The sequence below is a fragment of the Hesperophylax consimilis genome, chromosome 15 (genome assembly GCF_061612785.1).
Source record: "Hesperophylax consimilis isolate HC1 chromosome 15, BYU_Hcon_1.0, whole genome shotgun sequence".
NCBI classification, from domain to species: Eukaryota; Metazoa; Arthropoda; class Insecta; order Trichoptera; family Limnephilidae; genus Hesperophylax; species Hesperophylax consimilis.
In genome coordinates this window covers 3,388,865-3,517,219 of record NC_142850.1, presented here as the reverse complement: position 1 = coordinate 3,517,219, position 128,355 = coordinate 3,388,865, and the positions used below count along the sequence as shown (strand labels likewise).

Below are 128,355 nucleotides of genomic sequence, written 5' to 3'. Positions count from 1 at the left end.
GGAGGAAGTTAAATAGTGTTCTGCAAAAGAACACAACACTATTAATAAGAATTGAACATGAATTCTGAGCAAGGTTTCAAAAACAATTTTCACCAAATTAAAATAAAAAGGTTTTTCTCATTCCCAATAAAGGTTTAAAGTAATTTGGCATTTTAAAAACAACAACGCTTAAATTTTTATTCGACATTTTAATTTTTAAATCTATTCAAATAGATTGTCTTTCATCAAACTATGTACATACTCGCCAAAGAATTAATTTCAAAGTATGTACGGTGAAACTCTCTTAAGAAGTTTTCCAAGGGACCGGACAAAAAAAAACTTCTTAAGCGTGTTTGACTGTATACACTTTACTTGGCAGTCAAATTTTAAAGTTACTTACGAATTCATGAGAAGCAAAATTTTAGATTTTATAAATGGATTATGTATTGTAATTTACAGATTATATAAATGAGCTAAATATCGGCATTGATTTGAGATTTTCACGGCCGAAAGTATTATAGTGATTTATTTTTTGGGTATACCTCCTTCTTTAGCCACTGTTTCAGATAGCACCAGGGCAGATGTGTCACATCTGCCAGATAGACAGATGTGACACATCTGCCCTGATGATGGACACTATAATACTGTACCGAAACGTTGGATGAAGAAGGAGGTAATGCAACATGGCATAATACTCCAAAAATAAATCACTATAAGAGCTAAATATTGTTTACTGTAATTTAATTAAAAAAACATACAGTGAAACCCACTTATAAGGTTTCCCAATAAGAAGTTTCATGCTTAAAAGTTATTTTTTCTGTCCCTCAAAGACAGAAATTATAAAATATCCGGAATTTATCCCTAGTAATATAAATATATACATATAAGGTTTTTCCACATAATAAGTTATCTTTTTAGGTCCCTTGGAAAACCTTATAAGAGAGTTTCACTGTAAATTGATTAATTAGTTATACTGGTAATGCATTATGATTTTAAGTTATATAAATGGGTATACAAATATATATTTTAATCTGATTGTATAATAGGCCATATTGTGGAAAATAGAATCGTTTGAGGTACTTTTTGATATCAATTAGTCAATCATAAAAATAACTCTTTTTAACTCTAGCAGTTTGATAGGTTTAATAATATTTTGTATGTATATTTAATTACGTTTGAGCGTAACATAACAGATAGGGAATGTAACTTTTATATTTTTAAAACTATTTTGTTCAACGGCGATCGATCATCCCATTGGAAATCCTCAATAAAGGTATTCGACTACAATAAAATTAAAATGAACTTTTTGTGGTGAAAAAATATAACAATATACATGCTTATAATTTATTTTCTTCGAGGCCAAAATACAGTGCTACAATAGGCACTACACTTTGTAATTTGACCATAGATTAGTAGAAAGCGCACAAGGTTTTTTAAATTGAAACGGTAATTATTATGCTACAGTTTCCTAATTCAGAAGTAAGCAGTTTAGCTACAGACCCGAAGATTGACATTTTGAATCTGAGCCGCAGATTTTTACAAGATGGTCTTTGGTTTCATATTATTTTATGACGGATAGTTTCTCACATTCTTTAGGCTCTTAGACTATTTTTGAAAGGCCTCTGTAACCTTTCAGGCTAAATTAAGTGTTAATAGTATGATGCATTGTTTCTTTGTCCAAATTTGAGTTTTATCATTATATTATTATTTTTATAAGCAATAATTGTTCGCCTAAAACACTCATCCACATTGAAAAAATCTCCTGATAAAAAATACATGACGCCAACGTCATGTATTTTTTATCAGGAGATTTTTTCAATGTGGATGAGTGTTTTAGGCGAACAATTATTGCTTATAAAAATAATTGTTATCCTTTGTGCTATGCATAAATAAAATCTTGTCTTTAAAACATTAATTTATCAAAAAAATAATAATTCATTATATTATTGATTAATCAACTACGAAGTAGAGGTTTTAACAACTTTATTTAAATTCAATATCAAATTGCATGATCACCTGACAAAATTATATGTGCAAAAAATGTACCCCAGTTAATAGAATTGTTGGAATATTATGTTAGTTCCACCAGTAGTACAGCGTTTTCCAATAAGAGGTGTTATTTTGATATTAAATCGTAAAAGATCAATGGTTTCGTTGCTTGTGTGGCACGTAGCGCTGTCTTGTTGAAAGTAAACGTTATCCAGATCAATACCATCCAATTCCGGTCATAAAAAATCATTAATCATCTCTCGATAGCGCAATCCATTCACCGTAACTGTTGCTCCAGCCTCATTTTCGAAAAAGTAAGGTCCAATGACTCCGCCGGACCATAAACCGCAACCAAACAGTCACACGTTGAGGAGAGAGAGGCTTTTCTACAATAACTCTTGGGTTTTCCGAGCCCCAGATGCGACAATTTTGCTTGTTGACGAAGCCACCGAGGTGGAAATGGGCCTCATCACTCAAGATGATTTGCATTTGATTCACTCAAGTGAATTTTAATAATTTCAATGCGTTGTTGAAGCGTGTATCGTTCCGTTTTTAATAATGGCGTAGTTTCTACTTGTCAAATGTCAAAAAATGACAGCTTCAAAAGTAACATCTACCGAAATAACAAGCTATTCAAAATAACACCATCTATTATTGGAAAACCCTGTATAATTAAAGATGCTCCCAAGAAATAATGTCATTGATCCCTTCGGAATTGTATAATCATTCAGATCTTTTAGCAAAAGGAGTTGACAACTCTTTCTTGTCCTCAATAGCTCGGCTGTGGCATTTTTTCCATCTAAAGAGAGGTATCTTCAAGAGCCATAATCACTTCTTCCTTTCCTTAAAAAGATCCGCCCACACAGACAGCATCCCCTAAGAACACATATTTAGAAATTAATACAGAAATGATCACCAAAAAACAATGCAACATCACCAACTCGATGTACAAAGAGTGAATGTCCCATTAAAAACCGAGTGCGCTATCGACCGCTCCAAAGAACTTATACAATATATAACTAGTGTTGTGGATGAAGTAAGTCTAAGCGCTCTGCGGATGATGGTGGTGGTTGTGGATTCCCCTGGCCGCATCCTAGAAGCGGTCCTTGGAGGCGTGCATGTCGGGATCCATCTCGGCCAGATACTGCATCTCCTGCAGTTCCTGGAACTTCTCGTGGTCGCGGATGTGCGCATAGTTGGCAGACAGGCACATGAGGTAGTGGACCTGGTGACAAATAACATAAGATCGTAATTAATTCTCGAATCTATTAGCGATCATGGAGTTTTCACACAGGGGTAGGCAGAGAGGATGAACTGTGAGAACTCTATCTTGGCCCACATTTCTTACTTTATTCACATTTATACGTTGTCTCATACATACTATTCTGTTATTCAGACTCTTGGCTTGACCCGACTCAAGAATTTGATTCACTTTTTTTTTTTTTCATCAACTCCACACAGGGGGTCTTGAAGAGATCCAAGTTGTAGGAGGGAGAAAAGACAGAGACGGGGAAATCATTCCTTATCCTAGCTGTTGAACTTAAAAATGAGTTGCAGAAACGATCTGTTCTCATGTGACGAATGTCAAATGTTGGGTGCGCGTTTGGCATGTTTCCCTACTGTGCACAAATGCAGAAGGGATCAATGACGCTAGTCCCTCGGAGCATCTTCCATTGAAATACTGGTAGAACAAGGATAGCATTCCCACCTGGCGCCTGTTCTCTAAAGATAGAATATGTTTTTTAAGATGGGAATCTATCAAACGGACAGCTCGTTTCTGCACAGCGTAAATGTCTTGGTCATCCCACCTCTTCCTTGGGATAGAGGAACATTCACTTTCGCGTCATATATATTCTCCTCACACTCGTTCAACCGCTCTACATGCCCAAATCATCTAAACATTCCTCTCTTAGGACGGGTTGTTTCGGAGAATTTGAACAATTCATCAAATTTCAACGTTCATTTTCAAGCTCTGTGAAAGATTTTTTCAATTTCTGTTTTTATTTCAGTTTTGTCAAGCAACTAGCCTACAATGATATAGTAACAGAACATGAATAGGACTTTCACAGAACCCGAAAATGAACGTTGAAATTTGATGAATTGTTCAAATTCTCCGAAACAACCCGTCCTTAATCTTGTTCGTAACGCTTTCGTCAACATTGCAATCTTTCCGGATCTCCACATTTATAACATGGTTTTACCGTGCGTATGCTTCGGGGATCTCATTTCTACAGCATTCAGTCTACATCCTTCCTCTGCTAATGTGTAGTTTGAAGTAGTAATGTGCCAACGGGTGGGTACGGGTACTCACCAAGCTGAGTATGACCAGGAAGCAGGCCACCGTGGCCAGGATGAACATGACCTCTGCCTTCTCCACATAGTCCTTGCAGAACAGCTTCACCTCGTGGGACTCGCACACCTCCATGTCCTCGGGTCGTGCGTTGCTCGGGAACATGAAGTCTGAAAGCAAGTAATAATAAATAAATAAAAGTACAATTTTCATATTCCTATGCTTCTTTAGCAGTTGCCCAGCACTTAATTAAGACCAACACTCCAATTTCCCCAGTGAAAAGGGATCCTCCACTCCTCACAATCCTGCTCTACGTGGAGAGCTGCGGTCACCGACGTTCTGGACACCTGTATAGTACGCACTATATATTCACATGTCTACAATTGAGCCCTTAGGCGAAAAAACAGCGTTATGTGAAAAAGTGTGTTCTGAAATATTGGCTGTTAAACATGTAGCGATCGATGCTCCTAGATTAATATCAGCTACCTACTGTCTACGAGCACCTACTTGCCGCTGAACAAACTACCTACGTCAAAGTGTAATGTACCTAGTCAATTGTGAGTTTGACTAGGTACATTACGCGCATCCGCCAGAAGGTTCTAGGCAACTGCCTAGGCATAATTTCAGCGCTACCGAAACATCGAGATCCAGTGAGTAGCCGGCAGTTTACCGGCGGTCTCGCGAAGCTACTGCCGCCGTCGGCTTGGCTATATAAATAGGCCCGACGCAGCGAGTCAGTCAGTCATTAGACAGTCAACAGTGCAGCGCTGCGCTCGTAACCTTGACCCAGTTAATCACTAGCATTCCGCACTATCTCATGAAATAAACGCGCTATTGTGAGTAGTAATTGCTATTTGTACATCTTCTGTAATTTCGTTTTTTGAGCTTGTGCTTCTTTTAATAAACGCTCCAACTGAATAAATTGTGACTTTTATTTAGTACACCAAGATAACCACAAACATTTCATTTATCTATATAATATACCTACACATTGACAAACTGTCAAATTATACGTAATAAGGTATTTAAATTAATAAAAAAGTTTTACAGACATCCAAATTAATAGACTAGCCCATCAGTGAAAGGTGAACAAACCAAGTAGCGTGCAAGAGGCGTGACCAACTCCCTTTCTGTAATTTGTTAATAAATGATTCTGAAAGTGCACTGTCAACTCGCATTGTAACATCACAATTTAGTTATAATAAAATCTGCTTACGAATTACTAGTTCTTTTTACAATGGCATGCAAATTAATGGTTGCGTAAAAAAAATTACAAATCGGGTGAACAAAAGTTCGGGCTTGTTTCCAGAACCGTATATTTTGTGTTGCAATTTACCCACCTTTCTGTAATTTGTTAATAAATGATTCTGAAAGTGCACTGTCAACTCGCATTGTAACATCACAATTTAGTCTATGGTTAACTGTAGTGCTAAGATCTGAAATTTCCGCGTCCCTTATAAACTAGCCGAAAAATTAATAGGAGTTGTTTAAAGCCACAATAAATAGATTTAAATTAAAGTTTAAACCTTCTACGTTTTGTCTGATCAAAAGTTTTAGTTAAGATTTCAAAGTGTGAGTGATTTTTGCGCAAAAACTAATTAAAGTAAAAAAATATTAAATGTCAAGTTGAGTGACTTTGTCTATGCAATAAAACAAATATTAAATAGTGATTGCCACCATCAATTTTTCATCAAGCATAATTAAAGAGGGGCATTTGTGAACTTACTAAAATAGTGATGTCTAGCACACGTAGCAAAACCCCAATAATTTCGGAAGATAAATTGAACATGGATAAGATTATTGAATACATTGATAAAAAATTTGAAACCCTGAAAAAAGATATATTTACAAAAATTGATTTACAAACTACAGAAACTACAAAAAGTATTGATTTTATCAGTGCTCAATACGATGAGATGTTAAAAAAAATTGAGGTCTCAAATAATTTAAATCGAGCGATTCAAACAGATTTTGAAAATATAAAAAAAGACCAAATGGAAAAAAATATGATTATTAAAAAACTTGAAATCCGACTTTCTGATTTGGAAACGTTATCAAAATCTAATAGTTTGGAAATAGCAGGAATTCCACAACAAAACCGCGAACAACCTGTGGAAATTGTTAAAAAAGTTGCTGCCGCAGCAGGAATCCACCTCTTACACACTGATATAACTGACGTCACGAGAGTCTCAGACAGACGAAATGAAGCCCCTCCTAAACTTCTTGTGACCTTTTCCGATAAAAGAAAAAGAGATTCCCTCCTTGATAAGAAAAAGGAAATAAATTATAATGAAATCAAGGATCTGGCGACATCTCGAATCTTCATCGGGGAAGAATTAAGCCCGTATCATAAAGAAATCCTATGGAAAACAAAACAATTATCAAAAGAAAAAAATTACCAATATGTATGGTACAAACAGGGTAAAGTTATGATACGCAAAAAACAAGATGATAAAATTATCTACATTAAGCACCTTGATGATATGGTGAAAATAATTTAGTGAATAATATGAACAACATTACTTAATCCACTTAATAATTTAAATTGAGAAAATGAATAACGCACTAACAACAAACATACCAAACATATCATCCATAAACAATAATTTTAACATAATGCACCAGAATATTAGAAGTATCAATAAAAACTTTGATGAACTACAAATATTGATGAAAAGCTTAAATTTAAAATGGGATATTATTATTCTTACTGAATGTTGGCTAACTGATAAATACTACCCCCTACAAATTGGGAATTATGTCCCTTACTCTACAATAATGAACAACACAAAAAATGATGGTGTCATCGTATATATTAAAGAAGATATAGAAGCTGATGTCAGAGAGATCTGTATCAATAATGCAAACTGTCTAAGTATATCAATCGGTAATGACACAACAATACTCGCAATTTATAGATCTCCTTCTACACAAAATCTAGAACCATTCCTCAACTCCTTATCTAATCAACTAAGTCTACTAAAAAGAACTAAAGATGTATTTATCATCGGTGATATAAATATTGATATTCTTGAAAATGGCCATCCAAAAAAATTTGATTATATGCAAACACTAGCATACCATGGATATAAAAGCCTAATTGATGAACCAACACGTGTATATAATGAAAGCAAAACTTGCATTGATCATATCTTTTGTAAAACTAATAGAAAAACTCAAGCCATTATTTGTACTACCACACTGACAGACCATTATACAATAATTCTATCTATTACAAAAAAAAATACATATGTAAACCAAAAAAAGAAATCACTCCTAACGAAATCTGAAACAAATTGGGAAAACGTCAAATGCGAGTTAACAGTGAATGACTGGACAAGCCTTCTGGAAAAAGATGATACTGATACTGCTTGGAGTTATTTTATAGAAGTTTTACAGAACATTATCCTATCAAACACCAAAACCATAGAAAAAAAGTTATCTCATAAAAATTTACACATTAAACCTTGGATTAGTCAGAATATTATAAACTCAATCAGAAAAAGAGATGAACTGCACAAAAAAGTCAAAAACAACCCTTATGATATCCTAACACTTCGATTCTACAAAAGATATCGTAATACATGTAAAAATGTAATACGTTATGCTAAAGAAACATTCTATAAAAACAAGATTGATGAATGTAATAATGATTCACGTAAACTCTGGCAGATCATAAATGAAATAACTAATGCTAAAGCCTCACATAATGACAATAACATTAAGGAATTAAACATTGATGAGATTCCCACATCTTTTACAGAACACCCGGACAAACTTCTTGACTTTATAAACAACTATTTTTGCAATATAGGCTCAAACTTAGCAAATAAAATTAAACAAAATTCAATTAGTACTATCGAAAATACAGTGAGGATTGACGATGTAAATCAAGAAAACAGCCTCAATATTGTCAAGATAACAAGTGATGAAATAAGAAATATTATAGCCTCCCTAAATATAAATACTTCATCGGGAAATGAACTGATATCAAGCAAATCAATTAAATATCTACAAAATGAGTTAATCCACCCACTGACGTATCTTATAAATCTGTCAATATCAAATGGTATTTTTCCTGCTTGTCTTAAAATTGCTACGATCATTCCAATATATAAAAACGGTCCCAAAAATGATGTATCAAACTATCGACCAATTAGTATTTTAACTACACTATCAAAAATATTAGAAAAAGTTATAAAAAAACAAATGCTTACATTTTTGGATTCTAATAAAATATTATCATCTACGCAGTATGGTTTTAGGGAAAACCTGGGTACTGGTGACGCTATAGCTAATGTAACAAATACAATTATTAGAAAATTGGATGAAGGCAAAAAATGCCTAGCAGTTTTCATTGATCTTCAAAAAGCTTTCGATACCATTGACCACGAAATACTGTATTTAAAACTAAAAAAAAATGGAATAACCGAAACAACCCTAAACCTACTTAGAAGTTACTTAACGGGAAGAGAACAATTTGTACAAATTGGTAAAAGAAGGAGCAAAACTCTACCAATTAAGTACGGTGTCCCCCAGGGAAGCGTATTAGGACCTATACTATTTCTAATTTACATAAATGACCTTATGAATCTTCCCATCAAAGGAAACATAATGAGCTTTGCAGATGACACTGTAATTTTATTCCATGAACAAGATTGGACAAGCACATATAAGGAGGCTGAACATGGCCTAACTGTTCTTCAAAACTGGCTTAAAGCAAACTCCCTTACATTAAATGTGAATAAAACCAAATATTTGATTTTCTCCAAAAACAAAAGAGGACAACCAATGAATGAGCATATACTCAAACTACATGAATGTCAAAAAAAATTTCCTCAATGTTCCTGCTCGATTATAACTCAAACCAAAAGCATAAAATATCTTGGTATTGAAATTGACGATAAACTACACTGGGATTCACACATTGATCGAACTTCAAAAAAGTTAACTAAACTCATCTACTTCTTCAAAAAATTACGGAACATTTTGTCAGCTAGGGATTTAAAGAGAGTTTACTATGCTTTATGCCACTCCAAATTGGAATATGGAATAATAGGATGGGGCTCAGCAGTATCAAAACATATAAAACAGCTGAAGGTAACTCAGAATTGCATCATAAAGACCATACTAAAGGTTCCCATAAGGACATCAACAACAGAAATTTTTAAACAATTTGACGTTCCAAGCATACAGAAAATCTATGCCAAAAACATTTTGGTACAACACCTCAAAAATAATTCTCAGGAAAACACCTCACATACTCATAATACCAGAGCCAAACAAACAGAGATACTAACTATACCAAAGTGTAACTCTACCTTTGGACAAAGAAGCTCTGAATTTTTAGCAGTAAAGGTATATAACAAACTCCCACTTAGTATCAAACAAATCAAAACAAAAAACAACTGCATTAAGAACATTAAATCTTGGCTTAAGGAATTACCGGAAAAAGAACTTACTAGCATATTTAAAACATCGTCGTAGAAGTTTCTGGAAACCCTTACCCAAAACATGAAGTCGAACCATAGAAGTCGCTGAAAAATTATTCAAAACCTAGTCCCCCTCAGCACAGGATCTCCTAGTGAGGAGGACTATAAAAATCTATATCAATTAATCATATAAATATATATAATTCTTATAAAAATGTTTAAAAAAATGTAATATAGTAACTAAATAAAAAAAAAAAAAAAAAAAAAAAAAAGTTATAATAAAATCTGCTTACGAATTACTAGTTCTTTTTACAATGGCATGCAAATTAATCGTTGCATAAAAAAAATTACAAATCGGGTGAACAAAAGTTCGGGCTTGTTTCCAGAACTGTATATTTTGTGTTGCAATTTACCCACCTCACTCATTTTTAATGTCGCTACGCAACCCGATTTGAAGGCGGTTAAATTTTTTAACTGTTTTTACGAACACTGTGTAGAAAAGTCCCACAGTTGTAGCAGTTCACTTTTGCCCAGCTACCGTTTTAAAACAAACTTTAACAAACTCCATCCAAGACCGCCTTCGTCTATGGGACTCATGCTCTATGGGCTTTTCTAGAAGGAAGCAGAGGAGATAATTTCCTAAAGCCAGTACCAATCGGACAGCCTTGCAGAGAGGGCGCGCCAACTGATGTGATACGGGCAACTGCTTCAGTCGACATGTTTCACGGGAGACGCTGATGGCGGACATAGCTAGACATATTTAATCGCTGGTCACCATGTCAATCTCTCTCTTATTTACAATTCTTTCCTAAGAGTTGTATGGCGCCCATTTCGGTGAATCGGGACAGATATTTATGTTATACACAATGTCAGACATAACTGATTTTTTGCTACTTTAAAATTCTTACCACTTGAGTTCATGCTAATCTTGTTATTTGAGAGTCTCTAGCTCTTTTTTGTTATTTGAATAAATATAATATTAATCATGGTACCTCTTTTATTCAATAACAAAGCAATCCTCATTGTCTTTTACTAATCATGTTACAATGGCCTTAGAGTGGTTGAATTTGTACGTGAGATTATTGCATTACACTGGCGACCTATGGTGTCTAAATTATTATTAGCCCAATTGTCACAGTTATACAGTGGACTGCGCTGCAAACCGTTGCCTTACTTTAGGGAACTTTATATTCCGCGCAGGGTCTGATTATTGCAATCTGCGCTCTTCGGCGTAAAAAAATAACAGGCTCAATTTGAATCTTGATATGACTGTCCCCAACTAATTAATTCCCTTGATCTCGCCTAACTATTGAACATCAAGATCCCTAAACCAGTCTAGGGCCTTAATCTTTACAAAGCTGGTGGTGGTGCGCAAATCCTTCGTTCGCAATTGTGCGGGGGGTTGGATGCGGTGGCACGATAAAGACTAAGACAAACAAACGAATTGAATTTGCCTTAGTGTTTGCAAGAGGAAATGATTGGGAAAGGCCAAAGACTTACCCTGGTCTCGTCCTCCATAAGCCGCTGGTTCTTTACACTTATCAGCTTGCATACAATTAAGGGCAATTCCCTTTTAACATTCGCTCACTTAACACAAAACAAAAACAGTGACATTCACTGCGGCGGGTAAAAACGTTTCACTGGACGATTGTGATGCTCCAAAGTAACAGTCACAGCCGAGTTCAACATATGCGGGTATTCACAATGACACAAATGTTCGCGGTAAGATGCAACCATAACAATACTCCTTGTCTTTGGGCCCGGGTCAAGGAAAGGGGACAAGGGGCAAAGGGGGGATGAAGGGTACACATTTTAATGCTATTCAATTTTAAAACCTCACGCGCAACTAGCTGGCCTTTCAACACAATCTATCCCATCACCCGGCACATTTTGATACAATCCTTGTGTTTTTATGACTGCTGACCATGCTAAAGTTTGTGAAAATGCATCATTCTGAGTCCAGAATTCTACATAACCCAACCTTAGCAGCCATACAAGGAGAAGAATGCATTTTATAATAATTTAGCTGTCCCCCGCCACGCGTTGCTGTGGCTCAGTCTGTCTGTGAAGATAGAGAAACAATAGCGCGTGTTGCTTTTACGTCCAACAGATGGCACTGTTTTTTAAAAAAAATCATGTTTTTACCTGTCACAGGTGACATCTATATGATATAGGTATATAAAAAAACACATGCGTATTCGAATGCAACGTTGTGTCAAAATTTCAAAGCAATCGGTGAGAATTGAGGAGATTTAAGATTTGGAACAAACAAACATTTACATTTTTATTTATATAGATAAATAAATGATCGGGCTTACAGAACTGTTTGAAGTCAATGCAATTCTTGGACTCCTGGACATCTGGGTTGGAGCACATCATCCAGAACATTGTGAAGATGAAGGTGATGAGCACCAGGAAGCACAGGAGCACCAGCCATACCAGCGAGAGGATGTACGTTATTCCCATGAACTGAAAAATAACAATAAGTTAGCTTGTTTCATTGGCAGATTATGATCATTGCACTCTTGCTTGACACAGGAACATAATAATATATGTATTATGATAACACGGGTAAAACTGTGGATCGTGAATTTATTATTTTATTTTTTGGAATAATTTAATGAGTAAAACCTGAAATTGTATTATTTAATTATTGAAGACGATATTGGCGATTACTAAACGAAAATTTGAAACAGAAAAATCAGAAAAAGATACAGTCACATCTAGTGATACATCGAACCCATGACCCTTGCCTTGCTGGAGCACCGCTCTACCAACTAAGCTAATGGGACCCTATCTCCTTCGGTCATATTTAACTGGTCCTAGGTTCGAGTCCTATCTTTTTCTGTTTAAAATTTTCGTATCGCTAATATTGTACAAAATAAATTAAAATGTATTATTTATTGCGGAGACGGTACATGTATAGTTCCTACCAGCACTCACACATTGTGCTATCTCGCATTTCACTACATTCCTTAGAGTTCGTTTCCAGGTTCCGTGAGGATCCCTGTTTTCCCGCCTATGGATCCTCCAGGGTATGTAGCGGTAAGGGTCATCACATTGGAAGTGACTCATTGTTTGGGTTCCCAGAAGACCGCATAAGGGAAGAGTACACCGAGGTGACCTCAGCTCTCCTATCCACTGGCCTTGTTTGTTTGAATGTTCCAAAGAGTATGTGAGTATTTCTCAAAATAAATGTACGTAACGAAAATGTAGTTACGAAATAGTGTTACGAAATAGTCATAAGACGTAACTAAATAGTAAACATAAGGCTTGTTTACACAATGGCAAATTTTATTTTACTTTTTTTATTATTTATTCAATTTAATTAGTTGTCGTCTTTTTTAAATGTAAGTAATTATCCTTTACTTTTTATTTATTGTACATACTACAAACATACATAAACTCACGACCCAAATATTTGTATTTTGTTAAACCAAAGGGGTTTAAAAAAAAACAAGGGAGTATAAATAAATGTTTTTAATCAAATTATCAGCTCCCAAATTGAAGTACCTAACACAATATACAACAAATCTTAAGAAATTAAAGAACAGGCACTGTTTAAACTATTAAAAATTTAATAACATACAATTATTTAGTTTGAATCACTATCCATTAGCGTTTTATAAATTTCTTCCTCATCTTTATAATAATTGAAATCTTTCCGAGACAAATTTGGTCAGTTTTTCAGTCTTTGGTTTATCACTCTGCTTTGGCGCATGAATATAGTCATTTAGTGATAGAGATTTAGAGATAAGGCCCTTACAAACCACTTTCTTTTTTGTATGTATATTTTCCAGTTTTTCGTTTTTAAGATAGTCACTCCACATGGTTTATCTTTGATTTTGTTAGAATCTTCATTTTCACTATTCATATTTTCAATATCAGCGTTATTTTCTATGGCATTATTATTTACTATTATAACATCTTCGATTTATTATATAATCCAGTTTCAATGGGAATAGCATCATTATTAGTCTTAGTTTGTTTATGCAATAATATTTTCAGAATATTCACTTGCCTTTTCATCCGATTACAGCACTGTCTTAAATTCTTATTTCGACTTTTTAATCGAGTATTTTCTTCAGTCAGCTTTTGTAGTCTTTCCTTTAGGATTTTTTTATTATTTTTTCTACGTTCAAATGTATTATTGTCTTGTGTCGTAGGATTAGCCTTTTTCTTTCTTTCAGCTCTTTTATCATTGGCTTGTCTCCACTTTGCCCGTAGCTCTTCTTTTTCTTCTTCTGTAAGAATTTCTTTTTTTATTTTTGATATTTTCTATAACTTTTGTTAAATGTTTAATTCGGATTTCCTCATATTTATTTGTATTTTCCTTTTTCAGTCTTTCTCTGTAAGCGTTTTGCCTTTTGGCATTGGTTTTTGGGGGCATTCCTAAAAAAAATTATGCTGTAGTTATGGTTTTATCAGAGTAAATAAAAATAAACTTATATTTAAATAAGCTTTTATAAAAAACTTAAGGCACTTATAAATATTGTATAGATCGCCTGTAGAACGGATAGTGTGTATGAGTGCCTCAAGCTTATTTAAAATAAAACCAGTATTGGACGGCTCAGCTTGATCTTCAAGTACTTGTCATTATGTATAATGCCATATAATCGCGATGATAAAACATACAAGTCCGACGACACCTGTTCTGCCATTGACCATCAGGAATTTCCAGCATCCTATGTATTACAACCTACCTACTTTCCAGCGCCATCAACAGATCTGCTCTATGGTATAATAAATTTTATTTTTTTCCTATTATATCTAAATACATATGTATATTTGTGCATTGTGCATAATATATTACATTATTACTAAACTTACATAAGACTTTCATAAAAATGCTAGACACACTTACAATATACTTACTTTTCTTAATCACGTTGTAACTGTGTACACTCAGCTTTACATAGAACTTTTTCGTTACGTTACGAAATTCATAACAAACGTTACGAAATTGTAATAAGAATTTATGTTATAAAAAGTCAATGGTTTGATAAAATTTAAAAGTGTTAATATGTAAGCTTAGCAATGTTCGTACCGCACATGTTACAAAAAGATAAGTAGAAAAAGACTTACCGTTTTGTGAAAAAAGGCTAAAATATTTTCTGTTACGAAATAGTGGTCCCACTAAAGAAACACGTTATTACTGATTTTAACAATTAATGTTATGGCGGAGAAGTCAGACCAACAATTAATCAGAAAGAGGCTAGTGTTTCCCATGTTAAATTTTACAAATGGGTTAAAAAATTACGGTGGAAGTACTAATAAAACGTAACTAAAGAGTAGTTACTAAAAAGTAAATGGTGATGTCTCACTTTGTTTTTTGTGCATAAATTATTAATTTATTATGAAACCCCATAGAAAATTACCCTTTTACAGAAACTACATTTAATCAAGACCCTAAAACATACAAAAAATCACATATTATAACGTTATTATCGCATTTTATGAAGTATAAACAAATGAGGTGGGTAGGGTGGCAATTTTATTTTGTATGGAAGGTAAAAATCGATATTTTTTAAAAAATTAAAATATTTGTGAATTAATACGATTGTAATGTTTATTTTTCGATATTTTAAAGCCTAATATTTATTCTACAAAATGGTGCATATTTTTTTTGTATGATTAATTAAAAACATGTGAAATTTTTGAACTGTTTGTAGGCACACTTTATTTTTCCAAAATGTACACTTTTTTTGAGAAATACTCATATAGGGAAATAAAAGATCCACCCCAGCAGGGCTCCGAGTACCGGGGTAAGGTCTATATACTCCGATATGTGACTCTGTCACACGGAGGCACCGTTCATGACACTGTTCCATATTTCATTCAGCCTGAGCATAGGAGCTCACACCTTAGCTTGGGATAACTATTGCAGGTCGTAATTCCACTCCATGAGTGATTGGTTCGCCACACTCCTATTACACTAGCTATTGAAACGTGAATATATAGTTGACAATCTGTGTGAGGACAGGCCGGGCCTTCAAAGGACTGAGGCTGCTAAACTAGCACAGGACCATTGTTGATACATAGAAACAATGTGAAATGCCGACTGCATGGGGAATTAAAGTTATTCTTTTGGTTTGTGGGTAGAAACAAACATGGTGCCACTATGCGTAGATGTGATTTGCAGTAGTATGGGTGAATGATGGTAGCGATACTTATGTCTGTTTCATACTAAACCAGCTCTACTCCCAAGTTTCTATTATCTAGAGATGAGCAGAGACACCTGGATACCTTGTCAAAATGATGAGAATGATGTAATTAATTATACTATTTTTTTAAAACTAACAACGACAGATCGTCGTTGCGCTAGCAAGACCGGCTATGTGAGTTTTGCCAAAATTTACAGGGCAAACAAAGAACTTACCAGTTTTGTATTCAATCGCATCAACAAATAACTTTTGAATGAGTATCGTGTGATAACGGTTAAACTTATACACAGAGTTTGGGCCTGATTCCTTGATTTTTTTAGAAGTTTAAAAAAATGTTTTGCAGAAATCTGGCACATAGCCGTTATTTCAAGCGCAACGACGAGATACAATCTAACTACACATTGTTCATAGGAGAGGTAGGGATATGGTTGTAGGAATACCTGCTTTTTTCAGACTTGATTTTTAAGTAAATAACTTTTTTAGTCTTGATTCTGGAACTATGCTGTCGGATTTCTTTGCTAGACAATAAAAACACAAAATGATTAAATTTTTACGCTTTCTTGACGAACTGTAACTTTTTGTCTAGGCTGTCAAATGAGCATAGAAAATGAAAAGGGATAAGAACAACAACACAGCCAAAGATGGTGATAACAGTATCACAATTATTATTTTTTTTTATTAACTTCTTGCTAGCAATTTGAAGATACTCACAATGGCGCAAGAAATCCTGCCTCCGACCCTGGCCCTCCAGGCCCTATAGACCTTGTGCCTGGTGGCCCCTGTAGCCAGGCAGCCCAGGCACAGCAGCATCAGACCCAGGGCTCCCATGCAAGCGCCCCCCACCACACAGACCATCTGGACTGCTTCCACCCTAAACAGATACAAATATATGTGTCAAAAACAAACAAGATTAATAATTTCTTAACTATGAACTATGGATTGAACCAGGACTTTAGAAAATTCCTAGGTAGGTTGCATCGTTTCAAGTGCGGGTGTGAATTGTGTACTGAAAATTTTAAAAAGGCTATTTTATAATCTTACTAAAAACTGTAAATTTGTCATAATACAGAAATAATTTATCAATAGAGAATATTGTTTGACTGAGGATTCAACTTTCCTCCCCAGGGACTGACTAAAATGAGTGAAAATGCACTAAAGCCAAATCCATAAAGGATGGTACCGAGATATATTTCGCATATTAACTGCTGTAAATTTATGTAATGTCATCCAATTCCAGAGAAATACGTGTGTCTGTGTGTGTGTGTGTGTATGTGTGCATGTGTGCGTGTGTGCACTAAAATTATAAAAATAATTTTAACTCAACTTGAGAGATCCATTCTTAATATTTTAGTATGAATCAATTTCAGAGGTTGTAGTTAATCATAAGTGAATCATATGAAAACCACAATGGATGTTTCCAGTCATTTAATTATGAATGGTGAATTATATACCAGGAATCATATTGTCAATCCTGAATAGTATAATATACTAGTAGTTATGTGAACTATAAACCTCTTATTTTTTCTCTTTCGCTGATTTAATAAATAAAAATAAAAATTTCCTCAGAAATCTTAAGATTTGTAAGCAGGTACTTAAATGCCTACTAACTCAATTACAAACCAAACATTGTATGTAATATTTTTTAAATTTCAAATAAGGAATTATACAATTTGTCTAGAGGAATGTCACTATCTCAATGATCATCATTTTGTTCAAACTTTCCTCAGGCAGGTGGTATAAATCCGATTGAAAATTGGAACCGTGAATAAACTTTGAGTTTTTCTCTGGTGTATAGTATAATAAGTAGGCTCCGAATGAGAATTGTAGTCTATATATTGGCATATCTATGATTTTTTAGGACAAATTGGTTTCATAGGTACCATGTAGGTACCCAATTCGTAGACACGTTAATATAACAATATTGTTCTCATAATATATAATCTTGGTGCTATTTTTATTTTTTTTTTTAAATTATTAACCTCAACATAGGCTTGTCCTAGTGAGGTTAAAAATTCTAACGTAAAAAAGATACAAAGTAAAGGAACAATAAATAAAACGAGTCTACTTACCATATGTGCCTCTGGTGGAAAACCTCATCCAGCATGAGGATGGAGAAGGCAGCGCCGCGGTACATGGTGGCGCAAAACACCCCCACGCCGAGGCAGCACATGATGGTGGCGATCAGCGTCGCGTACGGTATCCGCGTCATGCATGACTGACAAGCGTCCCCTGCAAATTACACAACAAAAAAAATAAAGACTACGTTTTACACTTTCAAAGCACAACTTGTGAAGGAGCCAGGAGGAAGATTCTCGTTCTCTATCTCTAGCCGAGGACATGTCTTCAACATACCCATACCCCTTATTTCAGCCTTGGCACAAACCAGAGCCAGTGAGATAGCCGCGCAATTATCGCTGCGCGAGCTCCAGTCTATGCAGAAGCCAAAACAAGGGGGATAGGTACACAAAGGATCCCTAGCCAAGAATAAAGAAAGGGAATCCGCTTCCAGAAAATTTGAGTGACTATCAGAGGTACATAAAATTTATGTCAACATCAAGTTTTTAAAAAAATTATATATCACTATTTTTTTTATGAGTATGTGTGTACGAGTATCAACTTTTGGAACAAAAGTAGAACTAATAGATGTGCGAATGTACATATTCACAAAGGAAATTATGTATCCTCGATTAATGAAACAAATCACAAAGATAACAATATACACACTGATTACATAGAACAAAATTTTAATTTTATCAATGAAATGGGATAAAACAAGAACATTATGATGTATTTTCATCTGATGTAACCATAATATTATTGTTATGTAAAAATATCTGCTATGTACAACCATTTCAATGTAACGGGACCCTTGATTTTTATGGAATGCAATACGTTCAAGCTATAAGTTGTCTCTCAATAAACATTGCAAATGAAACATTATACTCGGACACAGGGGTAATCAAACACCGTGAAACTTCGTACCACAAGTTCTCTCTCCGCCAACCCTGTCGTGCAGCGTGTGAACTGAAAACCTGGAGCCCCACTGATCCCGGCGGACAAGCTGCCCCCCCCTGAGGGGCTGCGTAACGGGAGCATCGCCGTCGAAATTCGTCTCTAAACCTCGATCATACCTCATTTTCAATTAATTCGAAACACAGTCCAATGACAAATCACTTTTCACAGAAAATTAACCACCCAACACCACGATGATTGTTCCCGCCTGTTCACAACATAAACACTTCCGTTCTTGCAAAAACATGTCACGTAAAAATACAAATATTATATCGGAAAATATTATGTGAACAGGTGTCAATGAAAAACTACTGTCAACTGAAACTAAATCGTATCTCGTTCGCAAGATTACTCAAGTGTAAAACTGATAAAGCGCCGTCCAATGGCATGCATCATCGGTGATTCAATTATCTTATCGTCAGCAATTCTTACTATAAGGCAATTTTCCTTGATAAAGCGAATGACGTGTTGGCTAGTGTCAAAGTGGGAGTAACTGACATCCATCCAACCACTCCCTTATCTTAATCCGACGTTATCAAGTATTTTGATTGAGATAAATATATAAACATACCCATTCTCGTGTATTATCGTTGCCCGGGATACGTAATCAGGCCACAAGAGTTTGTATAAACACGGCGCTTGCGTCCACAGGTTATTTGTTTACGCGATGCGAGAGGTTGCTCGACTTCGGTTCCTTTGTCAGACACACCATTCGGGGAGCTTTTGTTGTTGCAATTTTATACGATCACTCGGAAAGGAAAAGATTTATCCGTAAAATGCAATGCATTCATACATTTTGAGGTGATATTGAGAGTTTTTAAAATCCAATTGGTAGACATAAAATAATATCCAACGATTTGCATTGGAAGAACCTTTTCAATCATAGAAATAGAAAGTGGAAATAATTATTCTTTCTAATTTTCTATGGAAATTGTGCAACTTGACGCTGAGGCGGTACGTCAGGGCTACCAAAACCTTGTTCATCACATTCATAGCACATTCGCGATCAAAATTACACCATGTTATGTAGAGGTGGGCGTTTCGGTTTCTTTTTCAAAAAACCGAAAGTGTTGCTGTTTCCCAAACTAAACGGTTAAAAATAACGTCATGCAATACAAAAAATAAAAATAAATTCTCTACAAATGGATTTAACCATGTCCAATCCATATCCAACTTGATCCATCGCCTTGCACCGCAGTGGGAGGAATGGATTCAGACGTCCGTCACTCCTGGAAACACTGACCCCCAGATTCCTAACCACTCCTCTCCTCAGGACCTCCTGTGTGGAGTGAAATAAATTTGGGATGACTACTCAACGCATTGACCCCCAGATTCCTACCCACCCCTCATACCTTTTTCCTTCCTAGAACTTCCTCTACTTCCTTTTCCTAAAAATACCCCTCCATAGCTAATGATCAACAATAACCTATTAGACATAAATAAACTATTCATAAAGAAGATCATCTACAAAAACTGCATAAAAATATCACCACACTTCATAACTCACTCGCAAAACACAAGAGCAAACACACACAATCAATTACAAGTACCATATATCAAATCAAATTTTGCCAAAAAACATGAATCTTACTTGGCACCACATATATTCAATAAGTTTGTAGCCCAAACAAAGACCTATGTCGCATCTAATAATTTGAATTGGGTATTCAAAAGATTTTTAAACTGGTTGAATGTCAAAGAAAGAAGAGAGATAAGTAATATTCTTAATATCTAAAATTATATATTTTCTTTTTTCTACTCTGTTTCTAATTTCTGATTTTCCTCTTATTTTATTATTATTATTTTTACTATAATATTTATATTTCTTTTTTTTTTCTTTTTTAACCACTTATTTGTTTTTATGTAATTAGAAATTGTTAGTTACCAGCCTCAGAACAGACTTTGTCTAGTGAGGAGGGTAAGGAGAAAAATCATGTATGTACATAACTAATAATAAATAAACGCCCGGGTTGCCGGCACTGAATTGAAAAAAATACAGCATCCCCAAAGATGACTTAGTTGTCCATAGAAAATGCTTTAAAAAAATGGAAATGTCATACCCCCATTGGCCCCAGGGACTTTTGTGCGGTAATATTGAATTAACCAGATACAAAAAATAGGAGTAAAAATGACATTAATCTATATTATTTCAACTCACTTCTGTTTTATGATTTTTGTCAACATTTTTGCGTTTTCGAAGAATTTTGTTGACACTTCAAGATTAGGTACTCTACCAATGTCAGTCTTAATAAGTTACGAATATGAATTTTGAAAATAATAATAATTTAAAAATATTACATTTCATTACAAGAGTAATAGATATTAAATCTTGGTTGTAGGATAAATCAATTTTGCTAGATTATCTGCATGCTTATTTTATGGTTTTGCTTATTTGAGTGAATCGGTTTAGTGGTCAAAATCTGAAGAACTGAAAAAAAACAAACAGTAAACATTCTTTCAAGATCCTATTTTAACTCGATCCCCGTAAAAATTTAGGTAAAATGTATCTCCTAAACTCAAAAAAATTGGGAACCCTTCTACTGAAATATAATTAAATTTATTGGTGAACGATAACGGTGAAAGCGTTTGACGATAAGGCGTTTAAACAAGCTTTTCTTTGCATCGGTTTACAGCCGGCCTATCGCGAGCGGGTGGAAGCGTTTTTTTCAACGGTTCACGGGCGGCCAATCGTGGATGGATTAGGTAATGAGTAACCGTTTAATAAATAACCGTTTCTTTGCATTGGATTTTGAACGGTTTACGGGTGGCCAATAGAGGACGGATGGATATTTAATAAGAAAGTGTTTATTTACATTGGTTTAGTATTACGTACGGGCGGATAAGCGTTTCTTTGCAATCGTATTAATGTGCTTTATTGGAAACAATTTTCATGCCTTGTTACGCGTTTTTTTAAACAGTTATTCCAATATCCACAAAACTGTTGCATCGGTTTTTGAACTTAAAAGCTTACGAAAAAATGTTATTTTATTCACCTCCAATGTTAATCAGAAACCATCCAACCCACATGGCAAGCTGAAATAATCGCATTTGAATGATTGCAGAGTGAAAAAATATTTATTTTACTATGTTAGTTAGTAGAAGTTAGATTTGTTTAATATTACAACAAAGAAGCATTGTTTACCGTGTGACATATTCATTTTTATTATTTTGTCAACAAGGTTACACTTTAGAATTTCATTGGTAGGATGGTTTCAGCAAAATGAAAATGAGAGAATAATAAGAATTTAAAAAACGCTACTCATTAATATGTATTATACGTTAATATACAAGAAACACTAATTTTAGGTGGTAAATGGTAGGAGGAAATTAAGTAAATGGTATTCGTGCAATTTTTTTAAATTTATATATGCCAATCTAACCATCTTCGATGTTTTCAACAAATTCTTTTTTTTCTTCAAGTTCATCGTCGAAAACATCCAAACCACATAGATTTTTCCTTATTTCTGTTATATTTTTTCTGAATGAAAATAATTTTAATTATTTATAAAATAGTTTTTGAAAAACACCAAAAGCTGTCAACCCACATGGATGTTTCGAACAGTTTTTGAAGTGAAACTTCTTTACGCGCGTCATGCAATTTCAAGGACCGGAGTAAAACCGACTCATGACCGAAACGAAAATGCGGGTACCCCCACCACCGATTAAAGTTCATTTGATCTAGTCAAAGTTTTGAAGTAACATATAAATGCTTCTTAGCTCATCCCGACAACTGGCGTTGGTGGTGTAATGGTCAGCATAGTTGCCTTCCAAGCAGTTGATCCGAGTTCGATTCTCGGCCATCGCACATTATTTTTTTGTTTTTAACGCCTTTTTCATTCAATATCTTATTTTTTAGTAGGTCAGAACATTTTTTAAAAGAAAATAATATTGCAAAATAATAAAAACACTTATCTCACTGTGATAAAACATTACTCCGCTAGAGCGCGCTTTGCGTTATTGTGTTGGATTAAAATTATTATCTAATCCGTATATTATGATAATTGTATTACATTTATTTAATTAATTTATTTATTTTGATAATATGTAATAATTTACAGAAAAAAAAATTAAAACTATCTCCCTCTGATAAAATATCCGTTCGCTAGAGCGCACTACGCGATCTTGTGTGGGATTCTATTTCTGTACATTGTACATTATTTTTAAAAATATATTATATTTTGGGTGTGATGTAGGTAACATTATAAAACATAACAAGCTCTCATATTTTCAGAACCTACATAATATAATCAATTTATGCGGCTTTGCTTACAGTTGGTGCTCAGCGTGGTTGGCTTTCAATCAGTTAAGCGAGGTTCGATTCTCGGCTGTGGCATTTTTGAAGTGAAACCTTGTTGAGGTGGGGGAGCCGCTCACGAACGTTCTCTCTCTTCTCTTCTTTCCTCTCTCTCAGACACCAGCGAACTGCGCCACGCCAAGCATCAGCTGAAACTAGAAGTTTCACTTCTGTCTTGCGTAGGCTTGACACACCCACTTTTTCTCTTGTTTTTCTTTAATTTATTGGATGTGGGTTAGAAAAAATTCTCCAAAAAAGATTGTGTTGATCTTATGGGTTGGATGTCTTCAGCAAATGAAAATAGCTCTTGATGATGATGGGTTGGATGGTTTCAGCATAACATGTTCTAATTGTGATATTTTTTAAATATTTTAACACTACGTAATGGTTAATTTAACGTTTTTTTGCTATCAGATGCTTCGTTTGATTTCAGTTATTGAGCATCTACTTTCTTTTACCGTGTACTTCAAATCGTTTTGTAGTTGGTTAATTCCAAACAATAATCGTAAATAGTCAACATCAACGAGCAGACTATTTTAGTTTACCTCTACCCTGAACAGCTCACAAAAAATATCAATTTACAGGCGAAAGCCGTTTTTAGAAATATTTCAATAATAATTAATAAATTTACACAGCCCTGTCCCTCCGTCTATGGATCCGTTTACAAAATGTGTACAGTTCCTACTCGGTTCACCACAGCATTTAGTAAAGTGTATCTATTGTGTGGTATCGAATCAAAAAAATGTTTATGGTACTCCCAAACGTCAAATTCGTGAACATAACCAAACTTAAATACATAAGAAAAATCACATTAATTCTTCAATAAAACGAGTTGGAGCCCATGAAGTTGTATTTAAACTATTAAATTAATACTTGAATACATTTTCGTTGGTTAATCATGGCTTTACTCAATATTGCTTCAAGATTATCCAATCTCTTTTTCAACAGAGCAGCAGGTAAGAATATACTTTTCTCTCGGCTTATTTCGTTACGCTTTTACAGTACTTACGTGTTTATTATCAGTGCGAAACTAACCGATATTTCCTTATTTACATTTATAGAATGTATGGCTGTTTTATTTTGTTGTTGAGTTAACTTTTTAACATAAATCACTTCTTCCAGCCGCTGTTCTGCCAAGATTTAGTTCAACCAGTATCGTCATCACAAAGGAAGAGAAAGATAAAGCAATCGATGTAATAAATACTGTCAATACTCTTGCGGATTCAAATGAAAGCAGAAGTTTTGCGATCGTTCATGTGATGGGAAAACAGAAGCGCGTGACGAACGGAGATCTCATCGTTCTCGAAGGAGAATGGCCCCCGGCCATAGGAGATGAGATTAGACTGGAAAAGGTTCTGGTAGCGGGCAATAAAGACTTCAGCCTCATCGGGCGTCCATTAGTCCAACCTGGTTTGGTCAATGTCACAGCTACAGTCATCGGAAAAACTCTTTCACACACCCAGACAAGGTTCCGTAAGAAGAGAAGGAAGCAGTTTATGAGAATCAACTTCGGAAGGCAGGAACAAACAATGTTGAGAATCAATAACGTTAGCATTGGTTCCAATTTAAACCAGCCTTAATTTTACCAAATAATGTTTTGTTTATCTTTGTATTATAGTTTCTGTTAATGTTAATGTAAAATAGTTTATAGATGGCATCATTATTGTGTTGCATTTTCAACAAAATAAACCAAATTGATGCTTTAAGCTGTAATAGTGTTTTAATCTATTTATATAAATAAAAATGTGAATGTTCGTTTGTTCAAAATCTTAAATATCTGAAATTTCTTCACCGGTTGCTTTGAAATTTTGACAATGTTGCATTCAAATACGCATGTGTTTTTATATACTTATATTATATAGACTTCACTTGTGACAGGTAAAAATATGCAAAACAGCGCAAACTGTTGGATAAACATGCTTTTTTTAAACAGCGCCATCTGTTGGACGTAAAAGCGACACACGCTATTGTTTCTCTTTCTGTACAGACATACTGAGCCGTAGCAACGCGTGGCGGGTTACAGCTAGTTTAATATAATATTATTATTATGTTGGATAAGTATTCCTTCTTATTTCATTATTTATAGCCGCATCTTTTTATTTTGTTTATTTAGGAAAACCAACAGATTTTTTACATCTTTAAATAATAAACTTATAAAAAATACAAATAATATCTAATGATGGGTTTTCACTTAAAAAATTAATTATAATAACAAACTAAGGGTCCAGTACCCGTGAACAAAAAATATTTACAGAAAATACTAAATAAAGTAAACATAACATCGGAAATAAGAACACAAGTAAATTACAAATTCTCAATTTTATCCTCACACAACACCAATAATCACCAATATATGTATATACCTACAACTAAACTGAACAGATGTTTATAAAATGAGTTACTTGTAACTGGACAGGGTTCATATCAACAACATGATAACTTGCAGTATGTTATTAATTATTATTTAATAATAGCTAAGGTATCTTTTTAAATGTTCCTAAACTACACGAAAATATTTCAATATAATTAAAATTCTTATTGTATAGGGTACAAGCTCTGAAAATAAAAGGGTTTTGTCTGAGATTAGTAGAGCATTTTTGAAGATGAAAAAGTGACTTATCTCTAGTTCTAAAGCTAGGGACTCTAAAATTAATCTCAGACAAAAGGGGCGAACAATCAATAAGGCCACTGATAATTTTATAGAGATATATTATATCTGCGGAGTCTCTTCTAGTTTATAATGGTATTAGTCCATAATATTCCATCGAGCTGTTAATCCCGTGGTTACCAATATTCATCTTAAAATTTAAATGATTGACAAATTTTTTTTGGATGGCTTCAATGCGCTTTACATAAATGTTATATTGAGGATTCCATATCTGAGAAGCAAATTCAAGATGACTACGAACATAAGAAAAATACAATATTTTAAGTGTTTGAATATTATTGAATTCTTTTCCAATGCATCTAAGTTCTTCAGTAAATAGACCCCCTTTCGGATCATCTATCACATACTAAAGTTGCGTTATGAAGTTTTTTTTAACTTGATTTTCTCACAGAAAAACGATATTGATCCCATTTTCACAATATTTGTAATATAACAAGAGAAAAAGTGGGTGTGTCAAGCCTACGCAAGACAGAAGTGAAACTTCTAGTTTCAGCTGATGCTTGGCGTGGCGCAGTTCGCTGGTGTCTGAGAGAGAGGAAAGAAGAGAAGAGAGAGAACGTTCGTGAGCGGCTCCCCCACCTCAACAAGGTTTCACTTCAAAAATGCCACAGCCGAGAATCGAACCTCGCTTAACTGATTGAAAGCCAACCACGCTGAGCACCAACTGTAAGCAAAGCCGCATAAATTGATTATATTATGTAGGTTCTGAAAATATGAGAGCTTGTTATGTTTTATAATGTTACCTACATCACACCCAAAATATAATATATTTTTAAAAATAATGTACAATGTACAGAAATAGAATCCCACACAAGATCGCGTAGTGCGCTCTAGCGAACGGATATTTTATCAGAGGGAGATAGTTTTAATTTTTTTTTCTGTAAATTATTACATATTATCAAAATAAATAAATTAATTAAATAAATGTAATACAATTATCATAATATACGGATTAGATAATAATTTTAATCCAACACAATAACGCAAAGCGCGCTCTAGCGGAGTAATGTTTTATCACAGTGAGATAAGTGTTTTTATTATTTTGCAATATTATTTTCTTTTAAAAAATGTTCTGACCTACTAAAAAATAAGATATTGAATGAAAAAGGCGTTAAAAACAAAAAAATAATGTGCGATGGCCGAGAATCGAACTCGGATCAACTGCTTGGAAGGCAACTATGCTGACCATTACACCACCAACGCCAGTTGTCGGGATGAGCTAAGAAGCATTTATATGTTACTTCAAAACTTTGACTAGATCAAATGAACTTTAATCGGTGGTGGGGGTACCCGCATTTTCGTTTCGGTCATGAGTCGGTTTTACTCCGGTCCTCGAAATTGCATGACGCGCGTAAAGAAGTTTCACTTCAAAAACTTACAAAATATATCAATAAATTCTGGGACTCTCTACCATATTATGTATTCCTCATTGCCCAGAATACTTATGGAGGGAAATAATTAAACCGAGTGAGTAGTGTATCTTCAATTTATCTATATGTATAAATAAAAATGTAAATGTCCATTGTTCAAAATCTTAAAACTCCAAAGTTCTTCACCAATTGCTTTGAAATTTTGTTGTAATCAAATACAGGTGTTTTTATGTGCTTGTATTATATAGATGTCGCCTGTGACAGGAAGAACATGCTAAAAAAACAGCGCCATCTGGTGGATGTAAAAGAAGCAGGCGCTATTGTTTTTCTATCTGCACAGACAGACTGATCTACAGCACCGCGTGGCGGGGTACAGCTAGTAACTAAATAAATACAAAAGATTTTCACTGAGGCAGTTCAGTTATGTGCAATTTTTACTCTTCCAATGTAAAAGCACCTTAAAAAGGCGTTAATAAATAAATAAATTAATACATACAAACAAATGAAGGTACATAATTAATTCTCTCTGGAAATAAATATTCGAAGAGATTTTTCATAAAACGCGGTTATCCATTTTTTCCACCATTATTTTTAATCAACTATGACATTCCACATGTTGCAGTCTTTGTAACATAGATGTCATGTGAAAACGCTTTCTTGTTCTACTGGTATTTCAATGGAAGATAAGTCATTGATTCCGTGGGCATCATAAATAAACCACCCACGCGCCCAATAGTTGTACACTTTTGACATTCGCCACATGATAATAGGTTGCTTCTGACTTCGACTGGTTCTTGTGTTTCACAGCTGAACTGCTCTGCAAAACAATTTACCGGCCTATGTGTTTCCTCCTTACAACATGGGCCTCTCCAAGTCCCTGGTTCACTCTGCACTAACTTCGGGGGTGATTCTACATGATTTTAGAAGTAGAAACGATAAATAACTTTTTTCGAAATTCCAACATTTTTAGGTTAAAAAGTTGAATTGTTTGTATAGGATAATAAATATTCTTTTATGGGAAAATAAGATGGAATTTCAAAAAAAGTTATTTCTTTTTTTACTTCTACCATCATGTAGAATTACCTCCCGAAGTTAGAGCCCTTTACCCCCTAACGTATGTGCAAATGTAATAAGTTATGTGTGGTTGAGTGTTATTTTATTATTTCGTTTTTCTAATAATAACCACCACCTGTAAACCTCTTTTATTTTTATTTTACTTACTTAATTTAACCCCCTACACAGCATCTCCAAAGATGAAATAGGCCCTGTGTGGAGTTAATGCAATGTATACTAGAGGTGAGGCGTATTTATCGTACCCAGTAAAAGTACCGGGTATTTCCATGCGATACTTTGTACTTGTGACAGATCTCCAAAATACCTGGTTCCAAAATACTCATGAGTATTTTATACCGGGACTAAATATTTTTAATAGGTACTTTTACCAGGTATTTTTAATAGGTATTTTTGATAGGTATTTTTGATGGGTATTTTTAGTAGGTACCTATATTTGATAGGTATTTTCGATGTGTATTTGATGACATGATATTTTGCCACCGGAAAATTGTGAGGAATTTTTCGAAATGGAATTCCGTAGCTACCCCCCACCCCCATGGATTTCGAAAAATTATCGTGGGGAATCACATATGATGTTTTTGTGCGTTTTTTCATCGAAGTTCTGTAACAACCCCCCCCCCCTCTCACGGATTTCAAATATTTTGTGGGGAGCACGCATTTTGAATTTTTTTGTGGGGAATTATGTTTTACAGAAATTCTCTAACAACCCCCCCCCCCCATGGATTTCGAATAATAAAAGGGGGAATCAAGCTAACGTAGAATATTTGTGGGGAATATGTGGGTATTCTGAATCAATCCTAAGGCTAGCATTACACTTGTAAGTTTTTTCGTAAATTTACGACTTCTAGCCAATGGGCGCATTGGATTTTCAAAATGCAAGATGCCCATTGGCTAGAAGTCGTAAATTTACGAAAAAACTTACAAGTGTAATGCTAGCCTTAGTTCGGTATTAAATACTTTTGAGTATTTTGTCACCGTCATTTTTACTAGGTATTTTCCTGCACCTGTACTCATTGTACCCAGTAACGAAAAGTACTCATAGGACCCACTTCTAATGTATACATATAATATTATATTGTCAAGTAGTTAAGTAAGTAATTTTCCCATAATTTGTAATAGTGATAGTTATTGACAGTCGCAGTACAATATGGAAAGAAAGTAAAAAAAGAAACATTACTAGCTTCTGGCCAAGTTTTTTTCTCAGGGCTGGCCTTGCATTCCAGTGAAATTGGAAAGAAAATTACAAAAATATTATTCATGTGCGGTGCGATGGATGGCCACAAACACTCAACACCATGGTGGCCATACACTTGGTAAGTACCACGGAGGAAGGAGTAAGTACATCCTGTAAGTACTTGGTAAGTACCTTTATCACTTTTGAATTCTCCCATTGGCGCATCAATTAAAAAAAATAAACAAATATTTCGTTGTGGGATACCGGTATGACGAATGCTTCTTTTAATTATAGGCAAGTAGGTAATGAAGTACTTACTTTCCGCTAACTACCGAAGTTTCCTTGCCCGAAGAATTAAGCTAATTAAAGTTTATTATTCCAAACAAAAGAGCTGCAAATCGTGCAAAGGGTTCACAAACTATTTTTTCAGAAGTAGAAGGTGATGTGCAAGCAGGATTCGTGGTCGATCTGTTTTGTAGTTATAAAATGCCTATTTTTCACAGTGGAATGGTTGTTTTTTGACGAACCAAAACGTGTAAAATAGTTTGTAGATGAATTATTCTAATAACATACCCACCTAATAAGTAGAATTGCAATTCAAATCGTAAATTCTCAGCTATTAATTTTATTATTAGTGCCTAAGCATTATTCTTTTTTGTAACGAAGTCGTATTCGCAATCCAACTCCTGTGACCTCTGCGTACAACGGATTTTAAGCACAAATAATAATTATTGCCACGTTGCTATATTTAAATACATGATTGTACTAATTTATCTAAACGAAACATGAAACATTTTATTTTATTTTTATTTTATTAATACAAGACTTAGAGGGTACATATGGTTTTTGTGATATTTCACCTCCATGACCCTGTGTTATGGCGGGTGAAAAACAGAACAATACACAGACATACAATATAATATAAAATATTTCTGTGTATTCTGGTCAACTGGGAATCGAACCCCGGATCTCTGTCGTCTACAACGTCTATTGAGACCTAGTTTTCTTGATTGAATAAATAAATGCAATCTTAGAATTGGAAATTTACCCACTTCCCAAAATCCGATCGAGTTGAAACTCGGCAGGAAGACTCAAGAAGAAGTTGTCGATGACAATGCATTGTATTGGTGACACACGGATTTTTTCTAAAATTGAATCACATTATACTTAAAAATTTACTGCAGTTAATTTACGCAAAAAATGTAGCTACTCTCCAATTTTGATTGGCCTTAGATGTTATCTTTGTCGACCAAAAAAAATAATATTTCAAAACATCTAAAATTTAATTTAGTACAACTTTTTTTTATACTTTTAAACTGGTATTTATCATTATTAAAAAATGTTGCAAAAGTTGTTGAAGAATACAATTAGTGCCTATGTCTTGCACATCCAATGGATTTTATAAAAAGAAATCCTAAAATGATATATTTTAGGATTTCTGGACCCATGTGGACATTATTATAGAAGAACGCGACTTTTTAATTAAAAAAATAATAATACCTCAGAAGCATACGCGACAAATCCACAAAAGACATTACTCAATAACCGCCTGCTTAAAAACTGCTACCAAAAACTTAAAAACAAAAAAAAAACTTGAGTGCCGCAGCTCTGTAAAGCGTCCCACATAAGTTGTTTTGTTTGTTAACAGCCATACGTCCATACTTCTTTATACTTTATACCTCTTCGTGGCTGGCCGGAGAACGTACCTACTATTATGCTAGGTAGTTAGTACCATAGTACTTAGGTAGATATCACTGGGTATTTGTCAAAACGCCCGCCCGTCAGAACTTCAGACTTCAGATTTCAGATTCTGTTCGGAACCGGCGTTCTACGGTCGTGCGTCGCGCAGCTAACAGTGGTCCATTCTCTCGGATGTTGCTCTCGAAATCTCTGCTCGAAGTATCTCATAACTTACATGATAGAGTGGGTGACATAACGTCATCACTGGCGGGCAGTAGTTCTTCTTTAATTTGTCTCGTGTGTCAGTGACCACTTGTGAGGTGTATAAATAAAGTTTTACGAAGTTCCAAGTGGTTTTGGATTGTCGTTACCGAATCTACGCGCGTTGAAAAGTATGTATGATTTTTATCACTGTTTTGAGTGTGTTATTTTTATAACTACAACTCATTAATTTTCTTCTGTACCTATATATTATATTGAAGCATGTTATTAACATCGTAATTATTTTAAAACTTCGTTATTATTGTGTTTATTTTATCCGGTTCTTTTCGATTTACCGTTAACTGCAGTCTGTTTACAAAAAATGTTTCGCCTTATCGTAAAACCTGTAAGATTCCGATAAGTTCTGTAACGAAAAAGAAGTGGACATGTGTGTAAACACTGTCTTGTCTACACATAGACATACCTACCTATTTTACATTTTTAGTATGTAATATCCAAGAATTCAAAAAGCACCGTGCGTATCTAAATCTAATTCAATTTCATAATTCTTTACCTTTCAGAATTTTATTAATATTTTCGTTAGTTTGTTGTTATTGAGTAAATTTAAAGTTTTATCTGCCTATATCATAAGTATTTTCGTTAGTTTTGTGTTATTGAGTTAATTTAAAGTTTCATCTGCCTATATCATAAGTATTTTCGTTAGTTTTGTGTTATTGAGTTAATTTAAAGTTTTATCTGCCTAAATTTTCGTTAGTTTTATGTTATTGAGTTTATTTAAAGTTTTATCTGCCTAAATCATAAGTATTTTCGTTAGTTTTGTGTTATTGAGTTAATTTAAATTTTTATCTGCCTAAATCATAAGTACAATTTCACACTCTAAAAAATCTTTTAATATTTTGTGTTATTTTTGCTTATATTTTATTTTAGAAACAAAATGTACTATTCGTGGTTTACAGAGCTGCTTAGTTCGATTCTGCAAAATATGTATATTTCGCGATAAAAATGTGTTTTACAGAATACACCCAATTTTCTCATCACAATAATATTTGATTTTACGTGTAATGAATCTAACTGTTATGTAGCTTAGGTTAGGTATGAAAAATATAATGTTGAATTAAAAAATATGTAAAAAGGCGTTGACTAAATAATTGTCCTAAAAAAATTTTTGTTTATTATTTTTTTATGGTCGTTTATTTGATGGACAAATTTTTTTCAGATCTACAAAGTTATCTGTGCGTGCAGGTGGCCAAGAACTAACAAACATTGTTTTTTTTTCATTTGTATCCCCAATTTCGGCAATTTATACTAAAGTGACTCCCTCGACTGCACAAATCATCTACGATATAAACATTTAAGGCGATGCCATACGTAGTAATGCAAAATCATGTGTTTTTGGTTTGAAAATTTGGTCGCCTAGAAATGTTTCAGATGCTTTAATTAAATACTGCGAGTAGAATACATCTTGACCTTTGAAATAATCGAGTATTTTTTAGATAAGTCTTTTTATAAGCCCAGAAAAAAATAATGTAAAGGCCTATGAAAACTGCTTTAAAGTTCAAAATCTCCTACTTACGAACCCATTTTCGGTTATGATTTTATTGTACAATGTGGCAAATTAAGTTATTTATAAAATAATCGAAAAAAAAATATTTATGCCTGAACATCCACAAAATAAAATAAAAGGCACTTTTTGGCCATGTTTTTTTCTTGCATAAATCTAAACAGGCGGATGGTGTCAAGCGGGAATTTAAACCTTATCGCCATCTACGTAAGGGTTGTTATTGATAGCGGCTCAATTTAGAATATTACCCGACGTAGTGCATCGCCTTAACAGATTGTTTAAGTAGTAACTTACGGTGGATGTTGTTTAAATAAGTTATTTCATAATTGTTATTTCAATATTATGTTTTGGATGATCTTTTTGTTCATCTCGTTTTCCAATAATATTTCTGCAATTTGCAATAAACATACTCATTGTCTTGCCGCTGAGAGTTCTGTTGTCTCCTCTCTTTTAGTTCATACAATAAATCGTCGCATTAATTCGTAGAATGCGTAACTCCCAAATGTAAAATTTTGCAGGAGGCACAAAAAACCTCGTAGTGAAAAAAAATGAAAGACGGCTTATTCTTTTTATTTATGTTTCGAACATATAATATATTTGGAAATTTATTTTCAATCATTAAACTTTTGTAAGTTAAGGCTTTCTATTTCAAATCGGAATTAGGAAGTTTACGTAAAAACCGAGAATGGAGATACGCATTTTACAAAAGATACATACTTTTCTGCGAACAGTTTTATGAACAACCTAGCGGAAAATTTGGGATATAGGAATTTTACATTTACAAAATAAAACACAACAATGTATGTGTATGTCGAGGCAGTCTATTTAGATGCATTTTAATGATTTTAATGATGCGGAAGGTTATCGTTAAAGGAGTGGTAATCCTTTTCTAATGTCTGTTTTAAGTCTTGTAAATGCTGGTACTTTTCCTTCCTTAAGGGATTAAATCTGACTCTCAAGTGAAATCTTCAAACTCTGGAGATCATTACAGATTCGGCGACGGTTTTGTGCTGGGTGAGATCTACACTGACCGGGAGTAGTCGTGTCAGAGATGATCGTTAAGTGACGCTTGGAGTTGATGAAGGAGATTGTAGAAGAATTTGATCTGACATTGTCGATCACCCTTGTTGTCCTGTAGAAATAAAACTGATGTACTTATTAGGGTTTGCAAGACCCGGGCAAAGAGTAGCCATGACAGGAAACGTTGTGAAAGAGACTCCTCAGAGTGTGAAGATAGGTGGGAGAGACTTGAAAGCGGAACTGGTGAGCAAACATGTGCTTTAAGCGTAGAAACTCTTCATGCTCAGCATCACTTTGGAGTAAAGTGAACGCTTCATCTTGCCCGGCTGGTCGATCCCGAGGCGAGAAGAAAGGACGTCGATAGATGCGTGCGTTCCTGCGTACAATGCAGGACAATTGACCCTCCACCATCATCCCATGAAGCGGGTAATCTTAATGTTGTGACAACCTGGAGTCGCTTGGCAGAGGATGTTACTCATTTCGGTAGGAAATGTTTACTCACATTTATCGATTGCGGTCCAAGTAGATTTGCCGTGTGGCGGGAAATCGAGTCAGATAATGCAGCTTCGATTATCAGACATTTGGAAGAAGTGTTTCGGGAAAGAGGCCCGCCCAAAGTAGTTCTCATGGACAATGGTACTGCATTTTGTTCCTACAGTGTTACAGATAAGTGTAAGAGATAGAATGTTCGTCAAAGATTTTGCGCGGCATACCGACCAGCTGGAAACGGTATAGTTGAACGACATCATCAAACAATAAAGAGAACTGCAGCCAGAAGTGGAAGCGATCCCCTGCAGGCAGTGTTTCGGTACAATCTTTGGCTGCAAAAAGTCAGGATGATCACGGTATTGCGCTGTCTAGTATAGTTCACACTTCACACTCGTGGAGACACCCTTCTGCGCAAGTGAATATAGAAGATGAAGTATTGACTGAGCTCTAAGTGGGCGATCTTCTTGCGGTTAAACCAGTAGATGGGAGATGCACATCGTGCATGGAAGGGTGACAGGACTTACTTCAGTCAACAACATCGAAGTAGATGGCATACCAAGACATGTGCTTGACCCGCGGAAGATGCCTGACAGAGAACGGACTGTGTCTGAGGAGAGACGAGATGGAATTGCCGCACGTTCCACCGTAAATATTTTGGGTTTGTTTGAAGAGGACAGTGAAGAACCGGATCCGGATATGCATCAGGAGGAGATCCACTTGCAAAGAGATGGTGACCTTGAAGAAGAAATAATCACAGAACAAGGACCTATTAGGTATTTACGAAACCGCAGAGGCACATAAAACAAGAGAGCTACGGCAGAGCGTCACACGGTGCAGAAGACGTCAGTTTAGACTACAGATACAAAACACTATTCGTGACTTCACAATTAAAATTAAGGTTATAAAATGTTCAAAATTGATTAATCAACTTATCTCAGTTAATTTCACGGTAAAACTTTTACACCGTAAATAAATTTCCTCAGTCAAAAACACAACAAGCGTGCACGGCTCACCGGCCAATACTGAATTAAGGAGTTACGAATTACGAAGTATTCGCGAGTAAAAATGGCACCATAATTTTACGCAGTTTTCTTATTTGTGTTTATCTAAAAGGTTAATTTTTTTTTTAATTTTCGAGTTTTACTAGTCGATGCGGGTCTAATTTTAACACCAGATGGCATTAAAAACGTATTTTCGAAAAATTTGGAGTTACGCAGTCTACGAATTAATGCGACGAAATGCTTTATTTCTACATTTATTTGGCTGAATTTTTGCAGAACGACGCGCAATAAATAGACTGTCAACGCAGGCTTGATGCAACACTATAATACATCAATTGAGATAAAGCGCCATGACGTAATTCTTAATGAGGCCCGCAGACTGGAGCATTTAATGTCAGAATAAATAAAAACATTATACATTGTCGGCCGAACGGCTTGCATCGCATTACGACGCTAATAGTCACCTGCAGCTTGAATAATATTATTCCTTATAACAACATAATACATTTGCAGCCACGAGGAAATCCATTTTAAACAATATTCACAATTTAAATCAAATCTTTAAATCAATGTTTTAAGTTAGATTTTTTATACTCTCAAAAACACGTTAAATTTTCAGTGTCTAGAGAATTCGCATCAGATGACGTCACATAGTTGTGAATCTCTCTGCGATTGGTTCTCGATAGGATTCGAATGACGTCATGAAGAGTCAAACCGGAGCATTTAGTATTTTTAAATAATAATAAATTAAATACAATAAATTTTATATATTCGGAATCGCCAGTGGTAGTTGTTTTCCTTCTATTGTGAATTACTAGCAACGTGTAGGGACCCGGCGTTGCTTGACTTTTCTCTACTTTCTATAAATATAATTAGCATATTCTATATATATAAGCCTTGAGGAAGAAATTCTCTAAAAGATAGTGAAAACCCTATAAAAATCCGTTGCGTGGTTTAGAAGAACTAAGCGCACAAACAGACAGACGCTGATATCGACTTTGTTTTTTAATATTTAGAAAAGATTATTTTAATGTCATGGTTTTTTTCCCCACTGGAATGCCTCAATCAATGACATAATACACAATTTTTTTCAATGCCTGATTTTTGATGGAATTTGTTTTATTTATTTTTAATCTCTTTTCTTGCGTATTCAGTATGTACCGGTAGTATTTTTTTTAAAGTATTTGTATTTATTTAATATTTGTGACCTTAGAACAGTAAGATCATATTCTTTTCGAAATTAAAAAAAAAATATCTGTAACATAGACATATGAATATTAGTAGACCTGCCCTAAGTGATTAAAAGCGTATTATTCCCCACTCCCCATACCGGTTCCATTGGAGCCGGCTGATCTCGCGTATGGCTTCCCGTGAATCTTGAGAATGTGACGTCATCATTCTTGTTCGAACTAGCGTCGAGCTATGGTCGAGGCATTTTATGAAATAACACGGCAAAATAGTGGCTTGTGATATGAAAACTTGTAAAAATAGATGTGAAAAAGAGAATAAACTCAATTGTCGTATTACATTCCATATGTAAGCATCATTTTAAGCTTATTCACGTCGTATAATATGAATCAGTTGTAGAAACATATACTATCACATCGAGCCAACATTGGTCGAATGTAGCGATTCTCAAGTGTGCGCATCGTTGTTACTGGGAAGTAAATTATGAACACTTATAAAAGTGTCTTAACTAAATACGTAAACAAAATATTCGACTCTGAAAATAGAAGAAAATTTTTTTTGCCGAATTTGGACTTCGCAAATTTGTTCATAACGTGGCGAGTAATTTGCGCTCCCATGTAAAAATGTCTATTCATTCAAAAGCAGATTTTACTTTTAAGAACTAAATGGTGATATTATAATGCGAGATGCCTATACAGGGTGTCCGGAAACTCGTAGTACAAGCGGGAAACTGGTGAATCTACATCACATTTGGAGTCGATTTTGTAGTATATATTTTTTTTATTTGAGCTTTCGTTATCGAGTAAATCGAGTTTGAAGTTGATTTTTTTTTTTTTAATCAAATTCTTATAAATTATTACTAAAGATCAAAGTACCCAACTAATTAAAACTATTTGAAAGTAAAACAAATGAAGAAACTCGGATTTGAAGCATTATTTTGAAATCACCCTTCATTTAACCCGGTGTAATCATAAAATATTTCTGCTCTGCAGGGTTAAAACATCTGTTATTCAACCCTAAACACCAGAAAAAACTTTAACCCTAAAATAGCCGAAAATTTTTTTTTTTGGTTTTTTTTTTTTTTTTGAAAATGCTCAAATCAAAAAACTTTATGTTTTTTTGGGTTCCCCATGTGGTGTAGATTCTCCAGTTTCCCGCTTGTACTACGAGTTTCCGGACACCGTGTATACTGTCAGATTGATTTATTGACGAATCACAGTCAGCTTTACCCCCTTCGTTCTTCAACAGTTGATTTTACCCCTCACCTTTAATTTCTAGTCTATATATTCATATGCAGAGATGTGCTTTATTTCAAATAAATCCATTTCAAATGGAAATGCAAAATGCAGAATGGGTATTTTCCATTTTGCATTTTAAATGCTTTTCTAAAAACCATTTTGCATTTTGCATTTTAAATGCTTTTCTCAATGCATTTTCCATTTGAAATGCTTTTTTGCAACATTCTTCCTACTTTCTCCACTCATCTTTTTTTCATAAGCCCCAAATATCAGTCAGTCCTCAACCTCGCTATGAGAGATAATTTACATTTGTTAAGTTTTCTCCCTGGTAGGAGCCCTGGCAATTGAGTGATACCATTACAAAAAATACTGATTCAAATACTGAACATGGCCATGACGCTGTAATATTAAATGTTAGATAGCAGTTTCTATGTTTTTACGTTGGCAACATTAGTCCCGCGCAAATTTTTTGTGGTTTCACAATCTGTAGTCGTGGTGTTTTTGGATTTACCATCATGTAATATGTTTGTTCTACATTGATGTCCATTATTAAATGACAAAATTGTTTAATAATTCTATAATTATTTTAATTGTTTGACCTGAGAAACCATTTTGCATTTTCAATGCATTTTGAAAATAGGTATTTTGCATTTTGCATTTGAAATGCTTTTCTAAAAACCATTTTGCATTTTGCATTTTCAAATGGAAAAGTTTTGACCCATTTCCATTTTGCATTTCAAATGGTTTTGGGTACCCATTTTGCACATCTCTGTTGATATGTCTGTGATCTGTAAGCATTCTGACCTTACCTCGGTGCCTTGGTCCTTCGTTGACCTAGAAATTCCAGACACGGTTACGCCAGAAATCACCGTTCAACTGTGCTTTGCTACTTGAGAAACAAACGAGTTTTCTGCTTTATTATAGTTGAAATTATAAATGATAACTGCATGGTATCGGTGACAACTAATTAGTACTTTTTTCTTCATTCCCATGAAAACATCGAGCGCAAATAAAACAGCGTTGTCCAATTCTTTCTGGCAGAAAAAAAACATCCCGTTGAACAAATATACAACGAGATCTTTTTGTTTGTTTTTTTTTTTAATGATAGTATTATTTGTTATTAATTAGCTATTTTCATAAATATCAAACTCTCTTTTCCCGCCTTTTCAATAATTTCCTGTGTTTGTTGTATTTGTTAACATTTACCACAGAAGAAAATTTTCATAGAACGACAATCATTCGTTAACCTTAATCGAAACATCATTTAACACAAATTTCATCTGACCATAGAATTCAATAAACGAGTAATAAATTATATTCCTTAATGCGTAATTTACACAATAGTCAATAAATATGTAGTCAAATGGGGGTACCCAGTAAACGGAGACAAATGAGTTTTACTAATTTATTGAAAATCTATTCAAATTATTATTAATTCTGTTAACGGGATTGCAGGCCGTTTCCTAATAAACTTTTAGTAAAATTTCAATTTATCGGAACACGTGTATTTGTCTTGATAATAATATATGATGACGAAATGGGAAAAATGTTAGGAATTTTATGAACACGTGTTCCAACCTCGTGATAATACATAGGTACGTATTTTACTAAAAGATTATCAGGAAACCTATCAATTTTATCGTTAAGGGGCTGCAATCCCGTTTTTCACCGGATTACCATATGAGTGATGGATTTCCAAAGTTATAGATTCAAAAACTACTCTACCGATTTCGCAGAATATTTCACGGCATGTTCTTATTAGTGCCGGGAGTGTTTAGAGACTCAAAACTTTGCTCCAAACCATTCATAACCCTGAGTGCGCATTAGCTAGTAAGTAATAATTTAATAAAAATAAGTAATATCCGCTGTTACCTGATATGGAAATATTATTATGTGCTTGCATTTTAAATACTATTCACTGAGGTATCGCGTCAACTTTCAAACTCGCCGTTTATGTCCTATGCATATCGTGTGTATGAAATTATTAATCTTACAGTGGAGTCCAAAAAATATTATTAACTATCCCAAAAATTTCGAATTATGGGTGTCTAGGTCTAATACAATTGACAGGTTCATATTATATCGCCCCGAATATCTTCGTGAAAGCTTCTCTCAGCTTGAATAATATGTAATGATACTATTTCAGTATAAACTAACTACATTCCCACGGCCTCGGCATTGATATCCGCATATATCATTTCCAGTTAAATCTCATGTCTAACTTATCTGCAGAAGATGAGACAAGATGGAGGTAGATGGGAGAATACAGACTCCGGGGCACTCATCTGCAGCGATATGGGCAGCAGGAAATGAACCTTAATTCATAATAATCTTAGATCTTTTCCAGTGATTCTCAATTCCAGAAATTCAGGGGGGGGGGGGGCGGTGGTGGCCTGAAATTTTAAAACGTTTATAGATGAATTTTATTTAGAGTTTTCTTATATTTTTATCAATAAATTAATGGTACCTGTCGTGAGGTGAATAATCGTGTAATTATTCAAGGTGTGTAAAATATCTATATAAATATTTATAAAGAGGAAAAAACAGTCATAATGCATAACAGGGGTCCTTAAACCATAGAATGCCAGGGGTAAAATGCCAATCGCAATCCATAGGCCGGCTGACACTATTTTCGTAATAAATTTTCTGTTTTTGCAAAATGGTGTGTTTATAAATTGCACTGTCTTACCAGATAATGTGTTTATATATTTATAAAAAAAATACATATCTACCCTATGCAGTTTCCCCAGCATAGCCAATTTTATGTAACATATATTTTTTTAATGTTATAAAAATATATAGTATAATGAAGAAATACTTATGTTTTGTTAAGACTTATTATATTTTATAGCTAAATAAGAATTCTTCACAATAAACATAGGTCATATGAGGCGTTCCTGAAAATAAATACAGTACTTTGACTTTTGAAAATCGGATTTATGACATTTCACAAAAATTAAACGACAAACTATATAAATATTGAGATACTTTATTTCCTTGCCGAGCAAATAAAGCGTATTTTAGTATGCCGGGAACATTTTTAAGGTTCAAAATACCATACAATGCAGTCAAGTGCGTTGATCTAATAGCAAATCTGGCAATAACACGGGTTGAGGCTCACTTTACCAAATAATATTTTACAAAAAAAGTACTTCTAATGTGTTGTGTTCGTACAGACAGTTCTCCAACTCGTCTTGGAAGGAGTTTATAATTAATTGGTTCTTTTAGATTAATCAGGGATTTATTAATACTCCACGTATTGTAATGGTGACACGATAGTCGACCTAACTAGAAGCTGGCTAATTGGAATCTGAAACAGTAAGTTTCTCTGAGAGCCTTCCCACTGGCCCTGGCGACTACTGGCCACTGGCTCCATCTTGCGGACTTCCACGCAAGCTCTATGCACTGACATCCGTGCGTGCATCTATGAAGCTCTTACTTCCCAACAAAAAATAGTAAAAATCGAAGTGGATTTCTTGGCACACTGACGATATAAAAGTGGATCACAGAAATCAGAGTTCTTATCGCTTGACCTGGTGCACATTTTTAGATGTCATTGTTTTGTCATATTATATCATCTTGGGGGAAGGAGGGGGGCGTTGAAGAAAAATATCTTGAATAGGGGGCGAAGAACCAAATAAGTTTGGGAAACACTGATCCATTCGGACAGTCATTAGATTGGTGTCATCGATCTATGGCCGTGTCTCTGTTTCGCATGATCACTTCTTGTGTCGTCTCGAATTATTATAATTACCGAGTTTGTTCGAGTTCATTTGTAATTAATTTTCTACCTCAGTAACTTTAAACCTGTAAAACAGGGGTGTCCAAACTCATGCTCTTGAGAGTTGACTTTTAGATTGATCAACTACAGCTTGACACAATTAACTTTGCCGGCGGCTTTTAGTGGAAGTGGAAAACTAACGAACGTTAACTGGATTTTAAATCAGTTTTTTCGTTTTTAATGAAATAGTGACCGCGATCTACTTTAAAATGCCCCGTGATAGAAAGGTCGATTGCGATCGACCATTTGATCACCCCTGTTGTAAAGTATGCCAAGTTCAGCGATCAGATGCTGGTACCAGCTTTCAATTTGAAATGGACTTCAATTAATTATTTTATGGAAACTGATTATCGGTTTTTGTTGATAGAGAGAAAATAAAGATCCTCGTTGATATAACATTTTTTATACTAATTAAACTAAAATAACTTCGTTTCAATACCACTTTATTATATAAATATCATAAATATTTAAAAACAACCGGTTTCGGCTCAACCTGAACTTTTCTCGGGCTTATATTAAAACAAATAATAAAAAAAATGAATTTTACGGTAGTTTTGTTATAGTGACTAAAATATTTACGAAAAGCTAATATGTAATAATTACTTGTATGTATATTGTAAAAAAATAAATAAAAATAAAATAAAACAAAATTGGGGTACGTTTACTATGGTTTTTTCTTTTTAGTGATTTTGTCTCAATTTAAATGTTACGACGGGTTGTTTCACGGAATTTGAATAAATTCATTCAATGTCAAAGTTGATTTTCAAGTTCTGTGAAGGTTTTATTCAAGTTTTATTATTATATCATTATTAGCCAGGGGTTTCACAAAACTGAAATAATTACAGAAATTGAATAGAACCTTCACAGAACTTGAAAATCAACTTTGAAATTTGCTGAATTGTTCAAATTCTCTAAAACAACCCGTTCCATAGTGTGCCATAAAATTTCAGTTCTAAAAAGATTTTTTTATGTTGTTTTGGCGAGAAAAAATAAGTATACAAGGTTAGTGAAAGATTAGAGCTCGTTCGGACGATGTCACGTACGATTTCTCGATGGGACTAGTATAGAGTAACGTGTTGATAACCAACAATGTATTTTTAAAATACCTCGTCTCTCTGGTCCAGCAAATTCAAGAGTCTGTGCGTGGTAAGATCCATTTTTAGCATGTTTAGATCTGTAGAAAAATAGTTTACCTTAGAGACAAGGCGGGAAGAGGTAAACATGGATGTTATCGAATAAACAAACAATGCATTATAAAATATTAAAATCATAAATCATTATTATTCTTTCCTATAAAAATGCGAATCTAAGGTTTATTATTCATTGCAAAATATAATAAATATTTATGGAATCCTTCAGAATTATCGTTTATTTTACTTAGACAAATATCAACTACATAGGATAAAGCGTTCAAATCAGGGACTTGCCGTAACAATTATCCAAATCTTATTTTTTTGTATTTGTGATCACCAAAAAATATTTTTTATCTACTCTAGTCTATTATGATTTATTATGAATGCCGCACAAGAGTCCCAACTGCTCGGTGCCGTGTGGGACTATAGCATCACCGATGAGCGCGTGTTGCGAGCACGGAGAAAAATGTCTTTTGCTAATTTAAGAATGTCTTCAAATTATTCGTAATCCGGTAAAAAACGGGATTGCAGCTCCTTAAAGAATGAATTGATAAACTTTTAGTAAAATACATATGTATTATCACGGGTGACCCGATAAATCATCACAATGATAATTCATCACATCTTTAAAAAGTTATATAAAGTCATGGAAAGTGATGAAACAAAAACTTTATTAACTGGGTTATGTAGGTTAGGTTAGGTTAAAAAAAATTTTTTCATCGTTTCTAATGACTTTACACTTTTTAAAAGTGTGTTGAATTGTCACTGTGTTATGTTATATGTTGAGTTATTATGGAACCATTATCACGATGTCGGAACACGTGTTCGTAAAAATCATAATATTTTCGCATTTCGTTTTATGTATTATCAAGGTAAATACAGTCGCATGAAAACGTGTTTCGATATATTAGGAAGTTTGTCAGGAAACGGCCTGCAATTCCGTTTTTAACCGGATTACCAATAGTTTGAGGAGATTCTTAATAAATTAGCAATACTCATTTTTCTCAGTGAGGCTGAAGGGAGATGGGGAATAGGATGCTGGGGGAGTGCCTGGCTATTCAAATCTGGTCACCAAACAGGGCTAAAGCCTTTTCTCTAACGCTCTGGAACGTGCGACCAATTATTAAATGTATACTATACATTTTTTACATATTTTTCTATATACTTACTCGGGTTTATATATATTACAGAAATAAGAAATTAAAAACAAAAAAACAGTTTTAAGAATTCATACAAAAATATACTACTTGTCATGCAGGTATATATAAAATAAGTTCCTCAGACTTTCTTGATTAGGTACCTACCTGTATCTTCTACAAATACGGAATCTTATTTATATTGTACTGTCCATTATGAATCAAATTTAAAAAAAATAACAATGGTACAAAAATATTTACGCCACGATGTTATAATCGTAGTATTGTTTAAAATCTAAAATACCAACGGTTACGAAATATGAAGAAGAAAATAACAGCAAGAGCTAATTATTTTGACTCTTTAGATAAATTTGTTGGCGTATTACTTCGTCTATATTTCTGGCACTTAACCCTTTCACACCGTACGTATCAGTATTTTAAATATAGATGGATTTCAAAATGTTCTCCTTCCTATCTCGTATATTCGATCTAACTAATAAAAAAGGGCGGTTATCGTTTTCTAAAATTGTTAGCATCACTATTTAACTCTAACCTATTTTTTCATTGAATCTTACCAACTCGTTCAGGCGGTAATTTTAATGTATTTTTAATATTTTTTTTAAATATTTTGTATTTTAAAAGTAGCTAAATTGGCTATCATTGGTCAGCCAATATTTGATCTAATGATGCTGACCTTGAAAGCGATGATATTTATACATGACATAATAAACAACCAAAATACTTTTCAAATGAAGTTATATACAACAAGTACATTGACAGATGTAACACAATGACATGCAATGATATATACAACAAGTACATTCATAGATATTACACAATGACATGCAATGATATATACAACAAGTACATTCATAGATATTACACAATGACATGCAATGAAATATACAACAAGTACATTCACAGATATAACACAATGACGTGCAGTGAAATATACAACAAGTAAATTCACAGATAGAACACAATGACGTGCAGTGAAATATACAAGTATATTCACAGATATAACACAATGACGTGCAGTGAAATATACAAGGACATTCACAGATATAACACAATGACGTGCAATGAAATATACAACAAGTACATTCACAGATATTACATAATGACGTGAAATGAAATATACAACAAGTACATTCACAGATATAACACAATGACGTGCAATGAAATCAGACAACTAAAATATGACATTAAAACTACACCAATTAATAATAAAAATATTTTTTATTCCAGGATGTGGGGAGGTTGGTGCAATCCCACACGATGCATATAGATATACATATTTATTTAATAAATTCGAAGTTATAATTAGGAATTGGTAAACTTAAATGTACAAGAAACTAAAATAAACTGAATAAAAAATAAGGAATTGAAAAAAATAATATATATATAAAAATATAAAACGTACACCAAAAAAAAATCAAATAACTCTTATCGAAAATTATTGTTATCAAGCATATATGTTTTACCACAGTAAGTTTTAATTCAGGTCTGAAAGTGTTGATAAAGTCGTTATTTTAGCAAACATAAAACGGAAAATGTAGAAATCTTGGTGAATCACCAAAATTTATCTCGACTTAATATTTTAAATAGACAGATTAATTACTTGGACTCGTTCATTCGTGTTATTTTCATCACGTGACTTCCGCCAGACATTTTATAGTGTTTAGTTGTTTAGTGTTTACGTTTTCAGTAGGAAGATGAATAATCAAATGCACAAATCTCACCGTCGAATCATGCTCTCGATTTCCGGGAAAACTGACCGATTCATGACTGGGAAAATGGAAATATGGCGTGTTCACGGTTAAATGTGTTTTTAGAGTTCTTAGCAATATGTATGTAAATACAAATACATGATAATTTAAAAAAATCAATAAATCCAATAATAAAAAAATACAAGTACCAATTTTTACTGAAAACCGTACTCGACTTAACTATATTTTTTCATGCCAAAATTAAATACTTCGTTTTCACAAAATTATTATACTTTTCCAAGGAAGAACTTTTTCAATAGACCATCTAAAATGAAACATATCTCATTCATTTTCCATATGTGACAATTTCTTCTCCAAATATATACATATGATTATATATATTATTATGATTCCGAGACTTCACAATCTCGGAAACAAATATTCTGATCTGGGTGATATATTTCATTTGAAAACTAATCAGTATAAATTTTGTATATTCTATCACTTTTATTCTTCTAGACACAAATAGCATGTACCCATATAACTTCTCCGCTTCTACTATTATGTTTTGTTGAATCTTTTAAACTCAATTATATGCGTGAGGATTCATTTTTGCCATTATGTTTACATTCTTCTTTATTGTATTAATTTTTAAGTGTTTACTCTGATACAAAATGCTTGTATTTTTTTTTAAAGAAAAGCCCACTAGGGCGTATAATAAAAAATAAATAATTTGACGCCGGAAAGGTAAAATGACGTAAGCGACAATTTAGTCGGAAATGAGTTGAATATACGGTTTTGATTAGATAAAAAATCTAATCATAACTGTATGATTAATTCATTTTTGTCAAAATTGTCGCTTAAGCCCTTTTGTTTTTCTAGGGTCGGTATTGTATTTCATTAGGTACTAATTACACTGTTTTAAATACGCTATAACTACTAGTAGTAATTTACTAAACGTGAAATATAATTATTTTTTACTTTCTCACTGCAATGTACTTACTACAGCCTATAATACATGTACCAATAATATTATTAACTACTGATAAATAACTACAATAATGTGCACTCCTCTTCCAACCACAAGCAAATGCTTCCATGGAAGAGTAGTATTCAAATATCATTACATGTAAAAACCTAATGTAAATACTTTTTTAAATGTACTTACCATCTTTCTTTAATAAAACTTGAAATTAAAAAAAATGATTTTCCGATTTAAATAGTCACTAAGAATATTTCTTTTATACAAATATCACGTTTTTCGAATTTGGTTTTGAATTAAGATTCGATCGGAATCTATTACACACATTGTCGCAATCGTGTGTATATGTTTTAAACTCCGTCACATCTGATTAAGTATATTAATTTTTTTTTTATTTTTTTTTTATTTATTTATTTATTTATCAAAAGAAAGAAATAATAATAATATTTAAAAAGAAGCTCATATTTCTCATTTAAACGGCCCCCAAAACCGCCGATTCTCGGTCCGTTCCAGGTTTTGTTGAAATCGTGAGTAACCGTGGAGCATAATCGTTCCGCTCGACGGTTGATCAAAAGTTAATCTAACACTCAAACAGTTTGAAAAAACAACTTCTAACAATGTTATATTATACAGGATGTATCGGCACGTACCCGACAAACTTTAACCAGCTATTCCTTAGCACATTTTGAGTAAAAAATGTTATGGGCACTTTGCTGTCCGGTAACATTTTTTTTAAATAAAAAAATTATTATTCATATTTTCACCACATGTCACCAATGTTTTATCCTTTGTCAAAGTTTGAAAACCCGTCTGGAAATATTTTGTTCGAGTTTCGTTGAATAATGTACCTACGTTGGCGCGCTTTTAAAATCACAACGAAATGGCACGACACCATTCGTCTCATTTTTAACTATTATTATTTAGTGTGTACGAAAGAGCGAGAACACTTTTTGACACACTTGCTAATAACAGCTGTTGAACACGAGAAACAATGCAAATGACAGTGACGGAGTGTGGATTTTTTTTATTTATTTTTTGTTTTTAATGGAAAAAAAATGTTACCGGACAGCAAAGCACCCATAACATTTTTTACTCCAAATGTGTTGAGGAATAGCTGGTTAAAGTTTGTCGGGTACTTGCCGATACACCCTGTATAATCTGTAATTTTTAACTCCTCTTATTTTTCTCCTCTTGAAAACACTCTATTTTGAATGAATAATTATTTAATATATAAGAACAGATAAATGAATGTTTTTTGTCTATGGTATGATTTGAGATTTTCACAGCCAAAAAAAGTATTAAAAGTAATATGACGTGTTGTGCTACCTCTTTCTTTAGCCAACGTTTTGGACAGCATTACAGTGTCCATCATCAGGGCAGATGTGTAAAAGTTTTATTATCGAAGGAGGTAGCGTAACACGACATAATACCCCAAAAAATCGTTACACTACGAATGAATTACGAAAATATCTACATTTTTGTGTTTTTTCTATGCTCTGTTAGTGTTATGCTTAAAAATAAATTTCCCAATTTCCTTAAGAATATGTGAAAAATTAACATAAATTTGCATTTATTCGTGTTTGTTTCATTCACCGTTTTGCATCGCTACCTACCGGATAAGATTTACTTACATACTGATATGACATAGAAAGTGTTATAATAATTTGAACATAACCACTCACATAACAGGCACGGAGCAGTATTTATTTGGTAATTTTAGCTTTTTAATAAGTTCATTTTTAAACACATGCTAAATGTCACATCAATAGTTTTTTTGTCACGCCCTGTAAACATCTGTGGCCTTTGAGAAATTATATTATAAAGATAATGTAGGTATTATTAAAAAATATACTATGAATTTAATATTTTAACCTTTAGTTGCTGAGCAACGATTTATCGTTGTTCATAGTTTGGGCAAGGAATACCAACATTGTCAAAAAACGATCGTTGTTATTAAAATTTTGACTAACAATGTGTATTTTGTTTCATTCAGATTGGTGTTATAAAGATAATAATAATAATTGGGTCATTTTTATAGCGCCTTTCAGTGAAAATCACCTCCAGGGCGTTGTACAATTTGTTACGAGTTCCTATGCTCAATCCCAATTTCATTGTTTACAAATGATGCTGAAAAACATACTTACCTGGCAGGGCACTAGAGATAACGACTTGGCGGGCAGGGGACACTATGGTAAAAACACTGGAAGTTGATTTATTCGATATTTTACCGTCCATTACTATTAAAATTACATTTATTAGAACTCTAACATAACATTCCAAAGAGTCCTAAAATTAAAACAGAATGAGTAAGGCTGGACCTCTTTTAACTAAATATGTTAACACAGATATGATTACACTACAAACATCAGAGAATTTTGGGCATGGGTAATAATTAGAGATATTAATGGCAGTGTTATAAAACATATAATTAAAATGGATATCGCCTCCAAATTGACTACTTACAACGTACACAATATTGTACAAACCTACTTCCTACTACAACCATTGTACGTACCTGCTTGTGGTCACGGGTTCACCATATATTGTGTTCCCAGACAATATCTAACACCTTTCACAACATCATGAAACATTATGCAAACAACGGCGTTTCTGGTAAAGAGCGGCATCTAAAGGGTTAATGTCATACCATATTGTTTGATGTCGCCCTTGTTCTTTTCCCACGCTCGCCAGCAGATGGGTTATTTTGTTTCCATCGGTCATCGTTTCGTCTCAAGACATTACTAAGAACATTAACGAAGACTTACCACCGGTAGTTCGCTTTAATCCCTTCTTCTTTCTCAATATTGGTGCATGTGCAGGTGCATGAATAATAGGTTAAAATGATCTAAGTGTTAATTGCTCATTTTATTTTAGTCCTACACTTAGATAATAGAGACAAATGTGATATAGCCTGCAGGCAACAGTCGCCGAGCTACGAACAAACTTCACCAACGATCAAAGAGGTAGAGCCAATGATATAGTTGTGCTTATGTTGATAGTTTCAATGATGTTGGCTAAACTTTTCTGCCCGCGGTTTCATACTAAAAACGTTAATAATGGTTCATGGTCCATCTCCCCTGTTATTATTATCCCTTGTATTATCAGTAAAATGCCTTTATCTGGTGAAATCGTATCTTATCGTGAAAAGCCACCGATTGTAAGTAGATACGTTCTTAGAAGCAGTTTTGAAGTATCAAACACTTGTATATTGATGTCACAAAACACCATTGTTTTAATGGTCGGCACCTACTTTGACCACAAGATCCTATCTTGGATATTTGTCATTCCACGAAGACAACTAAAATTTCTACTGCAGTAGAAAAGCTATTGTTTATTATTTTGTTGATGGTCGGCCATACCAAATAATCACGCTTTGGCATAAATTAAACAACTCAATTATTAATAAATTATACGATGCGAAACACGCTTCCCAGTGTACAGGTACACACCTACTATTTATTATGATTCTTTTTTCTGGTCAATAATATGGGTGCCTATTATAACTTTCATGAGATAAATAACGAAAATATGGTGATGTTTTCAGATCTATATTTGGTTTTCTTTTAGACGTTGACGGAGTTGGGGCATAGGTACGAGAAAACAGGAAGGCTTATCAGTATTTGGCTGTTTATATCTTCCTAAAAATATTTATCTAAAACTCCTATTATTACAACGTGTTCCTTTGACAGTAGCCAAAGATATTAGAAGAACTCTAATATCTTTGACAGTAGCCCAGACGTGTCAACTGTTTTGACTAGGGTTGCATTGGCTGTATAGCGATGTTTGGTGCTTCCGCAATTCTTATTCTTTCCATCAGCGTGGGACATTGGCAATTGTAACATATACATGTAGCAAAGAAAAATCGGCCTTTATTCATCCTCTTCAAATTTCCCACGGCTATTGGCGCTTTCCAATGCCAATAGCTGTATCTGTCTCCTAAGATTGCAGTTTTCTTCTAAATTCCTTTTAGAAGAAACTAAACTCGTACCTCCCTCGGTAAATTTCTATCTATATTGATTAGCTGTCTGACTCATTTGAGATTTGGCCGTCCATTAACGCACGTCTCATTCCGGGTGTTTTCTTCTGTTCCTTCCATTGCTGTGATTTGGTTTACTTTTCAACTAGTGTCCTTGGTTTTCGTCCCTTTCCTTGGTAGTCTTCTTGCCGCGTCGAATCTGTATTTTTTCAGTTTATGTAAGATTTCGATGGATTAAAACCATAACATTGTATCTGCACACTTTAAAGTATTCAACATTTTTAATCTTGTTAAGGCTTTTGGAGATACAATAAGTCATCAATATGAAAATATACAATTACTTGGTCCGCTCCTTTTCACCATTATACCGCACAACTGACAACATAATAATATACAATAGATAACAACTTGGCATAGGCCGTGTATTCATAACTTGGAAGTATATATTTCACGAACAATTAGCCCATTCGCCGCTAATCAGATTGTTGATTCTCCTGCTTAATATTTAAACTAGATGCGAGCCATGACCGTTTATTTACCTACCATTAGTCGTACCCACCAGAGACACCATCCGGTGTGTAAACAGAACCAAATATTTATATTTTTATTTGACAAAAATTAAATATTTTACAAATGCATCAACATTCAACATACCAACTAGAACATTCAACACACCAACTAGAACATTCAACATACCAACTAGAACATTAAACACACCAACTAGAAGATTCAACACCCCAACTAAAACATTCAACACACCAACTAGAACTAGTTTTAGTTGTAACTACAATATTAGGATTGAGTCATTTAGATACTCGCTTGTACCTAGATTGCATGCAGTTTTAGTAGATATGTTCAACTGCACGGAATATAGTTACAAGAAGGTTATAATAACATACTTCAAGAATAATAATAATAATTAAGGTAGGCATAATACTATTCTTCTGGGTGAGTTCTATATAATTTGAATAGCATATTTTACTTCATGATTACTGCGCCATCTGTTGGACGTGAAAGCAACGCGCCATTTTGTTTCTCTATGTGCACAGACATACTGAGCTACAGCAATGCCTGGCGGGGTACAGCTAGTATACAATAATAAGCAAATGGCGTTGCGTTTTAGTTTATCGAAATTAAATGAAATCGTGATGTGTTGGTAATTTATTAAGAATCTCTTCAAGTTATACGTAATACGGTTAAAAACAGGATTGCAGGCCCTTAACGAATGAATTGAAAGGTTTCCTGATCAACTTTTAGTAAAATACGAATGTATTATCACGATGTCATAAAAATCCTAATATTTTCGCATTTTTATCACGACAAATGCAGATGCATGAACACCTGTTACGATATATTCGAAATTTACTAAAAGTTTATCAGGAAACGGCCAGCAATCCCGTTTTTAACCGGCTTACCAATAATTTGAAGAGATTCTTAATAAATTTGCAATATTCGTTTTTACTCGAAATTCTAAATAGAGGAAGCAATATTCTGTTTTTTATTAACAATTTTTGGAGCACGTAAACGTCGTTTAACTACTCCAATGCTTTATTGTTTCAACCGTTCCGTAGATAATGAAAACTTTTCATTTTATATTGTATTCTAATATTTACAAATACATTACGCTAAAACGCTTTAAACACGCGAAAGGCATTGTGAAAATTCCGCGTTCAGAACACGAAATAAATTGCTTAAACTTGCATAATTTTCTGTTACAGCATAGACAATCATTATTTTACCTTCTCCGGATGCACTCCAAACTCATCTCAAACAGACAAAGTTCTCATCAGATTTTCCGGAACCGAACACATTAATTTATACAGGATGACCCAAAAATAGTGTCAAGCAGAAATCCAGAGGTAGAGCATCGCTAGGGGTACCCAAATCACCCCATATGTATGTTCCTTTATTTTTTGTAGTTTTCGTTTTATGATATTTTTTCGTATTTTTTGTAACTTGTTGATGAATAAGATTATTGGACACAGAGACATGAATTATTGATATTTATACTTAATTTTTTTAATATATATTTTTGATTATTTTTAAATTCCTTTATATTTCAATCTTTTGATATATTCTTTCAAGTTATTTTAATGCACTTCACAAAAAACACTAGCTCGCACATATAAAATATCATCAGTTTATTTTTTCTTAATAGTATTTATTTTATTTTATTATTAGATAATTTGTATAGCGCCGCTTTTGTGAGATATCAACTCAGTATACAGTATATTATAATAAGGTAGATATTAGTGTTAGTATTAGTATATTTTCTGATTAGTTATACTTATATATTTTTTCTAAATTATATACTTCTTATATTCTCCTAAACTCTATACCTACACCTTATGTTCTTTTATATTGTATAATTTCTATATTTATTTTAATTTCTTCTACATTTCATACTTGATATATTCTTTTAATGTACTTTATATAAAATCAACCATCACAACAAGGCATACGCCTAGCTTGGATGTCTAAACATTTTTAATGACTGTAATCAACAATGCACTGAATAAAGAAAAAAAGGTCAATAGTATGCCTAAGATACAAAAAAATGTGGTCAGACCTGATACCATTGAATCTCAAAGTTAGTTGAAATTCTAATTTACGAGGACGATTTTAAACGTCCTCGTAATTTATTCACTGAAAAAATACCACTCAGACATTTTTTAAAACTTGCCGATTTCATCACCGATAAATGTCACCTGTAAATGTAATTGAGCCACCATACTTAAGCTTCGTTCGAAAGTATAATAAGTCAAAACAAACCAGTTTAAAGTGGTGAGCTTAATAAGTTTGGGGCATAAGGGGTGCACAACAACAACAAAAAATCGCGTAACCTACATGGGGTGATTTGGATACCCCTACCTCTGGACTTCTACTTGACACAATTTTTCGGGACATCCTGTATAAAATTAAGTTACTTACATTAAAAATTACGTCCCAAATCTATGAGAAATATCCGTAATATACATTTTAGATTGCCATCTTTCTCCAGTACAGTTATAAAATTAACGTCAAATAATGTGAGAAATTTTCACACTAAACAAAGAGGTGTTAAAAATGATTCGGATTAAAATTTTGAAAGACGGTTGTGATTAATAAACCGTTTTTCAATTCAATTCAATTCAACGTTGCAAATTGTAGACTTGTATTTTTTGATTTGTGATTAATGACGAAGTTTTGATTTGCAATTTAAATTCAGGTGCTTTGACCAATTTATGTAAATTTATTTCTATATTCAATCAAATGTGTTTTTTGTTTGTATTTATAATTTTGTGTGTCTGTTAAGATGACAATCTGAAATCGTTATAGATAAATTAATAGTAACTTTTTATAAGAAATTTCCTTGTTATAAGAGTCACATTGCAAAATCAGAAATTATTTTATATTTGTGTTTACTATATATATGTGTGTATTTATGTATAACAAAAGACAAAATTCTTGTTTTTTATGCGTAAAACAGTCCGCATTGCCCGAGGTCAGAGAGTCTACGGTATCCACGAATTGGGGAATGTTATGAAGGCGGTATAGGAGCAATTGGAAGATAGACAAGAAAGAGGAAGGACGCGAAGCACCTGGCTATTCAGATCTGGTCACTAAATTAATTTCAAGCAATATTTCAAGTCTGAAAGGTGATTTCTCACAATTGCAATTCTGGCGGGACAATCTTCATTTAACTTCAGAGCCAAGGAACTTATCGCTCTACTAAAACGTTCGTCTGTTTCAAAATCGATCTTAGGTAAGGGTTTAGTGCAGGTACATGCAGATTCAATTTTCGTCGAGTGTTTGCGAATCCGGAGTGCGCAAGTAAATTTAGTTGATTAATTTGTGTTATTTTCACAATTTATTTATTTATTCAAACGCCATAAAATGGCTTTTACAGTACAGTGATATTCGAGTTAAGAGCGTACAAGGTAAACAGGATAATAATAGCAATAAATTAAAGAACAATTAATGTGTAGACAAAAACACTAATGCAAGTGATGCTGTTATTAATATAAGTGCTGTAAGACAGTGCATAATTCAAAGGAAATATATACCAGTGTAACAATAGTTGAACTAATTTATACTAGGCTTGTATTGGACCTGCCATAAGTCGAATTATGAGGTGTCTATGATAATAGCCAGTAGTGAGTTTATTGTCACCCACAAAGTTATACAGGGTGTATCGGCACTAACCCGACAAACTTTAACCAGCTATTCCTTAGCACATTTGGAGTAAAAAATGTTATGGGCACTTTGCTGTCCGGTAGCATTTTTTTTTCAATTAAAAACAAAAAAATTAAAAATTTCCACACTACATCACTGTCATTGGCATTGCTTTTCGTGTTCAACAGCTGTTATAAGCAAGTATGTCGAAAAGCGTCTTCGCTCTTTCGCACACACTAAATAATAATAGTTAAAAATGAGACGAATGGTGCCGTGCCATTTCGTTGTGATTGTAAAAGTGCGCCAATATAGGTACACACGTACATTATTCAACGGAATTCGAATAAAATATTGCCAGATGGGTTTTCAAACTTTGACAAAGGATAAAACAGTGGTGACATGTGGTGAAAATATGAATAATATTTTTTTTATTAAAAAAAAACGTTACCGGACAGCAAAGTGCACATAAGATTTTTTACTCCAAATATGCTAAGGAATAGCTGGTTAAAGTTTGTCAGGTACGTGCCGATACACCCTGTATATATTATTTAAAATAATATATATTATACTTCCTGCATGTTCCATAGTTGCAGATACTTTCAGTACAGCCTTGGTGAAATACCACCATTCAGAATCGAAACATTGTTTGAAATGGCTTTAGCCGTGTTTGAAGGCCAGATCTGATAAGCCAGTTACTTCCCCACCTTCCTCTTTCTATATCCATCCCTTCCCCACTACCTTTAGTGTCACAACATACCCCAAATGAGTATGCCATAGTCTCAATGGCTCCAGACATTTGGCAGCATTTTGGACTCACGTGCCGTAGAAACCTACTCACATAATGGCAAATAAATAAATTTAAAAAGCATGTGAATATTTTTTCATTCCGTGTGATCATTACTGTAAACGGGTCATTTTAATAAAGAAGGATCACAAGAAGTATCCCCAACACTATCTTGCTGTAAGATAACGGAAAAAAAAGAAAAAAAGCTGTACCTAAGCGAATCCGTGCACAGTAAAATATCCCAATTAGTCCAGTACTTTATTGTGTAGTTACATAATTATTTTTGAAAAGACCGGAAGTATTAACATTTTGCACCGTATTTATAATACCTTGGTTTCACTTGCTTATTTTCTCTTCAATTCCATTGTTATAACTTGTGATGAAGAAGTATAAATAAAGCCTAGTGTTTTGCTAGCTATTATTATTTACGGTCTGCCTATTTACAAAACAACAAGAAGAAAATTTATTGTTCTCTTGTGTTCAACTACGTTTTTTTTAATGGAACCACTAAAAAGATAATGACATGAAAGTTATTGTCGACACCTTTAGTCAGTATTATAATCCTATTTTCAAAGTTGTTTTCAATAATAAAGACTTCTAATTTGAATAGTTCAAAATCATGGCTGCGTGGTAAGTTTATTTATGAAGACATTTATATAGCCACTGGTGGATCCCCCGCAATGCTTCGCTATTGCTATTATCTTTCTCGGGCACCTCCGACTTCTTCCACTATTCACTACTGTATACCAGAATGTTACAGTTAAAAAACTACATTACATCGACATTAATTTGGCTCCCTATCTCATTACGGAACAGAGATATTGCGTTTAGTATTCCTCGGACGTCCACAAATTCTACCATTTAAACATTTCTGGCACAAATAACAACAAACTTTGAAATTTTAAGCGATATCGGTCGATTTCAAACATACGCAGTTAAATTTTTTGTATATTAAGATATAGAATTAAACTCAACCATTTGGAGTGCATGTAATTATAAGACGTAGTCCTGCCACAGACCGTCTTCTATATAGGGAAGTTAAAATTTGTGATTTTATGCATTTTTGGATGAGAAATCTGAAACAAAAATATTATAATTTTTTTTGGGTCCAAAACTATCCTACTTTTCAATTCAAATCAGTTGGGCGGTTTCGGAGATTAGCGTGTACGAACACAGTGACACGTGATTTTTATATATTAATATTGGCAGTGGCGGTTCGTAGTAATTTTCACTGGGTTTTTAGAATATCATGAGTTTTTATATTTGTTTACCTACGAGTATTTCTTAAAATTTTAAGGAATTCCGCTATTTTTAATTTCATGCCGTTTTTCACATCAAAAATTGTATAACACACACACACCTCTCTCCTTCCCCAGCACACTAATTAACTTAACTTGAAAATGTAACTTAACCGTAAATGTATAATATACCTCCTATGTATATATGTCAGCGACATGTCATTGGTACCAATTATTATACTAACTTTTATAACTTTGTAACTATTGTCATCTATGTAATTATGTACTGTTTGTTTCTGCAATAAACAAAAATAAAATAAAATAACGCGGCGCACAACGATCGTCTTATTTTGGCGTACGTTATAAGATTTCAACACAAGGGGGATTATGTTCTTTTGTTTTTTTTGTATAAATTATTTTGTGCTGATTCTATAACCACAGCATGTGAATATCGGATTGCTGTTTGACCATAATTTTCGGTCGCGTCTACTATCTTAGAGGCAGACTTTTAATGGCGCGATGTAATATAATGTGCTAATATTATTATAATCCAAGTTAAATAACATAATCTCATCTTGTTCACTGCCCAAACGCACTTTTAATACAACCACTACTGGTTACAGGTTTCCGGCTTAAAAAGTAAAATCTTTAATTTAATATACATCTTTAAACTTAACTACTAACCGTCTTGCATTTATCGCATTTCTTAGCTGTTACAAACATGAACAACTTCCAATTATAACATGATAAATATCCCCATTAATATTCGCTTCACTCTTACCTGTAATACCAGTCGAATGGCACAATTTTTGGGTCACTGAACCGATGGCGATGACGATGGTTGATAGTTGCATTGTATGGCCAGCAATTTAACAGCTGCCTCACATTACCGATGTAGGTTACGGTGAGAATCGCGCAAGGGGGATACTGAATATGTATACTCATCGCTATGGTAATTGCATCATTGGTGGATTGAATCTCGAATCAAACTGGTTGACCAGAGATGTTGTACCTACCTAATTATTGGTTGTTTTCTAGACTTATTTGATCAAGCACCGGTAGACAATAAAATTAAAATGATCGGTTAGTGGACGGCTAGTTGTCGAGCTTGTTCAATGTCGCATTAAACTTGATTTTTTTTAAATTTTCTTTGAAAAAAATAACATAGAGTAAGTATACAGGATGGTAAGGGACGTACTTGACTTACTTTAACCAGTGATTCCTGACATTATTTGGAGTAAAAAACGTAAATTAAATTTTGGTCTCCGGTGTTTTTTTCTCTATAACATTTTTTAAAAAATTCTTCCACACATCGACCCAAATTACTTAATGTCCAATACTTACAGATTTTCTATTTTTTTAACTGAAAAAAAACATCAAAATGTCATCGGAGACCACAATTTCGTTTTGCAATTTTTTGTTCTAAATAATGTCAGAAATCAATGGTTAAAATAAGTCAAGTATGTTCCTTAACTCCCTGTATATGAATACCGTGTTCCACGTTCATACCGCGAAAACTTGGGGGTGATTTATACATGAAAAAATATAGACTTATTCGTGCACAGTAAAAATATTATTTTTTAAGGCTATGCACTACGTAGGAATTTAAAATCATGTGTTTTTGGTTTGAAAATTTGGTCGCCTAGAAATGTTTCAGATGCTTTAATTAAATACTGCGAGTAGAATACATCCTGGCCTTTGAAATAATCGAGTATTTTTTAGATAAGTCTTTTTACAAGCACAGAAAAATATAATGTATAAGGCCTATGCCTTACTGCTTTAAAGTTCAAAATCTCCTACTTACGAACCCATTTTCGGTTATGGTTTTATTGTATAATCTGGAAAATTAAGTTATTTATAAAATGATCGAAAATTGTGCCTGAACATCCACAAAATAAAATAAAAGGCACTTTTTGGCCATGTTTTTTTCTTGCTTAAATCAAAACAAGCGGATGGTGTGAAGCGGGAATTTTAGCCTTATCGCCATCTACGTAAGGTGTGTTATCCATAGCGGTTCGATTCAAAATATTACACGACGTAGTGCATCTCCTTAAGACAAGGTTTTATGCATAGCATAAAGGATAACAAATAATTATAAGCAATAATTAGTCGCCTGAAATATCAATACAAATTGAAAATTTGGTACTAACTAGTGCATATTGAATTATTTGGCGGGTTGGATATAATCCGACATAGCTCAGTGGTTCAGAGCACCTAACCGGACACCAGAAGGTGCGGGTTCAATTCCCGTTGGCGACATTTATTTTTACTCGGGAGATATTTTCAATTTGTATTGATATTTCAGACGACTAATTATTTTTTATAAAAATATTATGTTAAATTTATTTTTTTGTTTGGTTTACAAAGCGTTCGTATAAATACACCTTAATTATGATTTCTTCCTTTTTTTGGGTAATTAGAATTATTGCTTTGTTTGCGAAATTTGATTAGTATTTTGTCAAAAAAATGGCCAAAACGCCGCTTGCAGTTGCTTCGTTCCTTTCCGATAAATCGAAGCTCGGCTCGCGTTTCGGCTTACTAATGTGTACGCACCATTAGATTACCATGAATAACTCCAGTTGACGTTCCACGAGCTTTACCCAAAGTTTTTTCTAAATCAGTAGACAGTAATTTTCCTCAATTGTGTAATATTTCACCAAGAAGTATCAATAATCTCTTTATACTTATGTGTTAAGAAGCGTGTCCCGTTGTGGGTTTATCAGTTTTTTTAAACAAATGTACTTACAGTTTTATTCTGAGATTGATGAAATTTTGTATACTTGACCTTCAAAACAGGATGAAGGTAACTGTCTACATTAGATATCTCTTTTTAATTGAAACAGAATTTTGGTACTTCTGACGCTCAAAATAAGGGGAAAATTACTGTCCACATCTGATTGCGTAATGCTCGGGCAACGCCGGGAATGTAATATTCATTCAGATTTTTTTGTATTTAATCACTTCGCCGCGTCTTCTTAAGTATTTTTCTAATATTTATAATTACCTACCTTCCTACGCTCTTTGCTCTGTCGAAAATACAAATTTAAGTGGCAAAGAAATACTTTTCTTTTGCTTCTCGTTTATAGATTTTTATGAAGCCTTTCAAATTCATAAATTTGTTTTTTCAATCACACCTCAGTTATTTTGGCTCAAGTGCCCTGAAAGAATCCAGTACAAACTGTGCTGGATGGTGTTTAAATCCATAAATGAAATGGCCCCACCCTACATCTCTGAACTATGCGTCCCGGAAAACACTGGTCTGAGGCAGTCAACTCTTAGATCAGCAACATCATCAGCTGTAGGCAGACTGATAGAACCTAAGCGCAAGCCAAATAAGTTTGGTGATCGCGCTTTCGGAGTATCTGGGCCTAAGGCTTGGAATAAACTCCCTCCGGAACTAATGTCCATAACAAGTCCGACAGAATTCAGGTCTAAACTAAAAACTTACCCTTTTAAGCTGTCGTACCCTTAAATTAAATATACCATTCCTAAGATAAAGTCCAGTTATATTCAATTTTTCAATTAAGTCCTAAATCCTGTATCTAAATTTCGCCAATAAACAATTAGATAATGTTAATTAAGTGTTAATATCAAGTGACCTACCAGGTAAGTATTGAACTGTATATTTTCTCCATAAATAGTTACGTAATAACATAGATCACTGTAGAAATGTATTATAAGTTTGTACAGCACCCTTGAGGTGATTTTGCACAAAAACGGCGCTATACAAGTCATCCAATTATTATTATTATTATATCAACATGCAACCACAAAAGTGTCAGTTATTGTTAAATTTATAGCATTTTCAACATAACCAAACATAGCTTCCTTCCAAGGTGTTACTTTATTCGATTCATATTAAAATATGTCCATCCGGTCGGAATATACAATTTTGTCAGCCAAGGATAGGTCAATTCAAGCATGCTTCATTCTGACATTGAGTAGGCACCTAGGTATACAACAGGTATATACAGAAGATTATCATAGGCCCGGCATAACAGTTGATTTTAAGCTCGGCTTTGTTGGAATGTCGAATGAACATAATCCATGTATACATAGGTCGTAAGCCAAGATTTTACCAATATTCCACGAATTGTCTAGGTTTTTAATAGAGAGATGTGTTTCTTTTTTCTTTGTAAAACCAAAATACTGTCTACGAGAGTGAGTTTTCTATAAAGTTCGCCCCTTCAATCGGCATGGTGCTATATGCGAGAATACTAATTTTATATGGTATTTGTTTTGCTGGAGTCAGTGCACTATATTATGACAAACTAACAGCTGAAAACAAACTTTCCTGACGTTGAAACTTTTAAACCCCTTTACCAGACTATTTTAAATTGATTATCAATTAATGACATATATATTTCTCACCGCTTGATGCCGTAAATAGTCCATACTGATAAAATTAGGCAATTTACGTAAATTTCTGTGAGACGGTCATGTGAAAAATTATTTATCTTTATTTATTATTTATTTATGTCTATTTTTGAATACACATTTTACAAATGATTACAGTGGTTTATATTGTAGTACAGAAAAAAAAATTAGAGAAAAAAGGTTCACAAAATATAGAAAATAGGTTGATACCTATAGGTAAAATTGTGTGTGGGTGATATTGTATGTTACGTGAACACCTCACTAGGAGAAACTGTGCTGAGGTGTTAACGTGTTTGTGATTAAGTGTGACAGGTATGTGTTGTTTAACACGTCAAGTTTGACATGTGTCTGCTAGCGCCTCGGCGTCTAAAAAAGGAACTATTCCATGGCTTACCAAGGCTTGAGCGGCCAATTTAACTCTTTTAAATTTGAGCGAGGAATGCCGTACACACCGAAGATACGGACTGACTGATATACCGGGCTAAACTCAGTGGACCTAGCTCCAAATGGGTGCTAAGTTTAAGTCCCTATTTAAAGTAGGTCGTCAGAACTTATGAAGATAAATTTGATTATTAAGCAGTGTCACCATTGATTTAGAGCTGTTGCGAAATTGGTGCTTGGATGCTGCGAATGGACAATTTTTGTTCTCATACTCATTACTCATCACGCTGTATTATAATATAGGTCATAAGAGGCTTCGTCAACCTTTACAATATTTTATTTTGCAACGCTGTAATAATTTGCGGGGTATGATGTCTGAAGAAAACAACTTTATTGGTCCTCTAATTAAATAGTAAAAAGTATCAATAGAAACACTCTTTATATTGGAAATTTATTTAAAAATCACACGGAGAAAAAATATTATTGCTAATTTATTAAATATTGCTAATCTAGTTAAAAACAGAATTACAGACCTTTTCCTGAAAACATTTGAAAAATTCGCAATATTTCAGAACACGTTTTCAACAATTCATTCTTTAAGGCCTGCAATCCCCTTTTTAACTGGATTACTAATAATTTGAAGAGATTAATATGTTAGCAGATAAAAACCCACTGCCGCGGTTTGAAAACTTCAACTGTTATTTTAGAAAATGACAGAGGGCGCCACCTCCGTTTACAACAATCCTAAACTGTACAGTCATTAAGATAATAATACTATCAGACATTTTTTCTCCGTGCAGACATCACAAATTTTATTTTGCCAAGCTTGGGAAGCACTCTTTATTAAGAAAGCAGGTACATCCACGTTTATAATAAACAAAACATTTTGAAATGTATAATTTTAAATGTGCCAACCAATACACTCAAAACGATCGATATTTGTGGATCTTTCGTAATCGATCGAAAATTCGTTCATTCGACCCTTTCTTCGTGTTCGTGGCATCGACCAAATTGAGGAAGCCTTAAGCGTTTTAAAGAAAATCACCAAATCTTATTACTTAAAATTAAATTAATAAATTGTGGAATAACACAAATTCGACCTCCGGATTGCTAGTCGAGAGCCTTACCCCTGGACTACGGAGGCCGTCAATACCAATATATTTTATCATTGGGGTAGGCATGTTACATATTTCAGTTCACTTTTAAATCATCACACACACAAGACTTTTAAAACAATTAAGAAAGTTACCTGTATTGCCGAACTGTGTGACTCCTGGTGCAGGATATGGCTAATAGTCGTGACGCCACAGGATGAGGGGAACCAACAGTTGAAAGGATATGGGGGGAGATATTATCCTGTACCAGCTCTCCGCCAAACAAACCATATCCCTGATCTCATATATTGTTGGGAGTACCAGTAGTTTATTTTCAATAACAAATCGTTTAACTATATAACTTATGATTACAATATAATCGTGATTTAAATAATCTTGATCTTATCGTTTGTGTGGGGATTTTCAAGGCAGTGAAGTTCCCACTTTATCTTCTTTACGTTCCGCCTTTTAAATTTGACATTTAAAGTTTTGTTTACCGGCTGAACGATTTCAAACCCTTTATTTGGTAGCGTAATGCCTTCTAGCCACGGCCATTAACCTTTCGAATCAAATCCAGCTGTAAACACTTGCAGAAATGCTACCAACAATTCTTTAAATTAGAGAAATGGATAGAATTTGTAGAAATTTTGATACAGAGAGACTGAAATAAAACGTTCATAATATTTTGACGGCCTTCTTAGTCCGTCCTCCTTTTTGGTAAATCCGAAGATCGCGGTTCACATCCTGGAATGCGATAGTAAATTTCATTTCAATAATATGTCTTATTGCACGATTAAATCGTTAAAAACAATATACGGTATATTTGAGGCACGTTACAGAGTGGAAGATACTCTCAGTATTGCTCTTGTGTAAGACTAATACCATTTAGTATTGAAACGTTGCTTGAAATGGCTTTAGTCGTATTTGGAGACCATATATGAATAGCCAGGTACTTCCCCACAGTCCTTTTCATCATCTCCTTCCCCTCCTCACTACCTTCAGCCTCACAAAACAGCCTAATTGGGGCTGCTATAGTCTCACTGGCTCCAGGTGGTTGGGAGCAGCTTGGGACTATTATGTGGTATTCACATTAAAAAATCACATCATGTATTTTTTTATGAAAACTACTTAATATACCTTAACATACCTTTTAGACGTACACGACATACAGTGCTATTTCACACGCTAAATTATAAAACAAATGCAGCATCTAATTCGCCAATTAACCGAGCTCTCTAAATAATATTTGTCTTATCTCTAACATTGACATTTTTTCGGATTCACTACCCAAATTCAAACATGGCATCATGTCAAGAATTTAAACTATTCAATGCGGATACATATAGACACACACACACAAACACTCACACACACACAAACACTCACACACACATTACACACGTCACACACACACACCTATAAACTACACAAGTCACCTGATAATTAAGGAATAAACATACCACTTGGCAGACATTACAAGGAAACATATCATAGGTACCAAACATGAAGTATCTTATTCCTGTATATTGTTTCATCTCTGTAAATCATGTTCTGTTTGTTTCTATAATATAAAATAAAATAATAAAATATGCATTTTTTGTGTCCTGCCTTAGTATTAAAGGTTCCTAAAGTTTAATTTCTCCGTAAATAATAATGAAACACTTTAATTTAACCATTGTTTATTGATCTCGACGTGATTCAATAACCGATGGTCCCTTCGCCAGGATACATGTTGAGTTAATCAATAATCTGTGGTTTAAACAAAGTTGCCACGAAATAATTTTGCCATTATTGAAAAAGTTTAATTTCTCATTTCGCGATGGTAAGCCCCCGCATTCCCAATTTCTACCGATTTATAACATATATCTCTTTAAATAAATAAATAAATAAATAATTAAATAAATAATTGTTTATTCCAGAATGTGGGGAGGTTAGTGCAATCCCACACAATCCATAAAATATAACTACAATGTTATATACAGAGATACAATTAAGTACAAATAATTTAAAATGTAAGTTTGATAGAGCAAATAAAATATAAGCAAAAGTAAAAGGAACTATATAGAATGGAGAGTGTTAACATAAAACATTTAAATATCTTGTAAGCTTATCATCGGAGCGATAATTATGGGGGCCAATATTTTTCTCCAATGTTTTTCGATGCTCGATCCTGAGGTCTGGCGGGATTCGATGATGAGGATGTTTCTGGAGTTATTGATCCTTCCCCTCGTTCCGGCTACCCTGGATCTCATTAGGGCAGCAAAGCCGGGAACTCTTCCCTCCATGAACATCGAGGAGGCACTGCAGTGCCTTGGAAGTCCGAACATTATGCGGTAGGCATTATTGTATTGAATCCGAAGCCTTTCCATGGTTCGCTTTTTGAAATTGGCCCACAGCTCGCAAGTATACAAGGTAGTGCAGAAAGCTGAGAATAGCGTCCTTTTCACCTGCGGGCTGCAGAGTCGAAATCTTCGACTGAGCATGTTACTTTTTATGCTCAGTGCTCGCCTCTGCCTATCGATGTCGTCGTCATCCGTTAAGTTGTTGGTGATGATATGCCCTAAATATTTCGTTGTTTCTACTATTATGAGAGGTTCTCCATTTAAAAACGCTGGGGGAATCTTTTTTGGTCCTTCTCTGTATTTGACGACCAGCAGTGCTGTTTTTTTCGCGTTATATAACATGTTTGTTTCGAGTGCGTATTCTTCGCAGATCTTCAAGAGAATTCTTAGTCCCCTTATTGACGGTGCCATCAGCACCATATCGTCTGCGTAGCTCACGTTGTTGATGCATTCTCCTCCAATATGGCAGCCTACCCCAGCGTTATTTAACCTGTGAGTTAATTCATCCATATATATGTTGAACAGTACTGGGGACAAACAACCTCCTTGTCTGACCCCACTTTTTAAGAAAAAGGGTTCTGAGAAACCATCTTTCCATTTAACGAAGTTTTCTTGTTGACGGTGCCATGTGTCGAGAATTCGTACTACTTTCCATGGTAGACCTCTTTCTTTTAGTTTGGTCCACAATAATGGATGGTAGACTCTGTCGAAGGCCTTACTAAGGTCCAGAAAGCATGCGTAAGTTGTTGTTTTTCTCTTCCTGTAGTATTTCAATGTCCGTTTTACGCAGAATATGGCTGAGTCCGTGGAGCATCCTGTTTTAAAACCCATCTGATTGTCTTTCGTTTTCAATTGGAGTCCGACTTGATCTAAGAGAACTCGTTCAAATATTCTGGCGGTGGCGGTGGCGATGGATATCGGTCTGTAATTTTCCTGTAAAGTTATGTCTGTCAGTTTAGATTTTACTATCGGTATTATGATTGTCTTTGTCATGTCTTTGGGTAGATAACCACTCTTTATGATATCAGTGAACAATGTTGCCAGTAGTTTCAGAATCGCTACCCCTGCATGTTTGACGTGTTCGGTACTTAAGCCGTCATGTCCTGCTGATGTTCCGGATTTCATGTTTTTAATGGCGGTTTTCACCATGTTTGCAGTGACTATAGGGTCAATGTCATCATAGGCATTCAAATGCGTTTCGTTTGAGGAGATGGTCGGCGTGGTAGTCGCGAAATGTTTTTTGAAAATATTGGCGATTACTTCAGGATTCGTTTCTCCGTTTATGTTGCAAGAGACTTTGGAACGCATGTTCAACATTTTATTAGATTTATTCCAAAATGATTTGAAGTCCCGATTGTCTAAGTCCGCTGCTATTTTATCCATCTGGAGTTGTGTCGAATTCCTTTGGCATTGTTTTAGAGCTGTTTTGAAAGCGGCACGCTTTGTCCTTCTATCCTCCGCTATGGGACCATTGTGCGGTCTCCCATTATCAATCCAGGTGAGCATTGCTTGTCTTGATTTTTCGTATTTGTCTGCAACAAATTCATTCCACCCACAGACTTGCTTATATTTTGGTGTAGTAGTATTTCTAAATATACAAGCGGCACTATATCGTAATGCTTGTACTATACATCCGTAGAGGTGTTTTATTTTGGCACGTTCAGGGTTGCCACCGTCCTCATGAAATGTATTTTTTGGTTTGATTTTAGCTAGATAAGTTTGCGAACATGAGTTATAAATTCCGATATCACGTCTATTTTTCGGATTCCGTAATGCTGGATCCCTTAATGTAGATGAAAATACTTCCGATGTTACTATTCCATTCGTATTTAACGTTAGTTCGAGGGGTCGGTGGTCAGTCCAATCAACATGGTAATGTATTTTCATCTCGATAATTTGTTTGTAAATATTTTTCGTAACTAGACAGTGGTCTAACCACCTGGTAGTACTATGCGCGTCACTGACGTATGTGTAAGAATTCTCAGGTAAAATTTCGGTGTCGGCAAAAATGTATTCGAATTCTTGACAAAAAGATTTTAGCTCTATTCCAAAGAGTGAGTCGGGATTAGCGTTGAAGTCTCCGATAATAATTGAATTGATATAATCTTTGTCGTCAATGATCGTTTGTAAGGAGGCCAGGCAGTTGGTAAACTCCTCAAAGTTGTCAGTTAAGCAAGTCGGCATATAGATTGTGAAGATGGTTAAATTTTCAGTATTCAGACTCACCTCGATTCCGGCCATACGACAATTGTCCATCGGGATTGTGGTAACCCTTAAATTTTGCTTGTAAATTATTCCAACTCCGCCGTACGGTCTACCTAGCAGGGGACCGTTAGCTATATTGACGGCAGAGGTGCCCAAGCTATTGAAGTGCGGGTGAATATTTGACAAAAATTCAATCTCGGTTGGGAGTAGCCATGTTTCTTGGAGTAGTATAATGTCATATGATTCGCAGAGATCGTGAATAAATTTTTCGGAGCTACGGACCGATCTGCAATTAATCGAAATAATTCTTAATTTATCGGTTGTCATTTTGAACTTTGGTTGATGCACGCGATTCTATATATTTACGGAATACAATTCCTTCCGGCCATAGTTCTTCCACCAGGTATTTCGGTCCCTCAGTTGCTTTTACAGAAAGTTTAAAGGTGTTAAATGGCGTGGGACGGTAAGGCTTAATTTTTTCAATCATAGTATTTTCGAAACCATTATCTACAAGGTAGGTCTTTACGTCGTCCTCGGTAGTTTCCAAGGTAAACCTTGAAATATAAATAGACGTAATTAAATCTGCCGACTTCAGTGTAGTTGAGGTTGCTTTTCCTCTCAAGTTGCGTTTGGGTTTTCTAGTTACTAATGTAAATCCTCTCTCATCTTCCGCAGGAGGCCGAGGCCGCGGGCCGTGGTCGCGCGATGCCTGTTTATTATTTTGTTTTAAAGCATGTGCAAAGTTCATTCCCGGCTGCACTGGACTATTTGGAGTGTGTTCGTTCATTGTCTTTGTGTGTGTGGTTGACAATGCATTGCTAGAACCAGTCGATAAGCAGGATGCGCCGCCCGTCGGTATTTGTTTACTATTTGGAAATCGTGGCTTACCCTCAGTTAAGTGGTTAATAATTACTTCCGAATTCCCAGTTAAGTCACTTTGTTTGTTTGGGACCTGAATATTTGCAATTTGCTGTCTTATTAGTGCCAGTTCTTGTTTTATGTCTTCATTTTTTGTGGTTGATGAATCTTTTAGTTCGGTTTTTATATGAGTTATTTCCGTTTTCAGTGCATTGAGTTCCTTAAGGAGTTTGGACACATCTATGCTGTCGAAGTTGATGGGAGGTAATTTATGCAATTGTTTAGCAGCGAATACTGGTAGCTTATCAGGATCGGTCTCCTTCAATGCTCTCAGGATGTCCTGGAGGTCTCGGCTGATTCTGCCATCACCTTTCCGCAAAGTACGTTTATCCGGAAGCTTTTCAAACAGGATAGTTTTCGCCTCCTTTATTTCCTCTTCGGAGTAAGTAGAGATGCATAATTGTGTAATTGCAATCTCATCCAGAGTGTCTGCCTTGTTTTGAATAAACGTAAGACACTCGTTTATAATTATATTACATGAGTTACACGACATAGCGATGCGATACGGTCTTCTGTCGCGACGAAGTCGAGTTAACTCTTCAAGTTTTTAAGTTCCAAAAAAAAGTTATTTTTGATGATAATATCTACACATTTGTAAAGCCAAAACGATAATTATATGAAATTTCCTCGATAGAAAAAAATCGCAGCTTTCAAAATGATTAAAAACACGTTTTGTTCTGTAGGTATGAAAAAGCATTTGTCGCGAGGTTTTTGCTCTATTTCAAACGAGTCGTTTTTCATTAAATATTTTCACCATTTTCGCTTAGTTATTATCGTTTTTCTTTTATTAGCGCGCTCCCTCTAATATTCGTATTTACATATCTCCCTTTCAAACCATCTTTGAAAGTTTACCACTGAGCCTTAAGATGAAAACTCTGATATCTCAAGAACTCTCCTACAACCTGCATGTTTAGTTGTAATCTTCTCTGTTTACTGTGACTCTTATCAAATTGGTGCCTTGGAGTAGGTACATTCTGGATTAGTTTGTTTTATGCCTATCATAAAAATTATTACTTATGGAGATGTCTAATATCAGTACCTAACAGCAACCTGATAATCGCTAAAAATAATTCTAAAGATTCTAAACGCGGCAGTAAACACAAGAAAATCAGGAAACATTAGTAAACTATCTATTTTAATTGGCCTATTGCCATGGCAGAATTCATTCATTTTCTCGGGTTCAGATCAGTACCTACCACCTTAAATTCTGTCTCCGTTCCATTTATATTATCATCGGTGTATACCTAAAAATTTGTTCATAATATGCGTAATATACCACTACTGTTGTTTGCCGGTGAGTCGTTTCAATTAGTTTCATTTTGAATTATCCACACATCTTTGATACTTTGAATTTGATTTGAAAGATAAATAAATTACTAATATTATGAGTACCAATTATCACAACTAACAGCAATTGACATTAATGCGCCAATCGCTTAAGAGTAAGCTACAAGCAAAATGTGTATATTATTGGTATACCTTATATTGTAGGTAATAGGCATTAAAATCGCCTGACAAACGTTCAATTTCAAGAACAAAACTGGTTTTTATTTATTTTGTAAATAATTTTATAAGAAAGCAAAAAAGTTAATCAAGTGAAACTGTCACAGATAATACTAGCTATAATACTGTATTTTTTAGTTGTTTCCTTTATGCGTTCATACATTTCTTTTGAATTTTTTTTTTTTGTAGTTTATTTTTATATTTTTTATTGAGTAATTTTTTTTTTCATTCTACTCAAGCGAAACGATAGGAAAACCTTCAATTTATCTAAAACATATTTTTTGGTATTCATAATGTACACCAATTCGTTATAAAGATTAATCAAAATAGTGATTTAGCATTAAGCTTCGCCTTAAAATATCATAGTTTCTTATAGGTACCATCTCTAAATAGTATAAAATAAAGTCGCTATCCGCGTCTGTCTGTTTGTGCGCTTAGATCTTATAAACTACGCAACGGATTTCGATATGTTTTTTACTATCATTTAGATAATTCCTTCCGGAAGGTTTACATATATGATACGTGCATATTATATTTATAGAAAGTAGAAAAAAGTCGATGTTTTATGATCAAGTCGTACAAACATATTTTCGGGCGCTTACATTGCTAACGCTGGCTAAACCTGATGAGATACTCGTACATCAAAATAATGTAGTACGGAATTGTATATCTTAAAAAGTCCTACAGAAAAGTTCGATATGGTTTATGTCTATCTCATAAGGATAACCCCTAGCAACGCCGGGTACACGTCAGCTAGGTATTTATAATATAACGTAGATATGAGAGCTAATTCTACATTAATAAATAAAATAATAAGGTTAATTAATTCCCTCGTGTATTAGAGGAGCCCCATCACTCTCCCAACGCGACGGTATAAGGAAACCGATGGTTTACTTCCTTCGTCGTACAATTCCTACTGATTTTCAATGTTTTTTTGTATTAAAAAGCCCATGAGCCTAGATATCACCAATATAACATGTATTGTCTAGGATTTTAACAGAGGAATGTGCTTCTTTTTTCTTTGTAAAACCCACAGACATAGGAATTAATAGACGAGAAGATAATGGCGAGGGGTAAAATCAACTGTTGAAGAACGAAGGGCGTAAGGCTGACTGTGATTCGTCAATAAATCAATCTGACAGTAAATAGGCATCTCGCATTATAATATCACCATTTACTTCTTAAAAGTAAAATCTGCTTTTGAATGAATAGACATTTTCACATGGGAGCGCAAATTACTCGCCACGTTATGAACAAATTTGCGAAGTCCAAATTCGGCAAAAAAATTCGGTTCTCTTTTCAGAGTCGAATATTTCGTTTAAGTATTTAGTTAAGACACTTTTATAAATGTTCATAATTTACTTCCCAGCAACCAACCAGCTTTGTGTTTCGCGTCCAGACGTTTCTCGATGTGATAGTATATGTTTCTAAAACTGATCTATATTATACGATGTGAATATGCTTAAAATAAAGTAAAATAATGCTTATATATGGAATGTAATACGACAATTGGGTTTATTCTCTTTTTCACATCTATTTTTACAAGTTTTCATAGTACAAGTCAACATTTTGCCGTGTTATTTCGTAAAATGAACCGATGATGCCTCGACCATAGTTCGCACAAGAATGATGACGTCACGTTTTCAAATTTCACTTGAGGCCATACGCGAGCACAGCCGGTTCCAATGGAACCGGTATGGGGAGTGGGGATAATACGCTTTTAATCACTTAGGGCAGGTCTACTAATATTCATATGTCTATGGTAAAACCATACTACTATCTACGCACTACGATCTTTAATTTAAATGTCAACAACGGTAGCATTTACGAGTTGATTTTAAAATGAAACGAATACATTTAATTATTATGAACGACTCTTGGCCCTCCCGTGTCCCTACATACAGCGTTTGTTAGTACATATACATAATTACAATCGATAACAAATATACGATACATAAAAAAATACAAACAAAATTTGAAATAATTTCTCTTCGTTACTGCCGGATCTAAAGGGAAAAAAGTAAGAAGTTTATAATTAAATTTATATGCACATTTTGAAAATAATACGAAAATAGCTAGGGCAGTTGAACTCCCTATAGGCTGTACCATCATGATTATGCATTATAATTAGTCTAGTAGCGAACAAATCTTCCCCCAACATACTTATCAAAGGAGTTTTACAATTTATAAATTAAAAAAATTGTATCACTAACAGCGCCTATAAATAACATACTTTTGATACAGTGGGTACCAATAGTTGACCGAGAGATCTTTATACTAAACTTCATACAAGGGGGTCAATCATCTTTCTTCATCTCGGACTCAATTCATTCAGATATGTCTAGTGAACCGAGAAGCTGTGCGTAGTAAAATAGGACCAACTTATCGAAAGTAACTAAATGTTAACGTGTTTAAAGTCATCCCGTTATAGCTCCACCCTTTTGATATGACCTGTTTTGTTTTTGTACTCTCTTGAATGAATTCAAAACTTTTTATACGGAAGTTTGTTGAAAGAAACCTCGTGACATCTTGTATCTACGATCGTTAACAAAACTTGCGAATACAACTTTGAATATCGTATTGTTTAAATATCTTTGTTTTTTCTAGGAATAGTGGAATAGGTTCAGTTATGTATAAACTAATCCCAGCGAGAGCTCGTACGGACGTCATCGTCGTTTTCCTCTTCCTTTTGAAAATGAAAAAGACAGAAGATACTAGCATGATAGGCACGATCTCTCGCTGGGACTAGTATGTAACAAATTTAATGGCATTCGAATCGATTTTAAAATGTTCCGTTATTATGCGTTACATACTGTGTCGACCACCCGAGTTGCATGGGCGTTCGCCCGGGGGCCTGGTCCAGGAAATCAACACCAGGGCCGGACCTGAGCCAAAGGGCGACTGGCGCGAGTAAAATTTAGACGCCCTTTGTTAAAACCGGTAGACGTCTAGGTAGGTGATCACTGTAATCAATAACATTCGGATAATTTGTATTTTTGTGTAGCGACGAGTAAGTGTCCAACCCCTTACTTCGACCCTAACTGTCCAATTCCTACTGATTTTCAATGTTTTTTGTATAAAAAAGCCCATGAGTCTAGATATCACTAATATCACTTGTATTGTCTAGGATTTTAACAGAGGAGTGTGCAACTTTTTCCTTTGTAAAACCATACTACTATCTACGCACTACTGCTATGAGTTGTCCATATCTTCCATAAATCAAGCATCCCCACGCCTACAAATCATAGAGGAAACACCACCACATCGATCACTCAGCAATATAGTGTAAAACACGCCTTGGTCACATGCAATCAGAAGGATCACCTTATATGGTGATCGACAGAAGAGGGATAAGCGCTAACGCAAAAATCATGCCCATAAACGGAATAATTAACTACGGACGAGGGGGAAATAAGAGTGGGAGAGACGGACGGGAAGAGAAACGAGAGCACACGGGGCGGCGGGACTGCACTTCTATGCGGGAACCCTTGACTTCAGTTCAGAGATTTGTGGACTTCAGTGTGGGAGTCGGGAGACAACCCAGTGATCACCCACTCATAGCGGCAAGGCCGAATGCAAATTTTCTCTAAACTCTAGAGGGTTGAACCACGCGATGGAGACCAGAGAAGCAACCCAAACGTCCCTTCGGTTCGCAGCAGTAAGCGTTTTAATGTATATGGTACTTTTAACAAACGTAGTGAAACAGAAACAGTAACTTCCAGCATACAATTGTTCCATGCAATAGATTTAAGGTAATTTCGTAATATTATGCATTACTTTTTTGCCAAATAAATAGTACATCAGTTTAACTGTATAAAGTGTTTTCATTTTGATGGGTCCTTGAGAGATGGCCCGAACTCTTGATCCCTGAGATCGTTATTAATAAATACAGGTTCAGGTGTTATAATAAAAATATAACAATACAATTATCCTCCGAATTTAATGTATTTCTCGTTTTCATTATATAAGTTATTTTTCATTCACTAGACACAATAATGTCAGTTATCTATACATATAGGTACGACGTACGTGTATGATGTAAGTGTTAAGTATATTCACTTGCGGGATCCAGACAACGAAATTTCTCGGGGTCTGTTTGCCTGTTGCTACGCCACTGGTCAGAACCATGGAAACTCAAAGGCCTTCAAAATATAGTTTTTAATGTAGACGGGTACTTGATTTTAATGGTTTTGGATTTTTTTATAAGGCCTCTAAATTCAGCTCTATAACCGCCGTGACCACCCATAACGATAGTGATATCTTAGCTTCTTGACCTTCAAAACGAAATCACTTTTCTTTGTACGAATGATAATTTTCCTTACTTTAAAACATGTTACGTAATTTCCTTATTATTTAATCGTTTATTTCGATAGCGTACAATTTTTAATTTCCATCGACGATTTTTTTAGCCATTTTAAACCAAACGGATTTGAAACGAATGACTCACACAATTATCGTTAAAATCATTTCAAAGCAAGTTATTTTTTCAATTTTAACAGTGAACACAATTAGTCTTTGTTTTGGGTAAAATCAATTTACAAGTGTGACATGCACTTATAGTAGTTCGACAATAGTAAGACAGTGTAATAAACCTTTAACAACCCCTTTATGGGTTTACTGAGGAAACAGGTTATACCTGTACAATTTCTCCCAAAGGAACGTAATATTCTCCTTTAACCCTTTGTTTTACAAAAAGGGTACTTTCCCTCTGTGAATTAGCTGATCTCACAGCCGACAGTTTACAAACCTTTGCTGGAGTCAGTCCTGCCAGAGGTAACCGAAGTTAGGTAGCTTAACTTTCTAGAGCAAAACATAACCTTTTATCGCTCATCACAGCTGTGTCATACCTTCCCGGGATCACATCAGTAAGCCAGAGCGGCGGGGTGAAAAACTAACCAACAGCATCCCTCGTCTTAATAAGTAAGAGACGAAGCGATGGTAATGACTAATGAGAAAGTATTCGATGTAAGAACTATTTAACCCTCCGTCAGGCGCACCTATGTTCGAACCGAAATCGGGCGCACCCGGCCTGAGAGGCCACCCATATATTTTTAGCCCCCACCTTCCACTATATTAATTCTAATACAAAATACTTGTCAGGTAGTCTTAATTTGGATCTATAGAAAGTAATTAAATCAAATATAACACAAAATAACCAGTTTATTAAACATTACCAACCATAAACTTAAATAATCAAAATAAACAATTTTCAAAAAATAGTGATCAAAATAATTGGTCAAAGTGAGCTCCATAAAAGTAATAAAAGTTTTAAAGTAATAAAAATTTAAAGGTAAGGTAGGTGGTAGTCTCTACTGACTGCAGCCGTAGCCAGATACGGACGACGAGGTTCCCAAATCAGCAGCCGAAAAACAAGTTTGGCACAGTGGAGTTTTTTACGTGGTTGATGACAACCTAAACATTCGTAATTCGTCATCCTCCTAAATCCCGATTCAAACACGCATATTCTACACTTTTGCCTTTTGGGAGGTGTTGTAGGGATGTGTTTTTTTGGTAAGAATTTGCAACTGAATCGGCATTCCACTTGTATTCAGACTTCGCCGAGCTAGTTGTCCGATGTCGCTCTCATCGCCTAAATCTTCAACCAAAGCTGGATCTTCAGAAGCATCATCATCGAGAAGAAGCTTCACCATATCATCAACATCATTTCGTTGAGAGAGATCATTTTTTCTAGGAATTTTGGCAGAAATATATGTATATAAAATGCCTAAAACTGAAATAATAATTCAATCGGGCGCACTCTGCCTGAAAGGCCAGGGTCCAATACAGCACTTATTTCTCAAGATACTGATAAACTTAATACAGAACAGGCATAATTGAGTATAATGAACAACTGCAAATAAAAATATCCTTAAAAAAGTCACCTTCGAAATTGTGATGCAATCGGGCTTGGGCGGCCTGTGAAGCCAGGGAAGGTGTAAGTGAGCCTCGTAAAGACCGATGACTGACCGAAGACGGGCGCCGTGTAAGGTTCCTAAAGTTAGGCGAGTAAAATGAGGGAAGGGGCGTGGGGCCGCTTTTGAGAATTGGAGAGGGAAAAAATGTCTTTTTTTGGCCTCTGAGGTGCGGCTGCGCCCGACGGAGGGTTAATTTACACTCGGAATCAACATAATAACTAAATGGTTTGTTACAACACCGCGTTTATAAGTAAGGGTAAATGTAATAAAAATCCTTCTGTGAAGCCAAGATATCCCCAGGGAAAATCGTGTTGGAAAGTGTAACCCTTTATTACCTTTCGAAATGCTTTCTAAATGCCAGCTCTCTTCGTAACATTATAAAAGGTAGTTGTTGATAAGGCTCTTTAACTAGGTTAAAGAACAATGTTAGTTGTTTGTTGATGCACTAACACTGCTAGACTACTTTGCATTCTCGATAACGACGCGTAGAGACTCCGTAAGGAAATCTCATTCCTTTATAATTAGTTTGGCGAGGTGTTATCAGCAGGTAAACATTTTAGTAGTTCTGTGAACAGTATACCTAGCGTCACAAAAAGTGTGCTTCTAATTTTCAAAACCAAAATTTCATCTAAAATCCTGAGACTTGTAAGTAGGTACTTAAAAACCTATTAAATTATAAATCATATTTTTACGTAAAATTTAAAAAAAAATGATGATGCAATTTATTCAAAGAAACGTCACTATCTCAATGACCATTCTTTTTTTAAAAATTTCTTAGGGCAGGTAGGTATAAACCACCATATTCAAAAAATACTATGTAGTTTAAAGTCCAAATAAACACGATGATTTCAGATTTGCAAAAATAATCTTCACTGAATCATTAAAACGGCCACCATCTTGAAGCACTTAACGGAACCGGAACGTACATACAAATTTACAGACAGAACAAATGCTTTAATTTGGGAGGCGGGTATGGGTACCGCCGCCCCGGGAACAATTTATTGGATAACCAACACCTCTGCCCAATTGGTTCGCTACGTTTGGTTTATCCGGGTCTTAGCGGCGGATGTGTCTGTATCAACTGCATGGCGGGCCGGATCGGAAGAGACTGGTTGAGGGAGACCCTTTGACCTCTCTAATTGGACTCTCTTGGAAGATCACATTGCACCGCAGTGGGAGGGATGGATTCCTACCCACCCTTTGTACCCAGAACTTCCATCCTTCCTTTCCTAAAAACACCCTCCACACATCATCCCCAAAGATGACACAGGCCCCGAGGGGAATTATTTTCATTAGTGCCTCCTGTGTGGAGCTAATGTAAAAAAAAATTCAAAACGGTGGAGTTACAACAGGACTTATTATTCGCTATAACAAAGTTCAACGAACTTTACTACGTTTGAGAAGCCAGCCACAAGAGTACTTGAATATACTTACAGATCCTTAATTCTTACTTCAACTCCATATGACATTATTATGATAGCGTGTCGTTAATTACAGGCTGGAAGAGCGTGCGTACATTAATAATAATGGCAACACTAAACTTAACAAAGACTTGATTTTAAATTGAAATCTTCTCAATACTTACGTTCTAAATATACAACATATTATCATAAAAATACTAATCCCGTTTGTGTCTGTAACTCTGGTTTAATGAACTCTAGAAGTGGGATTTGCGTTGAATATAATGTCATCATTTCCGAAATTGGATGTGTTTGTTTGAAGTATTCAGGCAAGCGATGAAATACCTACTTATAATATATTATTTTAACAGATAATTATTTTTATTGTCTTTTTCAAAATTGTAATTGAAATATTCCGTGATTTTTCACGGGTCTGCGATGTTTATAATAACGCTGTAATAAAATATAATGTGTAATGAATTTCTAGATCGGTTAGATAGGTAGGTTAGTATTAGATAATATTTCGAATATGTTGTTCTAAATTCAAACAAAAGTTTTTTTGCTTTACGACAAATTAATATGTAAAGAAGAGTGTCTGTAGCGGGCGGTGTGTGTTTGATTTTTATACAAATCTACAGTTTTATTCCAAGATTGATGAAATTTTACACACTTGACCTTCAGAACAAGAGGAAGGTCACTGTCTAAAAATCTAAATTTAAAAATATTGTGTAAAGTCCGGGAAACGGCGGGAACTTCAGCCAGTACATTTTGTAATAAACTTTTTAAATTTGACACCATATCATATGCAAAATATTGAGCATTGGACTCTATCCGAATAAAAAAACACAAATTATATTAATAACTTTAGATATGTTTCATGTTTTTGGAGGGAGTAAACTGATTTATTTTTAAAAATGGTTTGTTTTCGAAAAGAAAAAAGATTTTAAAAAATTAAAAAAAAATCTATCTATCTCGAACCAAGCCGAAGAGTCTATTTGGTATAATTTTAATTGAAGCGAGCTTCAATTAGCCTACTTTTAGCTACTTCAGAAAACTCAAAATTATCCAGCTACGTCCCTTTTCTTCACACCATTCACACCCATAGGTAATAACGATCAATTTATGGGTTCGAATCGCGCAATATTACTCCCAATGATTAACTGCTTATTCATAACACAATAAACAGTCTAACACTTCTTCCCTTTGATGTTTACTAAGATCTGATGTCTGTATTACGTCAAGTCTGCCTCGAAGCTGATCTTATTAGATCATCTTTCATTTTAGCAGACTTAGGTCCGAGTTTATAATGAACCGGTAGAGTAGATAGCTAGTTGGGGCGGATAAAACAATATCGCGGAGAAAAGATAACCTTTATTGCATCCGAAACGGTTTACGAATTACAGCTTCAAATGAACATGAAAGCGGACTCTAAATAATTTAAACGAAACGATGGTGTTGGCTGGAATTGGATGATGATATGTGGAGGAAATAACAAGGTATGGAAGGAAGGAAAACAGGAATACCAATCACTTACATCAATCACAATATAGTGAGTCCACCGCGATACCTTCAGGTTATTATCGCCACAAGAAAATTAGCACTTCCAAGATAGTTAATTTACTTTTTTTTACTTTTCAACGAGGTTATGTACATGGAAAACACAAACAACTTGCTTCCAAGCATAAATAAACCACTTGCTAGATCGAAATCTTCGGGCTTTTTGTATAAAACAAATTGGTCCTAAAAAACCATAGATATGCCAAAATATAGACAGTACAATTCTCATTCGGAGCCTACTTGTTATACTTCACACCAATGTAAAACTATGAAAGTTTATTCCATAGACTTTCAGAGTTTTTCATTGGTGGATATAGTTAGGCAACAATATGACGTCACAATATTCTCGGTTCCAATTTTCGATCGGAGTTATAACTCCCTGTTCCAAGGTAGCCCCAATCATTCTTCTGTTTTCAAAACTAATGCATTCGAATTTACACTGTGTTATTGCCGTTGTTCCAATTTTCAAATATTTTTCCAGCAAGGTGATTTGTTAGGGATAGGTAGGAACTGGATAAATGACATCCCGGCAGGAACTAAGCAATTCTCGTTTCAAAACCAAACAGCTGTGTTATTGTCAGTAGGTACCTACCTAATATCGAACGCCCTATAATATGAAAAATTCATCATCCACTCATATTTCTTCTTGATAGAAGAATTACGTTTGCCGGTAGTTTTAGAATTTAGATATCTGGAGATATCTGTGTTGCCAACATATTGCATACTTCTTCCATTCATTATAGTAATGTTGTCATAGGAATATAATTAAGACAGTAATATCTGCGTTCTTTACATTGCTATGTAAGGATGCACGATGCGGCCAAGAATAAATAGTGTCTGTTATGGAAGCAGAAATTCCTTTAGTGGCTTCAATAATATTATTATTATTCGTGTGATGTTTTCTTTGATTTATCTGATCGATTATTAATAACACAGTCACAATTTATTCACAATGCTTCCGTGTTGTTTCCGCTTGGAAGTACAACTCCTATATCAATTTTTTCTTTTTATTATCTTTTTTTGAGACATCTTTATTCCTTTTAAAGATTTTATTCAAACAGGATTTAGTGGAAGATGCAAACCTAATCTGCTTTATCAAACACGGTGTCTGGATACTCGTAGTGAAAAACTTGTGAATCTACATTACATTAAGAGTCGAAGTTGGAATTTTATAGTTCAAATTTGAAAAGAATCTGTCGCCAGGGGGTTAATATCAGCTGTTTAATCTGTTATAACATGTGTCGAATTGCAGAACTTACTTCTAACCCTTTAATTACTGAAAATAAGTTTAAAAAAATGGATTTCATATTTTTTTATTGATTTTTATGTGCTGTAGATTCAATAGTATCCCTCTTGTACTACGAGTTTCCGGACACCGTGTATTTTGCTGATTTACTTATCATCTGATCCGATGATGAACTCTGTATGGTTTTACGAATGTTCACGTTTTGCAATGTTCATGTTAGACTTCGTTGTGTAAAAAAATAGGTTAAATTTAATAGTATTTCTGTGAGAAGTGTTTTTTTAAATCAGATTGTCTTTCCTTATTGACATGTTTAGGAGCTTACGTCACGTAATGAAGTTGATTTCCAGTAGGGTTGATGCCAATATTTGCTTAAATTTTTAAAGTTAATGAACACCCTTACTAAGGCGATGCACTACGTCGTGTAATGTTTTAAATCGAGCCGCTATCAATAACAGCCCTTACGTAGATGGCGATAAGGTTTAAATTCCCGCTTAATACCATCCGCCTGTTTTGATTTATGCAAGAAAAAAACATGGCCAAAAAGTGCCTTTTATTTTATTTTGTGGATGTTCAGGCATAAATATTAAAAAAATTTCCGATCATTTTATAAATAACTTAATTTGCCACACTATACAATAATATCAAACGAAAATGGGTTCGTAAGTAGGAGATTTTGAACTTTAAAGCAGTTTTCATATGCCTTATACATTATTTTTTTCTAGGCTTATAAAAAGACTTATCTAAAAAATACTCGATTATTTCAAAGGCCATGTTGTATTCCATTCGCATTATTTAATTAAAGCATCTGAAACATTTCTAGGTGACCAAATTTTCAAACCAAAAACACATGATTTTGCATTACTACGTAGTGCATCGTCTTAAGTATTACATTATTAATGGAACTTTCTGTTTTCTGAACGCGTCTTTCGAGTCCAGAATGTCCCCAGTCACATACCTAGTTTGCCTACAAACCTTACCTACTTACCTGATTATTCACGTTTTTCATCACCGTTGTCAATAGTGGTTCGTTAAGACCATATAGGCCTCAGCTTCCAGCGAGTACCGGCCTCATCACGACAATATTGAAGATCATTATTGCATTAACAAGGATAAATTAGACAGGTCACTGCTACTGACCTGCTGAGTCACTTATTATGGACCAAGAAACTGTAGATGATATATTTTATCTGTGGTTATTTCAGTGGCAAGGCGATATAATATGCTGAATGCATGTGCAATTTTTGTTGCTGCGCATTTTTGTAATGGAGATTAGACAACATTCTTGCTATTTTTGTAATGGAGATTAGACAACATTCTTGCTATTTTTGTAATGGAGATTAGACAACATTCTTGCTATTTTTGTAATGGAGATTAGACAACATTCTTGCTATTTTTGTAATGGATATTAGACAACATTCTTGCTATGTTTGGAATGGAGATTAGACAACATTCTTGCTATTTTTGTAATGGAGATTAGACAACATTCTTGCTATTTTTGTAATGGAAATTAGACAACATTCTTTGCTATTTTTATAATGGAGATTAGACAAAATTCTTGCTATTTTTGTAATGGAAATTAGACAACATTCTTGCTATTTTTGTAATGGAAATTAGACAACATTCTTGCTATTTTTGTAATGGAGATTAGACAACATTCTTGCTATTTTTGTAATGGAGATTAGACAACATTCTTGCTATTTTTACTTTAGAGACTAGTCGAAACAAAGAATTTGCAGATACCACATAATTTGTAGGTGATGTTAAGATATTACACGGAAAAACTTACCGATATAAAAAACTGTTCATTGATTAATAAATTTCCTCTTAAAAACGGGACTGAACCAAGTATCAGTTAAATGAGAATTTTTTATGAGGACGGCGGAAAACGTTTTCATAAAAAAATTGATACTGACATACTGATATTGTCGCTTCCATCATGACATTTCTTAGGAAAAGAACATGTTTTCTCCATATATTCTGAATGACTAATATTTTACCAAAAAATTAGCATGCTATCAGTTTTTTAACAGGATCTTTTTCTCCGTGTTGTTTTATATGGCACACGGTACTAAATTGTAACTACGAGGTCGATAAAGCGGCTGATGAAGCAATTACACATTTTTGATTATTGAAGACAATATTAGCAATGCCTAAACGTATATTTGAAACAGAAAAACCAGCAAAAGATACGGTTACATCTAGGACTCGAACACAGTACCCTTGCCTTGCCGGGGCACTGCTCTACCAACTGAGCTAATGGGACCCTATCTCCTTCGGTCATATTTAACTGTATCATGCTTCGAATAAGAGCTACCAACATTGTCTTCTTTTTTATTGGCTGCTATCTTTATGTATGATCGCAAGATTCAACTCGAACTAAATGCAATCTAGACAGTGTCTTAGATAAATATATCTTATTTTAATTTTAAATATCTTAAGTTTTAAGTTTTACTTTTTTTATTTTTTTTTTATTTATTCACATTTAAACCCGCTAAAGTACTTATGTAGTTTGTCAGCAGGGACATAGAGACAACATTTATACACTCATAAGATACAATTTGAACGGTACATAATTACATAAATTGGTTACATTGCAGAAAAGTTTAAATAGCAGCATAAAAGCCTTATATAATAAGCAAGTAAAAATAAATGTATGAACAAATTAGTATTATCAACATAAAACATAAAAGCCTTATAAAATAAGCAAGTAAAAATAAATGTATGAACAAATTAGTATTATCAACAAGTACATCAATAGTTTCATAAATAGAGGTAGGTAGTCAGGTATTACAAAATAATTAATAAAATAAAATACTTTTTTGTTTTAAAACCACGATATTTATTAATTTAAGAACCGACCGGTTTCGCTTTACTTAAGCATCATCAGGGTACAAATTAATACGGTATTAATTTGTACCCTGATGATGCTTAAGTAAAGCGAAACCGGTCGGTTCTTAAATTAATAAATATCGTGGTTTTAAAACAAAAAAGTATTTTATTTTATTAAATATGTCAAACCACAAAGTGATTGCTTTCTACAATAATACAAAATAATTGTTTTTCCATTTTCTAAGAATATGAATTCCATTTCAGGGGCATCAGTATAGATCATGATTATCCAATAACCATTTCCTTAGATTATATTTAACATTAGCAGTATACATGTTATTATTTTTAATTGTCATTGGTAATAAGTTAAACATTTTGGGTACTATATAGTTTAAAGTTCTTTCACCATATTTATTAGTACATTTCGGAACTACCAGTCCTTCATTTTGAGTGAATCTTGTGTTATGTTTGTGGCAAACTCTTTCCCTATACAATGAATCAGACAATATAACATGTTGACTTACAATATTATAAAACAATAATCCTCTGACAGGTAAAATATTCAGAGACTTGTATATTAATTTAATGTTACTTCTGTGTTGATTGTCATATTTATGGATTAACAATTTTATAATGGAGTTTTGTAATGTTTGTATATAGCTTATATTAGTTTTACAAGAATGTCCCCAAGAAGTAATTCCATAACGTATAGTGGATTCAGCCAGAGATAAGTCTCATTAAGTTATTCCAAAAAATATAATACATATTTTTGTATTTTAAATGTAACGGTGCATGTGGATAGTTTTCCACCTGTAATCATCTACGATAGAACGACAGTAGATTAATGTCTATGTATAGTTACTTGGGACACGTATTAGCAGCCAAAACCATGTATATAACGAAAATATATTATGTTATTACGTGAACTACCGAGCTGAACCTCAACTTATGGGAAAGGAACGAAGCCTCTATATGTACAATTGCTTAGAGCAAATATTATGAAATTTTTTGCTGGAATGGCGTAAGCTATGTTTAGTGCTCAAATTTCAATCGCTTCTCATTCTACTTTTCCTCTTTTCGTCTGTCAGCCGCAAAACATACCCAAATTAAGGATTTCATAATCCTAATGGTAGCTGGACGTTGTTTTGTGTCGCATGCAAGTCTGACAAAACTTAGATTAGATTAATTTGGAATAAAAACCTCAAACCAACTTAAACCAATTAGATTAGATTAATTTGGAATACTCTGTTTTTTCCTTTTATTAGTCATATTCTTTTAAAGAACTGAACATTTCTTTGATGTTTTCTAACGTCTCGATAAGAAGGTCAAAAGTTTATTTTTTTTATCAAAATTAATGTGAAATGCATTTATCCCGTCAAATAAACAAATCAATTTTTGTCTCGGGTTTGACGATACTAAAATACTAAGAAATTATCTCTACATTTTTGTTATTTATTTTTGGGATGTTATGCCGTGTTGCGCTAACTCCTTCTTTAGCTGGCTAAAGTCAGGTAAGTAGGTAAGGTTTGTAGGCAAACTAGGTATGTGACTGGTGACATTCTGGACTCGAAAGACGCGTTCAGAAAACAGAAAGTTCCAAATAATGTAATACTTAAGACGATGCACTACGTACTAATGCAAAATCATGTGTTTTTGGTTTGAAAATTTGGTCGCCTAGAAATGTTTCAGATGCTTTAATTAAATAATGCGAATAGAATACAACATGGCCTTTGAAATAATCGAGTATTTTTTAGATAAGTCAGTCTTTTTATAAGCCTAGAAAAAAATAATGTATAAGGCATATGAAAACTGCTTTAAAGTTCAAAATCTCCTACTTACGAACCCATTTTCGTTAATGATTTTATTGTATAATGTGGAAAATTAAGTTATTTATAAAATGATCGGAATTTTTTTAAATATTTATGCCTGAACATCCACAAAATAAAATAAAAGGCACTTTTTGGCCATGTTTTTTCTTGCATATATCAAAACAGGCGGATGGTGTGGCTAAAGAAGGAGTTAGCGCAACACGGCATAACATCCCAAAAATAAATAACAAAAATACTTTTGGCCGTGAAAATCTCAAATCATATATCTCTACATTGTTTAAAATAAAGTCGCTATCCACATCTGTCTGTTTGTGCGCCTAGTTCTTATAAACTACGCAATGGATTTTGACAAGGTTTTCACTACCATTTAGAGAATTTCTAAAAGGTTTATATATTTAAAACATGCATATCATATTTATAGAATGCGGAAAAAAGTCGATGATGATCCTATAATAAATATAACGTACGCTAGCGTAATTGAAAAAGGAAAATCAAACTTGCCAAAAGAAGAGCTGCATACAATTAAGATAATTTCGAATAATAATGAAAACACTGACCAAATAAAAATAAACATACAAAAACAAATTAGAGTCGGGAAATTGGGAGTTGAAGTTTCTGGAATAAAAAAAACAATTAATAACAATGTTATCATCACTTGCCCCAAAAAAGAAGACGCTGATAAAATTATGAAAGAAATAAACAAAAAAGAAAATAACAGCATATCTGCATCAGAAATAAAAAAACGTAAACCGAACGTTATCATCAAAGGAATACATAAAGACTACAACATTCAAGATTTTAACGAAGATTTTATAGAACAAAATGAAGACATTTATCAACTTACCAAAGAAGACAGCAAACACATGCCCAAAATAATGGCAAAAATAAAAAACAAAAGAAGCGATCAACTATCCAACTACATCCTAGAAACAACCGGTCAAATGAGAAAACTATTAATCGAAAAAGGAAGAATAAACCTGGGATTTATGCGGGTTCACGTAGAGGACTCCAACCCATTGTCCCAATGCTACCACTGCCTGTGGTTCGAACATACTGCCAACAAGTGCCGAAAGAAAACAGAAAAACCCAAATGTCTCCACTGCGCAGAAGAACACATTCTAGCGAACTGCCCAAATAAAAATCAAACACCAAAGTGCTACAATTGTCTAGCCTTTAATAAAAAAAGAAATGGGAAAATAAATTCTAACCATCGAGCGAATGACAGCAAGTGCCACTACGTCAAGAAAATGACAGAATCTGCTTACCAGAAAATTGACTATAATTAAAATGCTATATTCATTAAAAAAAACAAGTAAGAAATTAATATCTCAACTATACTTTGTTTACAGCATATCAATGTCGACACCCTGTTTAATAGCGCCTGTTCAAATTTGCAGTATCTACTTAAGTACTAACAACTCACAGTCGAGTTACATTATTATTTATAAGTATATGATTATTATTGTTCCGCCCAATTATGACGTTATTAATAGAAACGAGTTCTTAATTACTAACAAAATATACTTCCGAACATATTTATTTGCACACTCATTCATCTGTAACACAATATTTCATGATGATTTCAGATGATTTCATAAATAATGAATTAGAAAAAAATATTAAAATTCAAGAATATGAATGCATATCCACTGATTCATGTAACAAAATTATTTCTAAAAACAACAGTGATATAATTATTATGCAGCTAAATATTCGTAGTGTTCAAAAAAATTTTGAAGAGCTAACTCTAAAAATAAATAATTTAATAAAAAAACCGGACTTCATAGTATTATCCGAAACATTTACAAATGCTGAGTCACCTTCCTATTGCTTACCCGAATACAATTATATTTCTACCAAAATAGATATCAATAAAAATAGTGGAATAGTAATATTTGCAAGTAATAAATTTAGTATTATTAAAATAATTGAACACCCAATACATTTAGTTAACTGCATCGAAATACATTTTAAACTCGGCAAATCAATGTACCATCTAATAGCTATCTATAGAACGCACTGCTCGAATATAATTACGTTTATTAATGACCTTAAATGCATATTATCGAAATTTAAAAATAAGCTTTGTTTCATTGTAGGTGATTTTAACTTAAACATTAATGACAAAATTGAAAATGGTTGCAAAAATGAATACATTAACTGTATGACTGAACAAAACTTCATATCTTGCATAAATAAAAACACAAGAGAAATAAAAGAACATACTCCATCCTGCTTAGATCATATCTGGACAAACGTAAATATTAAAAATCTTCACAAATTAAAATCAATTGTTTGGAAAACTAACATAACTGACCATCATTCATGCTTACTTCTATATAATAACAATATTAAACAAAAAAAACATAATATAATAACTAAAAAATCCACCATTAATATGACCGTTCTCACTGAAAAGCTAAAAAAAGAGGATTGGAACAATGTTTTAAACAGTAATGACACTGAAACATGTTCGACTAACTTTGAAAATACCCTGTCGCAACACATTAAAAATTCAACAAATGAAACAACAACACACATAAAATCTAAATTAAGATGTTTAAAGCCTTGGATTACACAAGGACTTATAATATCTATTAGAAACAAAGAAAAACTTTACAAGACAACTTTAAAAAATCCCCAAAATGAAAATGCATATATTTTATATAAAAAATATAAAAATAAATTAACAGCCTATATTAAAAAAAGTAAAGAAGATTTTTTTTAAAATAAAATATTATCCTCAGAAAATAACCAAAAACAAATGTGGAAAACAGTTAATTTGGCTATTGACAATATAAAAAAAACACAAAACTTAAAATATATTGAGCATGATAACAAAATTATAGATGCCAATATGCAACCTAAACAATGTGCAAACATATTTAACTCTTTTTTTGCTAATGTCGGAAAAAATCTTGCGAAAAATATCCAAAAATCTTTTATCCCGGAAAATCATAATAATGAAAACTTACAGGAACGTAATATACTCTCAACGTTTGAAACGACAACAGAATGTGAAATCATAAAAATAATAGATAATATGAAAGTAGGTTCGTCTCCCGGTTTTGATTCTATTACGGCACATATGTTAAAATCTATGAAACCTTATTTAATAAAACCAATCACTCATTTAATAAACCTAAGTTTAACAAAAGGAATATTTCCAACGAACTACAAAAATACAATAATCTCACCTATTTACAAATCTGGAGATCCACATCAAGTAACAAATTATCGACCAATCTGTTTAATTTCAAATATAGGAAAAATCTTTGAAAAAATAGTAAAAAAACAATTAGTCAATTTCCTAGATAATAATAAAATACTACACAAAAACCAGTTTGGATTTATAAAATCTCTCAGCACACAAGATGCTATTGCTAACGTAACTTCATACATTTACGAATCTTTAGATAAAAGTAAAAAATGTGCAGGTATATTTATTGATCTAAGGAAAGCCTTTGATAGCATATCGCATAAGATTCTACTAAAAAAAATGAATAATATAGGCATAAAAGACAATGCGATTAAATGGATTTCAAACTACCTAAAAAATCGACCACAAGTCGTAAAAATAAATAATGTCAATAGCGATAAAGAACATTCTGACTTTGGAATCCCGCAAGGTACAGTGCTTGGACCAATTCTTTTCACCATATATGTTAACGACATTTTCTTTCAACCACTACATGGCCAAATTACTTCGTATGCCGACGACACAGTTCTAATAATAAGCGAAAAAACTTGGGAAAACGTAATACTTAAAGCCACTGAAGACATAAATACTCTTAAGAATTTCTTCGACATTAATTTGCTATCACTAAATAGCGATAAAACATATGTAATTCCATTTGCAATACACACAAAAGACATCCCTAAAAATTTTAACATTATCATTCATGACAATTCCAAAATACATAATAAAAATCACTGTCTCCAAAACTGCACAATACTAAAAAACACAAACACAATCAAATATCTAGGAGTAATTATCGATAAAAATTTGAATTGGAAGGAACAAATATGTCAAATTGTAAAAAAAATCAGAAAACTGATATATGTATTTTTAAGAATCAGAAATTTTTTGTCTTTAAAAAACCTATATTTAATATATTATGCCTTGGTCCAATCAACGCTACAATATGGTATCATTAGTTGGGGATCCACATACAAAACTAACCTTACTCCAATAGAAGTGGTACAAAGGTTAATAATTAAAATAATATTACGAAAACCTTCCGATTACCCAACGGATCGATTATTCGAAGAATTTCAAGTGCCTTCATTTAAAGATCTTTATATTAAAAATGCACTAATTCAAATCATAAAAGAAAAAGACAAGTATCAATTTCTAACTGAAAACCGTACTAGACTTAAATATATTTTTCCATGCCCAAAATTAAACACTTCCTTTGCACAAAATTATTACACTTACCGGGCAAGAATTTTTTTCAATCGACTACCTGAAGAAATTAGAAACATTAATGATAACATCAAAATAATAAACACTGTAAAAAAATATTTTAAAGACAAACTCACAAAAAATAAAAATGTTTCCAATTGAATTAATCTTTAGAATAACTCACTTCATGAAAAATAACTCACTTCATTTAAATAAGTTTAAAATCATTTAATTTTTAATTACTTACTTATTGCAATAAAACAATGTACACTCCTCTTCCAGCCACAAGCTAATGCTTCTATGGAAGAGGGGTCCTGAAATATTTTATCTTATATTGTAACAAACAAACAAAAATGTACTTATATAATAAATGTAATAAAAAAAAAAAAAAAAAAAAAAAAAAAAAAAAATTCACAACTTCAAAACTTTACTCCAAATCATTCACAACCCCGAGCAACAACGGGTCCACTTCTGCTAGTTTCAAAATAAATCTGTTGAACGTTGAACCGTCCAATAAAATGAAACGTATATTTATACTTTTAAAATCAAGGTCATCAAAGCGAATAAAAAAGGTAATTTCCATAAAAGTAATTTTATAAATCTTTCATATTATTTATTAATAAGGCTTAAATGCTTGAGTAAGGTTAAACGAAATGCTACGTATACATTTGCGAACTTAAACTCGAACGGAGCCACGAATTACGGGAAAGTAACGAAGCTACTGCAAGCGGCGTTTCGCGCCATTGGCGGTTGCTTCGTTCCTTTCCCTTAAGTTGAGGTTCAGTTCGGCAGTTCGGCAGTTCGGCTCACGTATGTATACGTAGCATTAAATATCAAACTGTATTTTTTTGTTGTTTTCAATAGTCTGTCGTGTTGTTTACTAAAAAAAATAGGTACCTATCGGTGGATTATTCTATAAGATGATTTATTATTCTTAACTTAGCAAATAGTGACAATAACCCACCACGAAATAATATACAAAATTACACACATATGGTAATATTTAAAATCTCATCTTCCCCCTGTCTTATTCAGTAACCGGGCAACTCAGTGCCTTGGCCAAAGATATTAGAAGAACGAGATATGCTATGTTGGCCGCCGGACCGTAGGCGGAGTACTACCTAATTAGGGTACTTTGAATACTATCGGGACGTGTACGCACAGAAATCTGTTCTATGTATTAGTGCGGATACCTTAGCGCAAGCTAAGGTGTGCAGTAGTATTGGTGAACAAAACCGGCGACACTGGGCTAAACAATTCCACACAGTATGAACTGCTCATAGCACATCTCGTTCTTCTAATATCTTTGGCCTTGGCAATTCAATATACTTCAACTTCCAACACCCTATTGAAAAGACATATAAATTCATGAAAGTGATGAAAAAACTAGGTTAAATGGTTTTTATTAGTCTTTTTTCATTATTTTTTGGTAAACTAGTCTTTTTTCATCTCTTTTTATGACTTTATATCACTTTTAAAGAGTGTGTTAAATTGCCACTGTACCGAGTTTCCGTGAGGGAACTTTTGATTAATTTTGACTGCTTTTTTTCTTTGACACCCCTTGGAACAATATCAGACCCTTTTTTCAGCGGGAAATGCAAAAAATGGAATAAAAAATAAACTCTAAAGTATTTCATGGCATACAGGTTTAAATCGCATATCAAGAAAATCCAGCTACCGCGAACTTCCAATGGCAGCAGTGCATGAACGGTTTGTCACCTGGAAAAAAAATCTTGTCACTGATGCACGAACGGTTCTCCAGAGGTTAAATTGAAGTCTTTCTGGAAAACCTTCGAGGAATTATATAATGTTATTAAACTTGTCTTTACCGCCCATGTATCTACTCGCTAGTTCACAGTTATATACTCCATTGTAACATACAGAGAATGAGCGCATGCTATATATTATTCATCGTCCAAATGGACACATCTGTGTGGCGATTGTCCTGGCTTCTTGAAATGGATATTGAACAAAACGACACCATTGGAATAATGAAGCTGCGTGATTTGAATGCCAATGAGAGGATTTGCGATCAAAGAGTGTTTAGTGTATACGAAGTCACAGCGGGGTTGAAGAAATTACCATGTAAATAGAAGAAAACATACGAAAGGGGAGAGTGATCTCTTTAGTAGTGCTTTGAGAATACACATTTTTTTTTTGTCTTTGCTTGAAGTTTGTTTGTCGATAATATGATATTTGAAAGGTTTGACGACGTTAGGTGAGGAATCGCTGAAATTTCTTTTGGGAACCATTTATTGGATAACCAAAACCTGTGCAATAGGTCACCTCAAGTGGTTTGCTACGTTTGGTGATGTAACAGGGGTGTTTGGTGATGTAGCAGGGGTGTTTGGTGAGGTGTGTTCAGGATTCGCCTGCCCACCAGCTGGGTGGCATGCCAGCTTGCAAAAGTCAGTTTTGGGGAGACCCTTTTGTCCTCTTTAACTGGTCTCTCGACCGATTTCCTTTCGCCGCCGTGGGAGGGATATACAGGGTGGATCAGCACGTACCCGACAAACTTTAACCAGCTATTCCTTAGCATATTTGGAGTAAAAAATCTTATTTGCACTTTGCTGTCCGGTAACGTTTTTTGTTAATAAAAAAATTATTATTCATATTTTCACCACATGTCACCACTGTTTTATCCTTTGTCAAAGTTTGAAAACCCATCTGGCAATATTTTATTCGAATTCCGTTGAATAATGTACGTGACCTATATTGGCGCGCTTTTACAATCACAACGAAATGGCACGGCACCATTCGTCTCATTTTTAACTATTATTATTTAGTGTGTGCGAAAGAGCGAGGACGCTTTTCGACAAACTTGCTTATAACAGCTGTTGAACACGAAAAGCAATGCCAATGACAGTGATGTAGTGTGGAAATTTTTAATTTTTTTTGTTTTTAATTGAAAAAAAAATACTACCGGACAGCAAAGTGCCCATAACATTTTTTACTCCAAATGTGCTAAGGAATAGCTGGTTAAAGTTTGTCGGGTACGTGCCGATACACCCTGTATTCATACGTGGGTCCCTCCTGGACACACTGACCCCTTGATTTCTACCCAGCCTTATACCGTTTTAATTTTCTTCCTTTTCTAAAAAGACCCTCCTTATAACATCCTCACAGATGATAGAATTATTCTCCGCAGAGCCTCCTGTGTGAATGTAAAAAAAACCTGGTTCAAAATCACTGGTCTGTGCAAATTGTCTTTATTTATTGGTATTCAATCCGTTCAGCAGCGTAGTATAGAAACGTGATTGTATTTAAGGTCATATTGAGGAAACGCTATGTTCAGATGTACCTGTACGTATTGATTACCTACCTTTATAATGGTCACTCCGTCCGGTAGAAAGTTTAATGCCAACGACAGGCCGGGTGTTGCATCTTTATTGTCTATTGTATTGTATCGTAGCCACCAAGCTAAAGTTGAATGCAAATTTATAATGCCCCACTTTGTTGTAATGCATTTTGGGTTCAAATATAATTATTGAACATTATCAATAATTTTTACCGGATTATCAATAATTTTAAGAGATTCTTAATAAATTAATGGATTAATGCTGCTAGCTCCTTAAAGCAGGCTCCATTGAAATGCATGTAGAACAGACTCAGCTTACTCACATTGCGTCAATTTTACTGTCACTTTTAAAGTCACATCTATAATTTATTGGAATTTTTATCTTTTCTTGCCTCTTTTTCAGTTTCAGGGCAGATAAATCGGCGCTTATTGAAATATTATTTTTAAACTTTCGTACAAAAAATATATGGTACCATAATTTAATTGTATGCTTTACATTACCTCACTAGGTGTAACTTGTTCTAAGGTAGTTATTTCTAGAACTAACATATCGAGATGGTAATAATCTACAGACGCCAGACAATTATGCGAATCATTTTTTTTCACCTCACAAATAATAATTAAAACAATTTATTTATCTTTGTCTCTTGTGACATTGCTTACGTTGATTTTGGTTTATTAGGAGTATGTAATTATGTATTTAATTATAAATGTAAAATATCATACAGAGCGAAGGTTTATCATGGACACTGTGGATTGTATTGTCAATTGAATTTATTTCCACTTTAATTCAGGCAAAAAATCAAGGAAAATGAATGCGTCATCTTAAGAGGAAGCTCCAAGCCAAAAATGTGTAAATTCTTGGTATACCTTATATTGCAGGTAATAGGCATTAAAATCGCTTGACAAACTGAGTCTAGAAACGTTCGATTTCAAGCCAAAAACTGGTTTTTATTTATTTTGTAAATAATTTTATAAGAAAGCCAAAAAGTTGATCAAGTGAAACTGTCACAAATAATCTTAGCTTTGTCCCTATAGAGTCTATATTATAGACTCAAAAACTAGTGGACTAGTAAAAATTTATAAAAATGTTTTTATTATAGCGTAGTTTGAGTGGTAGTAGAACGTAATGTAATGTATTTCTCGGGGACGCCCGAGAAAGACATGGCACGATCAAGTGAAACAAAACTTTTTAGGATAGAATTTAGAATAATATTATTTCCACCTTAAAATATACCTAGATTTCAGGTACACTAGAATTCACAACCTCAATACTTTACTTCAAACCATTCATAACCCCGAGCGACGCCGGGTACCTACACATCAGCTAGTTTTCAATAAGTAATGAGTCGCTATAGAGCCTTCTTTCAATCAATTCAAAGTTTCCTAACAATAAGCCCACGTGAAATGTTGTCACGTATAGTATTGTATGTCAATTTCATCACTCGTGAGGTGATAAAAATAGCCAGCACATGTGTGTGCACTGTACACATCACAGTTTATGTTAAAAATTTACGTATACTTGTATGTTTCTTGAATTGTAAGATAATAGTTCTTCAACATTTATAAGCCTACTTAAATAAATATACGAGGATAAACCATGCGCGAATGGTAAAATTGCTAGTGGTGCACGATTACGATGCATCAGAATCGTAATCGCAATTCTGATGCATCGTAATCGTTGATTAACGGAATCACTATCCAAAATAAATATTTAATATCGCTATCAAAGTCTCTTATTTATTAAAAACATATCGATTTTATTTCATATTTATTATAATGGTTATAATCTAGGCAGTTATGTGCCTATGTAAATTAACGCTCCGTTCGCTGAACCAAAAATATAGGTATTCGCAAATGTGACTTACGGAAGTGTTGGTTGTGATGTTCTTTTGGTAGCGCTCGTATGGTGGAGGAATTCACAGGCACTCGTATAAGATTGAGCTAATTATAACTCCGGCTAAAATACGAATTGACACATCGGTCGTTTTATCGTATTTCTTAATACTTTACATTTTACAAAGTGAAGCTAAAATCTAAAAGAAATTGTTTTGATCTTATTTATTTTACACATGCATCCCCAGGATTGGCATTCCCATTTTATAAATCAAATGATTGTTTGAATTGCAAGCATTCATTTTTTTGTACAAGTACCGCATTTCTTGTGCCATACTTTGTTTTATACTGATAGGCATATTCTTTATTATGTTTAATCGCGTATTGGTTGACCTTACAAAGCAAGATTACTTTTCGGAACTCGTTCACAGTAACATTAATACACAAAGAGGTTTTGTTCAGAAGAAAGACGGCTCTCCTAATCGGCATGACCGGTATATGGCTTTAACCTTTTGAGTGAATTTGGATGGTATTTGCTGATCAATGGCTTTGTAACATGAGTGGTGTATTGAATTGTTTTTGCAGCAGGAGATGCAAATAAGGCGACTTGCACATTTTGCTAATTTTTCCTTTCTCCTGCATGACGAATAAAAGATTTAAAACCAAGAATTTGAAGCGATTGACATGTATGTTTCAGATCAGGTCAATGGTCACACAAACAAAGAAACAGTAAGTAATCCATGAACATTTTTAGTGATTATCATGAGAAAAATGCATAAACTCTTGGAAAAATTTGCCATGTGAGTGAAATTATAATTTTATTTAATTACTATATTATAATTTTGACATTTTAAGAAGATATGTGATTTTTGAAGAGAGATTTTTCTTAGTCCTCCTCATTATGAGATCTTGTGCCATGGGGAACAAAGTTTTGGATATATTATATTTGTACAGCGCCCTTGAGGTGATTTTGCACAAAAACGGCACTATACAAATCATTCACATATTATTATAAATGACTATTGCAAATTTATTAGGAATCTCTATAAATTATTTGTTATTCCGGTTAAAAATTGCAGGCTTATTAATAGGTTCTATGATAAATTTTTGAAAAATTACGAATATATTATAAAGATGTCGAAACACGTGTTGAAAATTATTTGAATCGTCTAATGTATTATCAAGGCAAATCGATAAAACATTATTTAATGGATGTTTTAAATAAGGCATTTTAATTTATCGTGAGGGTAAAAACAGATTTCTCTCTGTGAGGGTTTTCAGCGACTATGGCGATGTTTTAAAAATATTAGTTAGTTCTTTTCCTATAAACCAGGATTTGATGGACTTAATAGGTAGTTACTTTTTGTTTTAATTCGTTTATTACTGGTTGGGAGCTTTATCCATTGATTTTGTAGTTTAAATAATCGTAATCGCAAAGTAACAATCGTTGCTGCAACGAGTAATAGCCATTCCCCATACCTTTTCTACCGACAATTGGCGTTTGGCGCAGGGTATTATTAGTGCGGCGGTTGACCTCATAATATTCACTCGCCGTATGTATTTACATCCGCGAAGTGCAAGGAAACATAACTTACAAAATAATAACCGAGAAGTGACGTGTAAATTGTTTAAATTGTTGGTTCGCTGTACTTTGTACACTACATTGTTTATGGACATGGAAGTATGGAAGCATGTTCGTGTTCAAGCTAGTGTATTGAAGAACAAACGCAAATGTTTGCAGTAATCTTAATGGGACACTTCTAGATTGACTGTCGCTTCTATTGGACTTCAAATATTGACACATTTATAGTTGTTCCTTAGCCACAAAGTAAACATAAAACAATTGTAATAATGATGTTTTTATTTATAGATTCGCTCGTGAACAATTACTTACCATTTTAAACAAATTTGCCACTCACTCAAATGAGTGGTAAATAACAGTAAACCACACAATTGTCGATGTGATAAAGTTGTTGTATTCCGCCTCATGCCATTTAAAAAACTACGCTTGATATCAACTTAAATATCTATTAGAGATACCTATTTAAAAGGGAAGAAATGTAAAAATGCAGAAAATTGGTTTTAAGGTTCTTAGTTTGGGTAATTTCAGTAATTGCGTATTTTCTAACCTTCAAACTTAACTTTAATTGAGAAACAATTCAATTTGAATGCATATTTTACCATCTCCCCCGACATAAATAGTTGTTTATTGTAATAATTAATTTGAAATAAAGTGCTATTTATATTTGTTTTGCGTGAGGCGGAATTCGACAAGTTTAGTATTTGCGTTAACCAACTACTTTAGTTTTTGCCAAAATACTGTGAAACGTAAAAAAAACAGTTATTCAGCTAGGTTCAAGGCGTTCAGAATTCATTATGTATTTTGTCGAAAAAATTGCGTAAATAACAGATTTAAAAGCCAATTTAAAATATAATTTACACTATACCATTGCGTCGTACAAGTAAAAACGAATACGGAAAACAGATTTTCTTTGTTTTACGGGAAAATTTTTCGAATGTTTTCAAATTCTTGTCGAAATTGTGGACGTATTATTTATACCGTATATAATAAAAGCAATTCAACTTGCATAGTATATTCTAAGAACCTTGGTCGAAAGTCCCTCACGACTTCCCAACTAATCTCTATCATAGAAATTTTATAACTGATAAAAGTACCTCACTATGTACATTGTACATAGTGTCCGGAAACTAGTGGTCCAAGCGGAGATTGATGAATCTACATCACATATTGAGTTGATTTTTAGTTTTAACTTTTTTGATTACAGCTTTCGTTTTCGAGTAAATCCAGTTTTTTAAGTTTATAAATTTGATAAAAATCGGTATCTGTTAGCCTATCAGCTGTGTGTCTTTTAAATTGTGTCCAAGCATACCATAGTCTCTAAAAGTTTTTTAGAATTACTTAATTTTTAAACAAAAGTTTTTTGGGTTCTCTATGTGATGTGGATTCACCAGTTCCCGCTTGTATCACAAGTTTCCTGACACCGTGTACTATTTTGCTATCCAAAAAAGTGTATTAAAAAATCATCCGAAATCTTTTAATCAGTCCACTAATATTAAATTTCTACAAAAATGCGATTGAATATATTCAATCTCGTTTAGGATAAATCGAGATTTTTGAATACTGGCTATTGTTTGTTGGGCCTACTGTTAGTATAGGTAAAACACCTGATCAAATTGAATGCTACAGTATGAATATTATAACCTTGGTATAATTGTAATTGATTCCAATTGAAAGTATACATTATTTATTATACAGTAGTCTCGTAAGTAGTAATCGATTATTTTAAATTGCTCTCCCAACAGTAGTTGTTATTTTGTGTTTAAAGAAAAATAAAAAATATCGGATATTGGTAGAGATGGGAGAAGTTTTGAATCACCCCCATTGAATTATCTAATTGGTGACTTAAGTTTTCCTTCGAATCGGTTGTACGACGATGTCTAATAGTTGGGATAATCTTTTGCTCTCAATTTGATGCCCGCTTTCTGAAAACGGGACATTTCGCGTCCCGACGCTTGTCTTCGGGACAATGACAACAAGGGTTCCTGAAAACGGAAAGGTCTCGTTCAAAAGTTACCGGGACATATGCGGTCACGACCTACATAGTTCCATGGTCACGACCCTTCTCAAGTAGTTGATATTTAAACATCTTCCTGGGCATCCCATAATTGTATTAATACTATTAGGTACATGTTTTAGTAATTGTAGGTACTTACATATAATTTACACTAAAAACATATAGGTAAATTTGTTTTGGATCACTTTAATTTTATTTAGACTCTACCGGATTCGGAAAAACCCTTCCTTCACCAGGAGAGTATTAAAAACATTTTAAATACTCTCCTGATGAAGGAAGGGTTCTTCCGAAACCGATAGAGTGGAAATAAAATTTAAGTGTTCGATAACAAATTTATGTGTTTTTATTGTAAATTATGACGAGCCACGAACTAATACTTTTTACAAACAATATATATTTTTTAAATACTTAAGTACCTACTTACCTACAATGTAAAAACACTTAATTTGTTGTTATGGCTGTTCATTTGCGCTGGAATTCCTTTATAATAATACTGATGAGATTAAAAACACCCAATATTTTTCCGCTTCTTTATTTTAGACTTGAGCATTTTTACTCTGCTACGGACATCTTAGGGCATTTCTTCCAAGTCCGAGTAGAAAGAAGTGATTGGAAAAAACTCAGATAGTATTGTATTCGTCATAAAAGCGTAATTATATTTTTAACGCGTTTCAGGCAGTTCTACCAAAGACGCTGAAAACATCGAAAAGAGTATAATAATAATTAAGCCTTAATTTATTATTATCCTTTAACTAAATGACTTTTCTTTTATTTTCAGAATGGGGAAAAGCGGATATACATGTGTGCGCCACGTGTTCTGTTGGCTGAATTTATTGATATGGGTAAGTTTTTTTTAATTCACGTATTTTTAGTATAGATGGGTGGTGGGTGGAAATGTTTTATGGTAGTATTATAATATTCTGTAAACTGGTGATAAATCTCAAGAAAGTAAAAGTTCAATATCGTGTTTTAATACTTTTATTTTTTTATTTACTATGCTAATATGTTGTCTCCGTCTTTTTTGCAGCTAATTTGACTGAGGCCGGTGATAAAATGTCAATCGCATTCAAGGCAATAAATAATAGTACAGCCAATAATATAATATTATCTAGTTGGGTAGATACTACCTACCTGCATAAAATTTCAAGGTTTTTGATTTCAACCAAACTAATACTTAATATAAATAACGTAAAAATAACTTTTTATGCATAATATACTGTCATACGAAAATAGATAACATGTTAAACCGAATCTACAGGGTTTTCCAATAAGAGGTGTTATTTTGATATTCAATCGTAAAAGATCAATGGTTTCGTTGCTTGTGTGGCACATAGTGTCGTTTTGTTGAAAGTAAACGTTGTCCAAATCAATACCATCCAATTCCGGCCATAAAAAATCAGTAATCATCTCTCGATAGCGCAATCCATTCACCGTAACTGTTGCTCCAGCCTCATTTTAGAAAAGTAAGGTTCAATGACTCCGCCGGACCATAAACCGCACCAAACAGTCACACGTTGAGAATAGATAGGCTTTTCAACAATAACTCTTGGGTTTTCCGAGCCCCAGATGCGACAATTTTGCGTGTTGACGAAGCCACCGAGGTGGAAATGGGCCTCATCACTCAAGATGATTTGCATTTGATTCACTCAAGTGAATTTTAATAATTTCAATGCGTTGTTGAAGCGTGTATCGTTCCATTTTTGTTGATGGCGTAGTTTCTACTTGTCAAATGTCAAAAAATGACAGCTTCATAAGTAACATCTACCGAAATATTGGGCTATTCAAAATAACACCTCTTATTGGGAAACCCTGTTTAAGAAAACGTTTATTACTTTTATCATCCTGACAGTAGTGCAAAGAAGTTAAAAAAATATTATTTTTAATAATAGTACTTCAAATTTAGTAATTAAAAACATCTCTAATGCAAATTATAACAAATAAAGGACGGGTAGTTTCAGAGAATTTGAACAATTCTTAAAATTTAAAAGTTAATTTTCAAGTTCCGTGAAAGATTTTTTCAAGTTCTGTTATTATTTCAGTTCTGTCAATCAACTGGCCTATAATGATATAACAACAGAACTTGAATAGGACTTTCAAATAACCCGAAAATGAACGTTGAAGTTTGATGAATTGTTCAAATTCTCCGAAACAACCTGTCCTTAAAAATGTATTTTAAACAAATTGGGGGTATATACATTAATTTTTTTTGTTACATACGTAAGACTTCTAGAAATTTTAATATTAGATTTAAAGAGCACATAATTAAGGAGTTAGAATAATAATTATTATTTTAGCCAATTTGCCAACCAAATTTTGGACAAACATAATTCTTTTGTCACAAATAAATGATTAAATAATTTACACGCAAAATAACAATGGGTTCACTATTAGATGACTTTTTGTTGTTCACCAGTTAACAATTACACTCTATTCATTATTACAGTTTATCTTGGTAATCCAGTTCTTTTCAAAACAAACATATAACACATTTTGGCGAAGTCTTTACCATATTTATTAATAACTTACTGTACCTCGCCACGCATTGCTGTGGCTCAGTCTGTCTGTACAGATAGAGAAACAAAAGCGCGTTTTGCTTTTACGTCCAACAGATGGCGTTGTTTTTCAAAAAAGCATATTTTTACCTGTCACAAGTGACATCTATATAATACAGGTATAATGCAAGGTTCGATCCTTACAGGCTGTAAGAGAAGTGTTTGACCCTTTGGAGACTGCAGCAAGAGAGGTGGGCTTGCAAATCAATGAGAACAAAACTAAAATCATGATGCAAACCAGAACCCCACACCGCAGAATAAAAGATAAAGTGAATTTTAAAAACTCCTATAACTTTGTCGAAGAGTTTGCCTACCTGGGCTCCATCATAACGCAGGACAACGAAGACCCAGTAGAAGTAAGAAAGCGCATCACAGCCGCTAACAACACTTACTTCGCGTTGCTGCCAGTGTTCAAATCCCGAAACGTCCATAGGAAAACCAAAATAACCCTGTATAAAACAATTATTAGAACGGTCTTGGCCTATATGGATGTGAGGCGGGAACACTGACAGCAAAGTCTGCGGAACGGCTGGACACCTTCGAAAGAAAGGTACTTCGAAGAATCTTAGGAGCGGTGCGAGAGGGAGAGGCATGGAGAATCCGCCACAATAAGGAGCTATATGACATCTACCAAGCTCCCAGACTCTCTACTCATTTACGGCTCCAAAGACTAAGATGGGCCGGACATGTGCACCGAATGCCAAGCACACGTGTACCAAAGAAGGTTCTAACAGGACACCCGGGAGGCAAACGAAAGGCGGGCAGACCTAGGCTGAGATGGGAGGACGATGTCAGGAAAGATGCCAGAGGACTACTCCATGTTGCAGATTGGAAGACGACGGCCGAGGTCAGAGGGCGGTGGAGGCTCATGTTAAAGGAGGCCAAGGCTCGAAATGGGCTGTAGTGCCATTGAAGAAGAATGCAAGGTTCGAATGCAACGTTGCATCAAAATTTCAAAGCAATGAGTTCCAAACATTCCAATTTAAGTATATTTATTACCATATAAATAAAAATTGTATATGTTCATCTCTAGGTTAGAAACCAATTCTTTAGACCGTTTTGATCATTTACAAATGTAGCTGCCTAAAATATGGGAAAATAGTTGTCTGATGATATTGTTAAATCTGAATTTGAAATATGATATCGACAAATATGATGTTTAATAACTAGGTCCCAATGGTTGAATGGTTAAGACGCTGTCCCGGTAAGACAAGAGATATTTGGTTCGATTTCTTGTTGTGACCGTTAGGATCTTTTTATTTTCTGTGTCTTGTTTTGTTTCATGTTTCGTTTATATTTATTAGTATTATCTTATTCATCAATGCCATTTATATATATTATGTAATATTATATTATATTATTATATTATTACCATCTAGCTTTCTCATTAAAAATTTAGGCGTATTATCTCTATCAAAAAAATTATAAATAAAAATGCAAAAATCGGTAATTTTAAATACATGTAGAATTACGAAAGATTTTTTAAATATTTATGTTGAGGGATCAGTAGGATTTATAGGCCCTGTTAGAAGTTCTACCGAGCCGAACCCTCTGATATGAAAATATCTGGAGTCGGTGAATTATTTTCCCATTTGATCTCTGGTGAGTTGACGTGTTGTTCTTGTATTGTTTTGTATTTATTTTGCTTATATAATGAATGCTCTTGCAAAATGTGGATTGACTAGATTATCATTCGTGGAAAAGTGTGTGGAAGGGTTTAGTTTTTCCTATGGGGAAGATTTAACCCGGACATAAAGTCGGAAAAATTAAAAAATTAAGCTATGTAATCATTTATTTAATTAAATCACCCACTGTTTATGTAATAATTTAATTAATTATATCACCCTGTGTTTATGTTATCATTTATTTAATTTTGTCACCCACTGTTTATGTAATTATTTATTTGTTTAACTGTTTAACGTTGCTCATACTCGCATAGCAAAAAAATAAATCAAATTTTATGCTAATTATTATTTTGCGGGTTTGATCGATCAAAAATCAACTTAATTTGTAATTCGTGAAACCGCACCACATTTTAGATCGAACACGATAAGTGAAAAGACAATAATTTGTTTTTACTTCTGTTGTTAAATCTGTTATGGCTTTAGGTGAAAGTAAAAGTGTCGTACCCACTTAGAAAATGTTCGTAGTTATGACAGAACTAATATTAGTATTTTTACCGTCACTAAAAATAATGATTTCTCATTTTATTGGTATTGTTTCATAATTATAGTATTGGAACGAGAGAAAGATGGTAACGGAGAGAATTGCTACCAGAATACGGTATTTGTGATTGATGTAGAATACGGATAGCTCGTAATTGAGGAACTAGAATTATTATTGTCATCGTTCATCTAATTGGAAGGAAATGCAGACTCCGAGAAATTTGAATAATTTTAATTTATTTTATTTGGTTTTACGCTATTTAATATACCTAGTGAGCTATCGAAAATTTTACATAAAATTATTAAAGCATGAAATGACGTTAAATTTATAAACTAAATATGAAATAATATAATTTATACACATATCAAATATTAGAACAAATACTACATATGAGACAAATCACTAAAAAGTAAATTAATTAAATTTGTAAGATACAACAAAGTTCTGGTATAGATTTAGCTTATTTCTATAAATGGAGTCAGTAAATATATCTATAGTACCCCCAAACTTGTTGCCCAGATCGTGCATCCTATTGGTTAGTGAGTGTGTCTGATAGTTGGTTGTGTATGTATTGCATAATAGGTATTTTACAAAACTGTTGCTGTCACTGTCGCTGTTACCCCCCGAATATTGAGCGAAAAGGACAACTGAACCTCAGGCTATTATATCTTAATCAAATATTAAAAATAGAGGTTTTGTATTCCCCTGTTTTCTCCTCTAAAACTGGATCAATTTTTTTCACCAACTGAATTAGAAGAAAATATTCTATCATTGTACATTGTCAAATTTGTATACTGAACGTCTTTTGATCCTGGACTAATAAACTAACTTATCAAAAAAGCAAACACGCAAAAACGCAGGAACATGCACATAACACTTAATACACATCTAATTAAAATGAAATATAACGCAGCGTGCACGATATTGAAAAATTGTTACTATGGATTGAAAAATTAGATAGATGTAATGAAGTGAAATAATAAAATAATGTCAGTGGTCGATATGTATATTATAACAATATTTGCACTAGTGTGGAAATTCATAGAGATAATAGGGGAATACGTTTGTATGGATAAAAAGCCGCCCACGTTTCCTCTCAAGGTAGGAGTGTTTGCCAACTCATAATTGTGTAGCAGTTTGCCCTTTTTGTCCACCCTTGCGTGGAAACGTCGTGATTATTAGTTGTTAGCTAAACAAATATTGCTACTTATTCTTTCAGTGAACCGACAACTTGTACAGTTGTTGTCTAACTACCGAATAGTGTTATGGAACTGGCGCAATGCTTTGGTCTTGTCAAAAATGCACATATTTAAAAAAAAAAACAAATCACTTGTCCTTTCCAAACCCTCGCTTTTAATGCACAACATTATGTCGTGCTGTATTTCACGGACGTGATTAACATGAAATTTATCGTATTGTTGAAAATACGTTTATTTCTTTAGAAACTGTAGCCGTGTTTGCAGAAAACGATACCTGTGTAACCGAGTGTCGTGATCTAATTTACGTTGAAAAAGTCCGGTAGTTTTGTTTTTCACGACAAATATTATTTGAGTCATTAGTAATTATTCATGGTATCTAACAGTTCTCAACCAAAACGTGAACAATATTTACTGTTTAAGCAGTATTTTGGTACTAGCTGATTCTAGATGTCAGTGAAAATCTTTGAAAAAATATGCTATGAACTAAAAGCTAATAATACGAGTACATTCTCAAAGATCAGATGAAGAATTGATTAGCTGACTTTAAACAAGGAAAGAATTTTGGATGATTTCAAATTCAAGAATTCATAAGATGAGTTTCCTAGGCCACTTCAGTACTAAACTTTCTAGAAATCTCTTAACTTACCTATTTTAAAAAAATGCTGCAAACTCTCTAAAAGGATACCTATTAAAAATAAAAAAATGATACCGCCAGTTTACATAAGACCTTTTAATAGTGCCTTTTAACAGGCAAATGAAGTTGAAAATATGTTATCAATTTCACATGGCATACGGTTACACTTCTATCGGTTAACCTTTTCAGTTGCTGTAAAATAAATGTGTAGGTATTTTTGCTAATTCCTTATTTAATTTTTGTAACCAGGTGTCAGGATGCCTGCTGGTGGGCGGCGGCATCTACCTGCGCGTGTGCTACCCCGGCCAGAGCTCCATGCTGCCCCACCTGCCCTGGGCGGGGGCGGATTCGCTGCTCATCGCCGTAGGCGCCGTCTGCTTCCTGACCGCCTTCCTGGGCTGCTGCGGCTCCTGGGTGCAGTCTAGGTGCATGCTAGTAACGGTAAGATACTTCAACATACATACTTACCAACACCACTGCGATGATTCTCCGGGTACAATGTGCCCCCCTCCACAAATGTTTTTTCACTGGCTTCGGTCCCTCATCATTAACCTCAAATATTAGGACCTTCCATTATGTTCTCCATGACGTAGTACATCCACTTTCCTCTTGGTTTGTGTTGTGTTCCCACAAACAGTTCTCCAACTCGTCGTTGAAGGAGATTTTAAATAATAGGTTTATTCGTTTAAATCAGGGATTTATTAATACTTCGCGTATTACGATGGTGACTCGATAGTCGACCTAACTAGTTGAGTTACTGGCTAAATGGGATCTGAGACACTAAGTTTGTCTGGGAGCATTCTAACTGGTCCTGGCGACTATGGCTACTAGCTGCCATCTTGCGGACTTCCACGCAAGCTCTATGCACTGCCCTCTATGAGTGCATGTGTGAAGTTCTTACTTCCCAACAGTCTGCCTCTGAATCACTCCCATTAGCTGGCTCATAACTTTCCATCCTGTTCTATTCATCTATCAAACAGTAAGTTCACCTCTTTATTAGACTGCAGGGTCGCTTGCATTAGCTTCCTTTGAAAATCCCGTCCTGCTCCAATCATTTTTCACAGAGTCAGTCCACCTTTCCTCAGTCTGCCCATGGGTCGCTAGATACAAGAAACTAGATTCCAGCTTCCCATCCAGCTCAAATCCCTTTTCACACAGCCAGTCAGTACACATTTTACTCAGTTTGCCCATGAATCGGTACCACTATCTAGCTTCCAACTTCCCATCCTGTTACAATTCTCTTTCATGTAAAATTATTTTCGCATCTTCCTCGGAGTACATCTGGATAGTGTGAATCGTCTTTATTAGATAACTTCCAAGCTTGTCGAACATAAAATAAAAATGTTAAACTTCGCCATTTTTAAGCACTTAATAAACAAGTAGCTTATTGCAAATTATTATGATCTTGAGGATGTACCTCTCTGGATATTTATAATACTCAAGATCTGTTCTTGATAAGAGTGTATTATTTGAGAAAATAAGATAATAAGCTTTGTTTTAAACCACAAAGTAATTGCTCTAGATTATTTAATAAAGTACAGCGAGTGTGACACATATTAGCCGAAATTCTGACTGAGCCTCTTTTAAAGTATGTTTCGTAAGCCTCACAATCATCTACGTTACGTATAAAACGTTGACGATAGATTCCACTTACGGAAGTTTGACTCATGATAATAACTTCTACTCTCCTATATATCGTGTTATGGAATACCAGCTTTTGGACGCCCCCGACTTATTCTACTTCCCACATCTGCCACAAATACCTGTTTTTCTTCTTACGAAAAGGACAAAAGTAAGAGTTAATGCTCTATTCTTCATCTTAATAAGTAGACGCAGTGGGTATTATGCGATGTTGAATCATCTCCGCTCGCAAAGCTTTTAATCATAGGCCAAACGTGATAATTCAATGAATTATAATCTTATCTCGGTTTGTCATAAGAGAAGTTCATTCTAAATTTGATCACGTCAGTAGTTCTTGGTGACGAAGAACACTTTGAATTATTTGTGTCTATATTCAGGGATCATTGCTATTATTTGTTCTAAGTTCTAAGAAATAAGATCACCAAAATTAATATTATGAATACAAATCTATTTTAAAAAAAATTCTGCACCAAATTAACGGAACACAGTATATACCAAGTTCTTGTAAGAAGTCGATTCCGTCAATTCGTTTTGGTTGCCAATTATTTCTGTATTTGGACCAAACATTCGTTTCTGGAAACTTCTTATTACCCGGTGACGTCATTCTTTATTCTGCATTAAATTATTTGGGTACTTATTTACGAATGGATTCTTATATCATTTTGCTTTTGCCATTATTGTTAGCACTCACTTTTGGAAGAAAATAGAAATTCAGAAGAGGCGAGATAAGTATGGGAAGAGTGATATTGATTTTATTTAAATAATTTAATTACGAAATTGAACCTGAAAGACAAATAATGGTTAGACATTACTGCGGTCAGTACGAGAGGGATTTAAATTGATCTCCGGAACCTTCTGGCAATACCCCGACAGCGCTTTATGCAACACCAATTGTTTAAACACCAAAGTGTCCCAAAATATTCAATAAATTGATCATTCAGTGAATATGAGTTGAAGGATTTCTTGTACATTTTTTTGAGTGGAGTGTGAGATAAGGTAACTAGTGTAGAGGTTTTCCGTCAAAAGGCGAAATTGCAATAGATGTAAAAAAGATAAAACTATTTATCTGTTTTACCTTCGTGAACTCTTCCTTTGTGGGGCCTTCACGGAACCAAAGGGGAATGGATAGGAGAGATGAGGCTCTCTTTCCTTGTGGGGCCTTCAGGGAACCAAGGGGGATTGGAGAGGAAAGATGAGACCTGGGAAGACACGTTGTGGAACCAGAAGACATAGCCACATATCCAATGACAACCCTGGTGACTGTTAAAGGAATGGGGTAAAATGGGAGATAGACAGTGGGCCTATGGCCAAAGTGCTCACGGGAACTACATGTAAACCGTCTCCGCTCTATAAATAAATAAAAACAAAATCTGGGTTAGGTTATAAGGCGTGGAAAGAACAAAATATCCCAATGCCCAACTAAGATAGAAGGTTTATGGAAACTGTGTTAGAGGAAGCCAACCAACTTCCTGACTTCGAATCTTACGTGAGTGGTAGATGTACTGTGCAGTTCCGCTATGTAGTCCCGGGGTCTAGTCTGCAGAATAGATGATCAACTTCGATAGTTGAGGTCACCAAAAGTATAAACGCGTTCCTCGTCAAGTGGGTGTTTAACTGCTTAGCGTGTATTCTTTGCTTACATACATATATTCTAAAAGAAACCAACGGTACTAATCGGTTTAGTTAGCCTTGATTTAAAATATTTTAATTTGAATTGTATACATGGTGTATCAGGAGGTACCCGTCGAACTAGTGATTCCTGAGTTTATTTGAACTGAAAATCTATCTAAGTTCTTCGCCGATGTGGCTGATAATTTCGAAGTTTATTCTTATTAGTGCCAGGAGTATTGATATAGTAATTTGAATGGTAGAAGAGGTTAGGGGCGCCAGAGGAATACTTTAATGCAATATCTCTCCACCGGAATGAGACACGGAGCCGAATTGAAGTCGATGTAATAATAGCAGTACCATTATGGTAAACAGTAGTGAAAGGTGAAAGAAGTCGGAGACGCCTGAGAAAGACATTACCAATAGCGAAGTATTGCGGGGTCCGTTAGTGTAAAATAAACATTTTGACGGCCCCCGTGGTCGAGGGGTAAGGCTCTCGACTAGCAAGCCAGAGGTCGCCGGTTCAAATCCCAATGTCTGCAAGTAAATTTTATTTGATTAATTTCTGTTATTTCACATTTTACTAATTTCAAATCATATATAGTATATTTACGGCACGTTTCAGAGTGGAAGATACTCATAGTATCGCCCTGGTGCAAGACTACCATTCAGAATTAAAACGTTGCTTGAAATGGCTTGCCGTGTTTGGTGACCAAATCTGAATAGCCAGGTACTTCCACACCTTCCTCTTTCTCATCTCCTTCGCCTCTTCATTACATTCAGCCTTAGAAGATATCCCAAATTGCGGATGCCATGGACTGACTGGTTCTCATAAAAAACAATAAAAATGGTATTTTGGTCTCTAGTGACTTGAAAAAACATCAAAAAGAGATCGTAAAAAACCAACAGAGACTAAATGCTATCTAAATTAGACCAAATAAGTTCAGGAGTCTCTGGTTAGTTTATCGGGTACACCATGTATTACTAAAGCCTTCAAAAATTTCGGCCCGGAAATCGACCCATCGCAAATTTCCAGGAAGCCCGCTAGGTCAGTACAGCCCTGAGAATAATGGGAAGAAAGACCTCTGGAAAAGAAAATAATATGAAGTAGGTGTGTAGTTTATTGTTTAACAAGTGAGTTAGGTGGGCGTGCATTGTAGACACTCGTTTATGATGGTGGGATGTTGTGTTTCATTCATGAGAAAATAGAGAGTCTAGTCGTGCGTTAAACTGCGATACATGCAAATTAGCTCTTGCACAATGCATTACTCCAGGAAGCATAGGAGTCAAGATGAACAAAGGAATAAGATGATGATAAATTAATGACAACAAACAAACCGAAAGCCCGCAAATGAGCATTCGCTATCGATAATTCTGTCAATCTCGATACTTTTAAAAGGATTGTAAGTAACTACCTTATTTTTCATGTTCTACATACCCACCCATACGTAAAAATTGACGGGATATCAAAATACGATATTATTTTATTGAAGAAGACGAATAAATAATAAATCGTAGAATCATTTCCGATTTAACCTGTGTGTATAAAATCATTAATTCAATGTTTGATACCCCTGATTTATTATATGTAGTCTCTTTTCATACTCCAAGCAGGTCGGTTACAAGACAGTACCTACCATATATTATTATTGTAGCAATTATATATCAACGTCCCAATATCAAACTCCTACGCGACGGATTCAACAGCTAGGAAACAAATACTACGATGTTGTTGATATATTTAGTACACCAATTTCATTATATAAGCATACCTTATTGAAGTTTTTTTCATCAAGTAGGGGAATATTTTGATAAAGCTATTTAAAATGACAGTATAACAGTATTTTGCACGTTAACAGTATTTTATCGGCTGAAAAAAAATCACTTTGGATTTTTTATATTTATATTTTGTACCTACATACTGTGTGGATCAAATTCAACAATATTTTTTTTATATATGTGTTTTAAACAATCACTTCCTGCACTATTTACGATTATAATTTCTTAAATATTGTTATATATGTATGTAAAAGCCTTAATAGGCGTGAAAAAAAATTATAATACTATAAAATCTACATCAACGAAACATGAAACAGAACAAGACACATAAAAGTAAAAAGGTAACGGTCTTAACTGAGAAAAGAACCCAGGATATCTGTCTTACCGGGACAATGCCTATAACTACTCGGCTATTGGGACCAGAACGCATGCTGTTTTCGTTCAGTGATGAAAATTAGAAACTTCACATTGTAAATATTTTGGTAAATACTATAGTCTTAGAATCTACAGCCTCCAGTAGAATTTTTTAACAGATTTTGAAACTATATTTTCACGCAGGAGTGGTGAGTGTTTAATATTCACACTGTTTATCTTTTGGGAATGCTGTGTGAAGGGACAGTTGTGCTAGAAGAGTAGTAAGACTTATGCGCAGTGAGAGGAAACATAAAAGCTTGCTAACTGATTCATATTATTTCAAATGAGAAAAGATCAATTTTGTCTTGCTTTGTAATTTTGCTCCTTATTTTTAATATGGTATTGACACATCCTGTAATGTTGATATTATCTATTGTATTTAAAGAATTGAGGATGGAATTTGGCATTTGTAAAAGTTGTATTTCAAATGAATGCTGCAATCACTAGACAAGGAAACAACCTAATTGCATTATTTGTTCTGTTGTTCAAAACACGTCCAAGTCGTCTCGTTATTATTTTGTTACAAACGGTCATAATTTGTTGTCTTGGGAAAAAAATGTGAATTCTAGTTCAATACTTCTTGGATATTGCATAACACGTCTAGTAATTTAAAACGTATAGTTGCGAAGAATGTGATATTTAAATGAAGAATTGTTTGAAGCAATCAATGATTGAATACGGTATTTGATTGATTTTAGAAAAAATGTGGGTTTAAAAATTTTGGAAAAACAGAAAACATAGGTTTTTGTTTGAGAAGTTACAAATTAATCCGGCAACAGAAGAGCCTATATGCCAGGAACCAATGAATTCAAAATTCAATAGAATTGACATATCTCTAAATAGTATAAAATAAAGTCGTTTTCCGGGTCTGTCTGTGCGCTTAGTTCTTCTACGCAACAGATTTTCATAGAATATTCACTTCATTTAGGGATTTTCTTCAGGAAGGTTTAAATATATGGTGACCGAATAAATCATCATAATGATAATTCATCACATCTTTAAAAAGTTATATAAAGTCATGGAAAGTGATGAAACAAAAACTTTATTAACTGGGTTAAGTAGGTTAGGTTAGGTTAGATTAGGTTAGATTAGGTTAAAAAAAAATTTTCATCGTTTCTAATGACTTTATATCACTTTTTAAAAGTATCTTGAATTGTCACTGTGTTGAGTTATCATGAAACCATATATATATATATATATATGGTTTATATATAAATATATACTACATGGATATTATACTAATAGAAAGTAGAGAAAAGTCAATGTTTTGTAATCAAGTCGTAAAAATTTATTGTGATAATTTATTGGAGTATGTTGTGACGCTGTGGTAGTGGGGAGGGGAAGGAGATTAGAAAGATAAAGGTGGTGAAGTACCTGGTTGTTCAGATCTGGACACCAAACATGGCTAAAGCCGTTTCAAGCAACGTTTCGATAAGAATCATAAATAAACCACACACATAAGAATGGTGGCGATCCGGGGCGATACTGCAAATATCTCCCACTCTGCAATATAGCTCTGATCGTCTGTGTATTATAACTTGTGAACTCCCCGCAGTTCTGTGCAAGTAGAAGCAGTAAGTAGCAAGCAGGTATCATGGCTTCACAGTACCTACATAGTGAATACCTTTTGGCACTTTCACGCCGTGAAAGTATTTTGCGGAATCAAAGTAAACTTGTAGTAAGGTCAATGCTTTTAACACCTTCACAAATTTATATCTTTATCAGAGTAATAAAATTGCCACCTTTCATCTCAGATTAGGTAGAGGATTATTGATGATTAATTATTCACGACGTACTAAATGGGTTAATTTCTTTTCACAGGTTTGTAAGTTTTATTGGCTTGTTCGCGTTTGACAGTAGTTTATTTCTGGTTGACACAAACATTTTCATACAGGGTTTTCCAATAAGAGGTGTTATATTGATATTCAATCGTAAAAGATCAATGGTTTCGTTGCTTGTGTGGCACATAGCGCCGTCTTGTTGAAAGTAAACGATGTCCAGATCAATACCATCCAATTCCAGCCATAAAAAATCAGTAATCATCTCTCGATAGCGCAATCCATTCACCGTAACTGTTGCTCCAGCCTCATTTTAGAAAAGTAATGTTCAATGACTCCGCCGGACCATAAACCGCACCAAACAGTCACACGTTGAGAATAGATAGGCTTTTCAACAATAACTCTTGGGTTTTCCGAGCCCCAGATGCGACAATGTTGCTTGTTGACGAAGCCACCGAGGTGGAAATGGGCCTCATCACTCAAGATGATTTGCATTTGATTCACTCAAGTGAATTTTAATAATTTCAATGTGTTGTTGAAGCGTGTATCGTTCCATTTTTGTTGATGGCGTAGTTTCTACTTGTCAAATGTCAAAAAATGACAGCTTCATAAGTAACATCTACCGAAATATTGGGCTATTCAAAATAACACCTCTTATCGGAAAACCCCGTAGAATAATGAAGAACACAAAAAATGCTGGCACGTGTTTAATGATTCAAATATTTGGCCAATCAAGTCTTATATTTCCAATACAAAACTGTGTTTCACTATGATTACGAAATTTAAATGAGATCTACGATGTAAGTGGGACAGAGCGCGTTCTAAATGGAACATTTGTGTCCATTCAAATTTGTACAGAAGACACTTCTAGTTCTCTTCTTTATTCTATGTTTTCATAGGTAAATACTATTTTAACCATTTTTCTTTGAACCAAAAAGGACTATTGCGTTACCAATATCACTAATTACGTTTCGTCCAAAATTGTATTTTTTTTTCAATAATCAGACAATTGGGAATAAACAGTATCTACCTATTAAGACGTTTTGCCCTATTTTTAAAGTTAAATTAATAATGGAAACGACGTCGCCAACGTTGAAGTTAGAGGGTTGGTTAAACAAAATTCAACCCAGAAATGTGTATTAAGCTTAGCTCCCAGCTTAGGTATTAAGACGATAAATACCCTAAAATAAAGTCGGAATCTTAACGATGTACATGAAGAAGCCATGTACGAACTGCCCTGTCTTTGGACAGACCTGTGGTTGAATTTGCCCTCGCAAATCTCTAAAATAAAGTGAGAATCTTAAGGCCCCGTAGTAAGCCTTCAATGATTTGAAAGAGAGATATGTACATGCGATTGTTAGAGGGAGCGCGCTAATATTAAAAAAAAACGATAATAATGAAGCGAAAATGGTGAAAATATTTAATAAAACACGATTCATTTAAAATACAGCAAAAATCTCTCGACAACCGCTTTAGTAGCACTATGATTTTTTTCATGTCTATAACATATTGAATGACAGAACAAAATGTGTTTTTAATAATTTTCGGAGCTTACTTTGCGATTTTTTTTCTATCGAGGGAATTTCATATAGTTAACGTATGTATAGATATTATCTTCAAAAATAACATTAACGAGAAACTTGTTATAAATCGGTAGAAATTGGGTATGTGGGGGGTTAACGACATAAGTGATGCTGATGAATGACTACGTTCGAATTTCCCCTAGCAGTCTAGAAAATTGATCTTTCCGCGGGGTTTATTTTAACTGATGAATGTATTACTAAAATCTCATATGTTTCTAGAGGAATCCCTCGGGAAGTTACAAATTCATCGTCTAGAAAAATAAAATCTGGTGCTCACCACTAATTTTATAAATGAAAAAGCTGTTTCACATAAAATAGTTCAATGGTGAGGTATTGTTTTTATTAATCTTAAATATAAATAACAAACATCTATAGGGATCTCTCTAAAATATACATTATCATTACGAATTCGCCGGAATTAATTATATTTAAGATTTAATAATTATGCAGAGGCAACTTCATAATTTAAAATTGATTCACTGAGTGTACGAAGACATCATAAGGATGCACTATTCCTGTATAAAGTAGTTAACAATAATATTCAATTCCCAGAGTTGCTAAATAAGATTCAATTCAATTTACCTGCGCGTTCAACGCGCTCTTCTGTCCTGTTCAGGGTGGATCAATGCAAAACGAACTCCAAGCAGAATTCTTGCCTGAACAGACTATGTTGCTAGCGTATTATCCAAGGTGGATATTTTCAGTTGCGAACTTACCAAATACAAGAGGTCCATAAAAGAATATTTCTCTGATGGTTTGTGAATAATGTTATGTTTATATTTCTATTATGAATTGATTTATATCTACAACCCTCCATGGCTATAAATGTTTTGTTTTGTATATTTTTCGTTTTATATAATCTTTTGTTTTTTATAAATTTTTGAATTCATATTCTGTCTCAGTAGAGGTAAAGTCACAAGGAGGAAATACAAAATTGGTTTTATTTTGACTATATAATACTTATGTACAAACTGAAATAAACGTAAACTGTCGATTTCCAGAAAATTGATAAATTAATAAAAAAATAAATAAAATGTGAACCTCGAGCAAACCCTCGTTATTAGAGTCTTGTGTCGACTAAAGGTATGTGCCTGACCTACATCGTGTCAACGTCCTTTTCGTGTATATATTTTAAATAAAATATGTATTACTTTCAAGTGTATATAATTTTACTTATTTTGTACGTGTGAACATTACATTCACGATTTCAAACAAAACCACTGAGAAAATAATGTATCTTTTGAGATACAAATAAATAGCAATTATTACAAAACGGTCAGCACTAATTCATCACAAACACTTTAATAGGAAAAACGTACTAGAACACTGATTACGTTTTGTTGATGGTTTTGTAATTCTAATCCCTAACCTACATCTAGACGGGAGCTCGCGAGTTTTTGTTTCTAAAAATTTCTAACGGTTCATCATTTAGAAGTTCTCCGGAAGGAATAGAACGATAAAGGTATCTTACCTAGTTTTATAATTGGTTGACACCAATCGTTGGTTTTTTTTAAGTACACCTGTTGAACCTGCCAACTTAAAAAAAGTTACAACGCATTCCTTGTAACTTTTTAGAGATATCAATAAAATACGTACTTACATATAAATTTTATCGTTTTGAGGTTTAATGGATTCATTGATCAATATCCTTTGATGCTATTGATTCCTAATATATTTCGTGCTTAGGTATTTTTTAAAACTTATTAACCCTGGAAGACTAATCATATATTTTTTATATCTACGTAAAGACTACTCAAACTTTTGTCAATACGACTAACACGGTGCCCCTTAACTCAACATAATGATAATTCAACACACCTTTAAACAGTCATATGAAGTCTTGAAAAGTATAAAACAAAAACTAGGTTAAATAGGTTACAATTTTTTGTATTTCTTTGGCATTCACTATGTAACAATTTCTAGACATTTTTTGTTTTTAATGAGTTTTTATTATTCACAATGTACATTTGTTAGTTTTAAAATAGCTAGTTAATGACACGGACGTGTCGAAACCGGTCGCTAATTTTATAAAAAAATTTATACGTAACAAATGTACATTGTGAATAATAAAAACTCATTAAATAGGTTACGTAGGTCACGTTTACAGGTTAGTTTGTTGATCGCTTTTGACGGCTTAAGTCACTTTTTTATGTCACTTTTTGAAGGTGTGTTGAATTGTCATTAAGTTAAAAAAATAATTAATCGTCATTGCTCATCACGAGAAAAATGAGTAAGGATTAAAAAAAAACAAATTACTGTTAAAAATGTGACCGCATAACCATTTCCTGATACAATATTAGTCTTTCAGAATATATCTTAACTCGTGTTCATGCAGGTAGCCTTGTCTGAATAAATAAATATATATTTTAATGTGAATACCGCATAAGAGTTCCAACCGTTTGGAGCCAGTGAGACTATGGCATCCCCAATTGTGCTTACTAATGGACGAGATGCGAAAATATCATTATTTTTAAGAACACGTGTTCCGATTTCAACATATTCGTGCTTTACTGATAGTTTGTCATGAAATTTGTCAATTAATTCGTTGTAGACCCGTCCTTAACGAACAATTTGACCAGATTTTTAATAAATTAAAAATTATTCATATCTGTAAGTGTTCTCCGTGTAACTAATAGATTTCTAAACCAATTTCTCCTGGATATAATTTCACTTAAGAGGAAGCTACAAGCTAAAAATGTGTTTATTCTTGGTATGCCTTATATTGTTACGAATGTGGGTAAAAGGCATTAAAATAGCTTGACAAACGGAGTCTAGAAACGTTCGATTGCGAGCACAAAAGTGGTTTTAATTTATTTTGTAAATAATTTTATAAGAAAGAAAAAAAGTTAATCAAGGGAAACTGTCACAGATAATCTTAGCTATAATACTATATTTTAAAAGTTCTTTCCTTTTACGCATTCATACATTTCTATTTAAAAAAATATGTAGTTGACATTTATATTTTTTATTGAGAATTTATTATTTTTTATTATTTGTATTCTACTCAAGGGATAGACGATAGGAAAATTTTCAATTTATCTAAAGCATATTTTATTGTATTCATAATGTACACCAGTTCGTTATGAAGATTAATCAAGATAATGATTTAGCACTAAGCTTCGCCTTAAATGAAGTAAAAAAAATGAGAAAAGATTCGTGAAGATTGTGTACAGAAGGCAATAATCTTATTACGATCCAATATTCTCACAGGCGGCCTTCTAATATTGTTATATCGAGAATCAGAGCAAATTTCCCAGACTGGGTTCACACAGTATTTTGATAGATGTCTCCATTGTTCTTCGTATTAGATGAATAACTAATATTATTTATTATACGCGCAGAAACATCTTATTTGCGGGAGGTAGGACACACGTTTCAAAACCAACGAAGGTTTGTTTTAAAGATTATCTGTAAATATTTTTACTGATGGAATTCAAGTCCTTAGACTGAGAAAAAAATATGTTTTGGTTTATCTATTTTATTTATTTATTAATTTTCTGGAAATCGACAGTTTACATTTATTTCATTTTGTACATAAGTATTATATAGCCAAAATAAAACCAATCATGTATTTCCTCCTTGTGACTTCACCTCTACTGAGACAAAAATTTTAAATGAAAGACAGAGTTCAAAAATTTATACAAAACAAAAGATTATATAAAACGAAAAATATACAAAGCAAAACATTTATAGCCATGGAGAGAGGTTGTAGATATAAATCAAATCATAATAGAAATATAAACAATAGAGATATAACATTATTCACAACAAACCATCAGAGAAATATTATTTTATGGAACTCTTGTATTTGGTAAGTTCGCAACTGAAAATATCCGAGTTGGATAATATCTTTTGACTTGTAATATATCTATATATACATTGTTCTGAATCGCTACATCAATTAAGGTGCATATTCTTACATGCAACGACAGGCAATTTGAATTTCTAATAGTCTGCTTTTTGTCTCTATTTGAAAGTAAGTGAAACAGCCGATAATAATTATCATTATTATGAAAATCATGTGAACTTTTTTTGCCTTCATCACGAATATTCGCGGATAGTTCGTGATGTTATCAATTATGCGCTTTCTCCGTTGTACTACATTGAATGTTTTTAATATTTAGGTGTTCAACTCGATGCACGCACATAATACTAAATTAGGCATCTTTTTTGGACGTGGTTTGTCCAACAATCCAACATTATGTATATCGATAGATAATCTAAACTAGGTATCGCAGCGAACGATTATATGAACGCATACACAGTACTCACGCAGATAAATTATTGCTTGTATCCAGGGTTTTAAAGGACGAACTTTTACTTATTTTAACCAGTAATTTCTGATAGTATGGGGGTGAGGGTTGGTCAGGAATCACTGGTTGAACTAAGTCAAGTACGTCCTTTAATACCCTGTATAACATGTTTTAAACTTGTTATTCTATTTCAGACCAGATAAAATTAAACATTTCCCAAATGCAGATAGTTGCCTTTTATAGTAATTAAGGTGAACCAAAAGCTTTTATTAGAAAATCGTAAATCGGCGAAGCTTAATGCTAAATCACTATTTTGATTAATATCCATAAAGAATTCGTGTGATTGTATTTATAATGAATATCGTAATAACTTTTGTCAACCGACTGTCGGAATCATATTCTGATCGTGCTCGTAAATATCGCTAATATAGATGTCATGTTAATGTCTTATTGACATAGGGCTTTATCAATCGTTCTTGATACACCTCCAGAGCAGTGGAATAACTCAACGCACGACAAAATACGTCAATGCGCACGACATATTTTTCTGCTTTATAGTTAAGATTTGAGCTGCTTTTTAATTTGATAACAAAATCAGAACCCCGTGCTTAATTTTATAATTACTTGACATAATAGTTTGAAAAACAAAAAATACTCTGCACGGCCATGAAAACTTGAGAATTGAGTTATCTAAATCCTAATTTTGAACGGTCGATTAGTCTCAGAATCTCAGATTAACACAAATTCTAACAATCGATGAAATCCGAGAATCTCTCGCTCACCGCACTTATTTATTATTGTAATACTAATGACCCAAATCCTTGACATCTATTGTATTGTAACCAGAACCTCTTTATTACTAGTGCAGTTCGGTTTTGTGCCATTTTTCGGTTTTAGTCTGTAACTTTTAGATAATATTAACAATGGCGTTAAAATACATATTCACTATTTGAATGGAACGTTGTTGTTACTATATTGATTCATTTTACCTATTATAAACTTCGGTGTAATACCTAGTACATATTTATCATTTATGTTTAAAATTGAGGATTTGTTATACGTATGCATTCTATTTAGCTCTATTATAGGATTTAAAATAATTGAGTTAATTAGCTAGGGATTTTTTCTCTTCAGTAATAATTCGTACCTCTAATTTTAGACTGCTACAAGTCAAAAATGTGCATTATTTTTGAGTTAATAATGCAGAAGTATTGAACAAGTTCATTAAATACCCTCTCAAAAACAATTACATCTCTAAACGAACTGTACAAAAAGACAAAAAAATACAGTGTGTGGCAAGCCTACACACGACGGAATTGAAACTTTTATTATTCTTCTCTCTCTCTTTTCATTTCATTCTCTCTTTTTTTCTGTCTATTGACATATTTATAAGTAGCATATGATAAAAAAAAATTAAAAGTTATAAAAATATGGGATTCGAACCCGGGTCCTGCATAACGAGTGTCGAACGCTCTACCTCTAGACCGCGGTTATTACGTATTCGACCAAAATATCATATAGTCAAAATATCTAAAAGTCGCAGCACGAGAGCATTTTATCACTTTAAAAAAATATATTATTAAAAAAATCACAAAAAGAAAAAAAAATAGTTAAAGCGGGGATCGAACCTCGGTTCTTCACGACGACAATCGGGCGCTCTGCCTCTAGACCGCGAAGCTGAGTTTAGAGAGTAACCTAAAGTAGGAATATAATATTGGCTAGGCTCCTATAGCGAAATGATCACGGTTTTTCATGACGGTCATGAGTTGGTTTTACTCCGGTCCTCGAAATTGCATAACGCGCGTAAAGAAGTTTCACTTCAAAATCAAATACATCCTTTGATTTCTTCCCAGAAATCATTTATCTCAGAATGGCATTTTTCGATATGGTCTAAGAGGAGTGCAAATTGTTCTCCACCGATTCCGGTTCCTATTTATTCGTCTCTTGTCTTTTCACCATGCTCCAATACTTTTATATTTGTTATTTCCTATTTAACATTTTTCATCTGTGTGTCAATTTATCATAAAACTATATTTGTTTACTTTTAAGCCATCGACTTTTCTTCATACTCAACTTTCAAATTCAATACCCACTGAATTATTTTACTAATCAATTTTCTTTTGTTTAGTATTTCAGTCTCGTTGTGGTTCTCCTTTGCGGAGAGTTCATCGGAGCTTCGCTGGTGTTCGTGTTCAGAGACTCCATCGGCTTTCAGATGAAGACGCAGCTGCAGAAGGGCATTGAGACCCAATACAACGTAACAGACAACAACCTGGTGCCGATCTGGGACCACATTCAAAATGAGGTGAAGTTACATTCAAAAATATATTTGCATCCTATCCTGGGTATTCTCGCCGAGTCCCATGGAAATATAGAATAATGACAAAATAGAACAAGCGAAGAAAAAAAACCTTGACTAAGATTATTTTTATCATGTTCTGTTTTATCAGGCTAATTTTATGGCTAACGTTTTCTGCCAGAATAGGAACTAAGTTGGGTATAATTATAGAGTAGGAATAACAGAAGAAGTCTTGTGGGCTCTTGATCCAAATATTTGCTTAATTAAGGCTTTAATTTCCGATACAAGAATCGGTTTACGATGTCAGGTGAGTGTACGGGAGAAGGGGCGTTGGGATTGTGGGCTAAATGGAATATTTGTTTCCTTTCAAATTTGTGTAGAATGCACTTCCAGTGTTATTATTTATTTTATGGGTTTAGTAATAGAGCAGGTACCTATAGGAACTTATTTAATGGAATTTTCTTCATTTTATTTCATTATTAACGGTTTTTGTGATAGTGTATATATTTTCCCGTTTTCCTGCATCATTATCAGTGAATAATTTGAGACGTAATGAACCAATAATACAACACGTATCCATTTCCTACAACCTGCACAGTCCAGCAGATAAGAGGGATGAAAACTGATATCAGTTATCTTCACTGACATATTAATAAATAATTGACTGATGTCACATCGAGATGATTGATCATCAATGTGATTTTTAGAAAGAGAATCTGACAAGGTTTTCCTACATAAAAATATCACCAAAATAATAAATTACAGAAAACGATCCAACGACAACAATACAAACGGGCAAACAGCAACACTTCAAGTTAGGTAATGTTTCCTCTTTTCTTCGGCTCAGTAGAATTGAAGGGGTATTTCACAATCCTCTTGATAAATTATCCATAAGATTACGTATATTAATAAATAAACAAATAAATACTCATGATAGGTACAAAACTCGGCTAACTTATTCAATATATATAGCCACTATTCCTAGGTTTGAGTACCAAATAGTAAACTCGGACTTAATAAATAAATCTAAAATATATGTTATCCTATGGATAAGCTATTAAGAGGATAGTGAAATACCCCCTGAATTGATTTTACACTCGGAAAATGATAAGAAAATCTTAAGACGATTCAGCAAAATCAAATCGTGTACATTGTGTAATTTTTAGAAAGAGAACTCGAAAAAGCTTTTCGAAATAAAAAAAAATATAAAGTAAAAAAACTTCTCAATTAGAGACAACGATCGCACCAAAAAATAACAAATCTAATGTGTCAAATGCCAGACTTGGGATTGCTTATTATTATCTTTAACCGGCTCGACGTGCAGACGATTAAAATAAAAGCAATCTAAAATCTATTGCGAATTAGTAATTTTTTGTTCAAATTCCAGCTACGTTGTTGCGGAGTCCAGAGCTACGAGGACTGGTACCAGATCAGCGCCTGGCCGCTGGAGCGCCGCGTGCCCGAGTCGTGCTGCCGTGCTGAGGGCGAGGCTCGCGGGGGCTGCGGGGCCCGCGGGGAGCCCCGCCTCTGGTGGCCCGAGGGCTGCGCTGTTCGCCTCAACCTTTGGCTGACGGAGCGACTGCATCTGGCGGCGGTTGTTGGCTTTTTAGTCGCGTTTATACAGGTAAACATTGATTTATAAAATTTGTTGTTCTCTGAGATGTATGCAGCGTCATTGAGTAGTTGCATTATCTTATTTGTGATTTTTTTTTGATATAAGAATGTTAGGCTCTTGAATTTACATCACTACATCATGTGATGCCTCGTACGATTGTATTGTTTACAGTTATTTACTAAACTGCGAACCCTTTGCATGGTGTTCCCGAAGGGTCTCATTTGGGGCCAGTTCTGTTATTCATATTTGTAAATGACGTTTTTAATATTGTCGATCGCATTTGTCATTTATAATAAATAAGTCAAATGCTTGCGATTGATGTGAAATTATTCAAAGTGATTAGAAATGTCATTGTCTATCAACTATCGACTAATTTATCTTTTCGTGTGGTGCTAACACTGCCAACATGAGTGTATAGATTTGTTACATATTTTCTTCATTAAATTTTTTACTCCCATTTTATATTCATTGTTGCATATTTTTCAGCTCTTTGGTCTGATATCGTCCATGATTCTATTCTGTACTGTGAGACACAAGAGGGGTTCCCGCACCTACAAGTCCTACCAACCCGCCTCCTGACTGGAGAGAGAGCCACTAGCTGAGACTTACAAGCACAGGCCATCCGAGTGAACACAATGAGGTACCAATCTTCCCTTCCTGCCAACTGCATACTTCCGTAGATAGATCCACAGATCCTTCAATGCTGTAATACACCATGTGCATGTCTTAATATGATGGAGGATTATAATATAATATGAACCCTTCAACCGTTATAGAAGTGTGACCTAGAGATGACCAATATTCCTGTCACGGTGACTGGCTGTTGTCACTCGACCAATCGATATTATTTTTCTAAGGAACTGTTATTTTTTTAACTGGTTCCCTTTGTAACATTTAGATGAAAAACTATTGAACAAAAATATCCAAAATGGTATATGTATGTAAAAGATGGATTAATATAGTCCGGGAGGTAGTGTTGCATTTTAGGTAATGTTTTTGTGCCTATCGATTGTTATCTTTTTCAATAGATCTAGTATGACTGATAGGTGAACCAAGCGTAATCCAAAAAAAAAAATACAGTGTGTGGCAAGCCTACGCACGACGGAAGTGAAACTTTTAGTATTCTTCTCCTCTCTTTTCATTAATTCTCTCTTTTTTCTGTCTATTGACATATTTATAAGTAGCATGTTATAAAAATATGGGATTCGAACCCGGGTCCTGCATAGCGAGTGTCGAACGCTCTGCCTCTAGACCGCGGTTATTACGTATTCGACCAAAATATCTAAAAGTCACAGCACGAGAGCATTTTATCACTTTAAAAAAAATTATTATTAAAAAAATCACAATAAGAAAATACAAATCGTTGATAAAAAAAAATTAAAAGTTATAAAAATATGTGATTCGAACCCGGGTCCTGCATAACGAGTGTCGAACGCTCTGCCTCTAGACCGCGGTTATTACGTATTCGACCAAAATATCATATAGTCAAAATATCTAAAAATCTTTTATCACTTTTAAAAAAAGCATTTTATCACTTTAAAAAAAATTATTATTAAAAAAATCACAAAAAGAAAAAAAAAATAGTTTAAGCGGGGATCGAACCTCGGTTCTTCACGACGAGAGTCTCGCGCTCTGCCTCTAGACCGCGAAGCTGAGTTTGAACAGTGACCGAAAGTAGGTATATAATATTGGCTAGGCTCCTATAGCGAAATGATCACGGTTTTTGATGACGGTCATGAGTTGGTTTTACTCCTGTCCTCGAAATTGCATAACGCGCGTAAAGAAGTTTCACTTCAATAAAATAATAGTACGCAGGTTGAAACTTTCTTCTATAAATAGTTGACATCATATTATTTGGTTTGGGCGACGTGCTTGCTACATATACATAACATACATTATACACGTGCGAAATACTAGGGAACAGTTATTTGAAATAAGCATTTTTTCATACCCGTACTAATTGTTCCAAGTATCAAGACGAGCTTGTACGACTCACCTCCAATCACCTACGACAGAGAAACACGTAAATCCCCTCTGCTAAAAAAGCTTCTTCAAAATTTTAGGGAGGGGCTCAGGTAGCTCGAAGGGTCCGGCATGGGATCAGTTAGCTCCAGAATCTATCTCGAAATATGTGTCTAATAGGAAAAAGTGTAGTAACAATGCTCAAATAATTTTCACCTTTTTTTGCGTCACACACACCTGATTGTTGTTTTCATACTTTTAACTATGTAAACAATCACCTAGTTAAATTTCATCCGGCGTACTATTATTTTATTTTACATGTTTTGTTACGAGTAAATATGATCAGCTGACGCATTATCTCCCCTCCACGATGCAGCTGACGATATATCTTCAACTCACTATAATGTCAACTATTTATAAAAAAATATTTTTTGTATTATTTTAGCAACCTCCCACACCAACCGCTACTTGAGCAGTTGACGTTTAGTTCACTGAGTAGTAGTACGAGATCAACTATCGATTATGACTTTTTCATTGGCAACGCTACCTCCCGGGCTAGTATGCACTAGCAAACAGTAATGAAATTTTCGCAGAAAACAAAATTCTATCTTGGAATAAAATCACATTAATAGTTGGAATAATATGGTTAAAATATAAAAAAAAAAAACATCAATATTCTATAAATAAAGGGAAACATAATGATGAACAAAAGTCGCCTGTGTTCAAGCTGGGTCTAGTATCAAAACATCCACTTTAGGTTTGATGGCTCAACAAAAAATAGTTCCATCAAGTGAACTGTCAAAATCCTTACAAATGAAAACCTATTATTGGTTGCTGTTCTATATGACGATTTGATTTCGCGGCCTGTCGGCACTTCCACACCAAATACCTTCCGGCAGAGAAAGGATTAATAAAACCTACTAATACCTAAAGCAATATAATGTCATCCTAATAAGAAAATAAAAAACATAATGCAACAATGACACACCAGTCACTGAAATTTTTGAGGAAAAGGTTTATATCAACCATCTCTAGAGGGATCTATACCTATTTGAAAGAAAACTGATGTTGTCAATACTTACTTCACACATGCACTCATCCCCACACATTTCTCTCCCTTTATCCCTTCAGTGCAGATGACACTTTTCTCGGTTATGGACTTTTGTCTGACAATCATCTTTGCGCTTTCTATAGAATCTGCATATTATGTATGTTTTATATATTTTAACACTTTTTATTTATTTTTCAGTTATTCGGAAGCTGCGTGAAGATCTCTCATCTGGCAATTCGGACTGGAAGTAGTTTTTGATAATGTGGTGAATAACCAAGAGATTTTTAATTTTATAGAAATCGTTTTATCTTTAGTGACTTTTAAAAACTAATATATTATGTACGTGAATCAAAATCTATTTTCAAATATGTCTTCTAAAATCTATTAGGTGTGTAAACCATTCAATTTAATTTCTTATATTAGAAAAGAATAATAATATAATAATAATGATTGAAGAAGCGTTCAAAGAATGATTTTGTAGTCATTTTTTTTATATAATATATTTGGCTTTCCAATTTAAAACATACTTTTAAACTTACACCTTTAGTTTGTATGTTTATTGTAGTAGTTTAAAATGTTGGTTATATAATATTACAAATAATTATTTACTGATGAAAAATGTTCGAAATTTCGCCTAGTTTATACCTCTATTGTAATTTTTATGTGAGCAGCCATAATTTAAAATAGATTCACTTTTGTAAAACAAGGAGATGCATTGAACATTATTGTATAATCATTGATTTAAGATAGTTATTCCATCATTCCTTGTGATAAAATATATTTATTTTGATAATTATTTGTATAAGTGGATAAGGTTTAGACTTTTGTCCAGTTTCTTTGTTATTATACTTCAAACGTGGGGTAGGAAAAGGGCTCCTGTGCATTGATATATCAACTCTAGATACGGCGTGTCTTACAATTTCGGTCTAAAAATTTGGCCCACTAGTGGGATAATTTCATAAGTAAACTCCCCATCTAATTCCTTCACCTTGCTTCGAAAGCCAATATCTTGCGAGACAAATTTGGTCTTTGTAGACCAACAAAAGGCAAATGGCAATATTCTTTCGATCTATTGACTGCGAAATAATGCACTTTCTTTTTGATAAATGTTTTTGTATCCCAATTTCTTGAACTGGTGTGATTTTAGACTTTGTTCGTCAATGCTCCTGTGGTATTCTCGGGGACCTTTAAAGAGGGTTAAGTTTACCTATAATATGTTTTGTTGATAAATGTTATATTATGTTGAATACTGAATCAAGTAGCTCTCGTCAATCCTCTCGTTTGTGACAGAGCTGGGTGTTTAATAGAAAATATAATGCTTCTATTTTTACTTGTGATATCTTTGATGACAATCATTAAATGAGAAAGCAAAACTGCCACTATCCGCACTTTGTTCATTTTGACCTAATGATTGATTAGTAATCTATATTTCACTTTCTGAACAGTACAATCTCCAAACCAAAGTAACAATGCCTCTAAACCATTCAAAAACATGTTTTAAAACGGTGGTCAAATACAAAACCATCTCTCTTCCACTTTTGGTGAGGTTCAAAAGCGCCACTCCCGAAAAGCACCACTCCCGAAAAGCACCAATCACTAGCCAGAAAACATGTAAGTACTTTGCAAATCCAATATGGCCACTGTGCTGGTTGAAGTGCAAAACCTCTACTATCTCATTATATAAATAAAAATGTTCATTTGTTCCAAATTTTAAATCTTCGTAAGATGTTTAATGATTGCTTTGAAATTTTGACACAATTTTGATCACAGGTAAAAACATGCAAAAACACGTTGGACGTAAAAGCAACACGCACTATTGTTTTTCTATCTGCACAGACAGACTGAGCCACGGCAACGCGTGGCGGGGTACAGCTAATTCAAAATTCATTCAACAGAAACAAACCTAAAAATGATTGATTTAAAAATGTGGATAGGCTTGCAATAAAAACGAAAAAGTTTAAGGTTAAACGCAACGCTCGTTGTATTCTACGTGTTCACAGATGGCGTTAATTAATTAATTTTGTTTAAATACGCTTTTGCAGGGTATTGCTTTACAGTATTAAGACAAATTATTTGTTTGCGCCCTCATATACGCAATATGAATATGAATAAATAGTTTTGTCCATATAAAAACTCAATTCTATCGAGAAAGGCATACAAATACAATATTGGATTGAATCATCGGTAAAATATTGTATTTGTGTGCCTTTCTCGAAAGAATTAAGTCTTTAAACGAACAAAACTATTGATTCATATTCATATTGTGTATATACGGGCGCAAACAAATAATTTGTCTTAATACTGTAAAGCAATACCTTGCAAAAACGTATTTACAAAATTAATTAATTAACGCCATCTGTGAACACGTAGAATACAACGAGCGTTGCGTTTAACCTTAAGGGAAATATCCAAATTGTTTTATCTAAGTTCTGAACATTTTGCATTGGTGGACATTAGTGGTTTTGCTTTTATACCTCTTAAAGTTTCTCATTTATAGTTCATTATGTATATATTTTTGGTTCATGGCTAAATAGTACATGATTCATATTCTTATCTGTTCTCTTTCTTTTCTATTTAATATCCTCAAATATGTTTACTACATCAGTTCCACGATTCATCATTAATTATTATAGCCTCGAATCATCGATCAAATTATATCGATGCCTCGAACCGATCTCCAAACTTTTGGTTTTCCCACTTTCCTTTTAAGGTTAAACGAGACGCTCTTTATAATTTACATTGTCATAGATGGCGTAAATTAATTAATTTTATTCAAATACGCTTTTTGCAAGGTATTGCTTTGTTTTTTTTTATATGTTTGCGCCTGTACATACGCAGTATAAACATGAATTAATAGTTTTGTCCGGAAAAATGCCCAATTCTTTCAAGAAATGCATACAAATACAACATTGGATTGTATCATCGGAACAACATTGTATTTGAATGCCTTTCTTGAAAGTTTTAAAGGAAATAAACTATTTATTTATATTCATATTGCATACGTACAGGCACAAACAAATGATTTGTCTTAACATTGTCATACAAAAAGCGTATTTTAATAAAATAAATGAACTAACACTACCTATGAACACGTAGATTATAACGAGCGTCGCATTTAACCTTAATAATCTATTTTTCCAAACAAAATAAGTGTACTAAAATATGAAAATAAGGAAAACATTAAAATATAAAAAATAATAATAAAAAATTAACGTATTCCAATTTCATTTTACCATTCTTCTTTAGTGTTTATTACTATATATATTTTTTGTATTTCTATTATTATATAAATAAAATTAGGTTATTTGCTGCTATAGACTATGAATAGGTTATATTATTAAAGAATTTATTGTCAGTTTTATATTGTATCTAAGTTTGTTAAAATAAGTTAAGTGACTATGGGGACATTTCACCATCCTCACGATAAGCTGTCAATAACAATCCATTATAATAAATAAATACTTGCAAAAGACAGAAAACTCAACTAGTGTATCCTATATATATAGCTATGGTTCATAAGTTCGAGCACTGAATGGTAAACTCAAACATTATTATGGAATAAGGCGTTATCGAGTGATATTCAAATGGAAAATATACATTATCCAATGAATAGTGCTTTTGACAGCTTATTGACAGGATGGTGAAAAACACCATCAGTAATCTCATCTGAAAGAATGATTATATTATGATATAATAAACAAAATTAAATGTTTATTTTAATTTAATTTAAAACATTGCAAGAAGCAGATTTAATAATGAATCCATTAAGAACCAAAAACAATACAAATGGGTTGTATTAGGGACATTAAAAGATAAGATATATTATTATAAAAGTTTTTGTATTTTATTTGTAGAAATGTATGTACAATCATTGTTATTATTATATCTTTGTATCCTACCGCTTTAAACATATTAAATAGTACCTATTTACAAATATAAATCTATGTGAAAGTACAATAATTTACCTGTGTTTCATTTCTCAACACATATTCCAATTCAATTAACTACCTTCATTGAATAATAATAAAAAAGTTCCAGGTTTTACGTGTATTAATTTACACCACCGCATTTGCCTGTCTTAAACCTAAACGCAAAAAAACAACAGATTAAGGCGATGCACTACGTCGTGTAATATTTTAAATTGAGCCGCTATCAATAACAACCCTTACGTAGATGGCGATAAGGTTTAAATTCCCGCTTGACACCATCCGCCTGTTTTGATTTTTGCAAGAAAAAAACATGGCCAAAAAGTGCCTTTTATTCTATTTTGTGGATGTTCAGGCATAAATTTTTTTTTTTTCGATCATTTTATAAATAACTTAATTTGCCACATTATACAATAAAATTATAA

General features: G+C 33.9%; 3 protein-coding genes across 4 annotated transcripts; 2 read left to right on the top strand and 1 right to left on the bottom strand.

The window, feature by feature from the left end:
- Positions 1-1,920: 1,920 nt before the first annotated feature.
- M6 (neuronal membrane glycoprotein M6) lies at positions 1,921-19,746 on the bottom strand. 2 transcript variants are annotated; one of them, XM_089639942.1, is made up of 6 exons: positions 19,438-19,746; positions 17,924-18,083; positions 16,566-16,725; positions 12,009-12,159; positions 4,280-4,428; positions 1,921-3,193 (listed from the first exon to the last, which is right to left on the bottom strand). In XM_089639942.1, the coding sequence occupies exons 1-6, from the start codon at positions 19,439-19,441 to the stop codon at positions 3,062-3,064; spliced, it is 756 nt and encodes a 251-aa protein (XP_089496068.1). In that variant the 5' UTR covers positions 19,442-19,746; the 3' UTR covers positions 1,921-3,061. The 2 variants fall into 2 exon arrangements, with proteins under 2 accessions (XP_089496068.1, XP_089496067.1); XM_089639941.1 differs by lacking the exon at positions 19,438-19,746 and adding an exon at positions 18,837-19,360.
- Positions 19,747-23,896: 4,150 nt separating this feature from the next.
- On the top strand, positions 23,897-24,796 carry LOC149417192 (uncharacterized). Its single transcript, XM_089639940.1, has 2 exons — positions 23,897-24,116; positions 24,283-24,796. Exons 1-2 carry the CDS (start codon positions 24,059-24,061, stop codon positions 24,738-24,740), a joined length of 516 nt encoding a protein of 171 aa, XP_089496066.1. The 5' UTR covers positions 23,897-24,058; the 3' UTR covers positions 24,741-24,796.
- Positions 24,797-31,222: 6,426 nt separating this feature from the next.
- Tsp5D (Tetraspanin 5D) lies at positions 31,223-124,694 on the top strand. The gene is made up of 7 exons (XM_089640165.1): positions 31,223-31,518; positions 98,249-98,312; positions 104,271-104,462; positions 119,206-119,382; positions 120,764-121,000; positions 121,478-121,631; positions 124,203-124,694. Exons 2-6 carry the CDS (start codon positions 98,250-98,252, stop codon positions 121,568-121,570), a joined length of 762 nt encoding a protein of 253 aa, XP_089496291.1. The 5' UTR covers positions 31,223-31,518; position 98,249; the 3' UTR covers positions 121,571-121,631; positions 124,203-124,694.
- Positions 124,695-128,355: the final 3,661 nt, after the last annotated feature.

Bases quoted from the DNA above. Each gene is read 5' to 3' on its own strand.
- M6 (XM_089639941.1), bottom strand. From the start codon at position 18,990: ATGAGGTATGATCGAGGTTTAGAGACGAATTTCGACGGCGATGCTCCC. The intron at 12,160-16,565 runs GTGAGTATCTTC...GTTATTTTTCAG, and splicing joins GCAGGATTTCTTGCGCCATT to TTCATGGGAATAACGTACAT. The intron at 3,194-4,279 runs GTGAGTACCCGT...ATTTGTCACCAG, and splicing joins TCCTGGTCATACTCAGCTTG to GTCCACTACCTCATGTGCCT.
- LOC149417192 (XM_089639940.1), top strand. From the start codon at position 24,059: ATGGCTTTACTCAATATTGCTTCAAGATTATCCAATCTCTTTTTCAAC. The intron at 24,117-24,282 runs GTAAGAATATAC...CACTTCTTCCAG, and splicing joins CTTTTTCAACAGAGCAGCAG to CCGCTGTTCTGCCAAGATTT.
- Tsp5D (XM_089640165.1), top strand. From the start codon at position 98,250: ATGGGGAAAAGCGGATATACATGTGTGCGCCACGTGTTCTGTTGGCTG. The intron at 104,463-119,205 runs GTAAGATACTTC...TCTTTTGTTTAG, and splicing joins CTAGGTGCATGCTAGTAACG to TATTTCAGTCTCGTTGTGGT. The intron at 121,001-121,477 runs GTAAACATTGAT...CATATTTTTCAG, and splicing joins TTTTAGTCGCGTTTATACAG to CTCTTTGGTCTGATATCGTC.